The sequence below is a fragment of the Oryx dammah genome, unplaced genomic scaffold, assembly GCF_014754425.2.
Source record: "Oryx dammah isolate SB20612 unplaced genomic scaffold, SCBI_Odam_1.1 HiC_scaffold_27, whole genome shotgun sequence".
In the NCBI taxonomy this organism is placed as follows: domain Eukaryota; kingdom Metazoa; phylum Chordata; class Mammalia; order Artiodactyla; family Bovidae; genus Oryx; species Oryx dammah.
The window spans coordinates 61,085,754-61,229,932 of NW_024070211.1; the positions used below are offsets into that span (position 1 = coordinate 61,085,754).

Genomic DNA, 144,179 nt, shown 5'->3' on the forward strand with positions numbered 1-144,179 from the left:
TTTATAGTAGATGATAAGCACATCTACATACAATGTGCCATGGAGAACATTACATTTATTAGACTAGAGAGTAAGAAAGATTTTCTTCTGCTCAGGAGGAGATAAAATTAAATCCCTATCTATAAAGCCTGTTTGGATCATAAATATCTTTGAAGAGATAGTCTTTTTTAAAAGGCCCCAGTGCTTCTCTACCTGGGGTGTGCAAAGACAGACCCATCGAGAATTAAATCCCAAAAGGGCCTACCAGAAGGCAAACTGTAGTGTCACACAAATAAGCCACTTTTCTTCAACAACATAACATTTTTGTAATGTAAAACAAGTTTATTTATAAATCTGAAACAAGTTTAAAACATATACATATATGTGTGGGGACTTCCCTTGTGGCCCAGTGGTTAAGACTCTGCTTCCAGGGCAGTAGGCATGTGTTTGAGCGTTGGTCAGGACACAAAGATCCTGCATGCTGTGGGGGCATGGCCAAAAAGTTAAAAAATATGTGTATATGATAGATATATATATATAATGTATATATGATCAGGTATATATGATATAATGTACTCCATATATACATAAGGAATGATCTATATGGTGTAGGTATATACTGTTCATATACATGTATCTAAAGGAAATGATTAGATTTAAAGATATGCTGGTGAATTTTCTGAGTCTCTCTTTTCTGAGCCTGCTCTGTGCATCTGTATTGTCAAATAAAAATTATGTCAGTTATATCTAATTATTTTCAAAAGCCTACACAACTTAAATTAATAAAATTTTTCTTCTGTGTGCTGTGAAAACAAAATCTATTTTAGTAAAATGCCATTTGCCTAGCAGGTCAAAAATATATGAAAATGAAAATGATCATATGAAGTGTCTGCTTTTGTTGACAAGAATGAATTTTTAAATAATGTAATGTTGTCCAATTAGCCCATAAGTGTGAGCTAAATGAAGGGAAAACAATGTAATTGTTAGTTTTCAAACCATGGAAATGAGCAATGTATGCAAAAGTGGCATGTTTACTTATATAATTGGATTGAACACCAGTCATCTTATGGACAGGACTGTTGACCCTCAAGAATCACAGTATTTGTGTGTAATCACTTAAGAAAATGCTAGCTATAAACTTTCTCATTTGCTCCCAGTGCTATTTTTTAATTAGAACAACAGAAGTGAAAATTTCATGCTCATAATTATCTTGTTTGTCTCTATTAAGAAAACCAAGTTCTGGAATATCTAATATCTAAACATCTACTCAGTGACTAACAATTCACATACTTCTGACTTGCCTCCTTACAAATATTCATTGGGACAGGTATATTTATTCCCATTTCACAGATGAGAACACTGAAATTTGAGTGTCATCTTAGGCAACACAGTTTTTGCATCTGTGATTATCTAATATCAGCACATGGCCTTTTTCCTCAATCAAATTGACCTTAGTCTTTTATACTTCTAGCATGCATCTGAGTAACATACAAAATCTGAAAAATGTTAGGAACAAATAAATATTAATGTAGCTCAGTGTGGGGCTGGTACAGGAGAACCACAGCAACACAAACACTAACTCTGTCTCATATACACACACCTAAATACATGAAACAGACAACATGTAAGAATGATAAGGAAGAGGATTTACCACAAAAGAAATTGAAGTGCAAGCCAGGTTGGTATATAAGTAATATGTATACCAGGGAGACTTAGTTTGGATTTGATTTTAGAATATGAAATGCAAGTTTATTAGTTTTCTATCATTATCATAAGAAATTACCACAAAGTTGGAGAGCTTAGCAATATAAATGCATCACCTTATGGCTCTATAGGTCAGAATCTGAGATAAAATCACTGGGCTAAAATCAGTGTTGGAGGGTTGTGCTGTTTACTGGAGGCTTTTGGTAGCATCCATTCTCTTGTGCTTCCCACCTTCTAGAGGCAGCTCACATTTCTTAGCTCATGAAATCTTTCTCCTACCTTTAAAGCTAGCAATGGAAGATTGGGTCCTTCTCACAGTATACACTCTTACCTACTCAGTTGCCTTCATTTTTCACCATGATTTAGGTTGGTTTCACTCTGAACATCTGGAAAAGTTCTCCATCTCAACTTTAATCACTTCAGCAAAGTACCTTCTGCCATGAAATGCAACATAGTCAAAATTTCCAGATACTAGGTCATGGCTATATTGGGGAGACATTATTTTACCAATCACAATGAATAAGGTCTAAACATTTAGAAGGACTACACCAATTAATGGAAAAGGCAATGGCACCCCACTCCAGTACTCTTGCCTGGAGAATTCCATGGATGGAGGAGCCTGGTGGGCTGAAGTCCATGGGGTTGCTAAGAGTTGGACACGACTGAGCAACTTCACTTTCACTTTTCACTTTCAAGCATTGGAGAAGGAAATGGCAACCCACTCCAGTGTTCTTGCCTGGAGAATCCCAGGGACAGGGGGAGCCTGGTGGGCTGCCATCTATGGGGTCGAACAGAGTCGGACACAACTGAAGTGACTTAGCAGCAGCAGCACACCAATTAAAAAGATAGAGATTGTCAGAGTGAGTGAATAAACAAGACCATACTGTATGTTGTCTATAAGAAAGCCACTTAAAAAAATAAAAATAAAAAAACTCAGGTAAAAATAAAGGGAAAGAAAAAAGATACACTACATATTTTAAGATTTTATTTATTTATTTGTTGGCCACACCAGCAGCTTCTGGGATCTTTATTCCCCTACCAGAGATCTAACCTGGGCTCTTGGCAATGAAATCCCATGTTTTAATCACTGGACCATTAGGGAATTCCCAAGATATATTGATAAATAGAGCCATCAGTTTCAGAGTTAGAGTTCAGAACAAGGAAAATTATCAGGGATTACCAGTTGTCACTTTTCCAAGAACACCTAACAAACTTACACACCTATGTACTTAATAGAGCATCAAAACACATGAGTCAAAAACTGACAGAACTACAAGAAGAAATAGACAAATCCACTATTACAGTCAGAGATTTCAACACAAACAGTTAGTATTTGGTAGTACAAGTAGGCAGAAAAAATCACTAAAGGTAGAGATGACCTAAACATAACTCTCAGTACACTTGATCTAATTGATATTTATAGAATACCCCTTCAACAATAATAGAGTACATACTCTCTCAAATTCACAAGACATTCACCAAGAGAGATGGCATTCCAGACTGTAAAACACACCTTAGCAGATTTATACAAATATAAATAGAGTATGTTATCTGACCACAATGGAATTGAACTAGAAATCAATTCCAGAAAAAGGTTGGAAAATCCCCAATATTTGGTCATTAAACATACATACCTAAATAACACATAGGTCAAAGAGGTATCAAGAAAACATTGGCCAATATTTTGAACTAAAGGAAAAATCTAAATGCAACTTATCAAAATGTGTGGGATGCAGAAAAAGCAACACCTAGATGGAAATTTTTAGCCTTAAGTATGTATGTTAAAGAGGAAAAGTCTTATGTTATATAAGGTTCCATCTAAGAAAATAGAGGAATGGCCATTTAAGCCTAAGTAGAATACAAAAACATATATATATACATTACAGCAGAAGTGAATAATGTTGGAAACAGGAAAACAATAGAATCAATGAACTCATAATTGATTCACTGATTTTTGAAAAGATCTTTTCAAAGTGAGTGCTTTTCAAAGTGAGTGAAAGGAACAAAGTGGGTTCTTTGAAAAGATCAGTGAAACTGGTAAACCTGTAGCTAGGATAAGCAATGAGTATTTACAATCATCCACAGTTTACCCTCTATTAGGGGGATCCCTGGTGGCTCACCTGGTAAAGAATTTGCTGCAGTGCAGGAGACCTGGGTTCAATCCCTGGGTGGGGAAGATCCCCTGGAGATGGGAATGCAACCCACTCCAGTATTCTTGCCTAGAGAATTCCATAGACAGTGGAGCCAGGTGGGCTAGTGGGCTACAGTCCATGGGGTCACAGAGTCAGACAGAACCGAGGAACTAACACTTTCACTTTTACCCTCTACTTTGGCTTGCACTGTCTCTTGACAGGCTTCTCTCCTCCCCATAGATCCCTGAATTCTGGCTTGTCCTTTAGTCTGGACAAGCAGTAAAACACAGAATACCCTCACTTAAGTTCATCCTGAGAATTGGCTCGGAAAAGGCGATGGTACCCCACTCCAGTACTCTTGCCTGGAAAATCCCATGGATGGAGGAGCCTGGTGGGCTGCAGTCTGTGGAGTCGCTAAGAGTCAGACACGACTGAGCGACTTCACTTTCACTTTTCACTTTCATGCATTGGAGAAGGAAATGGGAACCCACTCCAGTGTTCTTGCCTGGAGAATCCCAGGGATAGGGGAGCCTGGTGGGCTGCCGTCTATGGGGTCGCACAGAGTCGGACACGACTGAAGCGACTTAGCAGCAGCAGCGGCAGAGAATCGGCTGACCATGTGAGAACAGAAACGTACCCCATTAGATCATTTTAATTACAATGCTGTCTGTTTGTTTCTATTCAATTTCCACCTTCTTACTGGTCCTAATTCTCTAATCCCTTAAAAATGGAAAATTACTTTTCTATTTGATCTTGATTGGCTTGTAGATTGTAGCTGGAATGTTCTCCCTATTGGAATAGTTTTTTTCAGTATAATCTACCCTTGACTAAGTCTAGTTGTTGTTATATGGCTCCAAGAAAACAGAGCTGAGACGCCACTTTCCATACAGTATGTGTGTGTGTGTTAGTTGCTTAGTCGTGTCCAACTCTTTATGACCCCATGGACTATAGCCTGCCAGGCTCCTCTGTCCATGGAATTCTTTAGGCAAGAATACTGTAGTGGGTAGCCATTTCCTTCTCCAGGGGATATTCTCAACCCAAGGATAGAACATGGGTCTCCTGCATTTCTGGCGCCCATCAAGCTCCTCTGTCCAGGAGATTCCCCAGGCAAGAATGCCAGAGTGGGTTGCCATTCCCTTCTCCAGGGGATCTTCCCAACCCAGGGATTAAACCTGGGTCTCCTGCATTGCAGGCAGATTCTTTAACATCTGAGCCACAAGGAAGCCCCATGGGTCATCAAAATTGATCTCTTGCATATGTCTTTTAGAATTATGGCTTTCTTAGAGTATATGCCTAGGAATGGGATTGCTGGCTCATATGGTAATTCTATTTTTAGTTTTTAAGGAGCCACCATACTGTTCTCCATAGTGGTTAGTGTAAATTTGATGTATAGCACAGGGAGCTCAGCTTGGTGTTCTGTGGTGACCTAAATGGGTGGGTCAGAGGGACAGGAGGTACAAAGTGGAGGGAATAAAGATACACATGTATCTGATTTGCTTCATTATGCAGCAGAAACTAACACAACATTGTAAACTAAATATATCCCAATAAAGAATTAATTAAAATGCTGACTCTGTACATTGAATCAAAAACAAAAACTAAAAAGTAAAAGAATGCTTAGAACTATGAACAACAAATAACCACGAACAGGATACTAGTCGAAATGCAGCGATTCCTTATAAGATGCAAACTATCAGAACTCACACAAAGAAAATAGATCATTCAAATAGGCTTATATCTATTCAATAAATTGAATCGAATTTATTAATATAAACCTCTATGTAAGTAGAAATGCAGGAGATTTTCGGGTAAAGGATAAACATACAGGAAATCCTGAGATGGAAATTAACAGAGCACGAACAGGAAAGATGTCAAGTGCTGTCTGATTAGAGCAGAGGGAACATATAAGTTCAGTCCTCTATTTGCTAACAGATGCCAGTAAGCTGTTTCCTCCCCACTGAGCTCCGGAATTATAGACCAGGGGTCTCTCTCATGGGCACTTGACACTTGCCAGCATGCGGAGTTACCCAGTAGAACCAGCCTTGGTTGATCGCCAGCTTCTTGGCAGTCTGACAAAAGAAAGAGAGAAGGAAGCTGTTTGTTCACAAACTGTGACATCTGAGCTTCAGTCAGATACTATGAATTGGTAAAACTACAAAGCTGTCAGCTTTTACAAAGGCAAGCCCATTGAATGGCTTTGGCACTTTGATATAGGATTCAAAACAAAGGATCATTGTGAGGCTGACATGATTTAGAGCTGATTCTGAATTCAAACTGGGGGTGCCTAGGGGATGTTTGCAAGCATGCGTGTCTTCACTTCACCTTACAAATTAGTTATAATCCCAAATTACTGCCATGTCATTTTTTAACTTTTTAATTTTATTTTTGTTGATTATTTATTTTTATTTTTGTTGTTTTAGGTTGGTGGATTCTGTGACAATTTTTTCTCACTAGTAAAGCAAAAGTCAATATTTGAGCTTTCTTATCACAAAAAGTGTGTGTGCATGTTGTGTATGTGTATATGTACTGGGAGGATGTATGTATTTAAGGGTTATGGGGGTGTTATTTTTTTTACATTTATTGACAACTCCGTGCCAACTTGGTTTTTTTAAGTTTTATTTACCTATTTTTGGATGTGCTAGGTCTTGATTGCTGCCCCAAGCTTTCTCCAGCTGCAGTGAGTGGGGGATACCTTCTACTTGCAGTGTGCAAGCCTCTTATTGTGGTGACTTCTCTTGTTGTAGAGCATGGGCTCTAGAATGTATGGGCTCAGTAGCTGTGGCACAAGGGCTTAGTTGCCCAATGGCATGTGAGATCTTTCTAGACCAGAAATCAAGCCCACATTCTGCACTGGCATTGACAGACACACTGTTAACCACTGGACCAATAGGGAAGCTACAAGGGAGTTTTTTTTTGTTGTTAAGCTCTCTTTGCCAAGTGGTTTCTCAGATTCATGGATGTGAGTGAAGTTGACACAGAGAGATGAAAAAAATTATCAGAGTAGGAATTTTTATTTTTTAGCATGACCTCACCATGCTCAATTTTGAGAAATTCTAGAACTTTACATGGTAGGCAGAATTCTAAGGATTGTTCTCTCTCCCCCAAAGATTCCCATTCCCTAGAGATTCAAATATAAATATAGGCATTGTGGTGAAAGAACTTTGCAATTTCAGGTACAAATCAGTTGAGGTTAAATTTTGGAGATCATCCAGGTGAATTTAATCAAATTACAGGCTTCTTTTAAAAGGCAAAAGAAGGGATTGGGAGGATGGTTCATGAGGGATAGTATTTATATATAGGGCTTTCCTGGTGGCTCAGACAGTAAAGCATCTGCCTGCAATGCGGTAGACTCAGGTTCGATCCTTGGGTCGGGAAGATCCCCTGGAGAAGGAAATGGCAACCCACTCCAGCACTCTTGCCTGGAAAATTCCATGGGCAGAGGAGCCTGATAGGCTACAGTCCATGGCGTCTCAAAGAGTAGGAACACGACTGAGAGACTTCACTTTCACTTTCATATATATATACACACATACATACATATACTTACACACACTTACGACTTATTTGCATTGCTGTATGGCAGCAACCAACACAACATTGTAATGTAATTATCCTCCAATTAAAATTTTTTTAAAAAGTCAGAAGAAGAAGGCTGTGGAAGGGGATGTAGGACGTCACAGAGATTTGAAGCACAAGAAGTCCTCAAGGTGCTACTGCTGCTCTACAGATAGAGGCAGCAATGCAGAAGCCTCTAGGAGCAGAGACAGACCTCCTGCAGCCAGCAAAGAAATGGATCTCAGTTTTACAGTCACATAGAAAGGCATTCTGTCAATCACCTGCCTGAGTTTGGAAATAGGTTCTCCAGGTAAGCTCTTAACCTGGTTAACATATTGATTCCACCTCTGTGGTACCTGAGCAGAGACCAGTTGAGCTCACTTGGATCTCTGACCCACAGAAGCAGATCACAGGTATGGTTTCAAGCTGCTAAATTTATGGTAATTTAATATGGAGTGATAGAAAATGAACACAATTTCATATTATGCATAATTCTGGATAATTTGTATATATTCAAGTAGCTATCCTATGGAAGGTGCCCAACAAATAGAAGCTATAATTACTATTGTTATATTCTGAAGATAATCAGAATTCCACTTTCATGTCTCTTTTAATTGATAGAACTCTAATAAATTCTTTTTTTAATTGAAGTATAGTTGATTTACAGTGTTGTGTTAGTTTCAGGTATAAAATAAAGTGATTCAGTTATACATATATAAACCTATTTTTTTCAGATTCAGTTCAGTTCAGTCACTCAGTCATGTCAGACTCTTTGCAACCCCATGAATCGCAACACACCAGGCCTCCCTGTCCATCACCATCTCCCAGAGTTCACTCAGACTCACGTCCATCGAGTCTGTGATGCCATCCAGCCATCTCATCCTCGGTCGTCCCCTTCTCCTCCTACCCCCAATCCCTCCCAGCATCAGAGTCTTTTCCAATGAGGTTATTACAAAATATTGAGCCCAGATCCCTGTACTATACTGTAGGTTCTTGTTGGTTAGCAATTATATATCTATATCTAGTAGTGTGTATATGTTAATCTCACACTCCAATTTGTACCTCTGCCCTCTTTCCCCTTTGATAACCACAAGTTTGTTTTCTATGCCTGTAAGTCTCTTTCTATTTGGTAAATAAGTTCATTTGTATCATTTTTTTAAGATTCTACATATAAGTGATAGTATATGGTATTTGACTTTTTCTTTCTGGTTTATTTCCCTTAGTATGACAATCTCTAGGTCCACCCATGTTGCTACAAATGACATTGTAAATTCTCTGCTTGTATAGGAATGCAATGCAATTTTGTTGGATGAATAGTTTCCTACTTAATATTATTCTTTCCATGCCAAATTCATGGAAACCCAGGTTAATCCCAATATTCACTCATAGACGGGACAGTCTCATCCGGAAATTCTTTCAGGTCAGGCCCTCATGTTTCCCATTAGCTACAAATAGCATAAACAGTTTTGTTCAATGCAGTATATCTGATGCCTAGATAATGTCTATCTTGAAGTAGTGTTCAGTGAATTCCTTGTTCAATAAGAAAACTGACACAAAGTTTGTGTTTGTGAGGACCTGGGCAGTTCCCATGTACCATAAGATAGACAAGGTTATTCCGTGTAAAAAATAACCACAGAAGCTAATGACTTATAACAAGAAAGAGGTTTTAGGCTTCTTTCTCACTGTGGGTCAGCCTTTATGTCTCCTCACTGCAGCCGGGATGACACAGCAACCACATCCTGGTTGCATGACCAGCAGAAGGAAAGGGAGTTTTGGAAAGACTGTGCATTCAGGCTACTAATTAAGTGCTCAGGCTGAGAAGTAACACACCTCAATTTTGCTCACAAATCCTTGCCAGAACTGGTCATATGGATACATTCAACCACAAGAAGCCAGAAAATTTAGTTAGACCTATGTACTAGACATATTTGGTGGCCATCATTCATGATGATCGTACCCTTTACAAGGAGCGTGAAGTCAGACACAATTTGCTTGATATAGGAATAATGTCTAAGTACAGAATGGATGAATCTGATCACAGCATGTTTTCTGACTTTCAGATTACTATCTCAGCTCTATCCCTATTGGGCTCACATCTAGATCTATGTCTATAATGATAACAACAGGAATTGGAAATAAAATTTAATGATCCTTTTACAAAAAGCAAAACATATATCTGCTCTTGCCAGTGGTATCCTTCCCCACCAAAGAGGTGTACAGTTATGGTCTGGTGACTTAGTCATTCCCAGTGGCAAGGAATTCTTATGCCAAGTTTATCTCGTTAACCAAATCCAGGAAGTCTGCAGCAGCAACACCCTTTACAATCAATTTTCTTTTCCTTTCAGAGCACATACAGATAGAGTGATGCCTAATGAGACAATTCCAGCTGGATATTTTATTCCAGACATGCTGTGCTGGTGAACATTTGTGAACTAGTGGCTGCAGTGTGACTTTTCACCATTAGAAAGTTGGGACACATTAACTGTGAGTTTTCATTCAGTCAATATTTATGCATCTCTGTGAAATTTGTAACAATTTAATTAAATTTAGCAAAAAAAAAAAAAAAAAGGATTGTGTCTGCTATTCCCTAAGCACTGTGATTGTAGGTATCATATATAAAAGCCAGAAAATAATTTTCAAATGAAGAGGTCAGAAATGATGTTGTCTAAAAGCTATTCACATGCTGCTTTGTTCATCGAAGAAGGGAGAAGTGATATCTGACTGGGGACATCATCTGGGAACATTTTCTGCACAAATCAATTTCACAGACTTCTGGAGTGTAGGAAGGCAGATTAGACCTTCTACGTGCAAGTTGGGGTGGGAAAGAGTTGGAGACGACTAAGCATGCACAGATGCAGTAACATGGATGGACCTCGAGGTTCTCATACTAAGTGAAGTAAGTCAGAAAGAGACATAAATACCATATGATATCTCTTACTTGTGGAATCTTAAATATGACACAAGTGAACGTATCTATGAAACAGAAACAGACTCATCGACATAGAAAACAGACTTGCGATTGTCAAGGGGGAGAAGGGGATAGGGGAAGAATGAATTGGGAGTTTGGGGTTAGCAGATGCAAACTAATATATATGGAATGGATAACAGGATCCTACTGTATAGCACAGGGAGCTATAGTCAATACCCTGTGATATGAAAAAGAATGTGTGTGTGTATGTATACATATATGTAGAGCTGAATCACTTTACTGTATAGCAGAATTTAAGATATAATTAATCAACTATACTTCCGTAAAATATTTTTAATTAAAAAAACTTAGAAAGATGACAATTTGTTCAAGATATTGATAGGTAATAAGAGATTTCTATCTACCTACAAAGTTTGAAGAAATGGGTGATCTACTTAGCGTCTATGTCAACTCCATCAACCTGAATATTACCTTGATAAGAAATAATAGGCCTTCCCCCAAACTACTTCACCCCATTTGTTTACTTCTAATTTAACTCATACAGTTTACATTTATAGCCAACATCATCCACAATACTTAATTTGACATCTTTTTTGTATGATACTGCTTTGTATACATAGAGATACATTAGTTATGGTTCTCATGCCAAGTCATTTCATTTAATTTTTTAAATATCCTTCACACTTGTTTACTTACTTGATTTCTATGTCTCCCCCTGTGAGTTTCATGTTAGTGGAAATATATTTTTTTTATCCCCTAACAAATGAGGGACTAGCAATCTCACTGAACACTGGCTATAGGTAGACAGGAAACAGGGTAGCTAGAGTGCTTCTCAGCTCACATTGTAACCTTAGGCAATTTATTTAATTTTCTCAGGCTCAGTGTGTTTCATCTCTTTATTTTAAAGTGTATGTATCATAAGCTCATTGGAAATATTCAATGAAATAATGTATGTCAAGCGCTTAGCACAATTAAAACTTTAAAAAATGGAAGATCAACAGCATTGCCCTGACCTGCATAAAATATTTCTGAGGGGTAGAATTTACTTTTTTACTTCATCCCATTCAAGAGTCCTTGTCATCATCTGATCTTTTAATCACATTGGTATATGGTATATGGCCGATGTAAAGGAAAAGTAACTGTCTTAAACATAAGATAGTAAACTAATTATTTGTCCTCCAGGTTGGTCTGAGGATGTGACTGGAGACATCGTGGCTCAGCAGAAGCTTCTGGACTCTCCTACAATGAGTTCAACACACATACAGACTTTTGTGGGCCTTGTAATAGGCTTGGGCTCCTAGGTGGCACCAGTGGTAAAGAACACTCCTGCCAATGAGGGAGACATAAAAAACACAGGTTCAGTCCCTGGCTTGAGAAGATTCCCTGGAGGATATTAGCACAAGCCACTCCAGTATTCTTGCCTAGAGAATCCCATGGACAGAGGAGTCTGGTGGGCTGCAGTCCATAAGGTGGCACAGAGTTGGACATGACTGAAGTGACTTAGCATGCACGTGCACACACACACATACACACACACACACACAACACTAGTGCCACCTGGGAAATTCCAATAGGCTTGCTGACTAATAAGCTAAAGGTCTATTAACTGGAGTAATTATAGTCAGTATCAGGGGTAATGAAGAACCAATGATGTACTTAGCCTGGGTTCTCTTTTATCACTTTATCGCAACTAAAGCATAGAAGAGTCTACGATAACTTCAAATACAGTTAAAGTCTGAACACCAAATTATTTAACACTGCCATCAAAACAAGACCCTAAAGTCCATGTCATTTCCTTAATTGCATTTCCAATCCACCAGAGCATGTGCTACTTAACCCTTTCCAGTCACCATCATTATCAAACATCCTTCACATGCTTACTATTGTGTAGTAAATGAAATTAAAAAAAAAAAAAACTAACAATAACTGAGTCTCAACAGTGTGTGTAGACCCCAGGGCAAGGTATATTCATACTTAATATCTACTGATTTTCAAAACTGCTTCTTAAGGGGACTTTCATTAATCCCATTTTAGAGATGAGAAAACGAAGCCTTTGAAAAGGAAGATACTTATCTATAATCACATATAAGAGCACAAAAACATGATTTTTGCCTTGGAAAAAATCTTGTCTGGAGACTGTAAGAAATATTGTAAGAGTATTTAAAAGTGATCAGCTCAGGGGAAGAATAGATTCAAAGTCAAGAAGGCCAGCTTTCAAGGTATACTGTCCACAATCACAAAATAATTAGGAGCCTACCCATCTTCACTACTTCAACCTTCACCCCAACTCTGTATTCTTGGAGTAAGCTTGCCTGGACCAGGAGGGAAAGCCATTCAGTCTCTAGCCTTTTTAAGCAGAGAGGTTCTGCTCTCTCAGTGGTCCTCTCCAAAGCCTCTACAGGTTGCCACTTACAGAGCTTTCTTTCCATCTCCCTCTTGCCTTTGTGTTCCTTGTTCACTAAGTGGTATTTACTAACTGGACTGCAACTGTAGCATTCTTTTAAAAACCTCCTGCTGAAAAGTGTAAAATCCATCCTCTCAGCCCATTACTTGCAAAATGAAGTAGTAAGCTGCCTGCCTAGCCTTCAACCTCAACTGCCTCTCATCACTCCTTGAGCCTGCCGTTCACTGTGGCAACAGAAATGCCATTCATCCCATGCCTTTTCTAGAATCTAAACTATTGTTACTGTCCCTCTGCTCAGGAGCCACTTTGTCATCTAGCGATGGCCTCTGCATGCCTCTTACCAAACACTTGGATCTGACATCACCTGCCCCAGCAAATTTTTCTCTAACCTAAGTTTGTGGTATTAAATGCTCTTCTTATGTGCCTGTAAAATACTCTAGGATTATCTTCATCCCAGAAATACTGAATTAGTTTTTATATGTATCTCTCTCTTCCTATATTCTGAATTCCTTGACAAGAGGAATTATACTTATTATGGTGCCAAATGCTTTAGCTCAGTGTTTGTGAAATTATTTGAAGAAAACAATCTTTCACTTGTGTCCTATTATTTATTATTTAGTAATGATGAGAAATTTTCTTTTTGATAATGTATTAAGTTAATTTGAAAAAAGAAAAAGAGGAGAAATAACTAAAAATTAGTGCAAATGTCAAAAACTGTGAAAATGGTACAGTCAGTCAGTTCAGTTGCTCAGTCATGTGTTATTCTTTGTGACCCCATGGACTGCAGCATGCCAAGCTTCCCTGTCCATCACCAACTCCCAGAGCATACTCAAACTCATGTCCATCAAGTCAGTGATGCCATCCAACTATCTCATCCTCTGTGGTCTCCTTCTCCCTCTTTCAATCTTTCCCAGCATCAAGGTCTTTTCAAATGAAAAGATCAGTTCTTCGCATCAGGTGGCCAAAGCATTGGAGTTTCAGCTTCAGCATCAGTCCTTCCAGTGAATATTCAGGACTGATTTCCTTTAAGATGGACAGGCTGGATCTCCTTGCAGTCCAAGGGACTCTCAAGAGTCTTCTCCAACACCACAGTTCAAAAGCATCAATTCTTCGACATTCAGCTTTCTTTATAGTCCAACTCTCACATCCATACATGACTACTGGAAAACCCATAGCTTTGACTAGATGGACCGTTGTAGGCAAAGTAATGTCTCTGCTTTTTAATATGCTGTCTTGGTTGGTCATAGCTTTTTTTCCAAGGAGCAAGCATCTTTTAATTTCACGGCTGCAGTCACCATCTGCAGTGATTTTGGAGCCCCAAAAAACAAAGTCTCTCACTGTTTCCATTGTTTCCCCATCTATTTGTCATGAAGTGATGGGACCAGATGCCATGATCTTAGTTTTCTGGATGTTGAGTTTTAAGCCAACTTTTTCTCTCCCCTCTTTCACTTTCCTTAAGAGGCTCTTTAGTTCTTCTTTGCTTTCTGCCATAAGGGTGGTGTCATCTGCATATCTGATATTATTGTTATTTCTCCCAGAAATCTTGATTCCAGCTTGTGCTTTATCCAGCCCAGCATTTGGCATGATGTACTCTGAGTATAAGTTAAATAAGCAGGGTGACAACATACAACCTTGACGTACTCCTTTCCCGATTTGAAATCAGTCTGTTTTTCCAGACGTCCAGGTCTAAGTGTTGCTTCTTAACCTGTATACAGATTTTTCAGAAGGCAGATCAGGTGGTCTGGGATTCCCATCTCTTTAAGAATTTTCCACAGTTGTGATCCACACAGTTGAAGGCTTTAATGTAGTCAATAAAACAGAAGCAGAAGAGAATGGTACAGTAATGGCCAAAATATGGGAGGCCCTGGCTTACCTTGCCTTTTTTTTTTTTTTTGGAAGTTTGCAAATTCTTTATATTTCCAGATGTTGAAACAATATTTTTGAGAGTTGAAGTTACCTCTAGTGGCAAAACCAGAGCCAGCTATTAGACAGCCAGAATGCTACAGTAATTGACCACATGGCCATTCCTCTTTTATCACAATCTTTGTTCTCCTCTTCGAGAAGTTGTAGACATCTATTCAGTTTGATTATCTGTCATCTTAACGAAGCTCCATCTACAACTGTCATGTCTTCTGAAGTTTCTTCAGTTGTTGCCTGTATATTTGAAATGTCATGCATGGAGTCAGTTCTGACCAGCTGTCCATTTTTGGAAATTTTTGGACAGCATTTTCACTCATAGAGTGCTCCTTTTTAGCCTGTCAACTGCACGGATTTCTTGATTTTGAGGGGCTGGAGGAGGTGTTTCTAAATCCAGACAATTTAGTGGTCTTTCATTTAGCATAAGCTCAAGAGTGCTTGGCTTAAAGGGATTTGACTGTATAAGGTCAAGATCTACTGGTCTAGAAAATGGAATGTTTTCATTATTTCCTGATACCACAATTGTCTCTGGAACCTGCATAATCACACTAGCATTTGAAACTCCTTCTTGGAATCCTTAGTACAGGTCAGCATTTGGTCATGCCACCTTTAATTTTTCCAGACCCTCATTCACTAACACTTTCAGTGTATTCCATTTTATACTGAATTTGACTAATTTCAGCCATCTCAGCAGCAGTGGGAGAAGGAAATGCTGTCTTAATAACTAAATGTGTACCAACTACTGCTTGCTTTTTGGCATTATCTGCTTCTGTGCCTCATATTAAATCCTTTAACTTACTTCAATATGCATGTCTGGATTTAAAGTCACTTTTGTCCCCCTGGGCTTTGGAGGGTCCTGGGGAAGGGCCAGCACCCACCAGCTCCTGGGAAGCTTGGGTAGGTGGTCTCAGAGGCTGTTGGCCAAGCACACAGAGGTACCTGGGCAAACCTTACCCTGGCTTCTTAACATAGACCTCTTGTAGGGTCAATAACAGAGATATCTTGGAGCAAAGAGCCCTTTGGAAGTCTATAACATCCTGTTTTAAAAGATTCACTTTGCCCTGAAACTACCTGCTTCCAGGACAGATATCTGGAGGGTTACAACTAAAGAAATTTTAAATTAGATTTGAGCCCTGGTTCTCCTACTGGGCTTCCTGGATAACTCACCTGATAAAGAATATGCCTGCATTGAGGGAGACCTGGATTTGATCCATGAATTGAGAACATCCCTTAGAGAAGGAAAAGGCTATCCAGCCCAGTATTCTGGCCTGGAGAATTCCATGGACTGTGTAGTCTGTGGGGTTGCAAAGAGCTGAACATGATTGAGTGACTTTCACTGTCTGCTGCTGGAAGAGGAAATTACGGCTGCTGATGTGGGGCCTGTTCACCTGGTGATCTGAGTCACAAATCAGAACATCACTTGCATTCCCTTTCACATGCTCTGTGGCCTAGATTTCAGAAGTACATGGGTACAAGGCAACTGTTCTCCTCTCAAGTCAGACAAGCATATCATATTTAGGGACTTGCAAAATCTCAGAACAAAATTTGGCTGATGTTCTTCAGTTTCTTGTGAAGCAAATCTAAGGTATGGGAAGTCACTCAGAGACATCAAAGCCTTTGGGAGAAAAATCAAAGTCCAATCTGAGACTCTCAGAACTTCAAATCTCATGTCCTTTAGCCAATGGGCACTGAAGCCTGTGTCCATCCTATGACTACCAAACCAAAGGTCAAGGCACAGGAGCAATGTGCCCTTCCCTTGCATCCAAGAGCAATGCCATGGAGGCAGGTTCAAGTATAACCAACAGTCCTCCCTTTATGGAACTCCAGAAGAGGGCACACTATAGACCACTGAAGAAGAAGTGGTGTGGGGCAGAGAGTTGTGGACACAGGACCACAAATGAGCAGGACAAGACAACTTGCTCCCACAAAAAAAAAAAAACAAAAAAAAAAAACAACCCACGTCTCTATAAAAGGGCAAGATGTGGCAACTTCACTGTAAATCTTTTGAGAATTTCACTTGTCGACTTTTACTTACAAATGTGAAAAGCATTCCAAACAAGTGAGCCCCTTGGTCCTAGAGATTTCTTTCCAGATCCTTCAAGTCCACCTCCCAGAGGTTTCCTCACCAGCCCACAAAATTCAGATGAGGATTCTGCATGAAGCATTCACCACCAGGCTTACTTGCACTGATGTAAGAACTACAGCTACTCTTCGAAACGGCTAATGTCACAGAAATTGATACAATTCAATCATCCATGTCATAATTAACTTAGGTTTTCTTTACGGCCAATTCTAAAGAACTTCCTAGCTTCTTCATATGTTCCATTTTTGAAACCAGATATAGAAGTGGCACTTAAGGAAAGAACCCATCCCATAATCAGTCATAGGTTCATTGCTTCAAATAGTCCCCCAACAGATTCCTGAGAGGCAAACCTGACCTGATGCCACATGTTACCTTTTTGTCCCCCTCCAACCAGCAAATTTCTTGCTGAGTGCTTTCAGTGGCTCAGCACACATCTCTAGACTGCAGGTCTGTCTGTAACCCAACCAAAATGCCATAGATGATCTTGAGGGGGAAAATGAACATCCTGGTTCACTGGATTCTGTCTTTAAAGAAAAATTATTTAGCTGTGCCAGTCTTAGTTGCAGCATGCAGGATCTTTGATCTTCATTGTGGCATGTGAGACCTTTAGCTGCAGCATGTGGGATCTAGTTTCTGGACCAGGGATTGAACCTGGGCCACCAGAGTTGGGAGCATGGAGTCTTAGCCACTGGACCACCATGGAATTCCCTCACTGGACTCCATTCTTGCTTTTAGGATAAAGTTTCCATAGCAAAATTTTTTCATGTTATAATTCCTCCTACTCTTTCAGTGTCATTTTATGCAGCTATTGGACAGCTATTTTCCACATCTTTTAGGTGAAATCTGCTGAAGCATCTGATCATCCTCATGTTTCTCCTCTCATTTAGAATTTCCTAGTTCCCCTCCACCTCTTTCCATTTTCACTAGATAACATACATGTGTTCTTGGAGGTTCAGTTCTGAACTTATTCTCTGAGAAGGCCACTACCATAACCGACTTAGAGACAAAGTTGGCCAGAAAATTAACAATTTGTAATAGTACATTGTCATTATCTGTGGATGTCTGTTTCTCTTCCACTAGCAAGTGAACAGTTTGAAGGAAGCAGTGATATGATCTTAACAAGTAGGTATTTGCACCACCTGCCTGGTGGTAGATTCTTGGTAAATGATTGGTCAATGGGAAAAAACATGTCCTAAACCTTTATAACCTGTGATGGTGACCCAGAGACTGCTCCTAGACATGACTGAAATGTGCTTAAATGTTGCTTTAGATTTGTGAAAATAACCCCTAGGTGTCAAATGAGCTGTAGGGAGGCAGTTATTGATTATACAGGTGTGAGTGTGCTCAGTCCTGTCTGACTCTTTGTGACCCCATGGACTATAGCCCGCCAGACTCTTCAGTCTTTGGAATTTTCTAGGCAAGAATACTGGAGTGGGGTGCCATTTCCTCCTCCAGGGATATCTGTCTCGATCACACACTCTTATTTTCTCTGGCCTAGAATTCATGATCTGATTTTCCAGCTCTAGGATAAATATACTAATATATTCCTAGGCACACTGAGAATTAAACTTAATGAAAGACAAACATTCAGAAGCATCTCTGGCTGGCAGACCAGCCCAGAGAAGCAAATGGACAAGGGGCAGAAGTCATAGGTTCATTACACTGCTTCCCTTCCATGACAATTATGCAAATAAAGTTTTGATTTGCCTTCTCCTCCTTAAAATATAACTGAACCACCTTGCCTTACACCTGAAACTGACACAACATTGTAAACCAACTAGACTTCCATTAAAAAAAAAAGTGGTTATTTTTCTCCCTTTGTAATTAGAGGAAGGTTATCCTTTTTTTTCCAGAGGAGCTGAAGTCATCTATCCTTCTTACTTTTGCAAATAATTCTATTCTGGCCAATATTTGCCCATAATCCATGGGGCCTTTTTATGACTTTTCAGTCTGGCAAAAAAGATCCTAATTACACACCTGTGAGGCTTCCATGTTGGCTATGTTGGTCTGGCTGTTTTCAGCTTCCCAGGGTATCAGCTTTTGAGAAGCTTCCTGCTTTGGTGCTCAGGGCTGCTGGCCAATGAGAAAGGTTTTCCCCATGCCATAGAATACAATCATTCACAGAGACCTGACAATTCAAACAAGACCTTTTCTTTGTGTGCTTTTTTTTTTTTCCTGTCAGTTTCAAATTTAAAATATCAAATTTGCCAGATATGCGATGCCATTCAAATGAATCACTGGTCAAAAGGAGACATTTTAATGGGGTTATCACGAAAATGCCCAAACTGATCTTTGAAGTTACAGCCTAGACCAGCCAAGTGGTTTAATTCTGTCTTGGCAAATCAATATCTTTGTATGAAATTTCTAAAAGTCATAAGGACATAAAATGTTTGTTTATTCTAACTTGTTCCCTCTGCCAGTAACTGTCAAGCTTGGCAATGATTATATGCATAAATAAAAAACCAAGTTATTTGAATTCTGACAGATATGACAAAATGGCAATATCTTCATTTTTATTAATAAAAAATCTATATATTTTAATTCACTACTGTAATATTAGCCCCAGAAACATGTCTGGAATGCATGTTATACCCTGCACAAATATTGGTTGAATTAATTATTTAATTTAACAGATAAGGAAAACAAAGCTTGCTATCTCATTTCCATCAAGAACACTGAAGGTTTTTCACCAGATCTCAATGGCTCTAAAATCACAAATGCAAAGAAGCATGTACATACACATATACAGTAAAGTCAAGGGCCAGGCTCACTTTCATGGTTAGGTCAAAGCAGAAGAACTGACCTAACACCTCCATCAATATAAATTCTATTCTGTATGTCCATTAATATAACTTGAGATGGGACATATATTTATGGCTACATCATTGATCATGTTCCAATCTGACCAGCAAAAAACAGATTTATGTTCCCAAAACTTGCTTTAAAATCAAAATTTTTCACCCTCTACTTTTTTACTTTTGTAAGTGTAAAAGATATTGACAAGTACCTACAAAAAACACTCTTTATGTCTCACTCTCACAAAATGTTGGCAACACACTCTCTATTTTATACAATTGTGTTTTTCTGAATTAAAATGAATATACTTACATTGATCCTTGCTGAATTTCAATAGTTTGTTTGTTCCCTTATTTTCTAGTCTGGCATGATATTTTGAATATTCTATCCAATAGATGAACTATTTATCTGCCTCTGTAATACATGTGAATTTGATAAGCTTGCATGATATGCCTTTGCTTGAGTTGTGTCTTAGATTATAGAACAACATAGAACCCTGTGGAAGACCACTAGATTACTCTGTCCCATTAAAAAGTGAAATACTCCTTGGGCACTGCTCTTTTAATATCTATAACTCCATGTATTTGCATTATCAACCAGCCAGTGTTTCTCAATCATGTCCCCAAAACTATTTAGAATTATTGTCGAAAAACCGAGAAAATTGTTAAACTGTAAGCAGAATTTTGTTTAATGCTTTCTTATGCATTTCCTCATTTTCATGACTCTCCCTGAATGATAGTCCTGGGTTAGTGTTATGTATTCTGTATACAGAAGAAGTGTATTCCCAGAAAATGTTCTCTTTCCTCTGGACAAGCCTAGGTTTCAGTGTCCATCAAATGAGTATAGTAATAATCAGCAATATGAAGAGAAATTATGCATGTTAACAGCCTAGAAATGAGCTCACAATATACTGCACTCAATCCATATCACCCTCATTTTCCTGCCCTTTCCTTTGCTCTCATCACTTCCATGTTTCCCATAAATCCTTAATACCAGTTTTGTCTGCAGGACCATCACTTGACCCAGACACCATAATGATTAATATTCAGAGTTAAACCAAACTAAAAGAGACATTGCCTTTTGCCAAACCAATCCATTCTATGTTTCATAATTGTTTTATTTTTAAATTTGTTGTTATTCAGTGGCTAAGTCATGTCCGACTCTTATTTTTTAACTTTACAAAGAGTAAAATTAACTCTCCCTGGTGGACAGCTCTATGGGTTTTGCTGTGTGCTCAGATGTGTGGAATGCTTTTGCAACATGCACTATAGCCCACCAGGCTCCTCTGCCCATGGTATTATCCAGGCCAGAACACTGGAGCAGTTTGCCATTCAGGTCTCCAGGGAATCTTCCTGATTCAGGGACTGAACCCACGTCTCCTGAGATTTCTGCAGTGGCAAGTAGATTCTCCACCAATGACCTACCTGGGAAGCCCTTTGATAAATGCACAGATAATATATCTGCCACCCGACACAAGATAAAGATGCATTCCTCATCCTCAAACATTTTCCTCATGCTGTCCCTGTGGTCAGAGACTCTCTGGACTTAAATTTGGGCAACCACTGATCTGTTTTCTCTCCCCATAATTTTTCTTTATGGTAAATCCAAGTAAATCACAGTAATCCAAGTCTATGCCCTGACCAGCAATGCTGCAGAAGCTGAATTTGAACGGTTGTATGAAGACCTACAAGACCTACTAGAACTAATACCCCAAAAAGACGTCTTTTTCATTATAGGGGACTGGAATGCAAAAGTAGGAAGTCAAGAAACACCTGGAGTAACAGGCAAATTTGGCCTTTGAGTACAGAATGAAGCAGGGCAAAGTGAACAGAGTTCTGCCAAGAGAATGCACTGGTCATAGCAAACACCCTCTTCCAACAACACAAGAGAAGGCTCTACACATGGACATCACCAGATGGTCAACACCAAAATCAGATTGATTATATTCTTTGCAGTCAAAGCTTGAGAAGCTCTATACAGTCAACAAAAACAAGACCGGAGGCTGACTGTGGCTCAGATCATGAATTCCTTATTGCCAAATTCAGACTGAAATTGAAGAAAGTAGGGAAAACCACTAGACCATTCAGGTATGACCTAAATCAAATACCTAACGAGTATACAGTGGAAGTGAGAAATAGCTTTAAGGGACTAGATGTGATAGACAAAATGCGAGAAAAACTATAGACGAAGTTCATGACATTGTACAGGAGACAAGGAGCAAGACCATCTCCAAGAAAAAGAAATGCAGTAATGGAAAATGACTGTCTTAGGAGGCCTTACAAATAGCTGTGGAAAGAAGAGAAGTGAAAAGCAAAGGAGAAAAGGAAATATATAAGCATCTGAATGCAGAGTTCCAAAGAATAGCAAGGAGAGATAAGACAGCCTTCCTTGGTTATCAGTGCAAAGAAATAGAGGAAAACAATAGAATGGGAAAGACTAGAGATCTCTTCAAGAAAATCAGAGATACCAAGGGAACATTTCATGCAAAGATGGGCGCAATAAAGGACAGAAATGGTATGGACCTAACAGAAGCAGAAGATATTAAGAAGAGGTGGCAAGAATACACAGAAGAACTGTACAAAAAAGATCTTCATGACCAAGATAATCATAATGGTGTGATCACTCACTTAGAGCCAGACATCCTGGAATGTGAAGTCAAGTGGGCCTTAGGAAGCATCACTATGAACAAAGCTAGTTTTGGTGATGGAATTCCAGTTGAGCTATTTCAAATCCTAAAACATGATGCCGTGAAAGTGCTGCACACAATATGCCAGCAAATTTGGAAAACTCAGCAGTGGCCACAGGACTGGAAAAGGTCAGTTTTCATTCCAATCTCAAAGAAAGGCAATGCCAAAGAATGTTCAAACTACCGCACAATTGCACTCATTTCACACACTAGTAAAGTAATGCTCAAAATTCTCCAAGCCAGGCTTCAGCAATACGTGAACTGTGAACTTCCAGATGTTCAAGCTGGTTTTAGAAAAGGCAGAGGAACCAGAGATCAAATTGCCAGCATCTGTTGGATCATGGAAAAAGCAAGTATTTCTGCTTTATTGACTATGCCAAAACCTTTGACTGTGTAGATCATCACAAACTGGAAATATCTTCAAGGGATGGGAATAAAAGATCACCTAACCTGCCTCTTGATAAACCTATATGCAGGTAAGGAAGCAACAGTTAGAACTGGACATGGAACAACAGGCTATTTCCAAATAGGGCAAGGAGTACATTAAGGCTGTATATTGTCACCCTGCTTATTTAACTTATATGAAGAGTACATCATGAGAAATGCAGGGCTGGCTGAAGCACCAGCTGGAATCAAGATTGCCAGAAGAAATATCAATAACCTCAGATATGCAGATTTTACCACTCTTATGGCAGAAAGTGAAGAAGAACTAAAGAGCCTCTTGATAAAAGTAAAAGAGGAGAGTGAAAAAGATGGCTTGAAGCTCTACATTCAGAAAGCAAAGATCATGATATCTGGTCCAATCACTTCATGGAAAATAGATGGAGAAACAGTGGAAACAGTGGCAGACTTTATTTTTGGGGGCTCCAAAATCACTGCAGATGCTGACTGCATCCATGAAAACAAAAGACACTTACTCCTTGGGAGAATAGTTATGACCAACATAGACAACCTATTAAAAAGTAGAGATGTTACTTTTCCAACAAAGTTCTCTCTAGTCAATGCTACAGTTTTTCCTGCAGTCATGTATGGATGGGAGAGCTGGACTATAAAGAAAGCTGAGTACGGAAGAATTGATGCTTTTGAACTGTGGTGTTTGAGAAGACTCTTGAGAGTCCCTTGGACTTCAACAAGATCCAGCCAGTCCATCCTAAAGGAAATCAGTCCTGAATATTCATTGAGAGGAATGATGTTGAAGCTGAAACTCCAATACTTTGGCCACCTGTTGGGAAGAACTGACTCATTTAAAAAGACCCAGATGCTGGGTAAATTTGAGGGTAGAAGGAGAAGGGGACAACAGAAGATGAGATGGTTGGATGGCATTACCAACTCAATGGACATGAGCCTGGGTAAACTCTGGGAGTTGGTGATGGACAGGGAGGCCTGGCGTGCTGTGGTTCATGGGGTCACAAAGAGTTGGACACGACTGAGTAACTGAGCTGAACTGAACTGATCTTCTCTGGCAGGAGGTCTATTGAAACTTTTGCTTGTTTTCTAGTTGAATTTATTCTTACTGTTGAACCTTTAGAAGTTCTCTATATATTCTGCATACAAGTACTTTGTCAATTATGATTTGAAAGTATTTTTTCCAGTCTGCAGCTTACCTTTTTTATTTTCTGACTGCAATTATTTGCATACATTAGATTAAGAATTTGGTAGCATCCAATTTATTATTTTTTAAAAAGTTCAAAGGGCCATACTTTGAAGTTCTATAGAAAAACTCTTTGCTTAGTTCAAATCACATATTTTCTTTTTATCTTTTCTTTTTCTATAAGTTTCATAGTTTAACAGTTTATCCACATGTGCATGATCCATTTTGAGTTAATTTTATATAAGATGAGGAATAGGCTGAAGTTCTATTTTACTCAAATAGATGTCTAATTTTTCCAACACTATTGTTAAAAAGACGTTTTTCCCTGAATTACTTTTGTACCTTTGTCAATAATAAATAGGCTATATTAATGTGGACATATATATCTGGACTCTATTCTATTCCATTGATCTTTGTATCTGTTCTTTCACTAATTCCATGCCATCTTGTTTATTACATCATTATAATAAGATTTTAAATGAGGGATTGTGAGTTCTGCAACTTTCTCACTTTTCAATGTAAATTGTTCCGTGCCACATAAATTTAAAAATCAGATTTTTCATACCTACAAAAAGGTCTGTCAGAATTTTTGTTAGGATTGCATTGAATCTACAGACTTCCCCAGCTATACTGAGTCATTACATTTTTACATAGTTGTACTAGCCATGAAATTAAAAGATGCTTACTCCTTGGAAGGAAAGTTATGACCAACCTAGATAGCATATTCGAAAGCAGAGACATTACTTTGCCAACAATGGTCCGTCTAGTCAAGGCTATGGTTTTTCCAGTGGTCATGTATGGATGTAAGAGTTGGACTGTGGAGAAAGCTGAGCACCAAAGAATTGATGCTTTTGAACTGTAGTGTTGGAGAAGACTCTTGAGAGTCCTTTGGACTGCAAGGAGATCCAACCAGCCCATCCTAAAGGAGATTAGTCCTGGGTGTTCATTGGAAGGACTGATGCTAAAGCTGAAACTCCAATACTTTGGCCACCTCATAAGAAGAGTTGACTCATTGGAAAAGACCCTGATGCTGGGAGGGATTGGGCACAGGAGGAGAAGGGGATGACAGAGGATGAGATGGCTGGATGGCATCACTGACTCGATGGACATGAGTTTGGGTAGGCTTTGGGAGTTGGTGATGGACAGGGAGGCCTGGTGTGCTGTGATTCATGGGGTTGCAAGAAGTCGGACATGACTGAGCAACTGAACTGAACTGAACTATCCCTGATCTTGGTCTTTCATGTGAGATCACATCCTTTTCTTCTGTGCCTACAGTACACCAGTGATAAGCCCCTTCTCTCAACCTCTTCCCTTCCCTGTCTTCTATTTGCATCTTCACATATTACTTACAGTTAGAATAGAGTAAGCAAAAAATTCATTTGGGCTCATACCTAGTTCAGGACAGAAAGGCTATAAGTAACACAAGTGTGAAGTGACATGAAACTTAGTAATCTCTATGGATAGTTCAGTTCCAATCCAGCCAAAATATTCTCTAACATGCCAACCTAAACCTACATAAACCCTAACTGACTCAAGCACATATTCAATAGTGATTTCCTTAAGCTCTGTTTAAGACTTCGCTTAATGTATCCACTGATGTACTCTGCCATCTGATATATCAAGATACCACTTTAGACCATGGTAGCTTTGACAGCTAGATTTGCCAATGCTTCAAAGTACTCCCACTTCTTCTCTTCAGGGCCACAATTACTTTATCCCCATCTCAGATGATATAAAGCATCAAAGGCAATAAAAATATGTCTTGACCCAGCATTGAAATGGAACAAACCCTTTAGAGGGGAATGATGCAAAAAAAAAAAACAAAAAAAAAAAACTATCTTAAATATGATAAATCACAAGATGCAAACCAAGACAATTATAACAGAAGAAGAATATCTCAGTTACTTTTAACCCAAACTGCTTAGGTCCCTTTTGCTAACAGAATCCTGGTAAAGTGCAAGAAAGGATTGTTTTCTTCTCATTGCTCCTTACTCACCCTTGAAAGAAGCCTTTAAAAAAAAAATTAACTTATTATTTTATATTGGAGTATGGTTGTTTAACCTATACACTGAGCACATCATGAGAAATGCCTAGCTGAATAAGTTACAAGCTGGAATCAAGACAGACATGTGAAACATCAACAACCTCAGATATATGGGTGATACCACTCTAATGGCAGAAAGCTAAGAGGAAATAGACTCTTGATGAGGGTGAAAAAGGAGAGTGAAAGAGACAGCTTAAAGCTAAATATTAACAAAACTAAGATCGTGGGACCCAGCTCCATTACTTCATGGCAAATAGAAGGGGGAAAGGTGGAATCAATGACAGATTTCCTCTTCTTAGGCTCTAAAATCACTGCAGTAAGCTCCAGTGTTGGAAGCTCCAGTATTTTGGTCATCTGATACGAACAGTCAGCTGTCCCTAATGCTGAGAAAGATTGAGGGCAGAAGGAGAAGAGGGTGTCAGAGGGTGTCAGGGGATGAAATGGATGTATGGCATCTCCGATGCAATAGACATGAACTTGGGCAAACTTCAGGAGATGGTGAGGGACAGGGAGACCTGGAAGGCTGCAGTGATGGAGCCGTAAAGTCAGATATGACTGGGTGACTGAACAACTGCAATAAATATTTGATTAACAATGTTGTGTTAGTTTCAGGTGTAGAGCAAAGTGATTCAGTTATACATATATGTAAATTATTCTTTTTAAAATTATTTTCCCATTTAGGTTTTTTTACATAATACTGATCAGAGGTCCTTGTAGTAGTTATTGTCATTAATATTGCATGAAACAAGGAAGAGATGTTGGAAAATAGAGATTTATCCTGAGAGCTGCAGTATAGGCCATGAGATGGAGGGAGGCCCAGGGAAAGACTGGGCACATGAGGCTGTCAAGAGATTTCAGTGAATTCCATGACCACATGACATGCCGTGACGCATTCTGAGTCTTCACAAACTTACAGACTCAAAATTAAACCCAGAAAAAGAAAACAGAAATTTTATGAGTAGACTGAGATAAATAAAACTGTTTCTAATAGACTGTATATGTTCTGTTCATAATGGCAGAGACCATCGCTTTTTCAATCAAGATATTTTGCATATGTGCCCTTTCTGCAGAACATTCTCTTTCTGTAGTAATTTTCTCATTACATTTTAGTCCTGAGTCATTTGCTTGTTGAGCCTGAAATCTAAGCAGAAAAAAGCCGTCTTAAAATGCATGTGAATAAGACTGAGATCATTGACTTACTTAGTAAATCATCTCATTTCTCTGTCCTGCCTGGAGCTGGACCCACAAAAGCAAGTTTGCTTATTAAGGTCCCCTATTAAATTTCCATTATATTTTGTGTTTTATTGAAGTATAGTTGTTTTACTGTCTTGTGTTAATATCTGCTGTACAGCTAAGCAATCAGCTATTTATAAACATTTTATTTATAGTCTTTTCCATTATGGTTATCACAACAAACTGTGGAAAATTCTTAAAGAGATGGGAAGCCCAGATCACCTAACCTGCCACCTGAGAAATCGGAATGCAGGTCAAGAAGAAAAAGTTAGAACTGGACATGGAACAACAGACTGGTTTCAAATCAGGAAAGGAGTACATCAAAGCTCTATATTGTTACCCTGCTTATTTAACTTCTATGTAGAGCACATCATGCAAAATGCCAGGCTGAATAAAGCACAAGCTGGAATCAAGACTGCCAGGAGAAATATCAATAACCTCAGATATGCAGATGACACCACCCTTATGGCAGAAAACAAAGAAAGACTAAATGACCTCTTAATGAAAATGAAAGAAGAGAGTGAAAATGTTGACTTAAAACTCAACATCCAGAAAAATAAGATCATGGCATCTGGTCCAATCGCTTCATGGCAAATAGATGGGGAAATAATGGAAACAGTGAGAGACTTTACTTTTGGGGGGCTCCAAAATCACTGCAAATAGTGACTGCAGTCATGAAATTGAAAGATGTTTGCTCCTTGGAAGAAAAACTATGACCAACCTAGACAGCATAAAACGCAGAGACATTACTTTGCCAACAAATGTCCGTCTAGTCAAAGCTATGGTTTTTCCAGTAGTCATGTATAGATGTGAGACTTGGACTATAAAGAAAGCTGAGTGCCAAAGAATTGATGATTTTGAACTGTGATGTTGGAGAAGACTCTTGAGAATCCCTTTGACTGCAAGGAGACCAAATCACGCCATCCTAAAGGAAATCAGTCCTGAATATTGACTGGAAGGACTGATGCTGAAGCTGAAACTCCAATGTTTTAGCCACCTGATGGGAAGAGCTGACTCATTTGAAAAGACCCTGATGCTGGGAAAGATTGCAGGCAGGAGAAGAAGGGGACAACAGAGGATGAGATGGTTGGATGGCATCACTGACTCGATGGACATGAGTTTGAGTAAGCTCTGGGAATTGGTGACAGACAGGGAAGCCTGGCGTGTTGCAGTCCATGGGGTCGCAAAGAGTTGTACACAACTGAGTGACTAAACTGAACTGAACTGATGGCTATCACAGGATATTGAATATAGTTCAATAGGGCCTTCAGTACCATACGGTAGGGCCTTCAGTTCAGTTCAGTCAATTCAGTCACTCAGTCGTGTCTGACTCTTTGAGACCCCATGAATCACAGCACCCCAGGCCTCCCTGCCCATCACCAACTCCTGGAGTTCACACAGACTCATGTCCATTGAGTCAGTGATGCCATCCAGCCATCTCATCCTCTGTCGTACCCTTTTCCTCCTGCCCCCAATCCCTCCCAGCATCAGAGTCTTTCCCAATGAGTCAACTCTTCGCACAAGGTGGCCAAAGTACTGGAGGTTCAGCTTTAGCATCATTCCTTCCAAAGAAATCCCAGGGCTGATCTCCTTCAGAATGGACTTGTTGGATCTCCTTACAGTCCAAGGGACTCTCAAAAGTCTTCTCCAAAAGCACACTTCAAAAGCATCAATTCTTCAGCACTCAGCCTTCCTCACAGTCCAACTCTCACATCCATACATGACCACTGGAAAACCATAGCCCTGACTAAACGGACCTTAGTGGGCAAATTAATGTCTCTGCTTTTGAATATGCTATCTAGTTTGGTCATAACTTTTCTTCCAAGGAGTAAGCGTCTTTTAATTTCATGGGTGCAATCACAGTCTGCAGTGATTTTCCAGCCCCCAAAAATAAAGTCTAACACTGTTTCCACTGTTAAGTGATGGGACCAGATGCCATGATCTTCGTTTTCTGAATGTTGAGCTCTAAGCCAACATTTTCACTCTCCACTTTTACTTTCATCAAGAGGCTTTTTAGTTCTTCACTTTCTGCCACTAAATGCATCCCATTTAGTTCCTCTTCACTTTCTGGTGTCATCTGCATATCTGAGATTATTGATATTTCTCCTGGCAATCTTGATTCCAGCTTGTGCTTCTTCCAGCCCAGCATTTCTCATGATGTACTCTGCATATAAGTTAAATAAGCAGGGTGACAATAGACAGCTTTGACATACTCCTTTTCCTATTTGGAACCAGTCTGTTATTTCAGGTACAGTTCTAACTGTTGCTTCCTGACCTGCATATAGGTTTCTAAGAGGCAGGACAAGTGGTCTGGTATTCCCATCTATTTCAGAATTTTCCACAGTTTATTGTGATCCACACATTCAAAGGCTTTGGCATAGTCAATAAAGCAGAAATAGATGTTTTTCTGGAACACTTTTGCTTTTTCCATGATCCAACAGATGTTGGCAGTTTGATCTCTGGTTCCTCTGCCTTTTCTAAAACCAGCTTGAACATCTGAAATTTCACGGTTCACGGATTGCTGAAGCCTGGCTTGGAGAATTTTGAGCATTACTTTACTAGCATGTGAGATGAGTGCAATTGTGTGGTAGTTTGAGCATTCTTTGGCTTTGCCTTTCTTTGGGATTGGAATGAAAACTGACCTTTTCCAGTCCCTTAGCCACTGCTGAGCTTTCCAAATTTGCTGGCATATTAAGCACAGTACTTTCACAGCATCATCTTTCAGGATTTGAAATAGCTCAACTGGAATTCCATCACCAAAACTAGCTTTGTTCATAGTGATGCTTTCTAAGGCCCACTTGACTTCACATTCCAGGATGTCTGGCTCTAGGTGAGTGACCACACCATCATGATTATCTTGGTCATGAAGGTCTTTTTTGTACAGTTCTTCTGTGTATTCTTGCCACCTCTTCTTAATATCTTCTGTTTCCATTAGGTCCATACCATTTCTGTCCTTTATTGAGCCCATCTTCCCGTGAAATATTCCCTTGGTATCTCTGATTTTCTTGAAGAGATCTCTAGTCTTTCCCATTCTGTTGTTTTCCTCTATTTCTTTGCATTGATCGCTGAGGAAGGCTTTCTTATCTCGCCTTGTTATTCTTTGGAACTCTGCATTCAGATGCTTATATATTTCCTTTTCTCCTTTGCCTTTCACTTCTTTTCACAGCTGTTTGTAAGGCCTCCTCAGACAGCCATTTTGCTTTTTTGCATTTCTTTTCCATGGGGATGGTCTTGATCCCTTCTCCTTTACAATGTCAGGAACCTCCGTCCATAGTTCATCAAGCACTCTATTTATCAGATCTTTTCCCTTAAATCTATTTCTCACTTCCACTGTATAATCATAAGAAATTTGATTTAGGTCATACCTGAATGGTCTAGTGGTTTTCCCTACTTTCTTCAATTTCAGTCTGAATTTGGCAATAAGGAATTCATGATCTGAGCCACAGTCAGCCTCCGGTCTTGTTTCTGTTGACTGTATAGAGCTTCTCCAACTTTGACTGCAAAGAATATAATCAGTCTGATTTTGGTGTTGACCATCTGGTGATGTCCATGTGTAGAGCCTTCTCTTGTGTTGTTGGAAGAGGGTGTTTGCTATGACCAGTGCATTTTCTTGGCAAAACTCTATTAGTCTTTGCCCTGCTTCATTCCATATTCCAAGGCCAAATTTGCCTGTTACTCCAGGTGTTTCTTGACTTCCTATTTTTGCATTCCAGTCCCCTATAATGAAAAGGACATCTTTTTTGGGTGTTAGTTCTAAAAGGTCTTGCAGGTCTTCACAGAACTGTTCAACTTCGGCTTCTTCAGCATTACTGGTTGGGGGATAGCCTTGGATTACTGTGATATTGAATGGTTTGCCTTGGAAACAAACAGAGATTATTCTGTCATTTTTGAGATTGCATCCAAGTACTGCATTTCAGACTCTTTTATTGACCGTGATGGCTACTCCATTTCTTCTGAGGGATTCCTGCCCTCAGTAGTAGTCATCTGAGTTAAATTCACCCCTTCCAGTCCATTTTAGTTCACTGATTCCTAGAATGTCGACGTTCACTCTTGCCACCTCCTATTTGTCCACTTCCAATTTGCCTTGATTCACGGACCTGACATTCCAGGTTCCGATGCAATATTGCTCTTCACAGCATCGGACCTTGCTTCTATCACCAGTCACATCCACAACTGGGTATTGTTTTTGCTTTGGCTCCATCCTTTCATTCTTTCTGGAGTTATTTCTCCACTGATCTCCAGTAGCATATTGGGCACCTACTGACCTGGGGAGTTCCTCCTTCAATATCCTATCATTTTGCCTTTTCATACTGTTCATGGGGTTCTCAAGGCAAGAATACTGAAGTGGTTTGCCATTCCCTTCTCCAGTGGACCACATTCTGTCGGACCTCTCCACCATGACCCGCCCGTCTTGGGTGGCCTCATGGACATGGCTTAGTCTCACTGAGTTAGACAAGGCTATGGTCCTAGTGTGATTAGATTGACTAGTTTTCTGTGAGTATGTTTTCAGTGTGTCTGCCCTCTGATGCCCTCTTGCAACACCTTTCATCTTACTTGGGTTTCTTTTACCTTGGATGTGGGATATCTCTTCACGGCTGCTCCAGCAAAGTGCAGCCACTGCTCCTTACCTTGGACGAGGGGTATCTCCTCACCACCACCCCTCCTGACCTGGAACGTGAAATAGCTCCTCTAGGCCCTCCTGCACCCGCACAGCCACCGCTCCTTGGACATGAGGTTGCTCCTCCTGGCCATTGCCCCTAGGGTATGGGGTCCTCCTGGCTTCTGCCTCTGACCTCGGACATGGGGTAGCTCCTCTCTGCCCTGCTAAATGCACCGGTTGCAGATGCCCACGCTAAGTGGGGGCTTATTGTTAATAAGTAGGGCCTTATTTGTTATTTATTCTTTACATTACAGTTTGTATCTGCTAATCTCAAACTACCACTCTATCTCTCCACCTCTTGTCTCCCCCTTGGAAACCACAAATCTATTCTCTATATATTTCTATTTTATTCATAACCCTTCCTCTTTCTAGTGACTTATATTTGCTTTTAGATTACATTAAAAACATTACATTAAAAACAATGCCTAACTTTCAAGCATTGCTTTTTAAGCTTTAGGCCATAGTATCTCCTGACTATACTGCCCAGAGTTATCAAACTTATGATTATTTCCTAAATAATCATTAATTTGTGGCTCCTGGATATCTTGAATGCCCAAGAAAACCCAACCTAATGTTTCAGGCAGTTGTAAAGAACATGCACATTATGATGTACTAAGTCATTCATTTAATCTGTACTTAATGAGTATTATGTATCAGAAGGGCTTCCCGGTGGCTCAGTGGTAAAGAATCCCACTGCCAATGCAGGAGTCACCAGAGGTGCAGGTCTGATCCCTGGATTGGGAAAATCCCCTAGAAGAGGAAATGGCAACCCACTCCAGTATTCTTGCCTGGGAAATCCCATGGACAAAGGGGCCTGGTGTGCTACAGTCCATGGGGTCTCAAAGAGTCAGACACGACTGAGTGACTGAGCACACACATGTATCAGAAACTGGATGATGCACGAATGAGTAAATAGTGGGTCTAACCTGAAGATGACCATCCATCAGCACCCAAACCTCAAGGATCTGAATTTCTTGGGGCTCTACCTTCCTCTAGACATGACTTAGCTCAAAGGCTTTTCTTATATCATTCACAGCAGGAGTCTAGGAGCTAAATTCTTTACATCCACTTTTGGTACAGCTTCCTTCAACCCTTAATATATTCTTTATGCATATAAATTAATTTTTGTTTCTTAGGATTTGGCTTTTATATGTTAGACACTCTGAAGATAGATCGCACTTTGTCTGTTTATTTCTTCTGTACAGATCACCTTGTAGCTAACCATGCAATTTCAAATGTTATTTTGTAGCTTGAAAGTCTACTAACCCATTTTGGAGAAATATCTTGCCAAAGGAAAGTATTTGGAAACAAGGTTAAAAAGGTAAGTTGAGGCCTGGCTTTGTAGAGGACTCAATGATATACTATTGACCCCAAATTTATTTAATAGACAGTAAAGAAATAACCAAAGTTGTGGGGGTTTTTTGTTTTTTTTTTTTGCTTGTTTGTTTGTTTTAAGAAAACAGATAATCTTCACGAAGTCTATGGCAAGATAACTTGATGAAAGAATGTAGTCTGGATTTTTGTATAGGAGAGATTATAATTTAGGGAAAGTGAAAGTTAAAAGACAATTCTAGTAGTAAATGGATGATTAGTTATAATAGGATGATCTCCACAATCATGAATATTTTAAAAATGAATATAAAAACATTGAGTTAAAAAGTATTTCCCGATTGAATAAATGATAAATTAATTCAGTCAGTGCTTTAACCATCCCTCCTACATTTCATTTCCTGATGGGTTTAAAGTTTAATGATTGTGGAGGACAAAGAACCCTGGAGTTCAGGATGATTCTCTTTTTTTAATTTAATTTTTAATTAATTTTTAATTTTTAACTTTTTTTATTGAATTAAAGTTGATTTATGATGTGTTAGTTTCAAATGTACAGTGAAGTGATTCAGTTTTACATATATATTCTTTTTCGTTTCCCTTCTGGTTTATTAAAGGATATTGAGTAGAGTTCCCTATGCTATACAGGAGGTACTTGTTGTTTATCTATTTTATATACGTGTGTGCCCTAAATCCCTTTAGTGGTGTCTGACTCTTTGTGACCCCATGGGCTGTAACTCACCATGGGATTCCCCAGGCAAGAATACTAGAGTGAGTTGCCATGCCCTCCTCCAGGGGATCTTCCTGACCCAGGGATAAACCCACATCTTTATGTCTCCTGCATCGACAGGTGGGTTCTTCACCACTAGCACCAGCTATGATGCCCATTTTATATACAGCGGTGTGTATATCTGATGACTGAGACAATGATATCTCAACAAATGTGATGTGATGTTCTTCTCTTTGTCCTCACTAGCCCAGTGATGATGCTGAGGCTCAGTAAAAGAATAAGTATCTTCTATCTGTATGCACTGACACTATAGCAGTGGTCCCCAACCTTGTGGAACCAGGGTCCAGTTTCATGGACTGGGGAAGACAGTTTTTCCCATGGACTGGGGAGGGGAGATGGTTTGGGTTACCCCTGCCGCTCACCTCCTGCTGTGTGGCCTGGTTCCTAACAGGCCAAAGACTAGCACTGGTCCATGGCTGGGAGTTTGGGACCCCCACACTATAGAGTTCAGATAATTCAACTTTACTTGAAATACAAAGTTTATTGTTATTTCAGCTGACTGCCAGAACAAATATACAAGAACCAGAGAGAGAAAGGACGTGATTTTTTTAGCTATTTTTTCCATAAAGAGGCACACTCTAGCTTCTTGATAGCGAGAAGAATAAAGATGAAATTTAAGAACGTGGTGGGAAATGTAAATGATTGAAACAGTTAACATCCAACTCTGGAATTGGCCCATTCTGACTAATCATATAAGATCCACTTGCAACGAAGTATTGTTAATGCCTAACTTCTCACACCATAATTAGCATTAGTGTTCGAAATCGCAGTTAACTGACTAATTTAATTTCTAAAATTGTGATGATATTTTCTTTTTGTGTGGCCCAAGTTTAAATTATTAATACACTTGCAATTTGTTTCTCATACTTTTCTTTTTATGAACAAATGTTCTGTAGTTTTGGAAAGGGCTAATGAACTTAGTGCTTTAGATGTTTTATGAGTTTATTTCATAGTGTTTTGAACCCTTGATATTCCGTGTCCCATTTTGCTAGGTACATTTTCTCCTTCTCTGTAGATTTACAGAAACAATCAAAGTATGCACTGCATCTTAATCGCCAATGTGTAAAGGTTCATTGGGTGTCCAGGAAGCCTTTTATTTCTTTTCTATCCTTGCAATTACTTTTTCTCTCCAAATACTATTTTCTAAAATGATAATGTAGCCATGTGTGACTCAATGGGGTCTTAATATCTCAAGAACAGTGGGTCAGCTCACTTTTTAGGGACTCAAGGAAGGGACTGGAGGCAGTTTTTGATCCCCTTTCAGATGATGAGAGGAAGTTTGTAAAACCAAGGCTGTGGGGAGAAGGAATTATCAACCGGGGGCTGGGATCTATGTACGTAGCTATGAGAAACGAAAAGAAAGCAGACAAAACTAAAACCATAACCCAGAAGAACCTCTCCCATATTGTGTCAGAATTTAGTGCAGAAAAGAAATTACTATATCCACAGAGTCCAATTGAAAATTAACATTGGCAGAAGCTGTCTCCACCTGGCATTGAATATCTGTTTAAAATTAATCTTTTAAATTGTTATTTCATAATAAATGTATAGTTAACAACATGCAGACAAAATTATTTTTTAATGTTTCTGTTTTTTTTTTTTAAATACACACAGACACACACACAGCACTCATACAGTCTTCTTGTGTTCTACATTTTTCTAGTTTTTCAATTCCCATAAATAAACACTTTAGTGCTCAGTATACAAATCACATACATTGATCACTTAATACTTGAAGTATTTAATGTAGCCACACACACATGTACATACACATATACACAAGCTAGCAAAGAATTGGCCCTTTTGCTTGATTTTTAGGAATTGTCAGAAAGATACCTTTCTAGATAGTAGTGAAAAATAGAATTGAAGCAGAGGTGGTTTATTTTAACTAATCTGTGAAATGTAAATTTTAAACTCCTTTACAATGGACCTTTGGAGAAGCAAGGTGGTGTAACTAATAAGTTATCGGTGGGAATTATGAGAAAATGACCTGTAGCAGTCAAAATTATGAGGAGGCCTCTAAGACACCCCTTAGAAATCTTGTAAGTAAATGTCATGTTTGACAAAGCAGTTCACATTGAAAAACACCATCTGGGAGGACTATCAGAAACTAGGTGGAGATGTCACACTTGATAAAGCTGGTAATGCCAATGCCCATCAGGAGAGCAGGCTAATATTTCAGAAGCTCAGGGAAAAGAGAGCTGAGGAAAAAAAAATAGTAAGAAGTTGGAAGAAAACACCTGAGACCATTGCTAATGAAAACAGGCCCTGGAGAATCATAAGAGACCAGGCATTCTTTCCACACAAATCAACTACTTTTATCTCTGTTGGGGGGCCATACTTCCTAATGTTTAATATTTACCTCCTGCTTTTAGCTAACATCTTTATTTGCCCTCTGACACTCATTAAACATTGTTTCTATGTACATACTAATGTACAACAGCCTCAGAGATTAGAAAAATAAGAAGTTAACAAGTCTGACACCTCTGTTGTGGATACACTGTTACCATTCAATTCAATACATATATTTTAAGGGTGTTTTCTCTGACAGGCTCTATACTGGGCAACCCAGGCACCCCCCTGTCCTCAGGGAGCTTGCAATCTAGCGCAAGTGCACATGGAAAATGATATTTCATGATAACCTAGAGCTGTCATTCAGCACAATAAGCATATGTAATCAGAAGTATCTGTGCAGGAGAGCATGGTGGTCAATATGCTAGCAAAACTTCATCAGAGATGTACTATGAAGTACAGAAGTACTTCATCAGGTAGCAGGAATCTAAACAGGGCTATGCCACATTCTTCAACTTCCATAAAGGTGTTTTAATATCCATATTTCCCTGACACTCCAGACAAGTTCCACTAACAATCTTCATCAATGCATTATGTTCTTGTACTTATTTTCAAAACAAACATGTTAATATTTAGCTGTCTCCACTTAATTACAAATTCCACATTGGTGGTGATAACTGTCTAGTTTACCATTTTATCTGTAGTAACTATGAAAAATTCACTTAGTTCAAAATTGATTCACTGACAAATTGTTCTAGAAGACACTTGGTTATTCTGCGCTTTACAAGTCTCCTGACACTCACTCTATAAGCAATGCTCTTTTTTTTTTTACTCAAAAAAAAAAAAAGAAAAAAGAAAAAGTTGAAAAAGGTAAACTAAGCCTGTTAAAAAGTTGTACTGAGATATGTCTCTATTTCTGTCTTTGGAAAATGAAATTCTTCATGAAAGGTTATAAATTTCTTTAATACATGAACCATGCAACAGTTGCAGAGTTCCTGCTTAAAAAAAAAAAAAAAAAGCTTGTTTCAATATTTGCTGTGTTTCCTTAAGCTATGAGGATGAATGAGGACCTTGTCTCTCAATGTATCACAAATGACTTGTAGTTTTGAGTAGAATTCAACAAACTAACTACTTCTGCCCAAAGATAGGTTATAAAATGGATTGAAATAACATTTTCCCCTTGAAGCATTTTTTCCAGTATGAAAGAAAAAGCTTCTGCCTTTGTTTCTCTCCACAACTGGGAGTTGAGAACTGCTCAGACTTTGGGGAAACAAAACAAAAGCCCCCACAAAGCAAAAGGCTAGAACATGTCAAGAGAAGGCTGAATTTAGTGTATTTTCTGATTGCTCTTGAGTACCATTTTGTAAAGGACAAAGGCCAATAGCTATGCACCTATCCTCCTGCTGAAATCCCTTCTGTCATAAAATTATTCTTGATTTCTTATTTTAAAGGAATCCAAGTTAAATTTGACAAGGATTTTGCCCCAAACTAAACAATTTGAGTAAGTACAAGTTACTGAAATTAGTAAATAAAGAAAACATAATTAAAGTAATAAATATTGTTTTCTAAATACTTTCTATGTACCAGACAATATATTGGTCTTGGAAGGCCAGAATTTACCCTCATCAAGCTGCATTTAGTGATGTAAAAAAAATAATAATAAGTATTGTATTGGGTTGAGAAACATTTGGTATGTCAAAAAAAAAAGGGGGTAGAATATTGATAATGTCTACAAAATAAAGTGAAATACATGGCTAGTGGGACAAATATAATTGCAAAATCCCAGCCTTGGGATACATAGCTGTCTTGAAAATAGTTTTCTGGATTAGGAAGAAATAAAATCATGATCTAACTATTGTGTGATCATGGATGACTTAAAACTAAAAGATGAGCACCTACTATAATTCAACATAAGAATCATTTTGATTTTAGAGCAAAATCTTTTATGTTCAAATAATCCTGTGTTTGGATTCCAGCAAATCCACTCGCTAATTTGGTAATACAATGAGAAATCAGATGTAAATTCCTACTCTACAAATATCTTGCATATATTTATGCAAGGACCCAGAGATTACCATACTAAGTGAAGTAAGCCAGACTGAGAATGACAAATGCATCATTTATAGGTGGAATCTAAAAGAAAGAAAGAAAGAAATGAATTTATCTACAAACTAGAAACAGATTCTTATCTACAAAACAGAAACAAAATTAGGAAAAAAAACCTAATAGTTAACAAAGATGAAAGGGGGAAGGGATGAATTAGGAGGCTGGGATTAAAATATGCACACTGCTAATTTATCCCTTCTCCCCCTTCCCCTTTGGTAACCAAAAATTTGTTGGGGGAGACTGCAATTGGGATTGACATATATACACTATTTATAGCATGTGTAAAATAGATAACTAACTAGTGAGAACCTATTGTTTAGCTCAGGGAACCCTACTCAGTACTCTGTGTGACTAAATGTGAAGAAAATCCAAAAAAGAGGGGATATTTGCACAACATAGATGATACACATTGCTGTATAGTAGAAAGTAGATGGCTCAATGATAGAAAACATACCTTCCAACGCAGGAGACACAGGAGAGGTGAGTTCAATCCTTACATCAGGAAGATCCCCTGGAGGAGCAAATGGCAACCCTCTCCAGTATTCTTGCCTGAAAAAAAATAAATTCATGAACAGAGGAGCCTGGTGGGCTACAATCTATGTGGTCACAAAGAGTCAAACATGACTGAGTGAGCGACTGAGCACACACACAGTAGAAACTAACACAACACGGTAAAGCAGCAAATTTTTTTAAGAAACATATACATGCTACTATGTATAAAATAAACAACAAGGTCCTACTGTAGAGCACAAGGAATTACACTCAATATCTTAGGATACCTGTGATAGAAAAGAGTCTGAAAAATAATATATATATATATATGTGCGTGTGTGTGTATATAAATATACACACTGTTGAAGCCTCACTTGGGGAAATTTGCTAGCGTGTGAGATGAATGCAATTGTGTGGTAGTTTGAGCATTCTTTGGCATTGCCTTTCTTTGGGATTGGAATGAAAACTGACCTTTTCCAGTCCTGTGGCCACTGCTGAGTTTTCCAAATTTGCTGGCACTCAATATGAGTGCAGTGCATTCACAGCACCATCTTTTAGGATTTAATATAGCTCAGCTGGAATTTCATCATCTCCACTAGCTTTATTTGTAGTGATGATTTATAAGACTCACTTGACTGGACTCCAGGATGTCTGGCTCCAGGTGAGTGATCACACCATCGTGGTTATCTGGGGCATAAAGATCTTTTTTGTGTAGTTCTTCTGTGTATTCTTGCCACCTCTTCTTAATATCTTCTGCTTCTGTTAGGTCTATACCATTTCTGTCTTTTATTGTGCTCATGTTTGAATGAAATTTTCCCTTGGTATCTCTAATTTTCTTGAAGAGATCTCTAGTCTTTCGCATTCTATTGTTTACCTCTATTTCTTTGCATTGATCACTGAGGAATGCTTTCTTATCTCTCCTTGCTAATCTTTAAACTCTGCACTCAGGTGGATATTTCTTTCTTTTTGTCCTTTGTCTTTCACTTCACTACTTTTCTCAGGTATTTTTAAAGCCTCCTCATACAACCATTTTGCCTTTTTCCATTTCTTTTTCTTGGGGATGGTTTTGATCACCGCCTCTTGTACAATGTCACAAACCTTCATCCACAGTTCTTCAGCCACTCTATCAGATATAATCCCTTGAATCCATTTGTCACTTCCACTGTATAATCGTAAGGGATTTAATTTAAGTCATACCTGAATAATCTAGTGGTTTTCCCTACTTTCTGCAATTTAAGTCTGCATCTTGCAATAAGGAGTTCATGATCTGAGCCAGTCAGCTTCGGTCTTGTTTTTGCTGACTGCATAGAGCTTCTTCACCTTTGGCTGCAAAGAATATAATCACTCTGATTTCAGTATTCACCATCTGGTGATGTCCTTGTGTAGAAAGTTGTATTTTGAAAAGGCAGAGGAACCAGATATCAAATTGCCAAAATCTGTTGGATCAAAGAAAAAGCAAGAGACTTCCAGAAAATATCTACTTCTGCTTTATTGATTATGCCAAATCTTTAACTGTGTGGATCACATCAAACTGTGGAAAATTCTTAAAGAGAAGGAAATACCAGACCACCTTACCTGCCTCCTGAGAAATCTGTATGAAGATCAAGAAGCAACAGTTAGAACTGGACATAGAACAACAGACTGGTTTCAAATTGGGTCAAGGCTGTATATAGTCACCCTATTTATTTAACTTATATCCAGAGTACATCATGCAAAATAACAGGCTGGATGAAGCACAAGCTGGAATCAAGATTGCCAGGAGAAATATCAATAACCTCAGATATGTAGAGGACACTACCTCTATGGCAGAAAGCAAAGAGGAACTGAAGAGCCTCTTGATGAAAGTGAAAGAGGAAAGTGAAAGAGGAAAGTGAAAAAGTGAAAAAAGCTGGCTTAAAACTCAACATTCGAAAAACAAAGATCATGGCATCTGGTCCCATCACTAAATGGCAAATAGATGGGGAAACAATGGAAACAGTGACAGACTTTATTTTCGTGGGCTCCAAAATCATTGCAGATGGTGACTGCAGCCATGAAATTAAAGATGCTTGCTCCTTGGAAGAAAAGCTATGACCAACCTATACAACATATTCAAAAGCACAGACATTATTTTGCTGACAAATATCCATCTAGTCAAAGCTGTGATTTTTTCCAGTAGTCATGTATGTATGTGACAGCTGGACCATAAAGAAAGCTGAGCAGCAAAGAATTGATTCTTTTAAATTGTGGTGTTGGAGAAGACTCTTGAGATTCCCTTGGACTGCAAGGAGATCCAACCAGTCCATCCTAAGGGAAATCAGTCCTGAATATTAACTGGAAGGACTGATGTTGAAGCTGAAACTCCAATACTTTGGCACCTGATGTGAAGTACTGACTCATTGAAAGAGACCCCGATGCTGGGAAAGATTGAAGGCTGGAGGAGAAAGGGACAACAAAGGATGAGATGGTTGGATGGCATCACATACTCAATGGACATGAATTTAAGCAAGCTGTGAGTATTAGTTATGGGCAGGGAAGCCTGGCACACCGAGACCATGGGGTTGCAGAATTGGAAATGACTGAGCGACTGAACTAAACTGAGCTGATATACATACATACACACACACACATATGCACACACATATAGATTCATATAACTGAATCACTTTACTATACAGTAGAAATTAACACAATATTATAATAAACTATACATGAAAATCAAAATATATTAAAAAGAACAGTATTCTGTAGACCAGTGCCCTCCAATCTCTGAGTCACGGAGAATTATCAGTTCATATCCTGTTAGGAACCAGTCTGCACAGGAAGATATGAGCTGCATGCAGACAATTGAGTGAAGCTTCATCTGTATTTACAGTCACTCTCCATCACTTACTTTACCACCTAAGCTCTGCTTTCTGTAAGTGCCTTGATGGCTTTAGATTTTCATAGAAGTGTGGGCCCTACTGTTACCTGGGCATGTGAGAGATTTAGGTTGCACGCTTCTCATGAGAATCTAACACAGGATGATCTAAGGTGCTAGCACTGGGGAGAAGCTGCAAATACAGATTATCATTATCAGAGAGGTTTGACTGCACAGAGATCACAATAAATTAATTGTTTGCAGGCTCATATCAAAACCCTATCAGTGAGTGGCAAGTGACAATTAAGATGCATCTGGTGGCAGGTTTTGAGTTGGAATCTGACTCTTATTTTATTCCACACATGGCCTGCCCATTATTTTATTTACCACTTCCATCTGTGCCTCTTTCTGTCACTGTGCACTTTTGTCAGTCACAGTTTTGGTAAGGCCACAAGCTAACCCCATCTAAAATGAGTTAAAAAAAAAATGTTGCTGGAGTTCTTTCAAAAGAGGGGAAAGAGCCTATGATGAAACACCAGAATACTCTAAGACTGCCAACACAAAGAAAGCTGCATTTCAAAGAAAATACCAAGCATCCTACTTAAGTGTTCATTGCAACACGTAATTCTCATTCTCTAAGCCCTCTTTGTATATATGTGATGACTGGCTATCCAATGAACCCATGAAACCTTGGAAACTGCTTTGCCTCATGGAGACCAAGCACCCTGCAGTAAAAGACAAGCCTTCGGGGTTTTTCAAAAGAAAAAGCATGAACTTGAAGAACAGGAGCAACTAATAAAGGCCACCACTTCATCAAATCTGTCTGCACTTTCAGGAGAGGCTGAAATTCAAAAGGTAGCACATGTTCTTCATTTGACTAGCACCATATCTATACAGATTGATGAAATAACAGAGGATACTGAAGCACAATTGTTAGATAGGATTAATGAGTAACTGTGGTACTCAATCCAGTTTGACTAGTCTACCAATGTTGACAACAAGGCAACCAAGCTTGTCTTTATGTCATATATATTTTCAGGAGGATGTGCAAGAAGATATGTTATGTGTACTTCTGCTGCCAACCAACACCAAGGCTTCAGAACTATTCAAGTCATTGAATGATTACATATCAGGAAAATTGAATTGGTCATTTTGTGTTGGTGTATGCCAGGCCAGAGTGGCTGCTATGACTAGAGAGGTTTCTGGTTTCACTACTCAGGACAAAAAGGTTGGTTCTGAATGTGAGTCTACATACTGTGTCATCCATAGAGAAATGCTGGCTAGCCGCAAAATGTCACCTGATCTTAACATTTTGACAGATATGATTAAAATCATCAACCACATTGAAGTACATGTCCTTAAGTTGTCTATTCACACAGCTCTGTATGGAAATGGATGCAGAGCACATATCTTCTCTTATACACAGAAATAAGATGGATTTCTAAAGGTAGATCACTGGCCAGAGATTTTGCTTTACAAGGGCTGCTCCTGAGATTTCTTTTAGAAAAGCAGCCACCATTGGATGTTCACTTCAGGGACACAGAATAGGTTGCAAAACTTGCTTATTTATGTGACATGTTCAACATGCTCAATGAACTCAGCCTGTCCCTTCAGTGGAGAATGGCAACTGACAACTGTGTTCAAGTTCACAGATGAAGTGGCCGCATTCATAGCTGAACTGGAATTATGGGGGTGATGAGAGAACATGGGGATTTTTGAGATGCTTCAAACATTAGCAGAGATTTTGAAAGAGACCGAGTCAAGGCTTACTATCTCCCAGTGGGTGCATAATCACCTATCTCAGCTTTCAAAAGAGTTTGAGCATTAATTTCCAAGCACAAAATCCCCCAGACCTGGGAAGGACTGGATCTGCAACACATTTGTGGATAAGCCAAGTGAATCATCTTTGGCCCTGCTAGAAGAGGATTGACTGCTTGAGATCACAAATGATGGTGGCCTTATTAAAGTCAAAGAAGAAGACCCTGAGATTGCCATAGAAAGCACTGAAAAGCCTACTTCTGTTTCCAACATATGATCTTCGTGAAGCCGTGTTTTCTGTGACGACCAAAATGAGATTACAGAGTAGACTGGACCTAAGAAACACACTTTGTGTGTCACTGTCTTCCATCACCCCCAGAAGGGACCATCTAGCTGAAGGAAACAAACTCAGAGCTCCTACTGATTCTGCATTTTGGTGAATTGTATACTTATTTTATTATTTGTCACAAAGTAGTAATCATAGAAATAAAGTACACAATAATTGTAGTGTACTTGAATGTACATTCCATTTGTAATAAATGGAATATAATGTGCCATCCCTCCCCTCTGGTCCATGGAAAACTTGTCTTCCATGTAATAGTCCCTGGTGCCAAAAAGGTTGGGGATGGCTGTCATAGACAGTCAATAAAATTCATAACGGACTGTGCTCCATGAGATAGGGTTATAATCCCCTGCTCTTTACTTATTATTATGACCTCACCACCCATCCTACATTTTTATTTTCTTCCTTTTTTCACCACTCCTTCCCACCTTGAAGTCTGATACAGTAGAGAGTGGTTAGATAGCAATGATCTTAAGTATTGCTGCCAGGGCAGTGTTTGATGTTTGACCCAGGAAGTAGCCAGAAGAGGGGAGATCTATTTTTGGCTCAGAATTGGGTATATAAGGGACTCGTCCAGTGAAAGAGGTTAAAAGTGCCTCCTGCACACCACATCTCACAGGGTTTATTGACCCACTTAGAGCTCAACTCACAAAGAGAAAAAAGACACAGACATGTGATGGAAGAGAGAATGGAGAAGAGGATTATTAACATTGACTAAAGAACAGGAAATTCACATTTTGCAGAGCACATGTGAGAAAAACAAGTATGCAGTAAAAAGTCTGATAGGCTTCATTATTCAGACACTGCACATAATGAAAACTAAGACCTTTTAGTTACAAAAATAAAGGCTAAAAAAAAAAAAAAATGAACATACAAAATGGCCAGAGCATGTAAACAATGTGCCTTTAAAATGCTGAAAGGGTGTGGAAAAGGGAACACCCATGTGCTGTGGGTGGGAATGTAAATTGGTGTAGCCACTATGGAGAACAGCATAGTGGTTCCTTTAAACTATAAAGCTATCTAAAATAGAACTATCATAAATAGACGTAATCCCATTACTGGGCATACACCCTGAGAAAACCATAATTCAAAAAGATGCATGCACCCCAATGTTCATTGCACCACTATTTACAATAGACAGGACATGGAAGCAACCTAAACATCCACCAACAGAGGAATGGATAAAGAAGATGTGACATATATGTATACACACACACACACACACACACACACACACACACACATATATATATATATATATACACATATATATACAGTGAAATATTATGCAGACAAAAAAGGAATGAAGTTGGGTCATTTGTAGAGATGGGGATGGAAACTGAGTCTATAATACAGAGTGAAGTAAGTCAGAAAGAGAAAAGCAAATATATATTAATGTATATATGTAGAACCTAGAAAAATGATACAGATGAACCTACTTACAGGGCAGGAATAGAGACACAAACACAGAGGACAGAATGAACATGTGGACCCAGGGTGGGAAGGAGTGGGTGGGATGAATTGGAAGATTAGGAATGACATATGTACATTACCGTGTGTGAAACAGATAGTTGGCGGGAACCTGCTGTTTAGCACAGGGAGATCAGCTTGGTTCTCTATGATGACCTAGGTGAGTGGAATCAAGGGTGGGGGGTGGATGGGAAACCTAAAAGGGAGGGGACATATTTATGCATACAGTTGATTCACTTTGTTGTACAGTGGAAACCAACACAACATTTTTAAGTAGCTATACACCATTTTTTAAAAGGTATGTTAATATGTATTTATTCTACATGGGATTGTTTCACATTAAACAATGTGACTCTCTAGACCCAGTCTGGTACTTCAGACATTTCTCTCCTTTCTAGCAATCATTGTCTCAATTTAAGCAGTGTCTGTTCTTCAGTTTATTTTCTAAGAAGACTATAAAATTTTAGGGATTAGCCTGATGACTTTTATCAATATAAATCACTCATATCTCAAAGATAATTATTATCTAATTATTATACAGCTAGCTTTTGGGGAGACTACAATTTTTTTAAGAAAATCTTCAAAATGTGGAGAAACCAAACATTTTAAATGCCATTCCATCATCTTAAAGCTTCCATCTTTTCTTCTGAGAAGTTAGTTGTCATTTCATTGTTGATATTTAAAACAAGGCAGTTTTGTTTTTTTGTTGTTTTTTTTTAATCCAGACTCTTTTAAGATGTTCACTTTCTCAATGGTTTCTTTAGCTTTACTGTTGTTGTTGTTTAGTTGCTAAGTTGTGTCTGAGTCTTTGGGACCCCATAGACCATAGCCCACCAGGCTCTTCTGCTTATGGGATTTCCCTGGCAAGAATATTGAGATGGGCTACCATTTCCTTCCCAGGGGATCTTCCTGATGCAGGGATCAAACCTGTGTCTCCTGCTTGGCAGGCGGATTCTTTACCACTGAGCCACTAAAGAAACACTCCAGTCTTTTGTTTTTTTACAATATGCCTATATACACTGTTTCTCTGTTTGTTTATCCTACTTTGGTTGGTAGCAAATATCTTTGTATCTTTTATCAGTTTTTGAAAATTCTTGGCTGTTACTCTTCAAACGTTTCTGCCCTCATTTTTCTTTCTAGCTCCTCTCTTTTTGAGAATTCAGTTACATCCTTTGAACATTTTTTTCCACCCTCTCACAGAGGCATTTTCCATTTTCTGCCAGTATTTCAATCTTGATAATATCCTATGAATCTATATTTTGCATATTAATCCTCTATTCCATTGTGTCCACTTTGCTATTGTACACATCTAGTACAGTCTTAAAGTACTGACATGTTTTGTTTATTTATTTATTTTGTTATACCACACAGCTTGTGGGATCTTAGTTTCTTGACCAGGGATTGAACTTACCTCTCAGTACTGACAGCATGAAGTCCTAATCACTGGACCACCAGGCAATTTCCCCAATTTATTTAATCCTTGGATTTCCACTTGTTCTCTTTGTATAGATTACAATTGTCTGTTTAAGATGTCAATTATTCTCTGTATTTTCTCATATCAGTTGTAGTTATTTTAAAGTTACACAGGATAACTCCACTGTTTAGATCACTTGTGACTGTGTCTGTTGTCTGTTTTCCTTCTGATAGTGTTATTTGATTGTTTTTGATTGGTTAATTTTCTAGTGAAACTGGACTTTTGGACTGAAAAATTGTAGGGGTACCAAAACCTCCTTAGCTTCTGGCAGATAGTTTGAATAAAGTGTATATTGTATTAACCTAATTAGGGCTTGAGTTAGTAAACAAAATGTATCAGTCTTCAAATGAACTGAGCAATTTCTTTTTCTTCCTGACTCCTGAGATGTATACTAGGTTTCTTCTTTCTCAGTTGGCCCTAATGTCCAGTTTTCATTTTCCTAGCACTGTGAGACTACAAAAGCCCACCAATCTGGTCATTTTAGCCTTCAGTTTGCCCTTGGGTTCTCTATATCTTGCCTTGAGCTGCTTCTGAAATAGTGTAAAAGACGGTTCTTATTTCACTTTAATGACCCAGAGAGATATTGTGGGGAGGGGGGTGGGAGGGGGGTTCATGTTTGGGAACGCATGTACACCCGTGGTGGATTCATGTCAATGTATGGCAAAACCAATACAGAATTGTAAAGTAAAATAAAAAATAAATTAAAAAAAATAAAGTAAATGATAATAATAGAACTAAATTAAAAGCTGAAGAAAAAAATAGTATCTTCCATTATTTCTTCATAAAAGCTTGGTTCCTCAAGTTTTGGCACTCTTGATAGTTCTTCCATGACTTCAAATAGATATTTTTTGGTATTTTATCCAACTTTCATAATTATTCTTGGCAGGTAATGGTTACTCCACAAGCTAATTTACCCAGACTATGTAGTCAGCATACAAATTTTTATACCTAAGTGTATACTAAATTCATGAAAATAATTCACAGGAAATCATTTTGGTTTTGTTTCTAATTTTTCAGCTGTCTATATTGCTGCACTTATTTCTAATAGTATCTTAGTTGATTTGAGATTTGGAGGTTTAGTTTGTAGATAGATGTGGGTGATATCAATTCAGGGCTGTTTCTTTTTGAGTTACCTTCATGGAAAACAAAACGTTCATTCAAAACAAGGCATAGATTTTTGATACCTGAATTTAAAGTCTAAACTCTACTAAAGTTACCATTTTCCCCAGCTTAAAACCTCACCATAAATGCTTGCATATCTACACTTGTTACTTTTAGGATCACTTCTCTTATGATTTGCACTTCAGTATTTAAAGTACATTTTTTTAGAATTTTTGATGTATGGAATTGGAAATTTGGAAAAATTGAAGATTTAGAATACGAGACTGCTGTAGAAAAGGCTGAGATGCACAGAGATGCTTGAAACTCAAAATGATTCCTCTAAGGTCCCCAAACCCTGCAATATCAAAATAAGAGTTAAACCCCAAGATTCCCACATACCTCCTTCCTATTTTCTAATTCATCTTCATGGCAGTGAAGGAATTAGAAGCAAGTTCAGGTTTCATATGAGTCTGAAATGAGATAGGTACAACATGTTTCAAATTACTGCCACGTGGTTTAATTCCATTGGTTAATAGCTTGATGATGCTGTTATGTCAAAACCTAGGTCTCACTTTTATCCAGAGGCCATTATAAGAGGTAGAATCTAGAAAAATATGCATGAAAGACACTGGCCACATTCCAAGACATATAAATGGTAATGAGTATACACCTTTGGGTGGACCTTTCCAGATTTTAGTAAAAGTGTCTACTGATAAAATAACCATAGCAAGGTGCTATTTTCACTAAACTAGAAAGATTTTCTTCATCTTTCCCCCATGAGACCCTTTTACTTGATCACTGATTTTTTTCAGAATAAATTGAAGAATCATATATAAAATCAGTTTCCCATATAGTTCATTTTTTAAAAAAATTATTTGTTTGTTTTTTAACTGAAGGATAATTGCTTTACAGAATTTTGTTTTTGTCAAACCTCAATGTCAAAGGTATACATGTGTCTTTTAAAAGAACTGTCTCCCACTCCATATACTAACATAATAAACATATCAAACAAAAATAAAACTAGTTTTCTTAGCCTTTTCTCCATTAATTCCAGCTTTCAGAATAATGCTAAATACTTTTGGAATAATCACATTCTTGACATATCCTAAATGTGATGGGAAGTTCTTTGGGGTTTTGCTTTCAATTATGAGATTAACTGTTGGTTCAAGAAAAATAATCTTTATTATGCAAAGAACATTTCCTTATGGTACCAGTTTTTAGGTTTTACCAGACATAGTTTCTATACATTTTACAGTGCCTACTTATTCTCTAAATTATGACATATATTTTTTCTACATATAATGAAATAATATAGAAATACAATGAAACGATTATAGAAACAGATTTCTTAATACCAAATTAACCCAAAAGTCTGTTTTGGCAAAGTAAATTATAAGTTTTAGATACTATTTGATTATACATATATCAATTTATGTAAGATTATTACATCTATACTTATGTATATTCATTCTTTTTTTTCAGAAAAGTAATTAACATTGAAAAATTAAATATGAAACTTTCCAAGATTTATTCTTTTCAAGAAACACTTTTGTAGCACTAGAATGTATTAACACTAAAAATCTGAAAGAATTCACTATAGTATAATAAGGAATTGATTTTTAATTTTTTTAACATTTTAAAAACTTAAAGTGTATGCATCCTATGTATTTAGGTTTTCTACCTCATATTATCATTTTCTTTACTTATTTTGTAACCCTAACATAGTTTAGGTCCTGTTCTATGTAATAAAATTTGTGTATGTCTCTGTAGGTTCAAATTCTGTTTCTATCATGCATTTAGCTTTGGCATCTGATATACTGAAAAAGCGAAAGTGTTAATCACTCAGTTGTGTTCATCTCTTTGTGACCCACAGACTGGAATATGCCAGGTTCCTCTGTCCATGGAATTCTCCAGGCAAGAATACTGGAGTGGGTAGCCATTTCCTTCTCCAGGGGATTAATTAGACCCTTTAAGCCTCAGTTACTTTATCTTTAAAATGAATAGAAATGATAAAATTATATCATAAGGATGTTCAGGGATTAAATAATGTAAGGAATGTAAAGCATTAGGCAATACCTAGTACCTGGTAAGCACTGACAAACTACTACCAAATTATTGTTCTGTAAATGGTTTCTCCTGAGCCATCATGATCAATACATGTGTGCTTGCTCAGTCGCTCAGTTGTGTCCGTCTTTGCAATCCTATGGACTGTAGGGCGCCAGGCTTCTCTGTCCATGGAAGCCTTCAGGAAAGAATACTGGAGTAGGTTGCCATTTCCTACTCTATGGTATCTTCCCCATTCAGGGATCAAACCCATGTTTCTTGTATCTCCTACACTGGCAGGCAGATTCTTTACCATTGCACCACCTGGGAAGCCCTCTTGACCCTTACTCAAATAGGAAGCAACTCCCAAACAAATAATCTATATCAACATCTGTTTCTCTGCCTTGGACATTCATTAAATACTGAGGACAATACAGTCCATACTGTGAATATGAAAGTGACAAAACATGCCCAAAGGAACAAGAAACAAAGCATACACACAACTCGTGTTCATTCTATTAATCTTTCCTGTTCCATCTACTTTGCTTTTGTCCATTATCTGCTGATGCCACACTCCTCTCTAATACATGCATTCTCTACTTCTAAAAATAAGGATTCTATTAAGTTTCAGAAGCAAATCACATTTCTCACTGTGCCAGATTTTTCACTGTCAGACCTCTTTGAATGCCAGGCCAAGTTTGTATTCTTGAAAGTTTGAAGAAAAGAGTTTGAAGGACTTGATCTGAAATTTGATATGATCAAAACTGTGTGTTAGGATCTTCTGTTTGACAGCAGTAAACATAGTGAACAGGGAAATGAGGGGAAATAAATGTTGCCTTACTCATGAACCAACATGATGGTCTAAAAATGCAGGAGAGGAAAGAGAAAGGGGAAACCCGTACATGCAGGTCAAGGAAGTATGGACAGAATATTTATGTCATGATGGGGGAAAGGAAAAGGAAATTAGAAGAGATAGCTGTATGAATATGCATCCAAATAATTGAAAATGTTAGAAGAGTTAGTAATAGGAATCGGAGATATAAGAGAAATGACTTCTTTTGGAGAAATGACTTCCCTGGTGGTTCAGATGGTAAAATATCTGCCTACAATGTGGGAGACCCTGGTTCGATCCCTGGATCAAGAAGATCCCTTGGAGAAGGAAATGGCAACCCACTCCGGTGTTCTTGCCTGGAGAAGCCCATGGACAGAAGAGCCTGGTAGGCTACAGTCCACGGGGTTGCCAAGAGTCAGACACGACTAAGCGACTTCACTTTCACGTTTACTTTCACTACTTTTGGATGGTGAGATTATTTTGTATATACAATGATCTTTAAGTGTTAAAATATCACCCACAGAAAAGAATAAGCTGTCAATTTGTTGTTCATAGCTATATTGTCAGTGACAGAAATATGGTAAATATCTGTGAACTGGCTGAATGAGTTTGGGAATAACTTAAGAAAGCGAGTGTAATTTGAAATGCTGTTTGCCTCCCAAACTTCATATAATTATAATCAAAGAAATTTGACAAAACTTGAATTTAGTTAATAAGTAAATGCTCCAAATATGTGTGATTTGATTTTTATTGTGAGTGATTTGAATACATGAAAATGGGACAGTCTATCAGAGAAGAAAATATTAACAAAGTGTTTAAAAGAAACGCTAGGAAAATATGTGCAATATTTAAATTAAAATTAGTATTTGTAATACATGAATGCTCTTATAAGTCACAAATTAAAATATATAACAATGCAGTAGAAAAAGAACAAAATATGTAAATAAACAATGCATGGTAGAAGAAGCACAAACAACCAATAAGTATTTTAAATAGATCATCAACATTACAAGTGATACCATTTTTGCTTAATATAATAAAACAAGCAATATATTTATAATAGTGTTAAGCAAATTCAAAAAGTAATATAAGTGGTATTTATAAGATGTTATAATAAATTTAAGGAAAGCAATTTCTCATTATCTTTACAATTTAAAGTGTCTTAGCCGTTAAACTCCAAAATTCCACTTCTAAAAATCTGTCCTTTCAAATATTCCAAGATAAGCATCTAAGAAAGTTGATTACAGTGTTATGGTTTGTCATAGGATATAAATCAGAAGAGATTTAAAATCTATCAATATAGACATAGTTAAAAATTGGAGTATACCCATATGAGCCAATACAATGGAAATAATAAATAAAACTGGGTGAGTCGTGGCACCTTGCTACAGACCATCTCGAAGACCCACCACATCAATAATGCAAGTTCTGAAGTGCTATGGGTAATACCATCTCATCTATGTAAGTATGTAGATATGTGCATTCACGTGTGCCTGATGTGACTGTGTGGTGTGCAGGCGTGTCAAACCTTTGTGTGTGCACACCTGCAGAAAAATACCAAGAAAGACAGTCAAGGAACTGGGAACAATAGTTGTTTCAAGAAAAAAGGAAGCCAAGGTTTAGAGGAAAAAAGTATGCACTTTAAGCTTATATTTCTATTCTTAAATATTCTTTGTAAAGACTATGTCTTGCTGTTGGGGAAAAATGAGAGCCTTAGAGCAAACAAATACAATAGGTAGTTATTGGAAAAGAGACGACTGTAAAATCTCTGAGATCAGGAGACATAATTTAGTAGAGAGGTAAGGTTTTTATTTCTGCTATTACGCTTACTGGTAAATACATCATAGACTGTTGTAATGAATGTATTTATAAACATTAATGAACAAAATTTCATGTTCCAACAATCTCTGAATAGTTTCTTATAATACATAATTCATCAAAATTAAGGGAACTTTAATTATCTCTTTTCTGTCCTATTGGCAGTAATTGTGGCTTCTTTAAACATTTGGTAGTTGCCTTAGAAGCCTCAGTTAATTGAAAATGAGAGGTACATGGACAAATTAATGCAACTAACTAAAAATTAGAAGAAAATTTTAGGCTAAGCCACTAACTTATGTGGACTCCAGCTTGTTTTACCTATATATTATGAATTGGAGACTGATTATAATGCATATAGACTATGCAATAGAAAATACATATATTGCATTTAGAATTGCATATTTAAAGAGTTCTAGAATCTCATCAACTATAACCTTCTGAAATTCTTTATCTCTTAAGTGCAATAGTTTCCTCAAAATGCGAGTCTAAACTCAGCTTCTCCAGTCTCAACAGATCATTGTCTTAGTGTGAGTTTCTTCAGGAACAAACTCTGAAAAGGGAGAAAGTCAGATGATTTGAGCATATAACATTGAAACATATACATTACCATATGTAAAATAGACAAGCAGTGCAAGTTTGAGGTATGACGCAGGTGATCTGTGAAACCTGGAGAGACAGGGTGGGGAGGGTGGTGGGAGGGGATTCAGGATGGAGGGGACACATGTTTACCTATGGCAGATTCATATAGATGTATGGCAAAAGCTATCAGAATATTGTAAGTAATTAACCTGCAATTAAAATAAATAAGCAATTAAAAATTTTAAAAGGGATTTAATTGCAATAGTTTATTTGGGAAATAATCTCAAAAAATACCAGTAAAGAAGTTCAGTCTTGAAACACAGAATAGAAGCAAGCCAGGAAGAGTTTGGTTTGCTATCAAGTCAGTCACTACTGTGGGCATTGGAGTTGAGTCCACTGAGGGCTGACTTGAAGCTCTGGTGGTTATACATAAACTCCCTGCTCTTTAATGATACAGGACTGTGACTGGCATAGTTAATGCTCTGGCATACCTGCCCTGTGCAAAGACCCAGCATGCCCCTACAGCCAGACAAAATTCCTCAAGGAGCAGACTCAGATATTTCTACTTAGGCAGCCTTCAGCTTGTAGAGTTATATATGCTCAGGGAAAAAGAGCAAGGCACTGAAGTATCACCTATATTTCACTACTTGCAAGTTCATTCTGTCAGATCCCTTATTTTTGAATAGTAGTCAATCACAAATGCTTAACAAAAAATGTTCTATGAGTATCAGTGGGACTAGCTATAGTCTTTGATGCTGCATATTGTCCCAAATCTGTACAGCTCTCCTTGGCATCCACAAGTAACTGTCTGATTCCAGAACTCACTGTGGATACCAAAATCCATGGATGCTCAAGTCCTTTACAGCCAGTCCTTTATATTCACAGATTCTGCTTTTCCATGTTTCACTAATCATTGGTTCAACCAACAGCAGATTGAACCAAGGAATACAAAAGTTGGGCAATAAGATTTTCTTTCTGTCCATCTTCCATCTCTCATTCTGTATTCCTAACATCCTGGACTACTATTTCTGCTGTCAAGGTTTCTGATCCAAGTGGAGTAACTCAGACCTTTGTTCCTATTTGATCTAAACCCTGTCTCTATCAAATTCTCTCTCTTCATGGTAAGAGAGATCGCATGGTAAGGATTACAGCTTTTATAGTGTAGTAACTCTTTCCTTTGCCCACATGTTCCACAGCATGAAGATCCCAAGCTGACAAGGCAATGGTCATGGCATTGGGTATTCAAAGGAGAAGGCTGTAATTTATTTACTAACAAGTAGCTTGCTGGTCTTCTGAAGAGGCAGAAGCATCCTGAGGGCTCAGCATTCATCTCTGCTGCTAAAAGGTTGATGGCTCAGCCTCAGTAGCAGCCATACTTCCTTTGGTTAATGGGAACTCATATACTTGGACCCACGCATCCTCTCTATTCTGACTAGTACAGCTTTCTTCATAGTCCATTATGAATCACTCAACTTTCTTCTATCAACAAGGTGAGCAGGCTGGAAGATGGTTCATCTCCTCTAGACAAAATATATTGTTCAACTTGTTGATTTGTGCCCTGAGAGGTGATCTTTCGTGGACACTGATACAAGTTTCAAAAATCTACAAACTTAATAGCCATTGGCCTAAAGAACTTTGTATCTCTGAAATTCCAATGTTGCTGCCTTCATGCTCCTCTCAATAAGCTGAGATATGTGCCTTCTGTGTTTTGCAGACATTAAGCTAAAAGCTTAAATGTGGACATGCTGGGGACAACAACTCTTGCACTACTTAGCCACTGAGGATATCCCTTATCTGCCATCTCACACATGCTTCTGATCTGTCATCTTGAGTGTGGGGATGCATATACCCTTTCCCCAGTGATCAATGATACTGGCACATAACTGTATTTTCTTTAAATAAATCTGGTAGAATTTCTATAGGAGAGGTTTGCTGTGGCCTTCAAAAATGCCTCTGGATCTAAGAACTAACTCAGATATGGAAACCCAGCAACACCCATGCTTTTCCTTGGTAGTAGTAATATCTGCAGTCTCTTTCTCTGCTCTTGATCTCTTGGTTCTTTCATAAAGCTGTTTCACCAATAGCTGCTCTTTGAATTTCTAGCAGTGACCTGGTCCCTGTGAATCAGTATCTTTTTTGGCACTTGACACCGTTTAGGTTCACCTGGTTGCTAACAGTTTAGGGCCAGATTCTCTGCTGTTCTGTAATAGATGAACTTTAACACAGTTACTTGAGGCATTTTATCCATTTATCAATATTCTTCTACTGCAGTTTGTCACTTCCACTTCATATTCATTATGCTATTATTCCCTTTAAAGATCTGTTCCAGCAGTGTGCTGAGGCTTGCTCAGCTATCCTTGTCAGGACCATAAACCTCGAGTTACAGAAATGTACCCCCATATCAATCAAATTTCCATTCTCAATCCTTGTCATTTCTCCATCACCAGGGTTCACAAACTCCAAAATCATTTCTGAACAGTTTCCTAGTTCTGCTCATCCTTATTAGGGAGTTCCTTCAGCACGTCTGTAAATAATGCCTTTCTTCCTCTGTCAGGAGCAGGAAGGCATACTGAGACTAGACCTCTGCTAATCTTTAGCAAGGAGAAGTAAGGATCACTACCTTCGGAGTGATTCAGAGGAACCTAGATGATTCTGGTTCTCAAGCGCAGCCGCCAGATATGCCTATCCCAGACCTCAAGACTCCATTTCTTCCTATCTGCATCCTAACTTTAGCAAGAGAGACTATCTTTGTAAGTCTGCAACTATTTCAACCAGTTTCAGGAAATTAAAACCTTTAAATTTAAACTTTCGTGGAGACATTAAATTGAAAGTTGACTAACCTGAACCAGTAATTTTCTTCTGCCAGAATTTCAGTGACATTTAACTATAGTCAACCAAACCACCTTCTTTTAACTATCATTTACTTCTTATACCTCAAAGTGCTAGGGTTACTGCATAGACCACTGCGTCCACTTCTACCTCTATCTCAACTCAATCAATCATAGAGAGAAGTCTTAAACTTCTTACTGTTCTAACATGTCAGATGTTATCAACTTTGATCTTACACCAACAATAAGGTCATCATTGCCATTCAGATAGTAGGTGATCCAAAGTTAAAAGGAATTCCTAAGATTTTCTTCTTAGAAATACTTCTAGTGCCGAAAATCTTGGTTTAGGTTTTCACTGGATGGTAGTGCAATTAGTTTATTTGGAAAGTGATTCCAGGAAATACTAGTCGGTGTGTGGGAGTTTGAAACAAGGAAGAGAAGGAAATCAATACAAAGTGGGGGCCTGGAGTAAAGTGAACAAAAGCATATTAAAAGGCAAAGTCAGAGAAATAATAGGACCAGTTTATATATGGCCTTGTGCGTGCATGTATGTTTTGTGACCTTATGGACTGTAGCCTGCTAGGGTCCTCAGTCCATGGGTTTCTCCAGGTGAGAATACTGGAATGGGTCGCCACGCCCTTCTCCAGGAGATCCTTCCCTGATTCAGGGATTGAACCCACATTTCCTGCATTTCAGGCAGATTCTTTACTGACTGAGCCACCAGGGAAGGCCATACAGATTTGTAGGTCATTATAAAAACTTGAATGTTGTTTAAGATTGGGAGATATTATAGAATTTTTATCAGAGAATTAATTTATTTATTTTACATTTTAATAGGGAAACTTTGGCTACTTTGGTGTAAGTTTGGAAATGTTGGTGTAAACTGTGCATTGAATGAATGAGGACAAAGACAAAAGCAGGAAGTTGAGTCAGGAGGTTTGAACAGGATGTCAGATGAGACAGGATGATGGCTTGGCCGTGAGCAGTAGCAGGTCCAGTGATGAGAAGTAGTCATAGTCTGGACATATTTGGAAGTAAACTCCAGCATGATTTGTTAATGGATTTGATGTCAGGTTTGAGAGAATAATCGTGCAAGAATTTCTTCAGGGTTTTGGCCAGAACACCTCAACAATTAACTGAGATAGCAAAAAGCAGATAAAGTTAGGTTTAGTAATGACACAAGTAAAGGGTGTTCAGGATGCTGTTGGATGTACAACCATAAAGGTAAGAGGAGCGGCCTGGCATAGAGAACAACAATTTCAGTCAGAATAAAAGGTCTGTGGTCGGAGCTCTTGACCATCCTAACCTAAGAAAGAGAAGAGAAAGAAGCAGCAGAAGAGAAAGGGAATGAAAAGCCAAGAAAACACATGGAAAATGAGAGTACAGAGCTATATTTTACTGATAAATGGTCAGGAAAAAGTATTTGCAATAACATTATAAATTGAGTGTTTTTTTTTTGTTTGTTTGTTTGTTTTTTTGCTGTTGAGTTGTATGAATTGCTTGTGTGTATTGGATATCAATTCTCTATGAGACATGTAATTTCCAATACTGTCCTTTCTGTACATTGCTAGATTCACTTTTTTATTTTGTTGAGGATTATTCCATCTATGTTCATTAGTAATATGGGGCTCTAATTTTCTTTTCTCATAATGTCTTGCTTTGATTTTGGTGTCAAGGTATTACTGGCTTCATAGAATCAGTTAGAACATGTCCTTTTCTCTCCTATTTTTTGGAAGAATTTGCAAAATATGAGTATAATTCTTTAGAGGTTTCTTCAAATCATGTTTTCTTTACATTGGCCACTGATGCATCTGAGCCTGTCCTATTTCTTGTGGGAGTTTCAAAATTACTTATTCCATCTATTGACTTAGTATAAATCTATTCTTGGTTTTATTTTTTCTTGAGTCACTTTCACTAGTTTGTGCCTTTCTAGGGATTTGTCCATTTCATGTAGATTATTAGATTGTTGGTATGCAATTTTTTTATAGTATTACCTTTTTAAAAAAATTAATAAATTTGTAATGTCAGTAATAAGGTCCCCTTTTAATTCTTGATTTTCGTAAATCAAGTTTTCTTTCTTTCTTTCTGGGGCATTTTAGCTAAATGTTTGTCAATTTTGTTGAACTCTTCAAAGAACCAGCTGTGATTTTGTGATATTTATTTCTGTTCTCTCTTTGTTTTATTTTCACCCTAAACTTAATTTTTTTCTGCTTTATTTGGGTTTATTTACTCTTATTTTGCTAGATTTTTAAGGCAGAGAAGTTCAGTAATTCATTTGAGATTTTTATTTTTAATGTAGCCATTTACTGATACAAACAATCAGATAATAACAATTCTTTTTGAACATTGCTTTTAGGAAGATCCAAAGCCATTCTGTCTTCACTAGTGCATGTTAGGTTGCTGGCTTTCACTGTGACTGTGAGAATATTGGTTTTCAAGGCTACCATGGAGGTGAGGGAAGGGTGATGAGAAAAGGGCAAGTAAAATGCCATAAAGACTTTCATTATTGCTAAGATTCAGCTCTCTTTCTTGAATAAATGTTCCACGATTTTTCAAGCCTTTGACTAATTTACAGACTCCTCTAAAAGGAGTTAATTCTGACAGCTTTTGATAATGTTCTCATTGCTTTTAAGGATAAATGGATTTTTAGAGGTCCTTGGTCCACCATTCCCACTGATAAAGAAAGTTTCACATACTGAGAAATGGAGAAGTCATTCTGGCTTTTACATGAGTTAACGTGAATTTTATACCTGTTTGTGGCTTACCAAATAAACATTGCACATTTACTTTAATTATTAAATAAAAGGGTGCATTGGCCAAAGAAAGTCCATGCTAAATGAAGAGTAAATGCTGGGGTCTCGAGTTATGACCAACCTAGATAGTATATTCAAAAGCAGAGACATTACTTTGCCGACTAAGGTCCGTCTAGTCAAGGCTAGGCTACAGTTTTTCCTCTGGTCATGTATGGATGTGAGAGTTGGACTGAGAAGAAGGCTGAGCGCCGAAAAATTGATGCTTTTGAACTGTCGTGTTGGAGAAGACTCTTGAGAGTCCCCTGGACTGCAAGGAGATCCAACCAGTCCATTCTGAAGGAGATCAACCCTGGGATTTCTTTGGAAGGAATGATGCTAAAGCTGAAACTCTAGTACTTTGGCCACCTCATGAGAAGAGTTGACTCATTGGAGAAGACTCTGATGCTGGGAGGGATTGGGGGCAGGAGGAGAAGGGGACGACCGAGGATGAGATGGCTGGATGGCATCACGGACTCGATGGACTGGGTGAACTCCGGGAGTTGGTGATGGACAGGAAGGCCTGGTGTGCTGCGATTCATGGGGTTGCAAAGAGTCGGACACGCCTGAGCGACTGAACTGAACTGAACTACTGTTGATCAGACACCCTTCCTAAGTGCCAAAGCCATACAAACTCACTGTGCACATACTGAGCTTCTTCTTTTTTTTAATCTTTAAGAAATATATCCATGCCTTGTTTTGATGTTCTTTGTTCTGACAAGACAGAAAACTGTATTGACAACCATGCTTCTTCTCCAGGGCAGTTCCTCAGAGTTATCTGAGAAGTTGTCTTCTAGGGTATAGTCCTCAGTTTGGCTCATGTAAAACTCTTTCCTATCCATATTATAGATTGTTTACTGATTATTTTCATCAACACCACTGATCTCATTCAGTGTTTTTTATTATTAACTATGATTTGAGTACAGGTATTTCTACATGTTAACATTCAAGAGAGAACCTGATGGGAAGTCAATGTGATTATTAGTTAACAAGTAATTTGGGAATAATCTACTGAAAATTCTTTGTCATTCTGACTTTCACATGACTTAAACCACAGAAATATGCTTGCAAATAAAAGGTTGTGCAGAAGTTTAATAGATATGAAACATTCATATTAAAACTATCTTTTTTTGAGGCAGAGGTGACAGACCCTGTGCATTTCTGCTTGCCCCTCTTTCTGCTTGTGGGCACCCTCAAGAAGCCCTGGGATTTATTGGAAAATAAATGCAGTCTGAGAAATAAAGTAACAGTTGAATAAAGTAGGTCCATGAAATGATGTGATGGGAAGGTGGCTTCCCTAACATCCACAAATGGAGATGTAGGTACTAGAATTTTTAATCCAAGCCAATGTTTGGAAGCAGTGTACTTTCAAGGTAGAACTACTCATTACTCATCTTTTTATTTGAAGAATATTATAGGAGACAATATTTCTCATTGTTCAGCCTGCCTGAGTAAATATTATATGACTACAATCATTCTTATATAGATAGTACATTTGTAACTAACACTGAACAAAAGTATCCATAACAAGCTGGATGAAAAATACAAAACATTCCTTTATTTTCAAGGCCACTAAACTGTAATTGAACCACTATTTCAAATTGATCTTGGGAAAATGGCTTTTATTTAGCTTTCTTGTTACTTTGTTTTCCTGTCAGTGTAATAAAGAGTAACTGAAAAAGCAGTGGTGTTTAACAGCATCCCAGCACAGAACAATGGAAAACATATTTCCCTACACACAGAGAGATGAGTGAGATGACTTGCCTCAACGCTAAAGAGAAATAAATTAATTGGTCTTATTGAAGTCTTTGTTTTCTGTTGTTTTTTTTCATATCAGAAATGCCAAAATGAGTCTGACATATATGTCAGTCTCTCTGTTTTGTTTGAGATAGCACTTGGCTTTTTAATCTGCAGAAATAAGCTTTGGTGTATTCAGTGATGCCAATCAAAGTTGTTTTTATTTATTTTTAAAACATTCAATGGAAAAGTAATCCACAATTCTCTTTCATTTGCCATATCTTCTAAAGTCTGTATTTCTAAATTTATATCTTCAAGAAAATAAATAGTTCAAAGGGAGTGCATTTTAAACACTACAGTGGTCAGAGAGAACATGAGGGTTTTGCAGTGTGCTTCCTCTATGCCCATATGAGATAAAGTCATGTGTAAGCACAAGGCTTTAAAGTAGGAATCAGAGACAAAGGTCCGTGGGAGAAATCCATACTGGTGCCTGATTTTGTAGGGTCCATGAGTTAAAAATAGTTTATACATTTTAATGGTTTGGAAATAAAAGAAGCAGCTTATTTGGTGCCATAAGAAAATTATATAAAATTCAAACTTGTTTCCATACAAAGTGTTTATTGGAACACAGTAATGTTCATTTTTTGACATATTATCTGTAACAGTTCTGCTACAATGTCAAAATCAAGTAGTTGCTAAAGCTATGATATTTACTATCCATCCCTTTGCAGAAAGGGTTTGACAAACTATCCAAAGGTCTCAAATCTAGTAGGGCCACAGGCTGTTTTGTCTTCCTTATTCTTTTATATTACCTTATTTTTCATTCACCCATACATCTTATTGCTTTGATTTCTGCCTATACTATGTTTTATTATATTTGTAATAAATTGCATTTATAAATCATGGAGCAAACAGGACCCTCTAGATGTGTAGGTTTCTGTTCTCATATCATTCACCTTCCCTTCTCCTTGTGCCTACTCAGCACCAGAGAATTCAAAATACACTGTAAAACTAACTTGGCTTGATCCTCAGGGTGTTGCTAGCTACCAATCTTGCTCCTTTTCTTTCTATCTTAAAAGGGTTAAAGATCCATTTCAAGAAATCATCAAACCTGTCAATTCCTTCATCTCTCCATGTTACCACCATATGTTACCGAATCCTTTCTTCCTGGGGAAAGACTTGTATCATTTGTACTGTGATTAAAGCTAGAATGAAGCACCAGTCAGAATCAGTTCAGTTCAGTTCAGTTCAGTCGCTCAGTCGTGTCTGACTCTTTATGAACCTAGGAACTGCAGCACACCAGGACTCCCTGTCCATCAACAACTCCCAGAACCTACCCAAACTCATGTCCATTGAGTTGCTGATGCCATCCAACCATCTCATCCTCTGTTGTCCCCTTCTCCTCCTGCCCTCAATCTTTCCCAATATCAGGGTCTTTTCAAATGAGTCAGCTCTTCCCATCAGGTGGCCAAAGTATTGGAGTTGCAGCTTCAACATCAGTCCTTCCAGTGAATATTCAGGACTGATTTCCTTTAGGATTGACTGGTTAGATCTCCCTGCTATCCAAGGGACTCTTAAGAGTCTTCTCCAACACCACAGTTCAAAACCATCAATTCTTAGGCGCTCAGCTTTCTTTATAGTCCAACTCTCACATCCATACATGACTAGGGGAAAAACCATAGACTTCCTTAGTAGCTCAGACAGTAAAGCATCTGTCTACAGTGCGGGAGGCCTGGGTTCAATCCCTGGGTCGGGAAGATTCCTTGGAGAATAAAATGGCAACCCACTTCAGTACTCTTGCCTAGAAAATCCCATGGACAGAAGAACCTGGTGTTGACAGGGTCACAAAGAGTTGGACACAACTGAGCGACTTCACTTTCTTTCTTTCTTTGACTAGACAGACTTTGGTGGCAAAATAATGTCTCTGCTTTTCAATATGTTGTCTAGGTTGGTCATAACTTTTCTTCCAAGGAGTCAGTGTCTTTTAATTTCATGGCTGCAATCACCATCTGCAGTGAGCCTGAAAAATGAAGTCAGCCACTGTTTCCCCATCTATTTGCCATGAAGTGATGGGACAGGATGCCATGATCTTAGTTTTCTGAATGTTGAGCTTTAAGCCAACTTTGTCACTCTCCTCTTTCACTTTCATCAAGAGGCTCTTTAGTTCTTTTTCACTTTCTGCCATAAGTAACTAATGCCAGAGAGGGTGTGGAGAAAAAGGGAAACTTTTTACACTATTTGTGGGAATGTAAATTGGTACAGTGACTATGAAAAACAATATAAGACTTCTCTCTTTGTATTCAAGTGGCTATAATATGCATTCTCATAATAAGCAGAGGAAACTTTTAAGAACAGTATGGAGATTCCCTAAAAAATCTAAAAATAGAGCTATCATATGATCCTGCAATCACAATCCTAGGCATTTAGAAATAGAAAACCGTAATTCAAAAAGATATATGCACCCTGGTGTTCATGGCAGCAGCATTTAAATAGCCAAGATGTGAAAGCAGTCTTAGTGTCTACTTACAGATGAACAGATAAAGATGTGGTATATATACACAATAAAATATTATTCAACCATAAAAAAGGAGGAAATAATACTATATGCAGCAACATGGATGGATCTAGAGAATGACAAATATCATATGATATCACTTACATGTGGAATCTAAATATATATACAGTGTGTCAGTTCCTCAATCATGTCCAACTCTTTGCAACCCCATAGACTGTAGCCAGCCCTGCTCCTCTGTCTATGGGATTTTCCAGGCAAGAATATTGGAGTGGTTCGCCATTCATATGTGAGCTTATTTACAGAACAAAAGCATATATATATATATATATATATATATATATATAGACATAGAAAACAAGCTTATGGCTACCAAAGAGGAAATGGGGAGGGATAAATTAGGAATTTTCAACTAACATATACACAGTACTATAGAAGAAATATAGGGAGATAGTGAGGACAGGGAAAACTGGCATGCTGCAGTCTATCGGGAGGGTCTGACATGATTTAGTGACTGAACAACAGCAACAATATTAAATAGATAACTAACAAGGACCTGCTGTATAGCACCTGAAACTAACATGACATGTAACATTATAAATCAACTAAACTTTGATAAATAAAAATCAATTAATTAAAATATTATTTATAAAGAATAAAGTAAAACTTAAAGAGATACAAATACACGTTTCTTTAACTTATTCTCTTTCTCCGAGGCGCAAATGTTCCAAATCCAAGGACTAAGACCTAGAATATAAAATAGAAAGTAATAAAGGGAAAAAACTGTGTTTCTAATAGGGAAAGAATAGTTGGATCTTTTTCTACCTTAAAGCCTTCAGAGATCATAATTCCAATAAGATTTAATGATTTTTCTTTGTTTTTAATCTCCCCATATCAAGCATCTTAAAATTGATATAAAATTGCAATAACCCATTTCCTTGACATTATAAATGGATTTTCATTTTATATTGACATGGAAAAGTTTTCAAAAAGTGTTTATTATTTTAACACTCATTTTCTTTTTAAGATATACATAGATTTTCCAATTATGTTTTTCTAGGAGAGGAGTACCTCCAAACATTTTTTAAAGCCTGAATATTGTTTTAATACATTTTCAATTGCAGTCCAGGTTGTATCCTCAAGAACAAGGACCAAAAATCTATTAGAAATGCATCCCTTTGATTATAATCCTGTTTTGCCTTTAAAGAGATGTTAATTTTCCAAATCCCTGCAGATGAATATAGAGCACAGATGTGCACAGCAGTAAGTGAACAATATGTAGGCATGTACCTTATCTTCCAAAGTAGCAGTTGAAAATGGCACTCAACTTAATTAGCTCTCAGAAATGATTTAGAAGGACAGGAATTAGAAGGAGAGTTCTGAGCCAGACAATATGTTGCTAAGTTTTGAAATAGAAACATGTCTTTAGTAGAGAGTCCTTAAAAAGATTCATATGTGGGAAAGAGAATGATCAAGCTTCACTCAGAGTTGACCTCAACTGTGATTTCATAGCCTCAGTCTTCTCAAGACTCTACAGTTAGCTTGACAGGCCCTTCCTTTTGAGCCTTAGAACCCTATTTTCACAAAGGTGTATTCTGCCAGTTCTTCTGCTTTTAACCTCCACCTGCTTAGTCCCAATTCTTTCAGTGCCTCTAGTTCTTGTGTCTGTGATGTGCTCATTGACCCTAACTTCCAACTCCACTGTCTCCTGTTATTAATCTTGACCTTGACTCTAGAGCTTATCTTCTCAGTTAAACTTCTATACTGGGTTTCCTTGTTTGGGTTTGGACTTCCAAGAAATTTTCCAGGGACATAAACTTATCTCCTTAGAAATGTCTAAATATATAATGATAACAAAGTTAGTGATAATATGCATTCAGTCCTTGAAATTGCACCATTTTCTTAAAAACATTTTGGGGGTTTTGTTGTTTGTTTTGTTCTAATACCAGAATTTTCAGTAAGGCTGGTTTGACAACATAGCTGAACTTGTCTCAAGAGAACAATTTCCTAAAATTTTAAGGTTAAAAAAATGAATATTGGGAATTGCTAGAGGAAAAGTCAATGAACTACCATCTCTATCATACCTATAGTTGGTGAAATATTCTCTTTAGCTATTAATGGGACTTCCCTGGTGGCTCAAACAGTAATGAATCTACCTACAATATGCGAGACGTAGTTTCAATCCCTGAGCTGGGAAGATCCCCTGGAGGAGGGCATGGCAACCCACTTCTGTATTACTGCCTGGAGAATCCTCATGGACAGAGGTGCTTGGTGGGCTACTGTCCATGGGGTTGCAGAGTCAGATACAACTGAGCAACTAAGCACATAGCTATTAATGCATCTTGTGCACATAGATACACAAAAACGAATGCTATTTAGATGTATGTTTATTAAAATTAAGTTGTATAATCTAAACTCTTAAGACATGTGGTCATTAATTTCTTCAAGACTTATTTAAAACACTGTAGACACTGGTAAACATACCTATTTTCACTCTTTAATATGTAGAGAAAAAATAGAGCATTTTTGTCCTCATAAATAATTTAAAAGGATTGAAGGAGGCTTTCAGACATGATGAAATTTTCTCTATTCAGCACATCATTCCTTCATTCCTTCAATGATTCTTGGCTCATCTATAAGTTGCTTCCTAATTATTCTCAGATATGCCCTTTCTGGCTTCTACATTTTGTTGTTCAAATGACCCATAAATTAGTGTTTCAAGGTGACTTACGTTTTATAATGAACACAGAGTGATTCCCACTACCAGGAAGTAGCCCAATACTTCCCCTCCTTGCCACTTTTCTCCCTTCTCCCTTCTGCCAAAAGATTCTCCTCAACTAGGAAGAAATGTGTTTTCTTTATGAAAGAGCACAATGTTGAAGTGATTTCTGCATTCTGAAGTTTCTCTCAGAGGCATTGACTTGACCAGAATCATATTTTCCAATTTTGAGAAAAAATATATGCCCATGTTCCTCTTAAATCAAATTCTACCCTCTATGCAGCTTAAGACAAACATGAAGTTTTATGCAAAAGATAATCTTTACATTATTCTCCAGCTATCACTAATTATTGAATTACTCATGTAACTAAGCAGAGATTGAGAGATTTTCTTTTCTCACCACTCAGATTTGCTTGATCTTATTACTCAGTGATACACCTATCACCCTGATATACACACAAACATACACACATACGAACTCATATTTTTTGTGTGTGAGAGAAAAGCAAGGTCTATTTAATAAAGCAAAATTTTTGTAATAACAATTTTTTACAATTAAAAAAAATAAAAATCCTCTATCAAATAACCTCTCTGAACTAATCTGGAAATGTTTGAAGATGTAGTTATATATTTTTATATTTCTTAATTCTTTTTTCTGATTGGCACAAAGTGGGTAGACATTGAGTGTTTTGCTTACAAGCCAGCGATTTGGGAGTCGCTGCATTGGGACTTCACCCAGAAACCGATGGTGGCATTGGCTGCTGCTCAAGAAGAAAAGCCAAAAAGCAGTTTGCTCCCATCTGGGTATGTAGAACTTTAGCCTGTCATTTCTGAAAGTGGAAATGTATTAATTACCAAGAAGAGATCTTCTCTGCAAACTTCTAAATAAAAGAAGTGGGAAAAGTTTTAAAGCAAAGCTGCTGCTGCTGCTGCTGCTAAGTCGCTTCAGTCGTGTCTGACTCTGTGTGACCCCACCAGGCTCCGCTGTCCCTGGGATTCTCCAGGCAAGAACACTGGAGTGGGTTGCCATTTCCTTCTCCAATGCATGAAAGTGAAAAGTGAAAGTGAAGTCACTGAGTTGTGTCCAACTCTCAGCGACCCCATGGACTGCAGCCTATCAGGCTGCTCCGTCCACGGGATTTTCCAGGCAAGCAGTGATAGTCTATTAATTTAGCAGCCAAAAGTGATGCTGTGCATTGTCAAAACTATCACAGCTCTCCTTTCCCAGTCTCCTCTAGCCTGGAAGAAGCAGTGCCTCAAAGCTAGGCTGCTTTTCTGTTATTTAAAATAGGTTGCAGCTCTTTGTTTATAATAAGAAGCTGAAGCTCACAAAGTGTATTAACTAGAATCAGAGAGTTTTACTCAGTTTCATCCTGAATGTAAACAAAGTTGGTTTCCCTAAGGAAGGAATCTGGTCACAAATCGACCTTGTAATTATGTTCCCACTTTACTTAATTATTATGAAAGCTAAGTGCAAAGAATTGGACGCTTGTGTCACTCTAAGACATGTTGAAATCCTAACTCCTAATGTGATGATATTAGGGTTGGGTCTTTGAATTGGGGTTCTTATAAGAGACCCCAAAATGTCCTCTTACTGTGCTTTCTCAGGCTTTCACAAGAACCTGACCATGCTGGCACCCTGATCTCAGACTTTCAGCCTCCAGAACTGTGAGAAATAAGTTTGTGTTCTTTATAATGTAGCCAGTCTATGGTAATTTGTTGTGGCAGCTTAAACTAAGACATTAAGTGTTTATTTTAAATAAAATATTCTGACTTGGCTCAAGAAAGCTGATTGTTTCATTTTTAATCTTTAGCCTGAAAATACAGTGAAGACAACATCCTTCCTTGTATACACAAACTAAGTACATGTGTTGTGGTTTCTCTTCACAATATGAGATTCACTTCCATCATCTTGACTTTATCAGTTGTGCTTCTCTTCTCAAGATAGCCCTTAGCTATAGTAAATCCTCTCTGTATGCTGTTTGTTTCATGAATCAAATCCCAGGCTCTTTGAATATTAGGACCAAGGGGCTAGATATTCTATGCCTAGACATTCATGAAAATATTATAATGAAATTAAGTAACTGATTTTTAAAATCTTGGAAATATTTCAAGAATAGAGCAATCTGGGGACTTCCTTGGCAGTCCAGTGGCTAAGTTTTATCAGGGAACTAGATCCCACATGCCAGAAATAAGAACCCGCATCCTGCAACTACAGATCCCTCATGCTGCATGAAGATCCTGAGTGCCACAACTAAGAGCTGGCACAGCCAACTATAAATAAATAAATATTTCAAAAGACTAGAGCAAGCTGACAACTCCCTGCATCCTCCAATTTCTCCATCCTGCTTGGTAATATATCTGTAATATTGTCCCAATCTGTCAAGATTTATACTTTTAATTGGTTGGGCAGGTTTGTTTTCCTTCAATAATTCATTCATGCATGTATTTAATGCCTCTTAAGTGTTTACTGTGCTTGTGCCAGGCACTGAGGCTACAGTAGTAAACAAGTATAATAGTTATGCTCTCAGATTTCTTGTGTTTGCCATCTCTACTGTGTCCTGTTCCTTGGTCCATGTTTCCTACCTCTTCCTCCTTTTTAATGGTTATGCCCTCTTGCCACATTGCTCATCATTGCCTTTATGTCTGCATCTTCGTTGTGATGTCGCTCTTCAAAGATTGACTTGAATTCCACCATGGATGTCATGGGCCCTTATTGCAAAATGACACAGATAGGCTCAGCTCAGATGTTCCAGGTCCTCCAGATCCTTCTGGGGCATTCCAAAATGCCCCAGGCTCCACACTGGCATCACAGAGGAAGTTTGTGGAAGAGCTGAGGACCTGGGCTCCTATTTATGCAAGTGTTCGGCCTAGGGTCTACCAGCAGGCTCTTCTCACATCTGCTGTAGGACTCAGCCCCTGAAGTCTCTGTGAAACAGAAACATTTGCACCTTCATGATGATGCAACTAAAGCCCACTTTCCTCTATGACTGACATTTTCTTGACACCCTCCTTCCTAAATAAAAACCACTTTGCCTCAGACTTTTTGTGGATCACAAGAAATGAAACTCTACTTCAAGCAATGGCAAACCCTTGCCTGTTTTAGGAAATATGTCCTTGGGCAAAATGGTCTTCTTTGTGAAACTCTGGTCTCTCACTGAGGCAATGGGATACCTGCCTATATGTAAGATGAACTTAAGTCCTGCCAGTGAACTCAGTGTAATAAGGTAATGGGTGCTGGATATGGAGGCAAAGGTGATGAACTCAAAGTCTCCAAGAATAAATTGCAAGTTTGAAAAAAGGAGAAATTGACAGACTATAAGAGACTTTGGAGACAACGACCAAATGATATTGGTCAACTTTATTTAGGTTCTGATTTTAATGAGTCAAATTAAGCACAATAGTTTCATGGAGAGTGGAAGAGATAGAGAGAAGCTATGAATAAGATAACTGGACATTTGGACACTTACTTGACACTTGATTCTATTAACCAGTTTAATTTTTTTGCATGTGGTGTGTCAATGGTCTTGTAGTTATGATTTTTAAAGAAAAAAATCCCTTACATTTTTATAACTATCAGCTATTTACATATAAAATTATATATTGCCTGGAATTAGGCTCAAAATAATCCATTGAAGACAGTGGGGGTGGAGGCATAAAGTTAACAGAAATACTTATATATTGTGAATTTTTGAATATAGATAATAAATACACTGGGTTTTATAACATAATGTTATTCTACTCTACTTTTGTTTACGTTTGAAATTCCAAGTTTGAAAAACAAAGATTATACAAGGGGTAATTCAGGCAAAGAAACACTTAGCACAGTATCAAATAATCTGGCCTATGGAAATGGAATTGTGTAGGTTCCAGACTCCAAATAACTTAAATTGAAATCTTCTTCAAGCATTGTATAAATGAACAATGCATGATAATGTGTTGGATCATGACCATGACCACACATTTTTTATTTTTGTAGTGTACAAAAAGTTTCAAATGCTCACTAGAAACAAAGAAACACATTACTCTGTGTGGTGGTTAGTGTGTGTGCTTACTCATATCCAACCCTTTGGGACCCCATGGACTGTAGCTTGCTAGGCTCCTCTGTCTGTGGAATTTTTCCAGGCAACAATACTGGAGAGGATTGCCATTTACTACTCCAGGGGATCTTCCCAACCCAGAGATCAAACCTCAAGTGGCTCTAGTTATCAAGAATCCACTTACCAATGTTACTTTGAGAGTTGTTCAAAAGTTCCCTGAGACCTGAAGGAAAGATTGGAGGATATTCAAGACTGAGACAAAGTGGAGTGAGTATGAAGGGGTGAGGAAGGACATAGATACAGTATGTCACCCATAGAGAATGATGAAGAACATGAGGAACAAGGTAGATAGGGGATGAAGTAGACTCATCCAGGTAAATAATTCCAAAAACTCTGGGCATCCCCGGAGCCTAGAACTTCCTGTTGATTGGGTCAGTTTTCAGCCACCATGCAGTTTGGACAGATCGCTCTCATGAGACTGCTTCAATAAGATGATGTTCTTCCTTAGGAATACAGAATCAACTTTATGTCCCAACTTTTGCATCTGTGAAATCAAATGCCATTCTGGAAATATTGGTTATTGTGTTGCTAATCAGGTATAATACTTTAGGTAAAGCCTAGACATTCATTAGAAGGTGGATAGCTTCAATCCACAGTTTTACTGAGGGAGATGGAGAATAAAAAACAATTGATGAGGCGCTGTCTTGGGATACAATTTTTGATAATTTATTGATCTTATTTGTGGTTCATTAAAAGTCACTATTTTCTTTTAGTTCATCCAATCATGCAATTACAAGGCAAGATTTTGGAGGTCATTGAACAGTTTCTTGACAATAGAAAGTTTGAGCAGGCAGCTGAAACAAAGGGTCCTACTTATAAGAAGTATGATATACAGAATCTAAAACTTGTGATAAGAGATAAAAAGAAACTAATATCTCTTGAGTTAGGTGTGAACAATCATGGAACCTCTCTTTTTGAAGGAGTTTGAGGGACACTAGAAAGTATACTATATGCATTCTGCTGAATATACTAACCTAAAATAAATTCTAATATTAAAATTACCTTTGCAATTTTTGCCCATATAAAAGGAAGTACTAACTTTCTGTCACTCATATCTTCCTCAAGTAAGTAAGTATATATGAGAATAGTGCTGGGAATTTTTTCTGAGAAATGAAAATATGATCAGAAAAGACATCTTTCTCCAGAGAGTAACTTCAGGATGAGTAATACTGACTAAAGATGGAAGAGTTTCAGAATGAAAATGTACAAAGGAAAACACATCAAAAGATGACAGGCCTTTATCTACCATACAGAGAAGAAAACATCTAGATTAATCTTCTTTCCTTAGAAAGCACTTCATTAAATATGTGCATTTAAATGTTGGTCAATCATAAGAAACTTGTTTAGGTCACAAGATAAATTCTGGTGAAGTCATTTCTTTTCCTCTTTTAACTTATTGCAGTTTGGGGACCAGGTTGTCATTTAAATGTTGGGTGGGGAGGGAATAATGGAGTGAATAAAACTGGCAGCAGGATTAAGGTGTTAAGCAGGTGTTGACTGAGTAGTGACTCAGTAGCTGAAGGAGAGTCACTTGGAGAGAAGGATGCACTCCATCGGCAGGTGCTGGCAGAGCCTAAACCCCTGTCCAAACCCCTACCAGCACCAGCACCAAATGACAGGAGTGGGTTAGCTCTGTATGTTCTTCCACAAGAGGATCATAGAGACTGATTTTAGTGGGTTTGTCATTCTTGTTGCTTTGTCTATAACAGTCCCATCTGTTGCCTCTTATGACTTCCCAGATGGCACTACTGGTACAGAACCCACCTAACAGTGCAAGAGATGTAAGAGACGCAGGTTTGATCCCTGAGTTAAGAAGATCCCCTGGAGAAGGGCATGGCAACCCACTTCAGTGTACTTGTCTGGAGAATCCCATGGACAGAGGAGCTTGGCGGACTCTAGTCCATAGGGTCCCAAAGAGTCAGACACGACCGAAGCTACTTAGCATACACACAGTACATCATGGTATTAAAGACTGCTTTTATTTCCCCCTCAATTTCAAAATATTCCAGTTTGGTAAAAACAATTAAACTATCTTAATTTTCTGAGGTCTTCATTTTTCTTTAGTATTGTGTTTGATATTAATTACAAATTTTTTTTAAATTGATAGAGGGACATTTAGAAGTTTATAGTTGTATACAAACCACTACACATAAAATAGACAGGAAACAAGGAGTTACTGTATAGCACAGGGAACTATATTCAATATCTTGCAATAACCAGTAATGAGAAAATAATCTGATATGTATGTATATATATATGTATATGTATATATGTATGCATATAACTGAATTACTTTGTTGTACAACTGAAATTAACACAGTATTGTAAATTGGCTATACTTCAATTAAAAATTTTTAGAGTGGGATATTTTGCAACAAAATCTTTCTAAATATGTTCTGCCAACGTCACTCACAAAATTGTACATGGTTGTCCATAAGACTTTTAATTAAAAGTTATGTGTGTGTATGTAAATAAAGTATGTATGTAAAATATGTGTATCTAAATATATGTGTAAATATTATAAATATATAACATATTGTGTGTGTGTGTGTGCATGCTGTCTTGTCTGACTGTTTGCAACCCCATGGACTATAGTCTACCAGGCCTCTCTGTTCATATAATTTTCCAGGAAGAATAATGGAGTGGCTTCCTATTTCCTCCTCCAGGGGATCTTCCAATCCCAGGGATCGAACCCATGTCTCTTTCATCTCCTGCACTGGCAAGCAAATTCTTTACATTAGCACCATCTAGGAAATCCATATAACATGAAGTGAAGTGAAGAAGTGAAGTTGTTCAGTCATTTCTGACTCTTTGTGACCCCATGGGCTGTAGCCCACCAGGCTCCTTGGTCCATGGGATTTTTCAGGCATGAATACTGGAGTGGGTTGCCATTTCCTTCTCCAGGGAATCTTCCCAACCCAGGGATCAAACTCAGGTCTCCCACATTGTAGGCAGGTGCTTTATTGTCTGAGCTACCAGGGAAACCTATATGACATATAATGCTGTTATATATCATACTTTGTACTTCTTATGTACATGTCCAGATAAAAACACATGTATGCGAACATGTCTTCACAGTTATACATAAACACGCACAGCATACACACATATCATATACCATAAAAATCATATGTGATTCATTTAAAATAAACTACTGTACATCCATTATCCAATTTAAAAGGTAAAGGTTATAGGCTTTTTTGTTTGTTTTAATTTCTTTATTTGGTGGATAACTGCTTTACAATATTGTGTTGCTTTCTGCCATACATCAACATGAGTCAGCCATAGGTATATATATGTCTCCTCCCTTTTGAACCTCCCTCTCATCTCCCACCCCATCCCATCCCTCTAGGATGTCACAGAGCCCTGGTTTCAGCTCCCTGAGTCATACAGCAAATTCCCATTGGTTATCTATTTTACATATGGTAATGTATATTTCCTTACTACTCTCTCCTTTCTCCCATCCTCCCCTATCCACTCAGTGTTCACAAATCTGTTCTCTGTTTCTGCGTCTCTACGACTGCCCTGCAAATTGGTTCATCAGTACCATCTTTCCAGATTCCATATATAGGTGCTAATATATGATATTTGTTTTTATCTTTCTGACTTACTGCACTGTCTATAATAGGCTCTAGGTTCATCCACCACATTAGAACTTACTCAAATGAGTTCCTTTTATGGCTAAGTAATATTCTATTGTATATATGTACCACAGCTTCTTTATCCATTCATCTGTCAATGGACATCTAGGTTGCTTCCATGCCCTAGCTATTATAAATAGTGCTGCAATGAACACTGAATGAAGAATTATTTCAAATAAGAGTTAGACTGTAAGTGACATATTTTCTTCAAATACAGTCATGTAGAATCCTTTCTATTCAACACACAGAGCAGAAAGCATTTTCTGGATAAATCAATGTTGAAACTATATATAAGATTATAAAAGAATGACAACTCTATCTTTTCTTACTTCTACAATTTTTTTTTAAGTGAGAGAAGAGTGGCTAGTGCTATAATAAAAGTATTAGTACAGGTTCTAGGTAAACATTAAATTTGAAGGAGCTGTAAAAATATTGAGAATATGCTGCAATTAGTATTTCAGTAATATTTCAAAAGCATTCCCAGCTCCATGTGAATGTGAAGTATGAAATAACAAAATCCATGTGTAATACAGATTCAGATACTTGGCAAATAAATTCCTGATCAGATGATTTGTCTGTTCTCTGGTGTAGTAAAAACCACTGGAGCAATGGTTATACTGTCAGTAAGATATATGAATATGTGTGTACACACATTTACTTATAAGTATATAGATACATACACATGCATTCCATATGAGGGGATTTGTGTGCATCAATACAGATAATTTAACTGCACTGGTACTAAATGCAGAGAATGGCTCTTAAAACTGTGTTTTTTCATGATCCTCTATTCAATTAATATAAAAGAACATTTATTTAGTTCAATCTAGTTTAAGACTTTATCCAATCAGTAGTCTAAGTAATCCTTTTAAGTCACATCATCTTGTACTTGATGTGACTAAGGTACTTGCTTAGCCTCATAGATTCTGTCCCTTCTCCTGTGTGTACCCAATGTGACTTCTGACTATGTGGAGGAAAGAGAACTCTTGTGACTTTGTACAATGGAATGACAGGTTTGACTGGCTTGATCTCCTTGCAGTCCAAGGGACTCTCAAATGTCTTCTCTAGAACTACATTTTTAAAACATTGATTCTTTGGTGCTAAGCTAAAGAGTTTTATGGTCCAACTCTTACATTTATACATGACTACTGGAAAAAACCATAGATTTGACTGTACAGATTCCTGTTGGCAAAGTGATATCTCTGCTTTTTAATATGCAGCCTAGGTTTGGCATTACTTTCCTTCCAAGGAAAAAGTGTCTTTACTTTCATGGCTCCGATTATCATACACAGTGATTTTGGAGCCTTAGAAAATAAAATCTGTCACCACTTCCATTGTTCCCCCTTATAGTTGATATGAGAGAAGGAGATGGCAACCCACTCCAGTCTTCTTGCCTGGAAAATCCCATGGACGGAGGAGCCTGGTAGGCTACAGTCCATAGGGTTGCAGAGTCAGACACAGCTGAGTGACTTCACTTCACTCACTTCACTCACTTCTTACTTTAGCATTGGAGAAGGAAATGGCAACCCACTCCATTATTCTTGCCTAGAGAATCCCATGGACAGAGGAGCTTGGCAAGGCATGGTCCATGGGAGAGGGTCAGACAAGCTGAAGTGACTAAGCAGCAGTAACAGCATAGTTGATATGAAGTGACGGATCAGGATGCTATGACCTTAGTTTTTTGAATGTTGAATTTCAAGACAGCCTTTTTCACTCTCTTCTTTAACCATCATCAAAAAGCTCTTGAGTTCCTCTTCACTTTCTGCCATTAGAGTGGTATAATCTGTTCATTTGAGGTTGTTATTTCTCCCTGCAATCTTGATTTGTGCTTGTGATTCATTCAGCCTAGCATTTCACATGATGTACTCTGCATATAAGTTAAATAGGCATGGTAACAAGATATAGCTTTGTTATACTCCTTTCCCAATTTTGAACCTGCCATGTCTTCCATGTCCAATTCTGTTTTGTTGTTATTGTTGTTGTTGTCATCATTGTTGTTGTTTTACCTACATACAGATTCTTCAGGACTCAGGTAGGTGGGTCTGAGTCTTAAATATTTAAAAGGTCTTAAAATATTCCCATCACTTTAAGAATTTTCCAGTTTGTTGTGATCCACATAGTCAAAGTCTTTAGTGTAATAAAAGAAGCAGAAATAGGTGTTTCTCTGGAATTCCCTTGCTTTCTCCATGATCCAACAAATGTTGATCTCTGATCCCTCTGCCTCTTTGAAACACAGATTATACATCTGGAAAGTCTTGATTTATGTACTTTTGTAACCTAACTTGAAGGATTTTGAGCATCACATTGCTAGCATGTGAAATGTGCACAATCATGTGGTAATTTGAACATTCTTTGTCACTCTCCAGGATTGCAATGAAGACTGACTTTTTTCAGTCCTATGACCACTGCTGATTTTTCCAAATATATTGACATATGTAGTGCAGTAATTAGTATCATCGTTTACAATTTTCAATAACTCAGTGGAAACTTTATCACCTCTATTAGCTTTGTTCATAGTAATATGTTCTAAGGCTCACTTGACTTCACACTCCAGGATGTCCATCTCTAGGTGAATGAATACATCATCATCATTATCCTTGTCATTAAGACCTTTCTTCTATAGTTCTTCTGTGTATTCTTGTCATCTCTTCTTAATATCTTCTGTTTATGTTAGTTCCTTACCACTTCTGTCCATTATTGTGCCTATCCTTGAATGATATTTTCCCTTGATATCTAAAATTTTCTTGAAGAGATCTCTAGTCTTTCCCATTCTATTGTTTTCCTCTATTTCTTTGCATTTTTCTCTTAACAGGGCCTTCTTATCTCTCTTTGCTATTGTTTGGAACTCTGCATTCAGTTTAGTATATCACTTCCTTTCTCCATTGCCTTTCACTTCTCTTTGCCTTAGAAATGAACAGAGATCATTCTGTCATTTTTGAGACTGCATCCAAGTATTGCATTTCAGACTCGTTTGTTGACCATGAAGGCTACTCCATTTCTTCTAAGGGATTCCTGCCCACAGTAGTATATATAATGGTCATCTGAGTTAAATTCACCCATTCCAGTCCATTTTAGTTTGCTGATTCCTAGAATGTCGATACAGTCCAGTCAACCCCTAGAATGTCTATACAGCCAGCAAAAACAACACTGGGAGCTGACTGTGGCTCAGATCATGAACTCCTTATTGCCAAATTCAGACTTAGATTGAAGAAAGTAAGGAAAACCACTAGACCCTTCAGGTATTACCTAAATCAAATCCCTTATGATTATACAGTGGAAGTGAGAAATAGATTTAAGGGACTACATCTGATAGATATAGTGCCTGATGAACTATGGACAGAGGTTCATGACATTGTACAGGAAACAGGGATGAAGAACATCCCCATAAAAAAGAAATGCAAAAAAGCAAAATAGCTGCCTGAGGAGGCCTTACAAATAGCTGTTAAAAGAAGAGAGGCAAAAAGCAAAGGAGCAAAGGAAAGATATAAGCATCTGAATGCAGAGTTCCAGAGAATAACAAGGAGAGATAAAGCCTTCCTCAGAGATCAATGGAAAGAAATAGAGGAAAACAACAGAATGGGAAAGACTAGAGATCTCTTCAAGAAAATTAGACATACCCAGGGAACATTTCCTGCAAAGATGGGCTCAATAAAGGATAGAAATGGTATGGACCTAACAGAAGCAGAAGATATTAAGAAGAGGTGGCAAGAATACGCAGAACTGTACAAAAAAGAGCTTCACAACCAAGATAATCACGATGGTGTGGTCACTCACCTAGAGCCAGACATCCTGAAATGTGAAGTCAAGTGGGCCTTAGAAAGCATCACTATAAACAAGGCTAGTGGAGATGTTGGAATTCCAGTTGAGCTATTTCAAATCCTGGAAGATGATGCTGTGAAAGTGCTGCACTCAATATGCCAGCAAATTTGGAAAACTCAGCAGTGGCCAAGGGACTGGAAAAGGTCAGTTTTCATTCCAATCCCAAAGAAAGGCAATGCCAAAGAATGCTCAAACTACCCGACAATTGCACTCATCTCACATGCTAGTAAAGTAATGCTCAAAATTCTCCAAGCCAGGCTTCAGCAATACGTGAACTGTGAACTTCCAGATGTTCAAGGTGGTTTTAGAAAAGGCAGAGGAATCAGAGATCAAATTGGCAATATCTGCCGGATCATGGAAAAAGCAAGAGAGTTCCAGGAAAACCTCTATTTCTGCTTTATTGACTATGCCAAAGCCTTTGACTGTGTGGATCACAATAAACTGGAAAATTCTGAAAGAGATGGTAATACCAGACTACCTGACCTGACTTTTGAGAAAACTATATGCAGGTCAGGATGCAACAGTTAGAACTGGAAATGGAACAGACTGGTTCCAAATAGGAAAAGGAGTATGACAAGGCTGTATATTGTCTTCCTGCTTATTTAACTTATATGCAGAGTACATCATGAGAAACGCTGGACTGGAAGAAGCACAAGCTGGAATCAAGTTTGCTGGGAGAAATGTCAATAACCTCAGATATGCAGATGACACCACCCTAATGGCAGAAAATGAAGAGGAACTAAAAAGCCTCTCAATGAAAGTGAAAGAAGAGAATGAAAAAGTTGGGTTAAAGCTCAACATTCAGAAAACTAACATAATGGCATCTGGTCCCATCACTTCATGGGAAGTAGATGGGGAAACAGTGGAAACTGTGTCAGAATTTATTTTTCTGGGCTCCAACGTCAGTGCAGATGGTGATTGCAGCCATGAAATTAAAGACGCTTACTCCTTGGAAGAAAAGTTATGACCAACCTAGATAGCATATTGAAAAGCAGAGACATTACTTTGCCAGCAAAGGTCCATCTAGTCAAGGCTATGGTTTTTCCAATGGTCATGTATGGATGTGAGAGTTGGACTGTGAAGAAGGCTGAGTGCCAAATAATTGATGCTTTTGAACTGTGGTGTTGGAGAAGACTCTTGAGAGTCCCTTGGAATGCAAGGAGATCCAACCAGTCCATTCTAAAGGAGATCAGTCCTGGGAGTTCATTGGAAGGAGTGATGCTGAAGCTGAAATTCCAGTACTTTGGCCACCTAATGCAAAGAGTTGACTCATTGGAAAAAACCCTGATGCTGGGAGGGATTGGGGGCAGGAGGAGAAGGGGACAACCGAGGATGAAATGGCAGATGGCCTCACTGAGTCGATGCACATGAGTTTGGGTGAACTCCGAGAGTTGGTGTTGAACAGGCAGGCCTGGAGTGCTGCAAATCATAGTGTCTCGAAGAGTCGGACATGACTGAGCGACTGAACTGAACTGAACTGAACTGACGAGTAAACTAGTTTTAAAAAGAGTATTTTTTAATCTTAAGATTTTTGTTCACTTTCTTCTCAGATACATGTACTCATAGTAAGCTAACATTTTTTATGCACCTCATTTCAATCATTTGCACTGTAAGATTCTAATACAATTGAAAGAACATTAAATTTTACTCTGCACTTATTGCTCTGGTAACCTTTGGAAATTAATTCAGCCTTGGTTAATTGGCCTTGGTCTGTTAACTTGTAAAATGGGCATAATGCATGCCTCACAACATAACTATCAAATATACAATAGACTTAGCACATGACAGTGCACTTTATTTCATTTTCTTATTTATATTGAAACCTAACAAATATTTACTTTGATATATGCCTTATAGATTACCTTTTAATAAAATTAAGCTCTAAAATAGGAAGAAAAATCTTCCTATCATATCAACAATTTAATGTGTTCTTTTTCATTTTTTCTATATACATTCAGTTTTAGATATGATCAGAGTACAGATAGTTTATATTTTCCATTTTTAACATTAATTGATAACTGTTTATACATTTCTGTATAACCTTTATAATATCAACTAAATGGCTTCATAAGTTGAGGGATCATTATTATTTCCCTGATATTGAACTTCTGGTATTTTTCAGTAACTAGGATGTGTCCAACTCTTTGTGACATCATGGACTGCAGTGATCCAGGCTTCCCTATGTTATTTTTAAATTTTGTCTTGTTTTGTGATAACCAAAAGAGTCTGTTTTGAGACTATATTACACAAACACACACACATGCATACCCACATGTACATGAAAGCTTTTCTCTTCTAAATACTTACAATACACATGAGCAGCCTGCACTGAAGGATTTATGAAGTGGTGCATCTCTGCACAGAAAACTATGACATGTTTGTCCTGGATGTAGGTATCTCTAAAGCCCCCAGATACTCTGAGATTTTCATGCTCATCTATGATGCTAACTGTAGTTTCAGCAATAAGAGCAACATCTAATTTGGAATTTTACCACTGCCTAAACACAGGTTAATCACTGGATCTTCCTTTTCCTTAACAGGAATTGTCAAAACCCCTGTGAAACTTATCCAATCCACCACTGTACAAAGGCTGGAGGTTGAGTGGGAAGGAAATAACTTACATCACTAGACTGAACAGCAGCCCTTCATTCTGCAGGCCAACAGACTTCAACTTTAGGAAGAAACCGATGAAGTTGTTAAAAAGACACATGATGCCATGTGCCACCTCACCAGCTGAGCACCAGTTCACAATACCCTTCCCTAAGTGCAAGCACACTGGAGTTCACCTGCAAGGCCTCAGACATCTGTGCATCAGTAGGAAGAGACTGAGGATGTCCAAATGGCCAACCAGGCAGCTGGGCCTTGTCTGCAGCTGACACACTTAGTATTCCTAGTTAAGCAAGTGTCCTTAGGGTTAAAAATAATTAATCTCCTTCTCAACATGAGGATTAGGATGGTTGCATGTGCTTTTTAGCAAGAACATAAAAAGGACAAGATAATGCAGTAGAGAGTAGATGTAATCAGTTATAATGGCCATGGAAATAAAAAGAGAAGGCCTTATTGAACAGAGATTAGAGACTATGTAGAAAGATATAAGAACATCCCATTCGTATAGCATTTTACTTAAAAAAAAAAAAATGGTGTAAAAGCACCTAGAGAGGTTCCAAAAATAGTTTCCATCAGCAATGGAAAACAAACTCCCTAAGAAAAAATATCTGACTTTTATAACTATAAAGTAAAACTGTTTTAATTTTAATTACTGTTTTAATTTTTATGTACTTATAAACTTTTAAAGTTAAGAACTGTGCCCTCCATCCCAGACAAACTATCCAACAGAATTTTTTGAGGTGGAAGTAATTGGGAAATAACCTATTTCCAACTACAACACATTTTTTAGAGCTAAAAGGCATCTGAAGTCCAGAAATTTATAATTGGTTAGATGACTTAAATAGACTAGAGCTGAGAATCCAAATATCTTGAATCTCAGTCATATAATGCTTTTTTTTAGAAAAGTTGTACAAAATTTACTTTTTAAAATAAAATATTGTTCAGTCACTAAATTGAACACAGTTTGCAACCCCGTGGACTGTAGCATGCCAGGCTTCTCTGTCCTCTACTATCTCCTGAAGTTTGCTCAAATTCATGTCCTAAAGATGGTCTAACTGGGAAAAGTTTTCTGTCATTTTTCACAATGACCTCACTTTTTTAAATTATAGTTTTCACTTTTTACCTTCATGTAGTGTTTGTCCCCATCTACACATGGGCTGAGAAAGACTGGTATTATTTCTTCTCTAAATGTTTGATCTATCATTATTAGCATTGGGTCTTAGACTTTTATCTATCAGAAAGTTTTTGATTACTAATTCAATTGTAATTGATCTGTTCAAATTTTCTCTCTCTTCAGTGATTTAGTTTTGGTAGCTTGTAAGTTTTTAGGAATTCATCCACTTCTTCTAGGTTATAAGGTTTGTGGTGTATAATTGTTTATCATAGTCTTTCATTATCCTTTGTAATTCAATGATATCATTTGTAATATTTCTTCTTTCATTTATGATTTTATTTGAGTCTTCCCTCTTCTTTTCTGAGTGAAGCTAAAGTTTTTTAAATTTGTTCATCTTTAAAAAATAGCCTTTAGTTTTATTAATAGTTTCTATTGTTTTGCTGATCTCTATTTAATTATTTCTTCTTTGATCTCTGCCAGTTCCTTCTCTGTGCTAACTTTGGGCTTAATTTATTTTCTTTCTCCAGTTTATTGAAGTTCTTCATTTGAAATCTTTCGTTTTCTTAATGTTGGTGTTTATTCTAATGAATTTCAGTTTCAGAGCTGTTTGTGAATCATCCTGTAGGTTTTGATATGCTGTGTTTCCATTTTACTTTGTTTCAATATATCTCTTATTTTCCTTTTGATTTCTTCTTGACTCATTGGCTGGTCAGGAATGTGTTGTTTATTTTCACTCATTTGCGAATTTTCCATTTTCCTCTTGTTGCTGATTTTGAGTTTCATATTATTGTGACAAGAAAAGATACTTTATATGTTTCCAGTGTTCTTAAATTTGCTAAGACTTGTATTGTGACCTATCATATGATCTATCATGGAGCTTAGTCTGTGTGCTTGAGGGAAAAAAAAAAAATGTGTATTCTGATCCCCTTGGATGGAAGTGTTCTGTATGTCTGTTAGGTTCATTTGGTATAAAGTATGGTTCAAATCTAATGTTTCCTTGTTGATTTTCTGTCCGATTGATCTATCCATTATTGAAAGTGTAATATTGACCTCCCCAGCTAGTATTGTAGTTTATTTCTCTTTCAGATGTATTAGTATTTATTTAACTTATATTTAGGTACTCCAATGTTGAGTACATATATATTTACATTTGTTATATTTTCTTAATGAATTGACCACCTTATCATTTTATAATAACATTTTTTGTCTTGTACTGTTTTTGACTTAAAGTCTATTTTGTCTGATATAGATATACCCATTCCTACTCTCTTTTGGTTTCTCCTCTCATGAATTTTTTTAATCCCTTCACTTTGAGCATATTTTTAAAGCTGAAATAAGTCTCTTGGTGTCAACATATAGTACACAATCTTGTTTTTTTTTTTTTTAAATTCATTCAACCACTTCATGCCTCTTAATTGGAAAATGCAATGCATTTACATCTAGAGTAATTATCAGTAGGTAAAGACTTACTAATACTGTCTTACTAACTACTTTCTGGGGATTTTTATTTCCACTATTCCTTTCTTTCTCTCTTGCTGCTTTCATTTGTGAATTGATTATTTTTTTCCTTAGTAGGGTGTTTTGATTTTCTTCTACTTATCTTTTACGAATTACTATAGGCTTTTACTTTGTGGTTACAATGAGGCTTACCTAAAAGTTATTAAAGTTATAACAGTCTATTTTATACTAATAAACTTTAACTTGATTTACATCCAAAAACTTCACTATTTTATTCCTCTCTTTTGTTTTTGATGTCATGATTTACATCTCTTTATGCTGTGTCTCAATTAATAATTATTACAAATATAGCTGTTTTATACTTTTGTTTTTTAACCTTTATATAGTGAAATAGTTAATACAACACCATACTGAGGTATTAGAGTATTCTGACTCTTACTATAGGCTTACACTTACAAGTGTTGTATATTTTTCTGTGATGTCATTATTGTTAATTAGTTGAGAGTTTACACAAGCTATACTATAGATTAAGTTAAGGCTAGTGTCAACATTTTCTAACAAATCCTTGACTCAAAAGTTTGGGAGATATCTTGGCAGGTAGAACTGGTCATTGTTATAGAAAGAGTCAATTTTCTGATCATGTGGACAAAGTCTAAGCCAGTTAATTTCATATAGGTCTTAGTTTCTAAATATATACGTAAATGGTGTCAGGAAAAAAATTATATGAGATGCTAGACACATAGTGAGAATGAAATAAATGTTTCTTTAATTTAATTGGATTTTAGCCAAAGGCAGATATCATGTTCAACAACAGTAAAACAAAACCACTACATTGCTTGGAGCATGTGAAAGGTTGACCTGGCAACGCTAACCTATTTAATGGTCACATTGATCCTACATCATGTTGATTTCGTGCCAAGTTAATTTCTTACTTTTTTTTCATATTGTATTGTCAGCACAGTTGTACATCTTTCTGCTTCTTACCTAAAAATATCATCAGAGTTGTTATGCCCATAGCTAAAATACATAAAACCTATGAATCAATTGAAACTGTTCCATTTTGACAATTGCAAGAAAGGTTAATAAGTTAGAAAATCCCTTTTGCAATATAGCTTCAGTTCAGTTCAGTTCACTCTCTCAGTCATGTCCAACTCTTTGCTACCCCATGAACTGCAGCACACCAGGCCTCTCTGCCCATCACCAACTCCCAGAATTTACCCAAACTCATGTCCATCGAGTCAGTGATGCCATCCAACCATCTCATCCTCTGTCGTCCCCTTCTCCTCCTGCCCTCAGTCTTTCCCAGTGTCAGGGTCTTTTCCAATGAGTCAGCTCTTCGCATGAGGTGGCCAAAGTATTGGAACTTTAGCTTCAAAATCAGTCCTTCCAATGAACACCCACGACTGATCTCCTTTAGAATGGACTGGTTGGATCTCCCTGCCATCCGAGGGACTCTCAAGAGTCTTCTCCAACACCACAGTTCAAAAGCATCAATTATTTGGTGCTCAGCTTTCTTCACAGTCCAATTCTCACATCCATGCATGACTACTGGAAAAACCATAGCCTTGACTAGAAGGACCTTAGTCGGCAAAGTAATGTCTCTGCTTTTTAATCTGCTGTCTAGGTTGGTCATAACTTTCCATCCAAGGAGTAAGCGTCTTTTAATTTCATGGATGCAGTCACCATCTGCAGCGATTTTGGAGCCCAGAAAAATAAAAGTCAGCCAGCCACTGTTTCCACTGTTTCCGCATCTATTTCCCATGAAATGATGGGACTAGATGCCATGATCTTCGTTTTCTGAATTTTGAGCTTTAAGCCAACTTTTTCACTCTCCTCTTTCACTTTCATCAAGAGGCTCTTCAGTTCTTCACTTCGAGGTCGTTTTATTTTATATTATTGCATAATAAAAGTACGAAACGATGATAATGTTTGATATTTAGGCTATGAGAGTAGAAAATGCTTCTAGACTAGATTAAAGAGGTGATAACAGAGATTATAAGATTTAGTTGAGAAGGAAGATTTGAGGATCAACAACTCTTAGGAATCCTAAAAACATCTAGCCTTTCCCCTAATCAAGTCCATTTTCATGTGATTTTAGAACTGCAAGCAGAAATTTGTATGATCTTTGGAAAATTATGACTTTTCTGGGCAAGAATTTCAACTACTTTCAAAGAAACAAACCTCAAGATTATTGTGAGAATGTAATGAGATACCCTTCTTATCAGCCAAAATACAATAGAAAATAAGAATAATAATATGACTAAAGTTGCTGGTAAATATTCATAACTCCAAGCCCTCTCAGTGTTTACCTCCATCCTCTGGTCAAGTGCACTTTTCCCTGGGGACTCTTCCAACTTAATCACTGTGCATAACCAAGAATCGTTCAACACTGTGATTATTACTTCTTTACAACAATGCAATATACATAGTATATACCCAGTGAATGATTGTTCACTGGTTAGTAATCCACATGGAAGTACTTTCAATAGTTAGACATGACATAATTACTAAACATTATTCTATATTTTCAAATATGTAATCATTTTGAAATTGTTTTCCTTTAAAAATGTATTCTAATTAATGTGATTTTTCTCTCTTTGCAAATATATATGAGGCATTAATGAAAAAACATAAGAATACTAACTAAAATACAGAATTTCAGCCATTTGCTAGATTTGGAGAGTGCCATGGATCTGCCAAAATAGCTTTTAAAAATCCAGGTGTCACTGCTGGGGAAACAGTTTCCACTTCTGTTCATTTAATTCTTACATTACTAATTAGCTTTCGCCCACTGAGAACTAAAATTATTCACTGAGAAAGTATGTCTTGACTTTCAGTTATATTTAAATTTCACACTTTTTGCTACTACTTTTGTTGGTACATCCTTTCTTCCTGTGCATTCTTCCTCTCTGCTTGCCTTCCCTCTACTCAACATTCATGTATAGAGTTAGTCAAATGTCCCTGCCTCTATTTGGATCTCAGCAGTCACCTCAAATTTTCCAAGTCCAGATCCTTATCCGTGTCCCAAATTGTTCCCTCCCTTAGTAAACAACAGGGGCTTCCCTGGTGGCTCAGACAATAAAGTATCTGCCTTCAATGTGGGAGATCCGGGTTTGATACCTGGGTTAGGAAGATCTTTTGGAGAAGGAAATGGCAACCCACTCCAGTACTCTTGCCTAGAAAATTCCATGGATGGATGAGCCTGGTAGGCTACAGTCGATGGGGTCTCAAAAAGTCAGATACGACTGAGCGACTTCACTTTCTTTCTTTTAGTAAACAACTGTATTTTCATTCCCAGTTTTCAGAAACAGTGTTAAATAAATTAAAATGGAGGTAGTCTTGTTCAGGCTTCCGAAGTAGGGGAGCAGGCCTCCGACTGACTTCTGACTTTGCCTAAGCTGGACTACATGCCTGCCTGCAAGCACACCAATTGTTACCAGCAAGTCAAGCAGCACCTTAGATAGGAAAGGTAGTGGGTCTTGGAATTTTTTAAGCTCCACAGGACTTGGCCAGCCCACAGGGTCTAAGAAATCTTATGGCTAACAAGGTGAAACAAATAGCACTGTAAAAATTAAAGAAAACCAGAACAGAGGTTTTGCTTGCAAATTGATGATGATATCAGTTTATAGCCTGAGATTATAAGCAGGAGTCCCCAAAGCTGCAGTGTGAAGTCTCACCCACTGGGTGGATGCATGGTCTGGGACTCTTTCCCAGCTGTGACTCCCGATTGCAGTCATTCAAGAATTCCCAGAGCTGTTCAAGTCTGGATGTACACATCACCAAATTGAGGTATATGCTGTTACTTTAGGGCTTCCCAGGTGGCACTAGTGGTAAAGAACTGGCCTGCTAATGCAGGAGACATAAGAGACGACAGTTCAATCCCTGGATCAGGAAGATCCCCTGGAGGAGAGCATGGCAACCCACTCCAGTATTCTTGCCTGGAGAATCCCATAGACCGCGGAACCTGGTGGGCTGTAGTCCATGGGGTCACAAAGAGTCAGACATGAGTGAAGCAACTTAGCATGCTGCACACACACTGTTACTTCTTTCTATTGCTTCTATTTCTTTTCTTTTAATGACTGCATATTGAAATCAAATAATCTTCTAAAAAAATTGAAATTGTATATATGTGTATAATGAATAGTTTCTTTGGTTAACAAATTCTTTAAACCTAAAATGAAAGTAAAAGTTTCAGCAAAACAAACAGTAAGTCACTTGAAGAATCCTTGCTTTCTCTTTCCTTCCCAATCAATAGAACACATCCAAACATTTGACTCTGCAAAGTACTCTCAAAACTGAAAACTTCTTTTGCCATGATCTCTTGTCTGGATTATTGCAAGAAGATCTTTAGTGAGCTCCCAGACACTGCCCTCATGCACCAGCACCTACTCTCAAAATATCAGCCTTTGAATATTTCAGTGCCTTCACCGCATTCCTCTTTTCACAGTCCTCACTTGATGTCCCTTCTCACTGAGAGGAGGGATCAAATCCTTTACCATTGTCTATGAAACTCTCTCTGCTGTCTCTCACTAGCTTTCTTCCCTTTTGTAATGTCTCCTTGTTCTTCCTAAAACTAGCTAAGCACAATCCTTAGTACTTGTTATTGTTTTCTGTATTGGATGTTCTTCTCCAAAACAGAGTCATTTCTCTGGTATCCACTTAAATGTCAAAGTTAAGGCCTTTATTTTCTTCCTATATAAAACAGCAATCTTCACATTGAACATGGATCACCTTCCCCAGAATTTATCATTTCTGCAATACTTATCACCATCTGAAATATTATATAGCGAAGTCACTCAGTCGTGTCCAACTCTTTGTGACACCATGGACTGTAGCCTACCAGGCTCCTCCCTCCATGGGAGTCTCCAGGCAAGAATACTGGAGTAGGTTGCTATTTTCCTTCTCTAAGGACTGATAATTTAAAAAAAAAAATTATCTGCTCTAACAGAATCCCAAGGAAGTCCAGCTATATATTGTTAAATGCCTGAGTCAAGTGTCTATAACATATTAAGCACATTCCTTGATACTATTGATACAGATATTTTAGAAAATGACTGTCTCTCTCAGAGTTCTCACAGATTTCTCTCCCTAGGCCTGGACTTGGGACAGAAGAATATATCCTACTATATACTGAGTTAGCTTTCTCAAAGTACATTTACCTTCATGTATATTCTCTCAAGTAAGTAGGACTGAGATTAGATATTGTTCCATCATAAAAGTGAGTAAGAATCTTGGATAATTCTGAAGTGTGAAAATGGGAAAATGACTAAATTCATCCTTTCTTACAAACATGTTCCTAAAATTGATTAATTCTAAATATGCCCAATAATAGTCATTAATTAGAAAAATAATTCATAAGATTGGAATAAATGAAAACTGCATGTTTATTTACAAAGAAAGTTAAAAGGGAAAAAGAAGTATGAATGCTTAATCCTGGCTCTGAATGTGCTTTTTCACAAAGTTTTAATCTATAGTCACTGACACTGATTGTAGGGAATTTCAACTCAAAATACTAGGAGAAGGTTTGTGGGGGTAATAGGTTGTATAGAACCAGAAAAAACTGGACCCAGTTGCACATGTAGAAGTCACACCTAAAACACTTTAATTTGCTATCCAATGTTTGAATTTGTATTAGTAGTTCAGTCAAGAAATATGTCTTAAAACCCACCTGTGATGACAAACCATTATTTTTATTTTTTATTATTTTTTAATCTTTCTTTTTCTAAAAAAATTATTAGAGTACAGTTGATTTACAACATTATGTAAGTTTCAAGTGTATAGCAAACTGAGTCATACATATATATCTCTCTCCAATTTTTTAGATTCTTTTCCCACATAGGCCATTTCTGAGTACTGAGTAGAGTTCCCTATGCTATACAGTTGGTTTTTATTAGGTATCTATTTTATATATAATACTGTGTATACATCAATCTAATCTCCCAATTTTCATTTTTTCCTAAGCATTTTTACCAAATAGGCAATGTCTGAAATAAGCTCATGCAACATAAATATTAATCTGGAAGATAAATTCTCTTTGTCATTATTCCTAAGTGAAGATTTATAAAATTGCCATTTTACATTGCCAGTGAATTCTACAAATCAAAATAAAATTACTTGAGATGCAAATCTTATTCAGTATTCCTGATTAAGTCAACCAGATTAATTTTTCACTTATTTGCAATTTATAGCAAAATCTGTATTCATTTTGGCCCCTCAGTCTACTTGGTACAGTTGCTAAACATTCCTATCAATATTTCAGACAAGATGGAGCATCTGATTAATCCAAATACCTAAACATAATTTGCCTGATCTTAGCTAATGCATCTTGCATTGACAAAATCAAAAGTGCTTAAGAAATAAGCATACAAAATGTTACTCACCATCTTGTAAATGTCAACCTTATCAGAAGGCAATATTATGTGTGAAATGCTTGCTTGATTTAAATTTCCCAGCATAATTGAGAATATGGTTTAATAAATCCTACATATTAAAAATAATCTGGTTATAACAGGACAAGAAAAATTAGACTCATTTGATAACATTTTCATTTAAATACTTAGTACTGTGCTTGTATTCAATGATTATATCAAGTAAATCCTCCAAATTGTCAGTAAAAATGTAATTGCCTGAGAAATAATATAATATTGAACAACAAGTATATGAAGTCTACATAATAATTCCAGAACAAGTCAATAACAAAAAATGGATAGTGTTTTGTTCTTGATATTTTAGTTATCATTTGAGACTGTTTAAGGACTTCCCTGGTGGCTCAGACGGTAAAGCGTCTGTCTACAACGCGGGAGACCCGGGTTCGATTCCTGGGTTGGGAAGATCCCCTAGAGAAGGAAATGGCAATCCACTCCAGGACTATTGCCTGGAAAATCCCATGGACAGAGGAGCCTGGTAGGCTACAGCCCATGGGGTCGCAAAGAGTCGGACACGACTAAGCGACTTCACTTCCTTCACTTCACTTCATGTTGCAGCTATGTAAACTGATGGCTTAGTATAAAAAAATGCAGTGTTGGAGAATTCACTCCTTTCTTTCGCTTAAAAGCATAGAATAAAATTATAAAATCAAATTCTTTGTCGTGAATTAATTAAAGAAAAGAAAATCTCCCTAGGAAAACATAGATTCAATACAATTCTCTGTATTTTCTCCAATTCTAACCTATGTATCTGTTCCTTGATCATTGCTTCTCATGGTGAAAGAGACTCATTTCTTATCAACACCTGGAAAGTAGATTTCATTCTCAGTTTTGACTGCCTTGCTAATCTCACTTTACAACTGGAGTTTGGGTCAACAGTACATCCCTCAAAACCTTTCATTTGAGCCTTTCAGGGAGAATCACACCTCTTTATTGACTCTGTAAAGGTGCAATTATTAAAGTGCCATTTGCACATTAAAAAAAAAAATAAGGTGATCTATTTCTTCACTTGACAGCGAGATCTTTGAAAGTGTGGATCAAGCGTTCATCATCACTGAAACCACAGAACTTCAGTTTCTGACACAGAGAAGATTCAATACATACTTGTTGAATTTAGTGAAACAGAATAGAATTGAGCTTACAAAGCAAAAAACTTATTTTATCATATTCTAGAAAGCTCCTTAATTTCTATTTATCCATTTTAACTTCACTGTGCCAAAGATTGAGGGCTCATTACAGTGAATAGGCATCCTGCAGACTCAAGTGATAGAATAAAAAATTGCAAGGGAAAACTGTCAATAAGGACCACTGGCATTCACTCGTATATCTATTTATAAAGCTTTTGCCAAGTAGCTAACAGATGCACGACACTTAGCTCATTTCTGGCAATACAAAGATGTCCCTTTCCTCAAGAATCTTCAAACCTAGTAGGCTGCTCGCAGTCATGTTACAGTAGGGATACTGAATTTCTTCTACCAAACAGTTGTGTCCACAGTATCTCATTTCTTACAACTTTGTAGTACAAAATCATGGGGAAAAACTAAGTTAATGAGATGTGTGTTAGTCACTCAGTCATGGCCGACTCTGCACAACCCCATGGACTGCAGCCCACCAGGCTTCTCTGTCCATGAGATTTTTCCAGACAAGGATACTGGAGTGGGTTGCCATTTCCTTCTCCAGATGATCTTCTCGACCCAGGGATCGAACTCAGGTCTCCTGCACTGCAGGCAGATTCTTTACCAACTGAGCTACAAGGGAAACCCCAAAATTAATGAGGACAACACATTAATAAGGACATTAAACACAACATAAATGCATAGCCTGATTGTAGAAGCTGACAATTCCCAGTGAAGTTTCAAGTTTTCAATATCCATTGGCTTTGCCAATACATAAGCTGAATTGGCATATGCTGCCTTTTTTATTTCTGGATCAGAAGCTCCCAGCCCTCTGGTTGGCAGGAACTGGATCCCAGTCAGCACCATCTCAACATGAAGCTCTCTCTGACCTTCTAGTTAATCTTACAGAGGGAGAAAGAGAGTATCCTTAGATTTCTCCCCTAACCCTCTACCCCAAAGACACTTTAACTTCATGCTAGAACATGGCCTCTGATGCTCTGAGACTTGGAGCAGTTGTTGGTGTCATGATTTGGGAGCAGTTTTCCTACAGATGTCTTATGTTTGTTACCAAATATTCACTACTTCCGTCCTCACTCTGTGCATCTACATATTAGATCACTTGTCCTTTTCAAGAAACAATTGCTGAGTATACATAGAGAATTGAACAGGATAAGACATGCCCTCTGCTGTTACTAAGTTTACGTTCCCTGAACACAGAGTACATTTGAGGTCCATGTGCCTTTGTTCATGCTGTTTTTTCTCTACCCCTTGCAGTCTTCAAAAGGCTAAACATGAATGCCCACTGCTTTTAGAAGTGTTTGAGTGTGCGTGTGTGTGTGTGCTTGACAACATGTCCAGCTTTCAAAGACATGCAAACACACACACACACACAGATGTCCCCTTATAGAGTAAATATTTTTTTCTTTTTCTATCAGAAATTTTCTTGCTACATGTAGATGACATTTTCTTTCTCTCTTTGCCACTCACAAGCCATAGCATGGTATCTTGACCAACATCTATGGGCACCTGAGGAGTAATATATAAATAAAAAATGAGCAACTGATAAACCCAATTTTGCAGCCACCCACATAGATGGGAAAAATTTTAAATAGCTTAGAAATATGCTACTTTGTGATAGATTACTATTTTTAGCTTGGAAATTTCCATTATTTTGGTTATATCTGATAAATTATATTGTGATTACTTAAAATACTTTGCTGTTCTACCTGCAAATGAGAGAAGAAAGGAGTAAAGTTGGTTAACAGCAAAGAAAAAACAATACATTCAATGTTTCTTTTCTTGCTTCTCATTTCTACTTTTATTTTTTGTTTGTTTTAAATTTTTATTGTATCATATTGATTTACAGTAGTGTGTTAGTTCAAGCATAGAACAAAGTGAGTCAGTTATATATATACATGTATACACTCTTTTTTAGATTATTGTCCCATATAGCTAGACCATTACAAAGTATTGAATAGTGTTCTCTGTGCAATACAGCAGATTGTTATTAGTTATCTATTTTATATGCAGTAGTGTTTATATCGGAGAAGGCAATGGCACCCCACTCCAGTACTCTTGCCTGGAAAATCCCATGGACAGAGGACCCTGGTAGGCTGCAGTCCATGAGGTCGCTAAGAGTTGGACACGACTGAGGGACCTCACTTTGACTTTTCACTTTCATGTATTGGAGAAGGAAATGGCAACCCACTCCAGTATTCTTGCCTGGAGAATCCCAGGGACGGGGGAGCCTGGTGGGCTGCCGTCTATGGGGTCACACAGAGTCGGACACGGACTGAAGCTACTTAGCAGCAGTGGCAGCAGCAGCAGTGTTTACATGCCAATCCCAACATCCCAATTTATCCCTCCACCCCATCCCATGGTAACCTTAAGTTTGTTTTCAAAATCTTTGAGTCTGTTTCTGTTTTGTAGACAAGCTGGTTTATATCACTTCTTTTTTGTATTCTGCCTATAGGCAATATCATATGATATTTCTCTTTGCTTGATTTATTTCACTTAGTAGAATCACCACTAGGTCCATCCATGTTACTGCAAATGGCATTTCATTCCTTTTATGGCTGAGTAATATGCCATTTTATGTATGCACCACATTTTCTTTATTCATTTCTCTGTTGATGAACATTTAGGTTGCTTCCATGTCCTTGCTATAGTAAATAGTGCTGCAATGAACACTGAGGTACATGTAGACTGAGTGCTATTTTAAAATATTGACCATCTCTGCCTGTATCATGAGTATACTTCCCCAACCCCTTGACATGAGGCTAATTCAAATGACATGCTTTGCCCAATAAAAGTGAGCAGAAGTAATATTTCCAGTTCTTGAGCAGAAATGTGAAGAGTCTCATATTTCCCTAATCTCTCTTTTCCCCTTGTTCCCTGAGACCAGTATATCCCAGATGGGAGCTTTGTCTTCACTCTGACTCTAGGATGTAAGAGATATGGAATATTATCTCAGTATGTACAGGAGGGCAACAAGTCAACCTTTGCTGTTTTAAGCCACTGCATTTTTTTATCATTATTATTATTATAGTGCAATTGAGTCTAAGCAAAATGACTAGTGGAATATCAAGAATTGTTTATTTGATAGAGGAATTATCCAGATCCGAGACCCATAAACTATATAAAAGAAGAATACATCGACATTCCCAGAAAATGAATTGAGCATCAAGCATTAATCACTCTTATATTTAGAGTTCTTCCAACCACATTGAGGTAGTGATACTAAATCCAAGCTTGTACTACTCACCACATGACAGGCCAATAAATTGAAAGACAAGTTGGGGCAAGGAATAATGACTTTATTTGGAAAGCCAGAGGACCAAGGAAATGACGGACTATTGTCCAAAAGAACCATCTTCCTGGATTTAGAATCAGACTTTGTTTTTATTACAAGTGGAGGGGTATAATTGGTTGTTGCAAACTTCTTAGCGCTGTATTGATTCCTTTTTCCTTGCAGCTGTCATTAAAAGTCTGGTTAAGATGTTCCTTAAATCTTCAACAAATCACATGGCAAAATGTCCTTCACTATTCCACAACTTTTTAATGGAAAGCTGTTATACCTTTAAGTCAGAGCCTTAAGAATGGGTTGCCTGTATATTTTAGGCTATAGGCAATATTCTTTTACAAAACTGTAGAGTCAGCATGACTAAGCACAGGCAACAAAGTACAAAATCTAGAACTCAAGGAATAGATCCTATATGGAAACAAGTTTGTTCTTCTGTTTCAGTAGGACCTATCAGAATTTATCGATGAGAAAGGAGGCAAAAATAATAAAAACAATTGCCTTTGTTGATCTTTTACTATCTTCCTGCTTTACACAATGTTGTAATGCTTATAATTATTCTAGACAGAGATGATGACTTACATAACTAGAGAGATTTTATTGCTTGACTCTTCATTCTGTATGTTTGTGAGCTGTATGTGTTACTGTGTTCATATACACTGGCAGGGTAAGTGATTATGAGAGGAAGCATAGAACTATGACTCCTGTACCCATAACACCTGTGGGTTTTGTAGAGTAGTTCAGTTTCCTATTCTGTAACATATTTCCTAATTTGCAAAATGGGCATTGATGCTCACAACATCATAATGTGTGTGTGTGCTAATTGTGCTAAATCACCTCAGTCATGTCTGACTCTTTGCAACCCTATGGACAGCCTATAAGGCTCCTCTGTCCATTGGATTCTCCAGGCAAGAATCCTGGAGTGGACTGCTGTGATTTCCTCCAGGGGATCTTCATGACTCAGGGATCAAACCTGTGCTTCTTATGTTTCCTGCATTGGCAGGTGGGTTCTTTACCACAAGTGCCATCTGGGAAAATAAATATCAAATACTACATGCAAAAATCCTTTGAAGAATTTCAATTTCTTCTATGTATGTTCAATTCCTCTGCTATTGTTAACAGAGGAGAAGGAGCCTCTCACTTCTGATTTTTACCTAATGAGTCAGCAGGGCATAGATGGAAGAAGGCAAGCATTTTTACATGTGCATGTCCCTGGTGGAGTAAGAGAGAAAGGTAAATACAATTTAAATTTAAAATTACTTCCAAGTGCTCATAATTTCCCACTATCAAACAGATAGGAAAAGATTCATGAACTCTTTCTTATTAAATGAAAAAAATGGGAAATCAGAAAGCAAATAAAAATGTAGCATTTGACTTCATGCTGACTGAAAAAAATCTCACTTGGAATTAACAATGTGCAGAATTGCAAAGTATCTTAGAGATTCACAGATCAGGATCATCACTTCATGGTGTGGAAAACTGATGCACAGAGTGGAACGTGTCTTGCCTAAGATGATTCTAGTATTTAGTTCTCCTAAGATGGTTTAACAAGTTTCAGGATGTCAGAGTTTGGATGAGTTGAAATTTTGCCCTTAGGGGAAAAAAAAGCTTTAAAGTAAATGTTATTTTTCTATTCCTGATTTTAATGCAGGCAGTGGTTAGAACTTATCTGGATTCTCTACTTGAAATCTAAACCTTACAATCCATATATTTTATTTGCTTTAACATTTGTCTAGTTAACATTTTAATTTATTCCATCATGCAGGGAACTGAACTCTGCTAAGCAAATGGTATCATATCAGGAGGCAAAGGGAATCTGTAGGAGAATAATTCTCTTTGGTTTACTTTTTATAAGCCTATCCTTCAAAACTTGATTGCATTAGATTAATGGTCTAACTTTAGAGCTTGGAGGACAAAACCATTATAAGCCATCATAGCTAAGAGGCCACCTAAACAGAGGCTAAAGTTTTAATGAGCTTTACGCAGGTTCCTCTGAGTTAGAATCTATGAAAAGTATTCATGAGTGCTTTAAGTAAATAATCTTTGCATTGATTAAAAGGAAGATTCAGTTACCTTATTCCTTTTGAATTTTACAAGGTATTTGGAGCATGGGGGAGAAACATTAGACTGCAGCAAAAACATATTCTTTTCAAAAGTTCAAATATGTTAACAGATGTCTCTTTAAGACAGCAGTTTCAAAGCAAATATAATAGGAAGCATCAGTGGACATTCATTAATACTTTAGTATAAATTAATCTATTCTGCTAAAGTACTAAGAAAACTTCAAAGGTTGGATTTTCAAATGGAAGTAAGCACAGGACCTTTTAATAAACAGAGATATGGATCAGATTCTAGGATGAAGGTCGTTACAAGGTATAGATAGCAAATTCCAGGACATAGGAGAGGACCATAAAAGAGAAATAAGAAGGGGACAAATGAAGAACTTCAAAGATTTGCCTAATCCATGTCTATATGAAGAAAGATATACTAAGATAAGTGAATCACAAAACATTCAAGTAGGCATTCTGCAGTTTTGCTGTCAAAACAAGACTAGACAAAGACTTATTCCTGTCATTTCCAAAAGCAAGAAAATGAAAAAAATAAATAAATAAAACAGGAATCTAGGACTATTTAAGAGCTTTCTCTGTTGGATATAGCATCATTCATTTTTTAAAAAATATTTAATGATTTACTCTAAATATAAAACACCCATGACTCACGTGTTAAGAACCCCCAATATAAAATGATGATGAATAAGTATTTGATGAATGCAGAATGCTCAGTGAATTCAGAGGAGATGCAGAACCTTCTATATGGATAAATTGGGGATGCTGTGCTATGCTGTGCTTAGATGCTCAGTCGTATGTACTACTCTTTTTGCAACCCCATGAGCAGTAGCCCACCAGGAACCTCTGTTCATGGGGATTATCCAGGCAAGAATATTGGAGTGAGTTGCCATACCCTCCTCCAGGGAATCTTCCTAACCCAGGGATCAAACTCAGGTCTCCTGCATTGCATGTGAATTCTTTACTGTATGAGCTACCAGGGAAGCCCAAGAATACCAAAGTGGGTAGCCTATCCCTTCTCCAAAGGATTTCCCCAACCCAGGAATCAAACTGCAGTCTCCTGCATTGCAGACAGATTCTTTACCTGCTGAGTTACCAGAGAAGCCCCAAATTGGGGATAATTTATGATAACAAAGCATCAAAGAGACATGATGGTGTATATTTTAAGTATACAGGCTATAAGATCAGACTCTGTAGGTCAGATCTGACTCTGTAAGACACTAGCTGGGCAAATTGAATTAGTTAATATCTGCAAAGTCCTTAGAACAGTGTCAAGCATTTTTCTGTTTCATTAGAATAAACTTCTACCAGTCTGAGAAGGTGATGAAGGTTTTAGAAAAAAGGGAGGGAATGACAATCTGTATGAATATGCTCTGAGCAGAGTCACAAGACAGAACTGAGCAGGAGAAAAAACTGGCAAGGCCATCCTGTGGTCTTGAACCCCCACAGCATGTATCTGCTTCTGTCTCATGGGACAGATCACTTACTTCCCATCACATCAGTTTATGGACATGTCATATTCACACTTGGCATCTGAGAAAAGAGGTTAAATACTCACTGACTACACCAGTGGGTGTTGGTTAAACAACACAGTAGAACACAGGCATGCCGTGCACAGTCTCCAAAACTGAGATCTGGGCTCTCTCTTGGCCTCTCTGTCCGTGTGCAGAACTTCATTCTCCCTATTTGTTGGTCTCGTGTGCCATAGTCAGTTCCTCTCTTTGCCTTCTTGTGTTAATTTGTTAATTCTTCCAAATCTCCTTTTAGGTATATTTCACTCTCTTTCTTGCCAAATTATAAGCCTATCTGCATAGATTGGGTGACATCCATTTTTTTTCCAGGAACATTCCCCCATGACTGCATTTCATGCTTATCTTCTTGCAGTCATATATCTCCAGAATAAATTTTTATATAACATGAGTATTGACAATATATCTAAGGACTTCCCTAGTGGTCCAGTGGTTAAGAATCTGCTTTCCAGTGCAGGAGACACGGGTTCTATCCCTGGTGGGGAAATTGAGATCCATATGCTGTGGGGCAACACTCTGAGCCACAGTTACAGAAGCCCGTGCACCACAGTGAGGAGTCCCTGCACTGTGATGAAGACAGTGCAGCCGAAAAGCAGACAGACAAACAAACAAAAAAGAAGCCAAAAAACCCCACACATATACACACTTCCATCATTGTTTGTGACTCACATGATGCCTGTGGAGAAGGAAATAGCAACCCACTCCAGTGTTCTTGCCTGGAGAATCCCAGGGACGGGGGAGCCTGGTGGGCTGCCATCTATGGGGTCACACAGAGTCGGACACGACTGAAGCGACTTAGCAGCAGCAGCAACACAGCACATGATGCCTGTACCTGTGATTGACATCCTTGAAGGGTTATGTGTGAATTTCCTTCCAGGAACTCTCTAGTAGGGATACCAGGACAGCTTGGTTCAGAAATAAATAGGAAATATCTAATTATCTGTTTCCTCAGTAATTCTGCTGGATAAGGCATACATAAACCAGCAGTAACATTTTAGGATAGAATTTCAAATTTCAGTAGCAGTTCAGTATATAAGAGCTCCAAGAGGAGACTGAAGTTTAGCCATCTTCAATGCTGATTCAAATGAGACCTATACCATTAAGTATAGGACCTTGCAACCAGTTCAGTTCAGTTCAGTCACTCAGTCATGTCAGACTTTTTGCAACCCCATGGACTGCAGCACGCCATGCTTCCCTGTCTATCACCAACTCTTGGAGTTGCTCAAACTCATGCCCATCGAATCAGTGATGCCATCCAACCATCTCATTCTCTGTTGTCCCCTTTTCCTCCTGCCTTCAATCTTTCCCAGCATCAGGGTCTTTTCTAATGAGTCACTTCTTTGCATCATGTGTCCAAAGCATTGGAGCTTCAGCTTCAGCATCAGTCCTTCCAATGAATATTTAGGATGGATTTCCTTTAGGATTGACTGGTTTGATCTCCCTGGGTCCAAAGACTCTTAAGAGTCTTCTGCGACACCACAATTCAAAAAGCAAGACTGGGAGCTGATTGTGGTCCTTATTGCAAAATTCAGACTTAAATTGAAGAAAGTAGGGAAAACCACTAGATCATTCAGGTATGACCTAAATCAAATCCCTTATGATTATACAATGGAAGTGAGAAATAGATTCAAGGCATTAGATCTGATGGACAGAGTGCCTGAAGAACTATGGACAGAGGTTCATGATATTGTACAGGAGGCAGTGATTAAGACCATCTCCAAAAAAAGAAATGCAAAAGGCAAAATGGTTGTGTGAGGAGGCCTTACAAATAGCTGATAAAAGAGAAGCTACAGGCAAAGGAGAAAAAGAGAGATGTACCCATCTGAATGCAGAGTTCCAAAGAATAGCAAGGAGAGATAAAGCCTTCCTCAGTGATCAATGCAAAGAAATAAAGGAAAATAATAGAATGGGAAAGACTAGAGATCTCTTCAAGAAAATTAGAGATAGCAAGGGAACATTTCGTGCGAAGATGGGCACAATAAAGGACAGAAATGTTAACTTGTTCAACTGTTCAACAAATGTTAACTTGTTCAACAAGCTGATAACTTGTTCAATAACTAGCTGTCAAAACAAGCTCCCTAACAGAAGCAGAAGATATTAAGAAGAAGTGGCAAGAAAACACAGAAGCATACAAAAAAAGGTCTTAATGACATTGCATTCAGACACCATAGATGCTGGCCCCCAATCACAAGCATATGGGTCCACACTGTTGTGCCAGGGGCTCAGGAAGACCCAGGAGAGCATGGGTTATCTCTTGGAGTGCCAAAAAGTTGGGGCAGACTGTTATTTCTTTTATTAAAATTAAAAATGATTTGTTAATAGTGTCTAATACAAAATGTATATATATATAAATTTAACCTGAAGATGTCTGTAGATTCCAACAGTTGACTCAGGAAATTACCCCATGTGCTCTGGAGTCATTTGTTCCCTTTCAACAGGGAAAAAAGAAGTTGAAGAGAATCCCACAGAGACACCTCTACCACACAGAGCATGCACTGAGTTTCCAGATAGACCACATCCACCGTGTGACTGGTACCTGGACAACGTCTGCAAGAATATTTCTTTTCCTAAAAGAAAATTTCTGAGGGAAGAACCTTCAAGAAAACATACACTGTGTCCTGCCTTGCCATTGTAATTAGTCAAACTGTTTTGTTTAATTAGAGTAAATGTGTTTGGAATGCTATAATTACTTGTTAGAGGGGAAAAACATTTGCTCTAATTAAGTATTTCATTAGGAATTCAAAAATCACTTAATATCAGCAATTAAAACTGGAACTGTACTTTGAGATTGAATTTGCCACATCAGTAAACTAAGCAGCCCAACGTGGACTGGTTCTGCATTTTATTAATTGATAACAATTCTGAGGAGCACAGAAGAAGAGGGTGCTCAGTCATTTCAGTCATGTCTGACTTTTTGCAACCCTATGGACTGTAGCCCACCAGGCTCCTCTGTCCATGGGATCCTCTAGGCAGAACACTGGAGTGGGTTGCCATTTCCTCCTACAGGGGATCTTCTTGACCCAGGAATTGAACCTACATCTCCTGGGTCTCCTAATTTGGCAGATGGCTTCATCACTAGTCGCACCTGGGAAGCCCAAAGAAGAGAATAGCAGACTTAACTGGAAAACTTGGGGTGAGGTGACTGAGATCTGGAATAGCCAATCCCCTCAGAAGTAACTGACACAGAGGGCTGAGTGAAAAATCTGGTCAAAAGGAGGTCAGGAAGGAAGTGAGAAGGAGGAAAGGAAGAAAGCAAGTTATTCATCCAACAAATAACTGAATGTGCAAGAGCAGTCCGTGTTCATAAAGAGAACAGACTTCTGAGGTAATCAAGGGTTAGTGCAAAACAACAGCAAATAACATGATAGCTAAAACTTAGGGGAAAAAAATCACAGTACAATATTATACACTGCATTAAGCAAAATGGTAAAATGTCACATAAATGATCAAGAGTATGAGGCTCAACCAGTATTTCAAAGGAGCTATAGTCCCTCAGGCAGGAATTTATCAAGCAGCTTTGTCTAATGCGTAGGGTGTTTGCTTGCTCCTTTATTTGACAGAGAGGATATTGCATTTCTAAGTAAGAACACAGAGTCATGGATATAAAACATTTTTAAAACATGTATTTTGGTTTTCATTAAGAATGCAATGTTGTACAGTTTTGCCCAGATGGCTTTTTGCTACCTTATTTGAGAAAAGATTTGGATTTTTTTTGAAGTGCCATTGAAGCTATTTTCCTACATGAAATAAAACAGTAGTGAAGTCTAAATCAAGGTCAAGGCAATGGTGTTTGTATATGAGCTGACTCACACATCTCTTTTTAAAGATCTTAACTTCCCTATTCATTTTTTTCCCTTCTTTTCCATAAAAGCTTCCAAAATCGTATGTTTCAATCACTGGAATAAAATTAGCATAGTTTGGTTTTCTTTTAAAGCTATTCCAAGCTTCAGTAACAATTCCCACTCAATAAACAGTATTTTTTCACTTTAGACAGATGCCACATCTTTCATATACAGGATGCTATTGTTCTATTTTCTAACTCATCCCTGTCCATGACATCAATCTTGCAAAGAAAGGCTGTGTCTACATGTACAACTCATTTGACTATTTTGACTGAACTAAAGGGCTATTACCTGCTTGCTGATAACTTGTTCAATAACTAGCTGTCAAAATGATTGCTCTGGCTGGATGTTAGAGCACAGCAAGAGTGGTTGAGAGAGAGTGGATTTTACTGCTAGGTAAGGACTCCAGAGACAACTGAACCACGAGTTCTATAGCAGTTTGTCCTTCCCTGGAGGTATCAGCTTGAGCACCACTTATTTCAATTTCCTTGTTGATTAAATGAGCATAATAATGTTTAAAATTGGTCTTGGTTCTGGAAAAAAAATTAAGAAATATTTATATACTCATGTTCATAAGAGCATTACTCACAATAGCCAAATGTGGAAGCAATGCAAGTCAACTGACAGATGAATGGACAAGTAAAATACGGCATACACATACAATGGAAATATCTCAGTTTTGGAAAATTGCTTTGCTCATACACTCACTCATCTGCTCTTTTAATGAACACTTTTTCATCTACTTCCCACACTGCAGATTCTATGCCTGTTTCAAGGCCCTCACCATTAAGTGGCAAGAGAGACTGGCTCCTTCTTCTCTGCCTCTATCACATTCTATACATGATCTGCTCATTCCCCAAATCCCTGGACGTCTCAGGATTCCCTTCTCAGTACTGTCTTCTCATTTTAAATATCCTTCCTTGGTTATTTCCGCATATCAGGTTACCAACTCAATAAAAATGCTTCTAAAATTTGTCTCCATGCTCGGTTCTCTTATGGACCCAATTGTCTCAAGAACATTGCTTTCTGTATATTTCTGAGGCACTTAAATCTAAGAGCTCAGGCCTCTCCTTGTCTTTCCCTGCAAATTTGTGCTTCATCTACCAGTTCCTGCCTCAGTGAGTAACCTCTACCCAGGCCATTGCCTATCCCTCATCTTATATCAACAGCCTTAAGTCTTTTCTCAGCCTCAGGTAGCACTTATAATGAATCCGTATGAAAATTTTTATCATAGTCCCTTTTTATGCCTCACATCTATGTTCTGGTTTATATATCACAATCATCTTCTTGGTTTAGAACAGGTAATCACTCAGTTTCAGGCAACCTAAAATTTGTCTTTGAACATAAGAAACTTCAAATATAAAAAGATCTTTAGAGCCTATTTCCCGCTAACCCATTGTCCCCTGTGCAGACAGTAGATTTTCTCATGTGTTTAAAATAATAAATTTACATTATATTTATAAACAAAAAGCTTGATATTCATGAATACCTTAAGTCTCTCACAAGCAAATCTTAAATCAAAAAGTAGATAAATCCAAATTGCAAATTTTCTAGATAAAAAAGTGATCATGAGAATACTACTTTTCATAACCAAAGTGTAACAAAAAAATGATCAGAGGAAATATTGTTTTAAACACTCATATAAATAGATAAGAAATAATAAAGTGAATAATTAAGCATTTTATTGAAATTTAGGTGAAAATGTGAAAAATAACAGAGAAATTAAACTGAAGAAGAGAAGACATAATTTAAGATAAAATATAAATTTTCTGGGAAAGAAACTAATAAGAAATCACTAATAAATAAATAACTTACCCTCATAACAATATAAAATTAATAATAACTTTCCTGATGAAAAGATAAAACACAAAATAAACACACATAATCACTAAAACAGGAAAAGTAGAATAAAAAAAAATAGGAGTCTTTTTTTTTTTTTTGCAAGCTCAAAGCAAATACACAGAATCTGGATGAGGCAAGGTGCTCACGGCTGATGCACTGGGACATCCCTGAGGGATAGGATGGGGAGGGAGGTGGGAGGGGAGTTCAGGATGGGAGACACATGTACACCCATGGCTGATTCATGTCAATGTATGGAAAAACCACTACAATATTGTAAAGTAATTAGCCTCCAATTAAAATAAATAAATTAATTTACAGAAAAAAAAGAATCTGGATAAAATATTTATCTAAATATCTTCATGAGAGAAGAAACTAAATAAATGTATTTACTTCTATTGAAGTAAATAAATACATAGAAATAGAAAGCTTTGACTATAGTACACTTCTAAAAATATATCAAAAACACATAGCTTCAAAGCAGAATTATACCAAACACATAATTCTAATAATAAACTATTTCAGATTATAGAAGGTATAAAAGTCATTAGTAAATTACTTTAATGAAAAAAATATTGATTCAAAATATAAAGATGACAGCACCAAAAAAAGACAGAACAAAATCCCATTTCAGAAATTCAAGGATGGTTCAATACTAAGAAATATGTTAATGCAATTGATATAATAGTTTTATTTAATTACAGAATTTATATAAACCTCTCCAGAGAAAGTGAAAGAAATTATACAGTTTCAACTATAGTCTTGAGAAATAATCCACAACTGTAATATGGTAGAAATTGATGATTACATGTTTAAATATGATGTACATAAACACATACACATGCACATGTGCATCTCAAATCCAGCTTAATGAAAGGACAGACTTGGATGACATTATCACTCTTTAAAGTCAAGAACAAGACACAGATGCCCACTGTCTCCTAACCTCTAAAATTATTATTTAACTTTTAATTGAAGGCATTTTCAGACAAGCAAAAGACATTAGAGAACTCAAAGTGGTAGGGAGAAAGTTAAAACAGGTACCTGCCCCCTGCCTCTGGATTTCTCTGGGGCCAGCAGCCGCCTGACCACTGATCCACGGACACAGCTGATGGCCATGGGCTCTGTTGCAAACCAGAAGCTTACAGGTGGCTGAGCTGAAGTGCATGGGGAGCTGCCACCCACTGCCTCATCTGTAAGTGGTTCGAAGTGTGCACAGAGTTAGGCCTACTGTCTAAGACTGCCTGCACCGAAGTTGAGCTCACCTCCACCCCTCAACCCTGTGGATGTTTTGTGCTGCTTCCAGAGCCTGAAAGAAAATGAGACTGTGAAGTTCACCTTTAAGAATTCTGCCAAGGAATATATCCTGAGTCACTGGACCTGGTGGGGTGTTCTGTATTCACAGCGAAACACGGAAACGTGGCTCAAAGTGAAGAATATGCTGAAACAGATAAAAGGAAGGAAGTGAGGACTTCCTTGGCAGTCCAGTGGCTAAGACTCTAGGGTCCCAAAACAGGTCTCCCAAGCTCCTTCCATTTGGATTCCTGGTCAGGGACTTAACAAGTAAGACTCATGCAGCTAAATAAATACATAAAATAAAAATTTTAAGGGCTTCCCTGGTAGCTCATCTGGTAAAGAATCCACCTGTAGTGCAGAAGATCCTGGTTCCATTCCTGCGTCAGGAAGTTCTCCTGGAGAAGGGATAGGTTACCCACTCTAGTATTCTTGGGTTTCCCAGTTGGCTCAGCTGGTAAAGAATCTACCTGAAATGTGGGAGACCTGGGTTCAATCCCTGGGTTGGGAAGATCCCCTGGAGAAGGGAACAGATACTTGCCGCGGCCAGCACTGCAAGGTTTTTCTCCACCCGGGAGTCACGAGAAACGGAGCTCGATCGCTGAGAAAAAAAGGAGACAGAAAGATGGGGTTGAGAGGATCAGACCAACACAGCTGATGGCTGATGGCTGATGCCTTCGTTTATTGAGGAGAGTTTTTATAAGAAAATATACGTGACTCCTGGCACATATCAGAGGGCTATTATTTACAAGACAATCTTCAAACCCAACATTGTTTAAGGAGTACTTGTCCTTGAAGTGCAGCTGCTGCTAGACCTTCGGGAGCTATGAGGTCATGATAACATTCTTAGGAGAGGCGGGACAGGGCGCTTAAGGAACAGGCCTTAGGGCTTAGCAAACACGCCAAGCAGCTCCCAAGACTTAACCCATTACGGGCAGTCTCCCGCAGATACTCACTCCAGTATTCAGGCCTGTACAGTCCATGAGATCGCAAAGTCTGTGGACCCATGGTCAGATGGCTGCTAGCCTCAGAGAAGTCCAGAGGCAGGGGCCAGGTATGTCTGTTTTAACTTTCTCCCTACCACTTTGAATTCTCTAATGTCTTTTGCTTGTCAGATAATGCCTTCAGTTAAAAGTTAAATAATAATTTTGGAAGTTAGGAGACAATGGGTATCAGCGTCTTATTCTTAACTTTAAAAGGTGATACTGTCATCTGAGTCTGTCCTTTCATTAAGCTGGATTTGAGATGTGTGTGTATGATTTTTTTTAAAATTTTTTTTAAAGGGAGACAGGTGCTACAGCTGTGGAGGTCTAGAGTATAATGCCAACGAATGCAAACTGGCACCGCAGCCTGAGAAGCGCCGCTTCTGCCAGAGCATCAACCATGAGGTAGCCTTGGATCTGCTGAAGGCCCACAAGCTCCCAGATCAAAGGGAAAGCCAGCCTATTTTAGGAGGAAGAAGTAGAGATCCATAGCCCTGCCACCATGCTCCCAGAGGCCCAGGACTGAGCCGCAGTGGGTGGGGGATATCGTTTTTGTGATTAGGAAATTTCGAGGAGCAGGCATCAATTGGCAGATGTGTTCTTCTCCTATTTCCTATTCTGAATAAGATCTTCTGTCCTTAATACTAGATTCCTACTGCCTCTTCTTCCCAACTTCATGAGCCCCAAATAGCCCATACGCTTGTATGTTTAATTTGCGGGGTGCCTGCAATGAAATGATTTGTGCAAAAATCCTGAAAGAGCTAAGAACTCTCCGTCCCTTATTCCCAATCTCCTGAGTCATGACCATTCCTTGATGTGATTCCTGTCAAACAGTCTTTGGATGGATTAAAACCTAATTTAATCTCTAATTCTAGAGTAGAAAGGAGTAATGAGGGGAACTTGCATAGAAAATGGGGTTGGGAGACCACAAAGGGAAAGATGAATGTATTTTCAAATCACTCAGGAACTTTTAACGGAGAAGGCAATGGGCAACCAACTCTAGTATTCTTGCCTGGAAAATCCCATGGACAGAGGAGCCTGGTAGGCTGCAGTCCATGGGGTCACAAAGAGTTGGACATGACTGAGCGACTTCACTTTCACTTTTCACTTTCATGCATTGGAGAAGGAAGTGGCAACCCACTCCAGTGTTCTTGCCTGGAGAATCCCAGGGACGGCAGAGCCTGGTAGGCTGCCGTCTGTGGGGTCCCATAGAGTCGGACGTGACTGGAGCGACTTAGCAGCAGCAGCAGCAGGAACTTTTAAAATGTAAGTGCAAGAAACTTATGTCCAAGTGGCCACAAGATTGTTTAATAGGAAATGGATGAATGTAACTCCATGTTTACTGCTAGAAACCAAAGCTTGTGTGAACTCTTTTGAGTTTATGGGGTGCGAGGAAAGAATGGAAAAACAGGTAGCAGTCTGTGCTTTCCCTCATTCATTCTTCTCATTCCTGAACTGCAGAAAACATAGCCCCTTGGGCTCTGATGACCCGATCTTGGCAGCGTTTATTTGATGGCTGATTTTGCTGTGCCAGGTACTTCCTTCCCATTTGCTATCATTTTGTAACGCACATGCTGACCTTTTTCCCTTCCCCTTCTTTTCCTTGAGAAAATACAATGTATAAAGTCTTGTTGGTACTGAAAAAAAAAAAAAAAAACACCCATACCATCAGCATCCGCTACACACACTACCTATATATGATGTGACTGTAAAACAGAAAACCCCTAAAGAGTCTACAGGAAAAAAAAAAAAAAAAAACTACTAAGCCCCATAAATTAACTCAATGGATATCAGGTTATTGAGTCAATATTCAAAGGTCAGTATCCTTCATATTATACATGTAACTGATAAGATAGAAAAAAAGACTTCACCTTTAATAGCAGAAACAAAGCCTAGGAATAAATATAACAAGAAGAGTGCAAAAACAACTATATGCAGAAACTTAAAAACATTTCTAAGAACTCAAAAGTAGACCTGATGAATAGAATTATAAAAATAAAACATGTTCACAGTAGAATGACTCAATCTCATAAAGATATCAACTCTAAATAATTTATAAATGAACATTGTCAGTGAAAATGTCAAGACTTATTTCCAGAGTAAGATAATTCTAAATCTTATATAATATATGAACAAGTAAGTATGGCTTTAATACCACTGAAAGTAAAAAGGAAAGAAGGACATACAATTTAAGAGATGTTAATATACTATAAAGACTCAACAATTTTAAAATGTAGTGCTGGCAAATGAATAGAAAACCAAAGTAAGGAAACAAGATAGAAAGTTAACAAAGAGACCCAAATATTTATGAAAATTTTACATACAAGATAACGTACAAGGTATCTCAAGCCAGAAAATTATAATTTGGCTAAATGTAAAGGAACAATTTTATGTATGGACTTGAAAAAGCATGTAAAGATAGTGAGGAACTGGGAAAGCATTGTTATTTTATTCAGAGCAACATGTTTGCAATAGCAAAAATCAGAAATCATGCAAGTGATTAATCGGGGTAGTTAGCTACTTAGATTCAGCTGTATCCACGCAGTGGGCTCCTAAGAAGTTGGAAATTAATGAACCTGTACAGGCAGATGTCCAGGATATATAGTTAATTTAACAAAGGAAGGGTGAGAATGGTTTGTATATGTTGCTACCTTTGGAGGAAACAAGAAGTTTACTTGTCTTTGTATTTCCATCAAGAAATCCTGGAAGACTACACTCTACTCTTATTGTTGGGTTTTGCACATGCCAGTCCTCTGTTTGGATGAATTTTTCCTGCTTTGCTTGCAGATCACTCCTACTCATCCTTCAGGTCTCCCTTACTATGTAACTCTGGAAAATTTTATAGTCTCTGTGATCTGGGAATTTGTTAGAACTCTTCCCTTGTGCTCATCTACTCAAACTTAGTTTAATTTTATTTTTTTTAAAACTTGTCTGTTTGTTTATTCCTTAAGTTCTTTGAATAAATAACTATACTTTGGTGTTTCTTTTATTTTACCACCCAACTGCATGGTGAAAAGGTTGAATAAATTCAGTGAAATGCCACACAATTAATGATACAATGTACATTAAATATAATCATGCTGCTGCTGCCGCTGCTAAGTCGCGTCAGTCGTGTCCGACTCTCTGTGACCCCATAGACGGCAGCCCACCGGGCTCCCCCGTCACTGGGATTCTCCAGGCAAGAACACTGGAGTGGGTTGCCATTTTCTTCTCCAATGCATGAAAGTGAAAAGTGAAAATGAAGTTGCTCAGTCGTGTCCGACCTTCAGCGACCCCATGGACTGCAGCCTACCAGGCTCCTCCGTCCATGGGGATTTTCCAGGCAAGAGTACTGGAGTGGGGTGCCACTGCCTTCTTCAAAATATAATCATAGGAAAAGCTATATCTTAGCATTCTTGTGGGAGGCAAAGAATCCACAGAAGATTTACTTGGCATTTTTTCCCTTTACCTCCAATCTCATTCTTTTCTACAGAATATCCCCATGCTTTTTATCTTCTTTAAAGATATTTAGTCTTATTGAAGAGATAGAAGTTGAGTGTACATTTGGGAAAAGTATTTTAAGTCCATCAAGATTTGCATGTAAGATAAGTCTTTGTCTCTTCCCAAAAGATGAAATGCAGTATATTTGTTTAAGGTGAGAAAATAATGGTCATTAATTAGGCTCATCCTACATTCTAGGAGCATTACCAGGTCTCTGGACTAAGTCCTCTCTCCAAATGAGAAGGCAGTGTGCCATAATGAAAAGAGAAAGGATTTTCTAGTCACAGTGATAAGCTAGTTGACACGTGAAGGAAAAAAAATAATAATAATCTTTAAGCAGATACAGCACCATTCTGGTTTTTTTCAGAGTAAATAATGTTTTTGCTTCTTCCCTTGACTCAGCTACAACTTATGAGTGTCTCCTGCTGCAGCAGATTCTCAGTAGCCATGAGATGAGAAAAATGGCATTATTAGGAACCAAAATAATTTAATCTGATATTATCTTAGTTTCTCCCCTTGACTTATCAGAGACCCAGTAGAATTTTAGAAGTCTCAGATATGGTGTCCTGGGGGACTAGTTCAGTGTTCAAGACATCATTCAGACATTTGTAAAACTGGATCCTTAGGAAAATGATCACAACAGTGCTTCCAGGTCGGTGGCAATGATACAAAAACCTACATTAGTGTGTGATCATGTCTAACCATTACCTATGTTAAAAAATAAAATATAAACCCTCCCTTTTACACCACAAGGTACCACTGCACATGCCCTTGCTTAATGCTCTCAAACAAAATTTGTTCTAACATTGCCTCACTATATTTTTAGGTTTTTAAAATGGTTTTTTAAATTCTTTTATCCGGTTGTTTATGGTAATTTTCAGTAGCAAGCTTGCTGTTAGTGATACAGCCCAACATTTGCAGAAAAGGGAGATATCTATGCTAGCACCCTTGGAACACAGTGTTATTCTTGCATTATTAAATCTGGTTCTTCCTCCATTCCAGGAAAAAGAGTTACCATTTTGTACCTTTGAATATGATTTTGTTCCATTTCTGGAGATCTGTAATTTAGGAACATGAATGATGAATGTGCACTCTCCTTTGTCCTTGCAATAAGAATTGAAATCTAGCATTGTTGTTACTATTGTTGTCTGATTGTGTGAACTTGCTCATGTTTATAATGACTAGACTCCTTTCACCCGAGACCTGATTTTCTTCTCCAGTGAGCTAAAACTTGAGTAATCTAAAGACTGTAACTATTGACCGAAGATGGTGCAGGAAAGAGCGAAGGAGCTGGATTGGGACCAACATCCACTTCCACAAACAGCAGTGAAAAGGTTGAACTTGATTTGAGTTATGTGGGAAAGATCCAATTGGTGCACCTCTATAGGGACGTTTCCTGACAGGGCCCCCTTGGGGTTGAGGAAGAGTGGAATGGGGCTGCCTCAGGATGCACTGGGTGGGTGAACTGTAGAATCATTGTGTGAACCTCTGGGAAATGACATCACCCACATCAGAAGACTCACAGTGGAAGTTTTCCTGTGTGGGATCACTGAGAAAGTCATGGAAGGACCTGCTGAGAGTGAAGCCACCTTCAGACCACCACATATCCAAGAGTCCCAGCCGTCACCATGGCGAACATATCACAATGATTGGGTTCTTCCCTCCTGCCTCTTCCCACCTACCTGGGTAGTCACACAGGAACAACATACAAGAAGACAAGGAGATGACATAAAAGAATTAACATTTAAGTCCAGGTCAGTCTCAAGCCTGGGCCCCCAAAGAGCCCCTTAATAATGTTACATAAATCTCTGTACATCCGTTTCCCCTCTGATGTGTAGCCACAGTCTTCATCTATGGCTCCTTCCCAAGGAGGTGGAAGAATGATGAAGAAACAGGCAGATCTCAAATTTCAGGGAAGTATGTGGAGCCTTGCCCAGTGCACACTGGACATAGTTCCACATGTGTTCCCCAGCTCTCAACAAGAAGCTAAGATGCTCCAGGGCAGGACCAGGATCCCAGTATCTCTGCCTTTCAGGTCCTACCAGATGGTTTGACCTGTGAGAGACACCAAGTTCATGTTGAATTAAATGTCTTTACAGTAAGTTTTCAGCCTAAACTGCGGCATCCACTGCATGGTCTTTCTCTCCCTTGCAGAAGGGCCAATAGGTTCAGCATTTTGAAATAAAGGAAACAGCGCATTTCAATGGTCTAAAACCCCTATATTTCTGCCATCAATTCACCAAAGAGGCAAAAAGGAAGAATGAGATTCATAGCACAGGAGTAGCCTGCAATAGATTCCCTGGCCTGTATCTAAGACACTTGGTGGCTTTGAAGGAATCATCAAATTTTATCTTGACTTAAATCTAGCTTCATATGAAATAGAAATTCCAGTTTTAAAAATGAGCTGGGTTGGAGTTCAGTCCTCTAAGAGTGAAGGGAAAAGAAGATAAAAATTCTTTGAAGCACTCTCCATGAGACAATTTTTCTCCTCAGATTTCTAAACACATTTCTCATAGCACAACTTCAGAGTGAAACAGGAGTTTGTCTAGCTTTCCCTTCTCCTTGAATTATCTGGAAATTACCCTGCACAATCTCGACTCTGAGCTTTGAACTCATCAGGGTTCTGAAGCTGCTACAAGGCATTCACTCTGTTATCTCCTAGCAAAAACAAAACAGCTCAGGTGTCCAGCAGCTGTCACCAATTCTTACTGCTGAGGCTGCACAGCTATGGGAAAAGGGAGCCTGCTCTCTGATAGAGATAAATGGTCCAATACAAGATGCTTCTTGCATAGTTGTCAAAAAGAACTACTAATAGGGGAGTGATTTGCCAAAGTCAGAATGGTACTTCCTCCCCCCAGTTTTCTCTACCTCCAGCCTTGCTGGTGGCATCCTTAGTGGGAGAGCCCAGCCTAGGTGATCACAGTCCTGTTTGGTTGGGCTCTGCCATTTCTTAGCTGTGTAAACTCAGGCAAACTCTTTAAACCCTGAATATGTGTTTCTCTAAGTGGAAAATAGAAGCAATTTATAACTATTTCAAATAGGTTGTTGTGAAAATTATATCAGCCACTCTTTGTGAAAATCTTCCTCAGGGAAGCAATCCATCAGGCTTTGGAGAACGAAATGACAACCTACTCCAGTATTCTTGCCTGGAAAATCCCATGGACAGAGGAGTCTGGCAGGCTACATAGTCTATGGGGTCACAAGAGTTGTACGATTTAACAACTAAACCACCAGAGCTTCTCCCTTTGACAATGTTCCTAGGCTTTCATGAATGATAATTTGTTTAGGTCATCACATTTGGAGTTTTTTGATTCCTTGTTTACAATTTAAAATCTCCTAGGTGGAACAATACTTAAGATCAGAGGCATCCACACTTTAAAAAGAAATTATTGGATTATAGCTGCTTTACAATACTGTGTTATTTTCTGCTCTACAGCAAAATGAATCAGTCAAATATTAACATGCGTGTGTGTGCCAAGTTGCTTCAGTTGTGTATCTTTGAGACCCTATGGACTATATACCTCTAGGCTCCTCTGTCCGTGGGATTCTCCAGGGAAGGATACTAAAGTGGGTTGCCATGCCCTCTGCCAAGGTATCTTCCCTATCCAGGGATCAAACCCTCATCTCCTGCCACTCCTGCATTTTAAGTGGATTCTTTATCGCTGAGTCACCAGAGAATCCCATGTATACATATATCCCCACCTTTTTGGATTTCCTACACTATAGAGAACAGTGTAGAGGTTTCCTTAAAAGCTAAAGATAAAACTACTTTATGATCCAGCAATCCCACTTCTGGCATATATTGAGAGAAAACCATAATTCCATAACATTCATGCATCCCAATGTTTATTGCAGCACTATTTGCAATAGCCAGGACATGGAAGCAACCTAAATGTCCATTGACAGAAAAAATGAATAAAGAAGACGTAGACACATACACAATGGAATATTACTCAGCTGTAAAAGGGAATGAAATTGTGCCACTTGTAAAGATGTGGATAGACCTAGAGACTGTTGTACACAGTGAAGTAAGGCAAAAGAGAAAAACAAATATCATATATATCCATATGCTTTTAATTGTATATCAAATTTCAAATGTCTGTATGTGAGGGAACATTTTACCAGTACCTGGTAAATTAAGAGGGTTCATATTTTCATGCATAGAACACCTCAACCCTTTAGAGACTGTGTTTCATGCTCTATCCACTGAGCAAGCTGGGCACATAATACCATTTGAAAGGGGAATGTGAGCCAAAGATATTTGATTTCACTTAAAAAAGTAGTTTTTTCTTTATCAATTGGTGAAGGGAGTAAAAACTTTCAGTTATAAAACAGGTACTTTATGGGGATATATAGCATGGTGACTATAGTTAATAATACTGTATTGTATATTGGAAAGTTGATAAAAGAGTAGGTCTTAAAAGTTCACATCACAAGAAAAAATGCTGTAACTATGTTTGCTAACAGATATTAACTGGATTTATGGGGAGATCATTTCAAAATATATACAAATATTTAATGACTATGTTGTATACCTGAAACTAATATAATATTATATGTCAATTATACCTCAAAAAATCCCATCCACAATAGTGCACTTTGAGGCTTCCCAAGTGGTGTTAGTGGTAAAGAATCTACCTGCCCATGCAGGAGACTTAAGAGACATGAGTTCGTGAGTTGTGAAGATGCCCTGGAGAAGGTCATAGCAACCCACCCAGTATTCTTGCGGGAAGAAGCCCATGGACAGAGGAACCTGGTGGGCTACAGTCCATAGGGTTGCAAAGAGTCAAACATGACTGAAAAGACAGCATGTACGCCTGCATGCACGTAGTGCACTTTAATGAAACCCAGGCTCTTACCTTAGCCTTAAAACTTCACCTGCCGCCAGGAGATATCACCCAGTACCCTAGTCTGTCACACTTTACAACCTGGAAACTGCTCTGCCTTATTTCTAGAGAGTACTGTCTCCAAATCTTCACATAACTGCCTCATGCTCAGCATTTAATACCCACTTCAAATACCTACTCTTTCATGACACCTTCAAAACATTTAAGATAAACTATCCTGGTCACTTTTGAGAGTACCTAAGAAACACGTGGAGTAACAGGCTAATTTGGACTTGGAATACAGAATGAAGCAGGGGAAAGGCTAATAGAGTTTTGACAAGAGAATGAACTGGTCATACCAAACACCCTCTTCCAACAACACAAGAGAAGACTCTACACATGGACATCACCAGATGGGCAACACTGAAATCAGATTGATTACATCTTTGCAGCCAAAGATGGAGAAGCTCTATACAGTCAGCAAAAACAAGACCAGGAGTTGACTGTGGCTCAGATCATGAACTCCTTATTGCCAAATTTAGACTGAAATTGAAGAACATAGGGGAAAGCACTATACCATTCAGGTTTGACCTAAATGAAATCCCTTATGATTATGCAGAGGAAGTGAGAAATTTAAGGGACTAGATCTGATAGATAGAGTGCCTGATGAAGTATGGATGGAAGTTCGTGACATTGTACAGGAGACAGGGATCAAGACCATCCCCATGGAAAAGAAATGCAAAAAAAAGCAAAATGGCTCTCTGGGGAGGCTTTACAAATAGCTGTGAAAAGAAGAAAAGCGAAAAGCAAAGGAGAAAAGGAAAGATATAAGCATCTGAATGCAGAGTTTCAAAGAATAGCAAGAAGAGATAAGACAGCCTTCCTCAGTGATCAATGCAAAGAAATAGAGGAAAAGAACAGAATGGGAAAGACTAGAGATCTCTTCAAGAAAATTAGAGATACCAAGGGAACATTTCATGCAAAGATGGGCTCAATAAAGGACAGAAAAGGTCTGGACCTAACAGAAGCAGAAGATATTAAGAAGAGGTGGCAAGAATACACAGAAGAATGGTACAAAAAAAATCTTCACGACCCAGAAAATCAGGATGGGTGATCGCTCACCTAGAGCCAGACATCCTGGAATGTGAAGTCAAGTGGGCTTTAGAAAGCATCACTACGAACAAAGCTAGTGGAGGTGACAGAATTCCAGTTGAACTATTTTAAATTCTGAAAGATGATGCTGTGAAAGTGCTGCACTCTCTATGTCAGCAAATTTGGAAAACTCAGCAGTGGCCACAGGACTGGAAAAGTTCAGTTTTCATTCCAATCTCAAAGAAAGGCAATGCCAAGGAATGCTCAAACTACCACACAATTCCATTCATCTCACATGCTAGTAAAATAATGCTCAAAATTCTCCAAGCCAGGCTTCAGCAATAAATGAACCATGAACTTCCAGATGTTCAAGCTGGATTTAGAAAAGGCAGAGGAACCAGAGATCAAATTGCCAACATCTGCTGGATCATGGAAAAAGCAAGAGAGTTCCAGAAAAACATCTATTTCTGCTTTATTGACTATTCTAAAGCCTTTAACTGTGTGGATCACGATAAACTGTGGAAAATTCTGAAAGAGATGGGAATACCAGACCACCTGAACTGTTTTTTGAGAAACCTATATGCAGGTAAAGAAGCAACAGTTAAAACTGGACATGGAACAAGAGACTGGTTCCAAATAGAAATAGGAGTATATCAACGCTGTCTACTGTCACTATGCTTATTTAACTTATACGCAGAGTACCTCATGAGAAACTTTGGGCTGGAAGAAGCACAAACTAGAATCAAGATTTCCGGGAGAAATATCCATAACCTCAGATATGCAGATGATACCACCCTTATGGCAGAAAGTGAAGAGGAACTAAAAAGCCTCTTGATGAAAGTGAAAGAAGAGAGTGAAAAGTTGGTTTAAAGCTCAACATTCAGAAAATGATCATGGCTGCTGCTGCTGCTGCTGCTAAGTCGCTTCAGTCGTGTCCGACTCTGTGCGACCCCATAGATGGCAGCCCACCAGGCTCCCCTGTCCCTGGGATTCTCCAGGCAAGAACACTGGGGTGGGTTGCAATTTCCTTCTCCAATGCATGAAAGTGAAAAGTGAAAGGGAAGTCGCTCTGTCGAGTCCGACTCAGCGACCCCATTGACTGCAGCCCACCAGGTTCCTCCATCCAAGGGATTTTCCAGGCAAGAGTACTGGAGTGGGGTGCCATTGCCTTCTCTGAAGATCATGGCATCTGGTTCCATCACTTCATCAGAAATAGATGGGGAAACAGTGGAAACAGTGTCAGACTTTATTTCGGGGGGCTCCAAAATCACTGCAGATGGTGACTGCAGCCATGAAATCAAAAGACGCTTACTCCTTTGAAGGAAAGTTATGACCAACCTAGATAGCATATTCAAAAGCAGAGACATTACTTTGCCAACAAAAGTCCGTCTAGTCAAGGTTATGGTTTTTCCAGTGGTCATGTATGGATGTGAGAGTTGGACTGTAAAGAAAGCTGAACGCCGAAGAATTGATGCTTTTAAATTGTGGTGTTGGAGAATACTCTTGAGAGTCCCTTGGACTGCAAGGAGATCCAACCAGTCCATTCCAAAGGAGATCAGTCCTGGGTGTTCATTGGACGACTGATGCTGAAGCTGAAACTCCAGTACTTTGGCCACCTCATGCAAAGAGTTGACTCATTGGAAAAGACTCTGATATTGGGAGGGATTGAGAGCAGGGGGAGAAGGGGACGACAGAGGATGAGATAGCTGGATGGCATCACCAACTCGATGGACATGAGTTTGAGTGAACTCTGGCAGTTGGTAATGGACAGAGAGCCCCGGGGTGCTGCAATTCATAGGGTCACAAAGAGTCAGAGATGACTGAGTGACTAAACTGAACTGAACTGAACCTTAAAAAGTGAAATGAAAAGGTAAAACAGATACACAAAGATAAATTTGAAAGTAGTTTATAATAAGGGGATGGATGGATATTACAATAAAATATTACAGAAAATATTAAAATGTTACAGAAAAAAAACAGAGGCTTCTATATACAGCACAAGATTAAGAAAAATAAGCAAAGATTAAAGGAGTTTAAAAGTAATGAAATGATAATACAATATGGAATTGAAGTAATAATAATAGTTTTAGAAGCCAGATTCTTAAAATAAATAGGTATTTCTGAAGAAAAATAGTTATTTCTAAAGAAAACAAAAGAAACAAAAAAGTAAAGGTATAATTTAACATTTTACCAGATAGAAAAGAAAACTCGAATTTAGATATTAAAGAGTGTATTGAGTACTGGAGGAAACTGACACGTAGTAATTAACCCTGAAACATATCCTAATAAAGTTATTGAACAGTAAATTAAATAAAGAGTTTTTTAAGCTAGCATTTCTCGCACTGGTAGAAAAGAGCAGCTGCTGCTTCTAAGTCGTTTCAGTCGTGTCTGACTCCTTGCGACCCCATAGACGGCAGCCCACCAGGCTCCTCCGTCCCTGGGATTCTCCACACAAGAATACTGGAGTGGTTGTCATTTCCTTCTCCAATTCATGAAAGTGAAAAGTGAAAGTAAAGTCCCTCAGTCGTGTTCGACTCTTCCCAGCCCCATGGACTGCAGCCTACCAGGCTCCTCCAGGCAAGAGTACTGGAGTGGGTTGCAGAGCAATTCCTAATTCTTATATGAACACAAATGTCCCAAGAATTTTATATTAAGTATAAAGGGATTTAAGAATAAAAGCAATAGACATATATTGTTTAGAGTTTCCAAAGACAGAATAAAGATATCCAGTGGAGACTTAAGTGAAATACGATGGAATGAACTTTTGCTTCAAACAAAGGTGGGCAGATAAATCATATTTAAGAGTTAATGCTGAGCATTGATTCCATTTGGTTATAGAACAAAAACTAAAAAAATGTAGAATTATGACTTTAATAAAAAATTTGAATATTAAAAATGCTGGTGCCATAGAAATTATATAACTAACAAGTTGATGAGGGTAAGAAGGTATGATGTAGTATAAGTATGAAATTTCCAGATATTTTTTAAACAAGGGTGAAAAAAATTACTTGAAGGATATAAAATAATTGAGAATATTTAAAGGCATAAGCCTTAACACACACACACACACACACACACACACACATGCTATAATCACCTAGAATTTGGAGATGAAGATAGTGGTAGAAGCAAAGTGTACATTTTTTCCTATTATATGAAAAAGAAATATAGAAAATGATTAATGAAAGAGATATACAATGTATATATGACCATTGTTACTAAGTTAAAAACTAGCTACAAAAACATAATGAAGTAAAGAAGGAACACAGAGATGGATAATAGGGTCAGAGATGTGGTTTAATCAGGGCTCACACCACCAGATAGGTGACCCACATAAAGAAGGATAATCACAACTGTAGAGGTTCCCCTGAAGGAGCAAACGGTCTGAACCAACTCAGGGATCCTGCCCCAGAAGGAAACCCCCAAATATCTGGCAGTGAATGCCAGTGGAGTTTGCATATGGGAGAGACAGAGGCTGTAGCAAACAGACTCTACTCTTAAAGGACACATACAAAATTTCACATGCATTGACACTGAGTGCAGAAGTAATCATTTGATACAGTCCCAGCTTCACAAGAAGTCCAGACCTATCTGTGATTCTGGAGAGCCTCCAAGAGAGGTAGCCATAAAAAGAATGAAATCTTGCCATTTGCCACAAAATGGATGAACCTAGAGGGAATTATGCCAAGTGAAGTAAGTCAGAGAGAGAAAGACATATACTGTCCAAGTTCACATATATGTAAAATCTAAAAAAGAAAACAAATGAACAAACATAAAAGAGAAATAGATTCATAGATAAAGAAATCAAATAAGTGGTTACCAGGGAAGAAGGATATTATATGAGATAGAAAACTGAAATCAATTAAACAATTAAACTGTGGAGAAAGTTATGAAAAGTCTCCTCTACCAAAAAAAAAAAAAATAACAAAGATAAAAATACGCAGACTATTTCACAGGAGCTTTTCACTTAATATTTAAGAAACAATAAAAATAAACAAAATACTCTGATTTATTTACACTCTTCTGTGCTGTAGAAAAAGAAAAAAACTATTCAAATAATTCTTATGAAGTTAGCTAAATATTCCGGCCAAAACTCAACAAGGATGACATCAAAAGGAAACTTAAGATCTATCTCTTATTTAAATATTGATTTTAAAAATCCCTAAACAAAATCGCTGCAAACTCTGGCAGTTCACTTAAAAACAGCATAATAAATCCAAGAAGGTTTGATTCCATGAAAGCAGTATGCTTATATTAGAAAATGTCAGTCTAGTTCATTTGATTTATAGATCAAAAGTGAAAATAGTCTTCAAAAACTCAGCAATAGCTTTTGATAGAAATCAACATCATTTCTTGGTAAAATGCCTCAATAATACCAAATATTAGTGATGCATATTTATTGAGCTCATACTATATGCTTGGCTCCATCTCAAGTACTTTGTGTGTATTAACTCACTTTATCATTTATGGCCACAATTTTACAGAAGGATAAACAACTGGATATCTCCTAAATGTAACCATATAATTACTTCATTCAGAGAAGGCAATGGCACCCCACTCCAGTACTCTTGCCTGGAAAATTCCATGGACAGAGGAGCCTGGAAGGCTGCAGTCCATGGGGTCGCTGAGGGTTTGCTATGAGCTAAGAACTGTTCTAAGTGCTTCACATACATTATCTCTGAATTTTCAAAACACCTGATGAGGTAGATATTACTATCTTTTCTTTATTCACATATGCACATGACTATATAATCATATTTAATATATCAACTCAAAAGCTCCTCTCTGGGTTTAACAGAGGGGTATTAAATGTCTTACCATTAAATGCAGGAAGAAGACATGTTTTCCATAAGCACCACTATTATTTCACCAGATTCTGCCATTGTGAGTAAATACAACTACAGAAGAAAAACATTAAAGTTTAGGGGGAAAATTGGTAAAATCATTTGCAGTATTTTAACATTACACATGTAGTATCTTTGAGATTCTATTGAAAAAACTAATGTAAATGTTCAAATTATCAAGAAAATCAAAACTATTGTTGTAAATTTAATATATGGGAATAAATACTTCCTAAGACTCCCGAGAGTCCCTTGGACTGCAAGGAGATCCAACCAGTCCTTTCTAAAGGAGATCAGCCCTGGGTGTTCTTTGGAAGGAATGATGCTAAAGCTGAAACTCCAGTACTTTGGCCATCTCATGCGAAGAGTTGACTCATTGGAAAAGACTCTGATGCTGGGAGGGATTGGGAGCAGGAGGAGAAGGTGACGACAGAGGATGAGGTGGATGGATGGCATCACCGACTCGATGGACGTGAATTTGAGTGAACTCTGGAAGTTGGTAGTGGACAGGGAGGCCTGGCGTGCTGTGATTCATGGGGTCGCAAAGAGTCGGACATGACTGAGTGACTGAACTGAACTGAACTGAACTAACTGCTTGGAAGCAATAATGGAAGGGGGGAAAAAAGCACATTTACAATAAGATTAACTATAGAAAGATATGATAGGGAGCTAGATCTAACTTGGTAGGTAGCAGGTCTATATTGAAGTAAGACCTTATTGATAATGAGTGCCACAATTGAAAATGACAATGAGAGCCATAAATAGAGAAATACAAGGACTTTAGCAAATAGGAAGCCTTACTATATTTAAGGAAAAATAACCATGTAAATAATCTCTGCTAACATATTAATTTAATGCTAATTAATAAAATGACAAATGTGTTTTTGAAGTAAAGCTCTGTTTTCAAGATCCTTATAAACTCCTTACAAAAATGGCTTGAAAATTCTCAAAAAGTAAGATAATGAGAGATGATTAGCCCCAGTTGATAGTAAACATAATATGCAACTTCAAAAGGCTAAAGAGTGTGATTCTTATATGCAGAGACAGACAAATGAGAGACACTGGAAAGTTGACAAGAAAGCTAAAATTTGCTAAGAGCATCCAGGTAGCAAAGGGCAATTCAGTTATTCGCTCTGCACCTTACTTCCTTTGCTTGGGGAATAAAATGAACAGTAGTAACCCCTTGATCACTACAAACAAACACTGCATACAGGAAAGTTAAGTCTGTATCTTGAGTATCTATTACTAGAAAACAAGACATCATCCTTTCTGATATAGAAGTGGCCCAATATAATCCACTTACTAGCAGATAGCTGAACAGTTATGCTAGAGAAAGGTGCCATGTCACAGGCATAATGTTAGTTTCTGCTGCTGGCAGATGGGCACTCAGTGGTGGCCACAGCCAGTTTGGCCTTTATGTGTGAAACTCTTTTCATCTGAATCCATTCCTGGGTTGGGAAGATCCCCTGGAGGAAGAAGTGGCAACCAACTCCAGTATTCTTACCTGGAAAATTCCATGGACAGAGTAGCCTGGCAGGCTACAGTCCAGGGTGTCACAAAAGAGTCAGACAAGACTGAGCAACTGAGCACCATACATAACCTCTATCCTTGCAACTATGGTTACTTCATCATGTGCTCTTTTTGTAATGACAAGGATATCTGGGGGAAAGCCTGAGTGGATCCACAGAATGAGTCATTCTATCCACTTGATATTATATTCCCCCTCTGCTGAAGGAACTCTTGGATAAGCACTCACACAGGACAGAAATATCTTCCTATTTTTTCTCATTCAGAGAGGTCTATCCATACACCTTTTACCTATATCTCCTGGCCCCCAATTTTCCAGTCATGCAACTTACAAGCCCCTGACCATTCAGCCATGGACCACAGCCCTATAATTGGTACATAATTGCATGTTTGGCCTTCCAAGACGAGTGAACAGCCAAATGCATCAGGTGCCCTGCCCACTAGGAAGATTCCCGTTTGTCACTGTCCTTCTGTATGTCCCAGACAGATGCTTCAGTTTTGCAGCTGTCCACTCATGGATGGTGCCTGCATATTATTATAAACAACACATGTGTGTTTTCTTCCTCTACCAGCAGATCTTAGGAAACTCCTCATGAGGCCATTAGTGCAGGCTGGGAGAGAGAAGGTAATGTAGCAGAAGTGAAGACCATGATATTTGAGCCACTTCATGTAACTTACCTGTACCTTCAGGCTTTGGTTGGGCCGGTTTACATTTGTACCTATTCATTTGATGACAAAGTGCTAACATGAACACTCAGCATTATAGTTTGGTGGATCACACACATCCAGTCCATGACAAGCCAATCAGGTTGGGAACTTGGTGGACCACTGTCACTTGGTTTAGTAGGCTTTGCATCATTCAGCCTCTAATAAGTCTCAGTAACAGACCGAGATCCATTTCAGAAAATAGCTGTCAGTTTCAAAACACAATTTCAAAAAACCAAGAGCTTTTCTTCTTTTCATTCTCTCAAAGGAAGAGTAGTTATCTACAGAACACGACAGGGCTTTGCTCCAAAATCCTAGGGGTCTTTGCTGTGAATCAGCTTTAAGGGACTGGCAAAGTCTTTCAACAGATCTGTGTTTGCTACTACACTTCAAGCCCATTGGGTCTGCTGTATCATATGGCCTCTTGGCCGAGCAGCGTGTACAGTAACTTGAACCAGTGATAGAACTTTCTCTTGTTTTGAGATCAAATCAAAACCAGCAGCTTTTCAGCTACTTGACAAATGAGCCAGAGTAACACACTCAAATGAGGAATATCTTGGCTCAAATGTCCCAAGAAGCCTGAGTACTCTGCCACTTTTTCATTTGTCGGGGGGAGCCAGATTCAACAATTTATCTCTCATCTTCAAAGGCTATCAACTTTCTCAAGTCACTGAACCTCTAGATATTTCACTAGGTGGAAGCTCCCTGAATTTTTGTCAGGCTTATTTCCCATCTTCTGACATGCAAATGCATTACCAATGAGTCTGGAACCATTTTTTTTTTTTTCCTCACTATGTCCAACCAGCACATCATCAATATAATGAATCCATGTCATATCTTGGACAAGGGAAAGGCAATCAAGATCTTCAAGAACTAAACTATAATATAGTTGCTAAAAAGTTGATGTATTCCTGAGGTCAGAGTAAAAGTGTATTGCTTGCCTTGCCAGCTGAAAGAACACTATTTCGGATAGTATTTTCTAATAGGTATGGAGAAAAAGACATTTGCCAGATGGATAGCTAGATGGATAGCCAGATACCAGGTACCAAGAGACATGTTAATTTGCCCTGGCAAAGAAACCACATCTGGTACAGTAACTGGAGTTGAAATCACCATCTCATTTAACTAAGGATAATCTGTTCTTGGGTTTCCCTAGTGACTCAGTCAATAAAGAATCTACCTGCAGTACAGGAGACCATCTGCCATGCAGGAGACCCGGGTTCAATTTCTAGGTTGAGACGATCCCCTGGAGGAGGAAATAGCTACCCACTCCAGTATTCTTGCCTAGGAAATCCTATGGACAGACGTTTGGGGCTACTGTCCGTGGGGTCACAAGAGTCGAACATGACTTAGAGACTAAACCACCACCACCACCATTCTTCTCTCGTTATCTGAGATCCATATGATTTCTATACAAATAGACAAGTTGAATGGGGGCTATTGTGAGAATTACCATCCCTGCATGCTTCAAGTCCTTGATGGTGGCACTAATCTGTAGCCGCTCATGAGTGAGATGCTGCTTTTGGTTTATAATTTTCTGAGGGAGAGGGTTTCTAATAGTTTTACTTGGTCTTTCCCACCATACTAGCTTTCACTCCACAAGTCAAAGAACCAATGTAGAGTTTCTGTAAATTGCTAATTGTGTCTACTCAAAGTAAGCATTACAGAACTGTGCTTATGGATTAATGAACTCACTGAATGTATTTTAAGATGGACTTGAGCTAAAATTTCCTTGACCACCTGACCTCTACAAATCCCCTCTCAGTGTGCTAGAGTGTTGTTTTGGATCCCCTGAAATTAGTTCAGAGTCAGTATTTGATAATCTCTGAAAGACCTGATATATCTTTATGCCAATACTGAGTCACCATGATAAAAGACTGTATAGGACAGGGAACTTTGCTCAATATTATGTAGCATTCAAGGTAAGAAGAGACTTTGAAGGGAAGTGGATGCATGTGTACATGTGGCTGAGTCATTTTGTTGTGCACATGAGACTAACACAGCTTTGCTAGTCAACTATACTCCAGTATAAAATAAAAAGTTTTTAAAAACTCATAGCTCCCTTTGGGTAATACTGAGAGAAAGATGGAGAGTATAAATTTCTGACAGGGTACAGGGTTCTTCTCTAGGGGACTCCACATTCCCTTCATACAAGGGGCTCTTGGTCTGTAAACTGGATCAAGTTCAGAAATTGCCTTGAAGGGACATGACTCTAGATGATTCAAATTAGAGTTTTGTTCACTTGATCTGGAATTCCTTCACTGATGCAGCTAAAGAACTTAGTAGACCTCACATCTATTTCACTTCTAGGAACACAATAATCACCTAGCCAATACCATAGGCCTTTGTGAGTCAGACTATTTTGATCGTTGCTCTGCTGTCCTCTGTGATATAACTCTGTCCATCATGACTTGGACAGTCAGTGCCACCATTTGGCCCTGCTCCCCCAGTATCTGATTATTTTCATTGCATTAAGTTTTCCATTCATTTAGTGGTAACAATTCCCAATTCAATGTTATGTCTGTAGAAAAGAGTGACCTTAGAGCTCTTGCAAATATTCTGGGGCTCCCCTCACAAATTTAATCCTTATAGTACTGGTAGCATATATATCCCCTGGAACCCATATATGTCCACTGGAACCTTCCAGTTGCGTGAGCAAGACTTATGTGACAAATTCACTCTGACATTGCAATCTCTCTAAACCTTTGAATTCCTTCCTCTCACAGTATACCTAGCATTTCAAATTTATTTAACTCAGGCCACCTTTGATTCATGTTTTAACATCCAACCAAAACTGTTAGAGCCTTTTCTAACACCCTGAGCTGCAACATTAAATCCAGAATTTCTGCTTAGGGTGCCCATATTCATAAATTCAGCCTGATACAACTTTATGTTCCTTCTACCATTATCCTCATGGGCCATAATTTTTACCTCCCTTTCAAAGCCTGCTGGGGCTTGAGTCTAGTTATAGGACTAAAAGCAAAGAGGGGTAATGAGGGTGACTTCTGAGGAGAACCTGTGATCTCTTGACAGGTATTATTTCAGGGAGGCCATTACTGTTTCCTCAGGTGAAGCAAGGTTCATTTCCTCAGGTGAAGTAAGGTTCGTTTCCTCAGATGGGATAGATCAGCTACTTCTACTGGCAATACAGATTCATCAGAATTTGGGGGTTTAGTGTCTACAGTTTCATCAGAATCTTCCCATACACCCCTATGCCAGCTTCCAGGATCCCATTCTTCCCTGATCAATGGTCTCATTTTAACAGTAGACATACCATGAAATTGGGAATTCACTTTGTGTTGTAATTCAGTCACTCATGGGATGACATTCTGATTTTGGTTTTTCAGATAACTCTGCAGCTATAGTAGATAAGGGTCTCTTTCAGGGCAGACAGAAACTTTCAGGTCATTTATATAGCACTTCACTGGGAATTGAATTCTTGAGTTCATACTCCCCACCCCCATTTTTTTCCAGTGGTATAGGAGCAGCTAGTCAATTTCATTATACTCATTATTTCAACAAAAATGTTCAAAGGTATCATGTGCACAACAACACAGAACTTTGCCTTTTAGAAGTGTTTGATTGTGAATATTATGGTGATATCTTGCTTACCTTTACTGTCACATCATATTATGGACTATAAGTATCCTCTTTACTACTGGAAATAGAGCTGTTAGTGCCTCTAAATGTCATCAAGTTAGAAAAACAATTCCAGAAAAACCAGCATCAACTTAGAAAACTTGTTCTTAAGACTATATTTCCTAAGAACACTTTCTGTATCAAAGTCTGTTGTAGTCAGAGTTCCCCAGAGAAACCCAATAGGTTGAGGGTATATAACACACACATATCTGTATATATATGCAAATATAGATATTATATGTATGTCTTTATCTTTCTATAGGGGCTTCCCTGTGGCTCAGAGGTTAAAGCATCTGCCGCCAATGCATGAGACCCGGGTTCGATCCCTGGGTCGGGAAGATCCCCTAGAGAAGGAAATGGTAACCCACTCCAGTATTCTTGCCTGGAGAATCCCGTGGACAGAGAAGCCTGGTAGGCTACAGTCAACAGGGTCGCAAAGAGTCGGACACAACTGAGCAACTTCACTTCACTTTCACTTTATCTTTCTATATCCTCTATCTATCTATCTATATGTATATATAAAGAGATTTTGTTAGTGGAAGCATACTGACTGAACCGCCCACCCTGGCCAGACACCATAGTAACCATTTACATGAGCTGTTTTATGATAAGGAGGTCCTGGTAAGGAATATGGAACTAATAAGCCACCACCAACTGAAAGAGTTTGGGAAAGGTCAAAAGGAGATACTGTGTGTCCATCCACCTCCCAGAATCCTTCTCGCTAGCATCTATCTTGGCTGACTGATGTGTGTGTCACCAGGAAGGGCTCTGAGTCAGAATGATTGGCCAAAGACAACCCAGAAGCTAATCCCATCAACAGAAAACCTGAGACCACGAGCCACATGGCAGAACAGTTCTCCTGGATTCCCTTACCCTGCTGCTCTCTGCCTGGGTGCTCTCTTCCAATAAAGTCTCTTGCTTTGTCAGCATGTGTCTCCTTGGACAATTCTCCATGTTAGACAAGAGCCCGCTCTTGGGCCCTGGAGGGGGTGCCCCCTTCCTACAACAATTTCATGTAAGAAACTGGCTCACTGATGAGGAGGTTGGTAAATCCAAAACATGTGGGGTAGATTGGTAAGCTGAAGACCAAGGGAAGGCTTGCAGTTTGAGTTCAAAGGCTATCTGCTGTAAGAATTCCCTCTTCTTCAGGGGAGGTCAGTCTGTTTTAAGACCTTCACTGATTGAATAAGGTCAATTCACATTATGAAGGGCTTTACTTAAAGTCCACTGATTTAAATGTTCACCTCTCCAAAAGTATATCTCCATAGAAACATCTAAAATAGTATTTGACTAAATATCTGAGTACCATAACCCAGCCAAGTTGGCACATAAAATTAACCATCTAACAGACATGAAAATAAATGAGTCATTTTAAGTGAATTTTCTCATTGAACATGGAAAAAATAATACTTATTAAGTCTTGTTTTGAGATTTAAATGAGATAATAAATGTAAGGTACAGTTCTAGGCTTAAGTTCACATTTAATAAACTGACAATTAGCCATATATTTACAAAATTTTCATATGTACATTTCAAATAAATTTTATTCAAATGGTAAATAAAATTTTATGTCCTACTTTTCTATGTACTGTTATAAGATTTTTAAATGTGTTATTATACATTAGTTATTTTATATATAATGTATTATTACACATTATATAGCTAATAACTATAATTTTATGAACATATTATATTCCATCCAGTGGAATATAACCAAAATTATTTATCTTCTCTTTTACATTTAATTTGTATCCAATTTTTCATTATAAACTATGTCATAAACTTTGAATAAGATCTGCCCTGCTTTTTATTTTTATTATTCTTTTTACAACATTTACATCCTCATGAATAAACACATATTTTATTCTAATGTTTTTATTTTGAATGCAGATTTTCACTTTAAATACAAAGGCTGAATTCAAGGTGCACCTTGGACTTCAACCCAATTTCATGTCTTTCCAATATAACAGGCAAGACATTAATTTCCTTGGAGACTGGTATGGATTTATGTATGCCTCCTCTACAAGAAAATGGTTAAGTGACCTTTTCCAATAATCTTTGCTTTGAGGAAAAAGAAAAGGTTTTACAGGTGCCTTGAGAACATTTCAGAATTACATCAAGCACTTCCTGGACTTCAAATATAACCTCTGAGTGCAGAGAAGTATCTCTGGGCATCTAGCACAGATTAGTGGTCAGAGAGGAGTTAATACATGAATGTGTGATGGATTATACAGTGAATATATCAGCAGGGTAGTTTGGTAAAGTGAATGGTAACTTGTTAAAAGGAAACTTGGTAAAAAGTCTCACTGATTTCATATTTGCCTTTGTCCTCTGTCTTACAGCTTGAAAGACCCACAGAAATCACTTAACCTATGTATTATGGAACTTAGTGATCATCTCTTCCAAAGAGGAAGAGGATAAATTAAAATCCTTTCGGGATTGGTTTTAAAGTGTGCCTGTCAGTTTCCACACTACCACCCCTGGTATTCTGTCATAATTTGAGGCTTACAGAATGAAATCCTGTAAGTTTAATATACTGAAAAAGAAAAAAAAAAGCATTCTCAGGTAATTTTGATAACTGTGTGCCCAATTCTGCTTCCATACTCAATTGAGATCACAGATCCTGCCAAATGCCAAATTCTGACATTGTATAGTAAAATCAATTAGTTGCTGCTTTGTGATTTGAGTTAGGAACAAAGCTGGAAGGGAAGTGCAGGTCATTTCTTTTATTCTGATGCTCTTTTCACGCCACTCTTCATAATGAAATTGTATTCAATTCCTCATTTGAAATTGGAAATACATTTTCTTAGATTCAGTATTAAAATATTAAGAAGTACTAGTTTTTCCATCCCTGGAGGAAGGCATGTTAACCCACTCCAGTATTCTTGCCTGGAGAATCCCTATGGTCAGCGGAGCCTGGGAGGCTACAGTCCATGGGGTCGCAAAGAGTTGGACACAACTGAGTGACTAAGCACACAGCACAGCACAGTTTTCTCACGTTTCTGAAGATAGGCTAACATTCTACAAAATTTGAAAGAGGTTGGAAGAAAAGGGAAAGATCTGAAGGGAGCGTATTCTCAGATACTCAAATATACCACATACTATGGGAAAACAACAGACTTTGGAAGTAGTTATCTTGAAGATCAAACCCAACATAACAACTTGGCAGTTGTAGGGACTTGAGTAAACTGCTTAACCTTCCTCTTTGTTTCCTTACTGGGGATAACAAGACTTATATCACAGTGTTGTTGAGAGAGTTAAATAATATACTTTATAAAAGGATTTCTCACTAAGCAATAGTGAAAATGATATAGTTATAATTGTCAATAATTTCTATATTCCCTCCGTCTTTTTAACATAGTAGTAGGATGGAGGAGGGGTAGCATTTGTTCATTGGGTCAACAGAAGGCATAAAAATGTTTATTTTGAAGATGGCAAGAAACTATCATGCACTTCATAGTTCATCAAAATATCAAAAGTATGCCCCATGCCTTTTTCAAATTGTTGGAGAAAACACTTCTACGGAGGGAGGGGAAATGAGAGATAGGAAGAGGATGAGGGAGAGAGAGACAGTTTTCAGAGCTCAAGTTTATTTTGCTTGATTCCAGAACACTCTGGTGGACACATTATATTGTGTGAACTTGGACAAGTAATTTATTCTTTTTTTCACTTTTCTTCCCTAGCTGTAAAGTGGGGTAGTTGGTGGAACTCAATACACAATGGTCCCTTTTTTTCTATGGTTATTTGACTCTTTAAGATTATGGTGACCCCAAGTAAGTGTTCTTGTCATAACTACAGTTGATCTGATTACTTTTACTTTAATGGAGTTTGTCTAATTGGCAGTCAATATATAATGAGCAGCAAAAACCGTAGAAAGAAGGAGGAAGGCAAGTTGCTCACAGGTAACAGAGATCTCACCTAACTTTTCCCCAAAACTCAGGTCATAAGCATAGCTGTAGTACCCTGTGCTCTTCTGTATTTATGGCGTCAGAAAAATATGCCCATCAACAAGCATATAATCAAAGTCCAGCTGGATTTGGACTCACGTTTTATTCTTTATGAAACTGTACATTTCTACCATGATATCACTGCTACAGGAAAGAAAGGATGGAAGACCAACCATTCCTCCTCCTCCACATGCCCCATTCTTAAAAGCATGTCAATCCATGGAAACAGGAGAAGGGTCCTCCTTGTCTCCCTCAAACTAGTAACTAACCAAAGAAAATTCATCACAGCTGTTTGTTTAGATCTCTGCTACACAATACAATAGCCACTAGCCACATGGAACTATTGATATTTAGATTGGATACTGATAGTAAATGAGAATGACTTGCAGCAAGGTATGCCCTAAGAGTCTTGGCACCTTGTATTGCTTCTGGTATAGCATCCCGGGCAGATGGTCATAAAGGACTTCTGATAGAACCTGTGTAGACAGCAAGTCAGGAGGGTGGGTACAAAAAGTTTGATCAAGGGGACCCAGAACACTACTGAACTGAAGGGATATATTTATTTCCCCAAAAGTATTTGACCATGGCTCTCTTTGTATTTTTTGTGTGTGTATATACATATACATTTATATGTGTGTGTGTGTGTGTGTGTGTGTGTATTGTTTGAGGCATAGTTGATTTACAGTGTTGTGTTAGTTTCAATTGTACAGCAAATTGATTAAGTTATACACACACACACACAACTAAAGCAGTTTAGCACGCACACACATATATTCTTGCTTGGAAAATACCCATGGACAGAGGAGTCTGGTGGACTACAGTCCATGTGATTGCAAAGAGTCGGACACAACTGAGCAACTAAGCACAGCACATGGTCTTTTTCACATTCTTTTCCCTTGTCAGTTATTACACAATATTGAGTATAGTTCCCTGTGCAATATGTTAGGTCATTTTTGGCTATGTATTTCATATATAGTAGTGTCTGCCTCTTCAGAAACCTATATGCAGGTTAGGAAGCAACAGTTAGAACTGAACATGGAACAGACTGGTTCCAAATAGGAAACGGAGTACGTCAAGGCTGTATATTGTCACCCTGCTTATTTAATTTCTATGCAGAGTACATCATGAGAAACACTAGACTTTAAGAAGCACAGGCTGGAATCAAGATTGCCAGGAGAAATCTCAATAACTTCAGATATGCAGATGACACCACCCTTATGGCAGAAAGTGAAGAGGAACTAAAAAGCCTCTTGATGAAAGTGAAAGAGGAGAGTGAAAAAGTTGGCTTAAAGCTCAACATTCAGAAAATGAAGATCATGGCATCAGGTCCCATCACTTCATGGGAAATAGATGGGGAAACAGTGGAAACAGTGTCAGACTTTTTTTTTTAGGCTCCAAAATCACTGCAGATGGTGACTGCAGCCATGAAATTAAAAGACGCTTACTCCTTGGAAAGGAAAGTTATGACCAACCTAGATAGCATATTCAAAAGCAGAGACATTACTTTGCCAAAAAATGTCCATCTAGTCAAGGCTATGGTTTTTCCAGTAGTCATGTATGGATGTGAGAGCTGGACTGTAAAGAAAGCTGAGTGCCAAATAATTGATGCTTTTGAACTGTGGTGTTGGAGAAGACTCTTGAGAGTCCCTTGGACTGCAAGGAGATCCAACCAGTCCATTCTGAAGGAGATCAGCCCTGGGATTTCTTTGGAAGGACTGATGCTTTAGCTGAAACTCCCATACTTTGGCCACCTTATGCGAAGAGTTGACTCATTGGAAAAGACTCTGATGCTGGGAGGGTTGGGGGCAGGAGAAGGGGACAACAGAGAATGAGATGGCTGGATGGCATCACAGACTCGATGGATGTGAGTCTGAGTGAACTCCGGGAGTTGATGATGGACAGGGAGGCCTGGTGTGCTGCGATTCATGGGGTCTCAAACAGTCGGACACGACTGAGCGACTGAACTGAACTGAACTGAGTGTGCATATATTGGGGAAGGGATAAATTAGGAGTTTGGAATTACCATTGCTCTTTTTGAAATAGGAATATTTTTTATTATTTATAGAACACATTTTTGGGGGAGATTTTCTCTACAGAACATACAACTTTGGGTCACTCAAGCTACTTATCTTCACTGAATTTAAATCTGGATTGCATTTACAATAAACCGAAAAGAACTATTAAAAAGAGCTGTTAAATACTTCCTTGTGCAGAGAGAAGAAATTGAGATAGGCTCTCTCAACTTCTTGAGGGTAGAAGGGAAAACAACAGTTATAATCAGGGCACAAACCAACCAGGGCATTAAATTTTACCCTAGTAAACAACTTGTGTCACTATTTTATGTCATTTACATTTAATTTACTCAAATGTTTCCTCATATCAGCTGATTTGCCTGTTGACAAATTTTATAATAGAAACAATATAAACTTATTCACTCAGAGTAACCCTAGGTACAAAAAATCTTTTGTGCTTCAAATTGATGCCTCTAAAGACATCTAAAAGATACATCTATATTAATGAAACCAAATTTATATATTACTTTTAACATATAATACATCCTTTTATTTCTTTTCAGAAGCCTGATGAAATTCTGTAGATGAAGAATGTTAGACTCTCCAGAAAATGCTCTTTCTCTCTGTCATGTCAGTATTTATTTTGCTCCAGGTTGATGCTTCCCTTTTGATTGGTGATGATTGACATGCAAAAATAATAATAATAACTGTTCATATCAAGGCCAGTCAAGTCCATGGTGGCTTTAAGCATCACTGTTTGAAGCCCCATTGAATGAAATTTTGAAAAGATAGGAAAAAGTGAATACAGTGACATGAGCAATTTACCATCTTAACTTAGGACATTTCAGTTCAGTTCAGTCCAGTTCAGTTCAGTTGCTCAGTCGTGTTTGACTCTTTGTGATCTCATGTATTGCAGCACACCAGGCCTCCCTGTCCATCACCAACTCCCGGAATTCACCCAAACTCATGTCCATCAAGTCGGTGATGCCATCCAGCCATCTCATCCTCTGTCGTCCCCTTCTCCTCCTGCCCCCAATCTCTCCCCAAATCAGGGTCTTTTCCAATGAGTCAACTCTTCGCATGAGGTGGCCAAAGTATTGGAGTTTCAGCTAAAGCATCAGTCCTTCCAAAGAACATTTAATAGAACACCAATATTTAGGAAACACAGTTCGTTTGCTGTTACCATTTCCATTTTAAAAGTCTTGAGGACCTGCTGGCACACCATGGACACATTCACCTTGTTACCTTGAAGCATTTTCTAACACAATATTGCAATATTCCACTGAAATTGCTGTGGCTCTAAGAAGACTTACTGTATCAAAGACTAACTGTCAGTGTGTCATACAAGTTTGGCATTAGTTTCTCTTTGCTACTGTAACAAAATGACTACAAATTTAGTGGCTTAAAATAACACAAATTCATTCTCATACAATTCCAGAGGCTGGAAATCTTAGCATCAAGATTTCAGCAGAATTACATTCCACTTTGCCAGTCTAGAGAAAGATCCATTTTTCTTGCCTATTCCAGCTTCTAGAGGTGGCCCACCTTCCTTAGTCTGTAGACCCGTCTCCATCTTCAAAACCATCAACATGGCATCCTCATCTCTCTCTGTCACTCTTTTATCTACTTCTGTCTCCATATATTTTCTCAGACTCCAACTCTGCCTCCCTCTTACAAAGATCCTTGTGATTACATCAGTCTCACTCAGATAAACCAGGATTTTCTTTCCATCTCAAACTCATTAACTTAATCTCACCTGCAAAGTCTCTTTTAACATGTAAGATAATATATTCACAGATTCCTAATATTAGAATGTGAACATCTTTGGAGGGATCATTAGGTAGCTTATTATACCTTGACTCTTAATCACAGAATTTGTTTCTTTGTTCCTATTAGTCCTCCTGAGGGAATTCTTACTAGATTAGTAACTAATTAACACCTCTTTGATTGGGTCCATAAGCAATATTCAATTAAAAGCCTTTTAAACTTGTTTCAGCCACAGAACCATATGTTTGTGAGACTTGCTTTAAAGATTGTTTTAAAAATATGTGGGACCTAGAGACTGTCTTACTGAATACAGTAAGTCAGAGAAACAAAAATATCATATGCTATTGCTTACATGTGGAATCTAAGAAAAAAATACAAATGAACTTATTTACAAACCAGAAACAGACTCACAGACTGAGAGAATAAACTTATGATTACCAGGGGGAAAAGTAGAGGGGAGGAGTTAGGGAGTTTGGGACAGACATGTACACACTGCTATATTGAAAATGGATAACCAATAGGATCTACTTGTACAGCACAGGGGACTCTGCTCAATTTATGTAATAACCTAAATGGGAAAAGAACTTGAAAAAGAATAGCTACATGTATAACTGAATCACTTTGCTGTATGCTTGAAACTAACACATTGTTAATCAATTATATTCCAATATAAAATAAAGAGTTAAAAAATTTTTTTTTTAATATGATGACTTGAGAATTGAGACTTAACTGGATGATGTTAAAGGAAGTCATGGCAAAGGGCAACACACTTTTAAAGGCTGACAACTTATTCTCCATTTACTTTAGAACCTGGGTATGCATCAGTTTGAGCCATTTGTTGGGATCTGAACCATTTATTTTTTCACTGGGATCCCCAACATAAGAGGAAAAAATAATTCAGGCATGTCCTTCGAAGTACAAAAAAGAGGCATATTTTCATACGTATAATACTTGTTTGAGCTTCTAGAAGGCAACTTTCAGAAGCCCCATAGGAGAATGGGAGTTCTACAGAGTGATGGAGAGGGCAGATGATGAGAATTTCCCAGAACAGAGGATGGATTTCATAGCTTCGCCTAAGGCCATCCCTGAAGGACAATTGATGCTAGAGACCAAAGTAATTTAATGGATAGGAGAAAGATGACCTGACAAGACAAGAAAGAAATATTCAGTCATTTCCAGTGTCTACAGCTTGTACTACAAAACAATAAATGAAATATACAGAGAAGTCAGCTTCATGCTCCCACCTTGCCCTTTCACCACTTCCATAAGGGATGAAGGTGTGGATAAACTTATACCCTAATAAGACTTCTCCAGGCATTGAATGTGTTGGCTAGTAGCTCAGAAGTTGGCATGAGACTACCATGAACAACACAGAAGACTGGGGTACTAGGACAGTTTTACAACCAAAACATCATGTGACGTTGGGTGTCATAGTTCACACCTTGAAGGACAAATGATACAATGGAAATAATATGAGAATTGATATTTGCTGGGTCAATTTTGATTCTAGAAGATAGCAACACTTTTGAGAAAATCACTAAGGCTACCTCAGTGCCTCTTCTGAATAAATAACAGAATTGACATGAGAAGTGAATGGAATAATGCATTAATGCATGCAAATCCGTGATAAGAGGAAGTGTTGAACATTAGTTTTTCACTAACTGCTTGTGAGAATTTTAAAGAATTTTATAATCATTTTTCCCTCCTGCTAACACCTCTTAATGAAGAGTGTGCCACTGAGGTGTGGGCATGTTAATAAGATAATACCTATAGAAGTTTTAACAGGAACTTAATGGAGAAGAGCTAAATCTTTAGTTAATCTGCTTTAATCATGGGCAATGTAGCTTATTTGTTCCATGGTCTCTCAGCTGTTGATATAATTCCATAGGAGCTGCTCTGATTGCAACTCCATGATTTCCTCTTTTAAGTGAGGCAAGGTAACCAAGGGCACCTTGAAGGTGAGTGTTATGAGGGAGCTCCTTGGTTCATGTTCCCAGGATCTCCCACCTTACTCTAGGCTGTCAGCAATTACTTGCTTGCACACTGATTGATCTGTGTTTAAACATGCCTTATACCCCCTGCCTTAGTGGAAAGTCTATATAGTCTGCACTCTCTCTTGAATTTTATGTGCCTTTTGTGTGTTTCTCCAGTCACGCCTGTTGTGGCTTATGACTTATCCATCCAGTGCTCTTTTAAGTATAATCATGCATAATGGCTGAGGCTAAATAGAAAATAAACATATATTTAGTGGTTCTTTGAATGCACAGTTAAACTGCCCTTACTAAGTCACATTACTCAGGGTCAGACTCTATTTTATGATAGAGACAAGGGAATAATTTAAGGGAGGGAATAACCAAGGATTACTGTCTAAAGACAAGAAAACCATTGTATGCACCTGTGTTTGGAATAAGAGCCAGAGCCGCCTTCTGTACCTGTAACACTTTCTTGCCCAGATACTCAGGAACCCACAAAATAATTTCTCAGTAATGGGATTGCCAAAGACATTAATTACAAATGATTTAATTGGATACACATTGTCACAGCCTCTCTTTCCATGTAGCCCTTTGCAAGTTTATTCAAAAGCCTACCATTTCTGCTGCCACTCCAAAATGAACCACCATTATGTTCCCCATAGATTGTTGAGTAACTTCATCTTGGCCTTTGTGGGTGCAATCTTCCACACTCATAGACGGGCGGTCTCATCACTGATACAAAGGGAAACTGTTACTTGCTCAGTTCAGTTCAGTCGCTCAGTCGTGTCCGACTCTTTGTGACCCCATGAATCGCAGCACACCATGCCTCCCTGTCCATCACCATCTCCCGGAGTTCACTCAGACTCACGTCCATCGAGTCCATCATGCCGTCCAGCCATCTCATCCTCTGTCGTCCCCTTCTCCTCCAGCCCCCAATCCCTCGCAGCATCAGAGTCTTTTCCAGTGAGTCAACTCTTTGCATGAGGTGGCCAAAGTACTGGAGCTTCAGCTTTAGTATCATTCCTTCCAAAGAAATCCCAGGGCTGATCTCCTTCAGAATGGACTGGTTGGATCTCCTTGCAGTCCAAGGGACTGTCAAGAGTCTTCTCCAACACCACAGTTCAAAAGCATCAGTTCTTCAGTGCTCAGCTTTCTTTACAGTCCAACTCTCACATCGATATATGACTACTGGAAAAACCATAGCCTTGACTAGATGGACCTTAGTCGGCAAAGTAATGTCTCTGCTTTTGAATATACTATCTAGGTTGGTCATAACTTTTCTTCCAAGGAGTAAGTGTCTTTTAATTTCATGGCTGCAGTCACCATCTGCAGTGATTTTGGAGCCCCCAAAAATAAAGTCTGACACTGTTTCCAGTTTCCCCATCTATTTCCCATGAAGCGATCAGTCGTGTACAACTTTCTGTGACCCCATGAAAGGCTAGCCCACCAGGCTCCTCTGTCCATGGGATTTTCCAGGTAAGAGTACTGGAGTGGATAGCCATTTCCTTTTCCAGGGGATCTTCCTGACCCAGGGATCAAACCTGGGTCTCCTGCATTTCTGGTGGATTCTTTACCATCTGAGCCACCAGGGAAGCCCACCCTCCCATGATTTCGAGTCAAATTGCCAACAATACTCCAGTCAGTCCAGTTCCTCACCTTGGGGCAAAAGACTCTTCTTGATTCTTTGCTTCTTGCTCATTCCTCTTTTAATTCCTTGGTTCCCTCTCAGCTCCTCAGATATGCAGTGTCTATCTCCCAGCAATTTGCTAATTCACTCTTTTACCTGCTTTACATTTTTCCTAGGTATCACCTGCTCATCAAGACCTTGCTTATCAATTCTATTTGGCATTAAACTGTTGCTCACAATATTTATTTTCCAATGTTTTGCATTATTAGTTTTATCAGAGTATTTAATATAATTTATTTTATTCCTATATATAATATATTTTTAATTTTTGAGTTTATCTTTTCAAATGGAAGTCCATGAAGGCAGAGTTATTTGCTAGTTTTGTTGCTGTTCTATCCTGAGCATTGTGTCTGGGCCACAGTAGACATTCACCATGGGCTACTCTGGTGGCTCAGATGGTAAAGAATAGGCCTGCCAATGCAGGAGCTGTGGGTTTGATTCCTGAGAGGGGAAGATCCCCTAGAGGGGAAAATAGCAACTCACTCCAGTATTCTTGGCTGGAGAATCCCATGGGCAGAGGAGCCTGGCAAGCTATAGTGCATGGGGTCACAAAGAGTCAGACATGACTGAGTGACTAACAACACTTCACAAACAATTGTTGCAAGAATTAATCTAGAGTTATCTCCAAATGTTAAAAAAAAATATGCAAATATTTCTTCAAAAGATATATTAAACACAATCTGAAGCTATTATTATCAAATCAAACTTGGATCTGCTCACCAGGGCATACTAAAGCAAATATACTGACACTGGTTTTGGTAATAGAAAGTGAAGCCTGTATTACAGGATGCCAAGCAAGACATGCAGGCAACTAATGCTCAAAAGACCCAACTTCCTGATGGCTTTCAGTGAAAGCCTTTAAAAGATAAAGTGACACAGAAGGTTGGGGAGGGGGAGGTATGTGATAAGCTCAGGGACATTCTTCTGATTGGTTGCTTATGAGGTATTAGGAGTCAGTATTAGCAGCTTTCTGGTTATAAGCCAGCTAGCATCTACATGCTTCTGGTCAGCATGCAGGCAACTTCTTCCACCTGGTGGGGGTTTCAGTATATGCAAAACAACTCAAAGGATATGACTATCATCTATAGTCCTTGAGGAGGAAAGGTGAAACCCAGGTGGTTCTGTGGTAAACAATCCACTTGCCAATGCAAGAGACAAGGGTTCACTTCCTGGATCAGGAAGATCTCTTGGAGAAGTAAAGGGCAACCGACTCCAGTATTCTTGCCTGGAAAATCCCATGAATGAGCAACATGGAGAGTTACACTCATGGAGCTGCAAATCGTTAGACATGATGGAGCACACATGCATAACTTGAAGAGGAATTAAGAGCCTTGGACTTTTGTATTTTGGCTAAGCTGTTATTTTGTCTTGCTTGACTGTTTTCCTTTGTTTCTATATTTTCTCCCTTCTTTGGTTAAATTTGCTCTTTGGAACTTGGGGAAGGCTGAAGTTTTTCCATAAACAAGATTCAGGGGTGAATTACATTCAATATCCTGTGATAAACCATAATGGAAAAGATTATGAAAAAGAATGCATACATATAATACATGTATGTATGCATGTATAACTGAATCATTTGCTGTACTGCAGAAATTAAGACAATGTCATAAACCAATCATATTTCAATAAAATAAATTTTTAAAAATAAAAAGGAAAAAAATTTCCAGAGACATGGCATCATCTTACTGTTACAAATATAGGTAGATTAAAAATCTGGCAAAATTGTGACCTTGTGGTTAAAATGTTTTCCTCATAATATGAGCAGATAATACATGGCACTATATCCTAGGGTTTGTTCTAAGAACTTTATAAATATTATGCAATTTATTATCTTTACAATAACCCAAAGATACATTTACTATCATTTTCCCCATTATACACATGTAGAAACTGAGCCACAGAGAGGTTAGCATACTTACCCAATGTCAAAAAGCTAATAAAATGGGAGAACTGGATTTTGTTTGTTCACCAGAACCCCCTGCAGGTCCATAAGCCACAGGCCTCACAGGGTGATGCCTGAGAAACTCACAGAATCACTGGAGTTCCCAGGGGCCCCGTTTAACAACCACCAACTGCAGTTTGGGATAGACTATGAGTGAGACCCACAAGGACTATATGATTTGGCCAGGTCAGTCCTCTCACACTTGTAACCCATGAATTTGGTAGATGTTATTTCTGTTTTGGGGAATGGCCATCACATCCTCATCTGCCTGGAAAACTATTGGTGTTTTTCATGCACTTCATTATTACAAGGCTTTATTATGAAATGACAGAGTTAATTAGTCCCCCAATAAATTGTGCAATTGTGCACATTTGCTAATGCAGTTTTCACATTGATTTATTATTATTTGTTTATGAATTTTAACTCTCCTAATAAACCATGAGTCACTTGAGGGTAAAGACTGTGCTGCCTCTGCATCTCCAGAACCAAGTATCATGGCATATGACCCCAAAGACTCATATTAGATTCTCACTGATGTATAGGGAACTTGCCTGTCAAAAGTCATACACTTAGAGAAGACAAAAAATAAAATTATAACCTGTTCTGCTATATCATAAGATATTCACAATCCCCTAAAATGATTCTGCTTCTATCTTTCTCTTTACATACTCAAAAAGTCATTAAAATCCATTATCTTTCCTCATCCCTATAATGTCTCTAAAGCAACTCCAGAAATAAACCCAACGTTCAAAATTCCCCTCAGCTGGAGTATTGAAACCATGACTCAGCCACTTGGTTACAGGTACTCATGAGGATAGCTTTCTCTGCAGTTCCCTGCTCTCACTGGCTTAAGTCATAAAGAAGTTATTATTTATTATAACAAGAAGTTCAGAGGAAATAAAGTTGCAGGGTTTATTCATGGGTCAAGATGACCAAAGCAAATTCTAGACCTCCTGCATAGAAACACAGAATCTAGCAAAAAAGGAAAGGAGGCTTTTCTTTAATACATCTGTTTTTTTCTTAAGGAGATGAAAAATAAGAAACAAATCTGGACCTAGGTAACCAGAGACTATATTCAAAAAGATGCCAGCACTAAGGAGAGGGGAATATTGCCATAGGGGAGACACTTATATTGTAAGATGTGCAAGTATCATAAGGGTCATGCCGAGAAAGGGTTTTCTTTTATAGGAAAGGGTAAGCAAATGGGAAAAGGTAAGGAATTGAGTGTGATTGCCCAGTTGGTCAGTGGATTGAAGCAGCTGCTTAGCTAAACATTTGGCAGGCAAGGAAGGGGAATTTGGGGAGCCTGTGTCTCACTTTGTTATGGGTTGACAGGGGGACATTCTGAGTCATCTGTCATATGGGGAAGGGTGGGTATTTTCAGTGAGTTGTGTCCCAGGATACATGAGGGATTTCTCTAACCATCACAGTTTTTTAGGATCTCAAGGTGAGGTTAAATTCAACATTGACAGAGAATCCTTTTACTCAGAAGCTCAATATGTTGACTACCTCTCAAGACTCACTAGCTAGGACTGGATGGCAGGCCGAGCTGTAGCTACAAGGAATTCTGCAAAAGATCATGAAGCATTTAATGGAACAGGGGTCCTGTCAGAGAGGAGGAACAGGGAAACGGATACAAACACCTTCCTATCTCTAGGGACTAATCAATGATAGGTAAGGTGTGGGTTGTTACTACACATATGCCTTGTTCACTGCACATCTATAGCACTCAGCATAGAGCAACAAAATAAATATTTAATTCTGATTATATATAGATAAGATGCATGCTAAAAAATTACTAAAAACCTGAGATTAATTCATTCATGTGATTCATACAAGGTAACCAATTGAATATTTTAATATTCGTCAGTTCAGTTCAGCTCAGTAACTCAGTAATGTCTGATTCTTTGTGACCCCATGGACTGCAGCATACCAGGCTTCCCTGTCCATCACCAACTCCCAGGGCTTGCTCAAACTCAGGTTCATTAAGTTGGTGATGCCATCCAAACATCTCATCCTCTGCCGGTCTCTTCTCCTCCTGCCTTCAATCTTTCCCAGCATCAGGGTCTTTTCCAATGATTCAGCTCTTTGTATCAGGTGGCCACAGTATTGAAGCTTCAGCATCAGTCCTCCCAGTGAATATTCAGGACTGATTTCCTTTAGGATTCACTGGCTGGATCTGCTTGCAGTCCAAGAAGAGTCTTCTATAACACCACAGTTCAAAAGCATCAATCCGCCAGTGCTCAGCCTTCTTTATGATCCAGCTCTCACATTCATATATGACTACTGGAAAAATCATGACTTTGACTAGAGGGATCTTTACTGGCAAAGTAATGTCTCTGCTTTTTAATATGCTCTCTAGATTAGTCACAGAAAATCCCATGGACCAAGGAGCCCTGTAGGCTGCAGTCCATGGGGTCGCGAAGAGTCGGGCATGACTGAGCGACTTCCCTTTCACTTTCATGCATTGGAGAAGGAAATGGCAACCCACTCCAGTGTTCTTGCCTGGAGAATCCCAGGGATGGGAGCCTGGTGGGCTGTTGTCTATTGTTGCACAGAGTTGGACACGACTGAAGCGATTTAGTGGCAGTTTCTTCCAAGGAGTAAGAATCTTTTAATTTCATGGGTGCAGTCACTACCTGCAGTGATCTTGGAGCCCCAAAACATAAAGTCTGTCACAATTTCCATTGTTTCCCCATCTATTTGCCATGAATTGATGGGACCAGATGCCATGATCTTCATTTCATGAATGTTGAGTTTTAAGCCAGCTTTTTCACTTTCCTCAAAAGGCTCTTCAGTTCCTCTTCACTTTCTGCCATAAGGGTGGTGTCATCTGCATATTTGAGGTTATTGATATTTCTCCTAGAAATCTTGATTCCAGCTCGTGCTTCATCCAGTCTGGCAATTAGCATGATATATTCTGTATATAAGTTAAATAAGTCTGGTGACACTATACAACCTTGACATATTCCTTTTCCAATTTGGAACCAGCCTGTTGTTCCATGTCCGGTTCTAACTGTTGCTTCTTAATCTGCATACAGATTTCTCAGGAGGCAGGTAAAGTGGTCTGCAATTTTCCCCCCTCTTGAAGAATTTTCCACACTTTGTTGTGATCCAGACAGTCAAAGGCATCAGCATAGTCAATAAAGCAGAAGTAGATGTTTTTCTGGAACTCTCTTGCTTTTTCTATGATCTAATGGATGTTGGCAATTTGATCTCTGGTTCTTCTGCCTTCTCTAAATCCAGCTTGAACATCCAGAAATTCACAGTTCATGTACGTTTGAAGCCTGGCTTGGAGAATTTCGAGCATTACTTTTTACTAAATTCTTAGTACTTGCACTCTTTTCCAGGATCTGGAGGTGTTAGATAATGATTATATATGAAAAATGGATCTTCTTGCAATTATGTACATCAGGTCAGGTTCAAGGGACAAGAATTAAGAAAAAAATTTGTACCCCTAAAAGCCAACATGAATTTATATCAAATTGCTGTTGTTGCACTTGTTGCTGTTGCTTGAGTGGGTGAGGGTGAGTAGATCTTATCTTTCTAAGTATGTGCACATGAGACCCTTAAACAAGAGTGAACTGAAGAGATTAAAGTCTGGACCTGAGCTAACTCCAGGAGAAGTAGTGAGAAAAGGTGGGTGTCTCCATAAACAGGATACAACTGCCTGAAGAAAGAGGGCTCTCCATTCAAGTCTGTAGTACAATTACTGGGAAAATGAGGGACCAATCCAGGTGCCCTCATCATAGGAGAAGTGCAAAATTAACCAAATGAGGTTAAAGCCCAATGCCACCTATGTAACTAAACATGCATCTACTTTATACATTTCCCATGAGCATATACAAGCTAATTAGTATATTTTTCTATGGGGAATAAATGGAAGAAAGGGGAATTGACTAAGCAGAGGGCTTGCATGGTACAAGTGTGCCATGTACTAGAAACACAATCACCATCTACTGATCAAAACAATTCCTTTACTCTGGATGAGGCAAATGTTAAGTCAATGAAATTTCAAAGAGGAAGAAAATTAAAAGTGCAGGAGAAAATTACTACCACTTCTTAAAGAAGGCTCTCGGCAATGCAAATTCCTTTATAAATGATTGTCCTTACTCCCTGGTATACAGAGAATAAAGGACAAAAGTGCTCATCTAGAGTTGGAAGGCTTTCTTTCAGTTGACCCCAAGCTAACTTCTGGCCATGCCTATGACTTTCTTTACCTGTTTTTCCTGTGTGTGTGCCAAATAAAACTAATTATCACATCTCATTCATTATTTGAATATCTATCACACATCAGGTAACAGACAGTCATCTTAGCCTACAAGGACCTGACATTCCAGTGTTGGAAGATATAAAATAAATAGTAAAATTTATAAACAACTGAAACGTATGATGCTCCAGAAGGTTCTATGTATGCTAGACAAAAAAAGAAAATTCAGGAGTAGACCTCAGAGTAGGGGAATTGGACTTGCAAGGGACAGATGATGGAATTAAATAATGTCACCTCATTGAGAGGATGCAATTGGAATAAAAGTTTTAGAAGCAAGGGGATCACCAAGCAGGTTTTAAGGGAAGAAATTTTCCAGGTTGAAGAAAGATCTATGGGTAAGGTTGATGTGTAAATGATTTGTGTGAGGTACAAGACCAGTTGGCATGAGCAGAGTGAGGCAAAGAGAAAAGATTGGAAGGACATCAGAGGCACCAGCCAGACCAAGAGGGAGCTTGTGGACTTGGTTTCTACTCTGAGTGAATGGAGAGCCAGAGGAGGGGGTGGTAGATGGAGTACAGGATATGATTTTGCTGTCTGTTTGTTTGTTTTTTTATTGCATGTGATGAAAATGATTAGAGAGGGCAGAGAGTAATAATGATGCATCAGCCAACTGAATTCAAACTAAAGGGAAGGACCAATTTCTGTTCTTTGATAAATTTTAACCCTTTGTAAAAATCTTTCTTGTTCAACATCAACTCATTTTTACGTAAATATTGGAATGAAGCTTATCTGTGAATATATTTTAAAAAATGACTTTGGTTTTAATGGCTCAATTCATGTTAATCCCACATTCCCAATCTATCCCTTCCCCTTCCCTTCCTCATGGTAACCAAGTTTACTCTCCAAGTCTGTGAGTATTTTTCTGTTTTGTAATTAAGTTAACATGTACCATTTTTTTATTACACATATCATGTGTAATAAAAAATATGTGATATCATATAATATTTGTGTTTCTCTTTCTTCACTTAGTATGATCATGTTCAGGCCCATCCATGCTGCTGAAAGTGGCATTATTTCATTGTTTTTCATGACTATATAGCACAGGGAATTTTGCTTAATACTCTGTAATAACCTAAATGGGAAAAAAAATTTAAAAAGAGTAGCTACATGTGCATGTATAACTCAGTCACTTTGCTGTACAACTGCTGCTGCTGCTGCTGCTAAGTCACTTCAGTCGTGTCTGACTCTGTGCGACCCCATAGACAGCCTCCTACCAGGCTCCTCTGTCCCTGGGATTCTCCAGGCAAGAGTATTGGAGTGGGATGCCATTGCCTTCTCTGGAAACTAACACAACATTTTCAATCAAATATATAGCCACCAGATGCAAAGAACTGACTCATTTGAAAAGACCCTGATGCTGGGAAAGATGAAGGCAGGAGGAGAAGAGGATGACAGAGGATGAGATGGTTGGATGGCATCACTGACTCAATGGACATGAGTTTTAGTAAACTCCAGGAGTTGGCAATGGACAGGGAGGCCTGGTGTGCTGCAGTCCATGGGTTCACAAAGATTCGGACATGACTGAGTGACTGAACTGAAATGAATAATGTAAAATAAAAATTTTAAAACATGAAAAGTCTCCATCCAGCTTTCCTGTTAAGAATAGACTGTAGAAGAGGCAAGGTTAGAATCAGATTTTTTAAAAGACTACTGCAGCAATCAAAGTCAATGGTGTTTGAGGTGGTTTGGTCTGAAAGTATTTTGGGGTAGAGCCAATTGGATCCCTGATAAGCTGGACACGGGCTGTCAGAAGAAAAATTATGACTCTAAGATATTTA

General features: G+C 38.2%; 2 pseudogenes; one reads left to right on the forward strand and one right to left on the reverse strand.

Moving 5' to 3' along the window:
- Positions 1–14,662: 14,662 nt before the first annotated feature.
- LOC120854119 lies at positions 14,663–15,324 on the reverse strand (annotated as a pseudogene).
- Positions 15,325–15,429: 105 nt separating this feature from the next.
- Positions 15,430–105,219, forward strand: LOC120854120 (annotated as a pseudogene).
- Positions 105,220–144,179: the final 38,960 nt, after the last annotated feature.